The sequence below is a fragment of the Heterodontus francisci genome, chromosome 28 (assembly GCF_036365525.1).
Source record: "Heterodontus francisci isolate sHetFra1 chromosome 28, sHetFra1.hap1, whole genome shotgun sequence".
Classification (NCBI taxonomy): Eukaryota; Metazoa; Chordata; class Chondrichthyes; order Heterodontiformes; family Heterodontidae; genus Heterodontus; species Heterodontus francisci.
In genome coordinates, this window is record NC_090398.1 from 29,152,684 (window position 1) to 29,296,862 (window position 144,179).

The following is a 144,179-nucleotide window of genomic DNA, read 5'->3' on the forward strand; positions in this document are numbered from 1 at the left end:
ATTTGTAAGAGTTCAATTTGGTCAGTGCATGACGTAAGGTTTGCATTCTTCCTTACCGGTTTGCAAGAAATAGTTAACTCACTCACTCAGCAGCTTGAGGATAACCAAATCGATGGATGATAAATGAAATTCATTTTGATCCGAACTGGGTTAAATGCAAACCAAGTCAGACATCAAACATCCTTATACCTACACTGGGATGTAAACACCACGCCTCCCACATCCCACCCCAAGCAATTGTTTAGTCAGGAGATAAAGGAGGGAATGAAAGATTTGTCCGATTTCACAGCCTTTATCTTTCAGGACAACAAAAACACCTTTCTTGCAACAGAATCTCCATGTTTTAGGAGAATACTTGGATTTACTGCACAGGAAATTCCGTGTGCCTGATACTATGTTTGGGTTCTATGCAACAACAAAAACTAATGTTTCTGCTTGTACTTCAATAAAGTGCAAATATCTGGGTTGACAGGTTGTGATTTGTTAAAGTAGGAACAGGTGCTGCAAACTATCTCACTAACAACTGTCAAGGTAAATGTGCAACTTTCTACAACAATGTTAAATACCGGCTTTTCCTTGTTAAATAGCATCAGAATATGGGAAAGTCTGTTCCTGCCATGGCTGAAGGTTCAAGCAGAGGGCAAGATTCAAAGTGAACAGGACAGAGGATGAGTAGAAAGAGGGACTTAGTGACCGCCTATAGGGGTATTGCAGTCACAGGTGGAGGGAGTCCTTGAGTACTGGAACTGTCTGATAGATACCTGGCATTTGGGACTGAAAGGTGGATAGAGATGGATCTTCCTGAGCGACAGCGTAGCACCATGGGTCAGGGGACCATTTCGAGTGGCGTGGGGTGAGAAGCGAAGCAAAAGGGACACAAGAATAGCAGAGCAACAGAGCTGGTAAATTCTCTCGAGGGTGGGGGGGGGGGGGGGGATAGAGAAACAGATTTGCAGACAGCAGCAGGACCTGAATGGAAAACGGTCTCACTGGTGCCAGAGGAAAGAATATCCTGGAACGGGTGGCATCATCTGTTTGATCAAAATGAGAGCAGACACTAGTCAGGGTCAGAACCAATAATACAGATAGAAATACATTTATAAGGGGAATATTAGGGCCTGAGCTGTAAACTAAAACAAGACATCATGGTGGTGATTTCGAGATTGTTTCCCACTGCGCTGTCTATGGTTGGAAATATAAGGCAGGTGTGGTAGCAGTGCTGCTGCAGGAGGAAAGGCACCTTGTTTAGGCACGAAAGTGAGTTGAGGGGGAAGGGAAGGGAAGGGATGGCTGCGATCTGAACTGATCACCAAAAATGGATTTACAGGAAAAGTACATGAAGCCATTGAAGGACCATCAGCCTTTATGACTGGATGGGTGAGTGGGAATATCCGGATCCGAGACTAGAGAGCGGAATTAATAGTATTGTTGGAACAGAAACATAAAAAAATATAAAATGGTGAAAATGTATTAGCAGGAGAAAGGAATGTGGCTTTGAAATTGTGAGAGGGAAATGCTGGGTACTTTTAAAATTATAAAGTCAAAATGACTGAAAATTGGAGTGATTGTTGAATGTTTTGTCTGTGAATGTCCAAATCATTCAAACATATTTGGAAAGCCAGAAGTATGAGAGATGTTATCTACTATCTATTCGATAGAGCCTGGGTTTTTCCAGGATTCAGAGAGAAATGTTTCTGTTTTCCAGCACATTTTGAGGGGATAGAAAAAAAATGTGGCCCTTCCAGAACTTTCCATTGCTCCTTCTTTGGCCTCTACAGCATCTCCCACTTCTTCCAGCCGCTATTGGCAGCTATTCCTTCAGTGTTTTGGGCCTAAACCTCGCTGCCTCTTTCTCATACTTTAAGACGCTCCTTAAAGCATATCTCATTGACCAATCTGTTGGTCATCTGTCCTCATATCCCCATAAGTGGAATGAAGGCAGTTTCCTCTGAACAATGTTTTCAAGAAGTTCTGCACCCAACTCTCAACATCAAGATTGGCTGGATGGAAGCTCTCAATTTCTTCAAAGAGGCTCACTTTCTCCGGATCAAACCGCTCTCCCTGAAAATTGTGGTGAATTCAGGAGAAATCTCCCAGCTAATCCCATATCTCCATCAGTCTGAGAGATCAACCTCTACACTGAATATCACTTTGATGTCACTATCAGCAAAAGAAAAGTCGTTGTTATCTCAAATATTTTGTCTGAAAAATCTGGTCACAGCTGATTCAGTCGGAACTTTCAAAAGGGAACAGGATATATACTTCTAGCGGAAAACATTGCAGCAATGTCGGGGAAGAGCAGGAGAGTGGGACTCATTGGCAGTGAGTCAAAACCTCCTTAAAAAGTGTTCAAAGCCACAGGTTGCCAGAAAGGGAGTCAACGTTTTAAGAAGTATATAACAACAAATTAACTTATAGAAATAAGACCTCCATGAATCTGTAGCCCAGTCTGCGGTGCACAAAGGAGAGAAATAGAGAAAACAAATTGTGTGCAAGTTACATGACCTGATGCCATGCACGGACCACAAAGTTTGCTCTACATCACAGATCATTCTTTGAAAGAGTCAGCACAGACAGTGATGGGTGGAATGCTGTTCTGATTGATTCTCTGGCCCCTATTTTGCAGTCAGCAGTGAAGTGACTGTGCTTGCCACTGACCTCGACCAAAAATGTCAACTTCCCGAACTTTATGATCCAGGTGAAAATTGTAATGAGATTCCCAGATGATTTCCTCAGGATGTGGGTCCCACCAGATCTCTCCAGCATAGTTCAATGTAATTGTAAATGTTAGAGCACGTACAGGAGTGAAGAGGAGACAGGCTCACGGAATCAGCCAAAACTAACAGCAGCATAAGGCATGTCCCAAAAGTTACCTGGAGCTTACAGGAAGGTGAGTAGTGTTTACCTAACCTATTAAGTCCTTTTTCCCCTAAAACTGGTGAGTAAAACTTTTATAAACGTTGATTTTTTTAAATTTTCCAAAACATTTTAAAAACGTTTAAATAAATGGCAAAGTGTATTGGACTGTTTGTTAAAAAAAACATTGAGCTGACATAAATAACAGTTGTTCGAGGTGTGCGAAATAATTAACAGTCATTAAAAGACATGGACGGAAACAAGAAATAGAGGGAACCAGAAAAAGTAATATGTTGACTTGGAAGGAGGCGGCATGGAGAGTCGACGAATGGCAGAGGAGTTTGATTCATGAAACATGATCTATTAGAGCCGAGGAGCGCCAGGAGACAGAGAGCAGCAATGGCCGAGGAGTGGCGGAGCCAGGAAACATCGAGGGCTGGGGAGTAGCTGGAGCCAGCAAGCAGCGATACCCGAGGAGCAGTGGAAGCAAGGGTGCGGCGATGACAGAGGAGTGGAAAGGACTGGTGAGTGGCAGGAGCTGGGACAGGGCCCAGGACCCGAGTTGAATGTTGAGGCGGGCATTACTGGGAGGGTCCGATGTTAAGGCGGGGTTTCACTGAGTGAATTTGATGTTGAGGTGACTTTTTATTTCTCAGCGGGTTGAATGTTGAGGTGGGCAGTACTGGAGGTGTTAATGTTGAGGTACTCTCAAACCCAGACAAGAAGTTTTGAACAGCGAAAAATGGAATGTGAGGACACCCGACCAGAGTGGGAAAATAGACATCTGCATGAAAGAGTTGTTTAGACTCAACATCAATAATTTAGAAGAAGGGTCAGTGACCCGAACGTTAACTCTGCTTCTCTTTCCACAGATGCTGCCAGACCTGCTGAGTGGTTCCAGCATTTCTTGTTTTTATTTCAGATTTCCAGCATCCGCAGTATTTTGCTTTTCGATTTTCTGATGATCAGTGAAAGAAACAAGAACAACATCAAGAAAGCCTTCACTTGCCCAAGTACAGCCATTAATTCAGATCATTGCCTGCTTGTAATGACGATGAAGAGGGGCAGAAGCTGCAGTGAGACAAGGACACCAGGAGATGGAGATGGTGAGGGGGGCAGTAACTGCAGTGAGATGGGGACACCAGCAGATGGAGATGGTGAGAGGGGGCAGTAACCGCAGTGAGACAAGGACACCAGCAGATGGAGATGGTGAGAGGGGGCAGTAACTGCAGTGAGACAAGGACACCAGCAGATGGAGATGATGAGAGGGGGCAGTAACTGCAGTGAGAGAGGGACACCAGCAGATGGAGATGGTGAGGGGGGCAGTAACTGCAGTGAGACAAGGACACCAACAGATGGAGATGGTGAGAGGGGGCAGTAACTGCAGTGAGATGGGGACACCAGCAGATGGAGATGGTGAGAGGGGGCAGTAACTGCAGTGAGATGGGGACACCAGCAGATGGAGATGGTGAGAGGGGCCAGTAACTGCAGTGAGAGAAGGACACCGGGAGATGGAGATGGTGAGAGGGGGCAGTAACTGCAGTGAGACAAGGACACCAGCAGATGGAAATGGTGAGAGGGGGCAGTAACTGCAGTGAGACAAGGACACCAGGAGATGGAGATGGTGAGAGGGGGCAGTAACTGCTGTGAGAGAGGGACACCAGCAGATGGAGATGGTGAGAGGGGGCAGTAACTGCAGTGAGACAAGGACACCGGGAGATGGAGATGGTGAGAGGGGGCAGTAACTGTAGTGAGACAGGGACACCGGGAGATGGAGATGGTGAGAGGGGGCAGTAACTGCAGTGAGACAGGGGCACCAGCAGATGGAGATGGTGAGAGGGGGCTGTAACTGCAGTGAGACAGGGACACCAGCAGATGGAGCTGGTGAGAGGGGGCAGTAACTGCAGTGAGACAAGGACACCGGGAGATGGAGATGGTGAGAGGGGGCAGTAACTGCAGTGAGATGGGGACACCAGCAGATGGAGATGGTGAGAGGGGTCAGTAACTGCAGTGAGACGGGGACACCAGCAGATGGAGATGGTGAGAGGGGGCAGTAACTGCAGTGAGATGGGGACACCAGCAGATGGAGATGGTGAGAGGGGGCAGTAACTGCAGTGAGATGGGGACACCATTCCCACTGAGCAAGAGAGAGAGAGAAACCCACACCGAGACACATATATTCACATTGACCAACTTAGACAGGTAAACACAAACACTTCCCTCTGTGTAAATAATGTTTTTACAAACATCAAAATCTCTCTTTTTATCCTTTCATATTTCACTCTTGGGGTTTAAATTTATTGTCAATCTGATTTCACAGGGACCAGAAGTTTTGCTTTCCTTTTCCTGGGGTTAGGGGGTTATGGGTCAATGCCAGTGTCTATGCAGTCTGTGACCCCTGACCCAGTGTTGTGACCCCGAGGGGGAACAAGGAGGGGGTTAGTCCCAACCTCTTAAAGGGACCCCGCACCGCCAGAACTGCTCCTCAGATTTAAACCTTCGAGTGAGTCAGGAGGAGTTTGAACAAGGATGGGAACAAAGTGACATTGAATCTTCAAATATTTATTTATTCAGTGATGTTAATAAACAGCAAATTATTTGTCAAGCCCAAATTCACACAAGTAAAATTGTGAATTCGGATTAATAATTTTAAAGGAGAAACTATTGTTAGTTAATTCCATTTAATTTGCTAAAAATTATCATCATGACCTTGTTTAGTGCAGTATTTGATATTAATAAAGCCCTTAGGAAGAGAGGAGGAGGCCTTTCGGCCCCTCGAGCCCGTCCTATCTCTTTGAGATATTTTATTCCTCACCCTCTCCCTTACTGTGTGTGTCTCTCTCTGTCCCTCAGCCAGTCTCTCTCTCTCGTCCTTACCTGTCTCTCTCCCTCCCTCACCCTGTCTCTGTCTATCTCTCTCTCACCCCGTCTCTCTCTCTATCACCCCATCTCTGTATCTTTCTTTCTCTCTCTCTCCCAAACCCATCTCTCTCTCTGTCTCTCCCTCACCCCATCTCTCTCTCTCTCTCTTACCCCATCTCATTCTCTCTCTCTCTCAGAACAGGACCATCGAATCATAGAGTACTATAACACATTAGGAGGTGATAGGATCAGTAATCTTAAAGGAGAAACTATTGTCAATTAATTCCATTTTATTTATTCAAAATTATCATCACGACCTTGTAATATTAGTAAAGCCCTTAGGAAGATAGGAGGAGGCCGTTCGGCCCCTCAAACTTGTTCCATCCCTTTGGGATATTATATTCTTCACCCTCTCCTTCACCCGGTCTCTCTCTCTGTCCCTCAGCCAGTCTCTCTCTCTCTCTCCCCCCCCACCCCCCCCACCCCGCCTTCAGTCCGTCTCTCTCTCTCTCTCTCCGCCAGTCTCTCTCTCCCCGTTTCTCTCTCCCTCCCTCCCACTCTCTCACTTGCCCTCCCTCTCCCCCTCCCACTCGCTCTCTTTTTCTCCCCCTCCCGCCCCCTCTCTATCTCTCTCGCTCTCTCTCTGTCCCTCTTTCTCTCTCTCTCTGTCTTTATTTCAGTTCTTTCAGATATATGGATAGATTGGAGAGCTTGGGTTGTTCTTCATCGGTCCTTCCTATCCACTCTCTCTAGGCTCTTCACAATTTTATACACCTCCATTAAATCTCCCCTCAGCCTCCTCTGTTCCAAAAAAAATAACTCCAGCCTGTCCAATCTTTCCTCATAGCTAAAATTCTTCATTCCTGACAACATCCTCTATAAATCTCCTCTGTATCCTCTCTCCTACAATCACATCCTTCCTGTAATGTGCTGACCAGAACTGTATGCAGTACTCTAGCTGTGGTCTAACTAGTGTTTTATGCAGTTCCAGCATAACCTCCCTGCTCTTATATTCTATACATCGGCCAATAAAGGAAAATACAATCGAAAATCCTGTGAGTAAAACAATCCCCATTTGTTAAAAAAAAACTGCTAACAATTGTCACAGTGCAACACAAGTGTGATTTATTAAACTTTAACACAACAGAGTTTGTTACTCAGTCGTGTAAAGTGCATTGCACTGTTACTGACCTTTACTCCAGTCCCTCAATCCCACTTCATCTCTGCGAGATTGTTATAAGATTCACCCCATCCTTTCAAACATAAATATTACCCACATCAAACCAGAGCAATTAGAAATTGTATACAGCGGCTGATAGCTAGTAACAAGACTGAAGACATTCTCACGACCAGAAATGATTCCATTTCCAACCGAGACAAATATATATCTTTATTTATATTAATATCCATCCGTCCATCTGAATGGAGTCAAATGGAGGTCAGGCCTCTCCCATAACAACATTGTTTAACCATTTCACTTTTTATGACAGACTGAAAGCTTTCACCGATCTGGTCTCTATTTTACTCCAATTCTCTGTCTGATATTAATGAGTTGTTTATTTCTGTAGGATCTGCGATGACCTCTCCCATGACAGAGAATCCTGTGACAAGAACATCAGGTGAAACCTTTCTCTCCTGAAATCCCTGTTTCCTGTTTGTTTCTTGCTGTCTTGTTGCCAATTCCGTCTGGAGGGAGCTGAGTGAAAAGGCTGAGGGGATTTACGGGGAAGGAGGATTTTTTAAATCTCAAACTGTACCAGAGTGAAACTCTCTTCCACAAACAGCAATTGATGCTGAGCCACTTGTTAATGTTTAAATCTGAGTTTGATAGATTATTGTTAACCAAAAGTATTAAGTGATAAGGGGCCAAGACTGGTATATGGTCTTAGATCACAGATCAGCCATGAGCTCGTTTAATGACAGAACAGGGTTGAAGGGCTAAATGGCCTCCTTCTCTTCCTATATTCGATGACAAAATTACTGCTATCACTCTCTGTGTCTCACTCACCCTCTCGGTCTGTGTTTTCTCTCTATCTGCCTGTCTGACTCTCTCTCCTCTCTCAGAACGTAAAGACCAGACATCAGTCAGACATTTTAGGTTTGTTCTGTGTTCTCTGTTCAAAGTCATGAGGGGTCCAGACAGGTTAAAAGGTTGGGACAGTTCTGGCAGTGCAGGGTCCCTTAATCTGAGGCAAAATTTTGTGGATGCTGGAAATCTGGAAACCATCTCTCTGTCTCTCTCCCTCCCTTTCGCTTTCTCTCTCTCTCCCTCCCTCTCTCTGTTTCTGTCACTCTCTCACTCCATGCCTCTGTCTGCCCTCTCTTACTCTCTCTGTCTCCCTTGCTCTCTCTGTCTCCCTTGCTCTGTCTCTGTCTCTCTCTCTGTCTCGCTCTCTTCTCCCTCTCTGCCTTTCTTTCACTCCCCTCCCTCTATTTCTCTCTCTCTCTCTCTCCCTACATGTCTCTCCCTCCCTCTCTTTCTTGCTCCCTCTCTCTGTATGTCTGTCTCTCTACCCCCCTCACTTCGTCTCCCATTCCATCCCTCTCTGTCTCTCTCTCTCTCCCTCCCTCCCACTCTATGTCTCTCTCTCACCCTCCCTCTCTCTGTCTCTCTATGCCTCCCTCTCTCTCTCTCCCTCCCTCACTCTCTACATCTCTCTTTTTCTCTTTCCCCCTTTGTCTCTCTCTGCCTCCCTCTCTGTCTCTCTATGCCTCCCTCTCTCTCTCTCCCTCCCTCACTCTCTACATCTCTCTTTTTCTCTTTCCCCCTTTGTCTCTCTCTGCCTCCCTCTTTGTCTCTCTATGTCTCCCTCACTTCGTCTCCCTCTCTCTGTCTCTCTGTTTATCTCTCCCTCCCTCTCTCTGTCTCGATGTCTCCTCTTTGTCTCTCCCTCCATCCCTCCCTCTTTCTCTCTCCCTCCCTCTCTGTCTCTCTCTCCTTCTCACTCTGTCTCCTTGTCTCCATCTCTCTCTCTCTCTTTCCCTCCATCTCTCTGTTTCTGTCACTCTCTCACTCCATGCCTGCCTGTCTCCCTGCTCTGTCTCTCTCTCTCCCTGTTCCGTCTCTCTCTCCCTCTCTTTTCCCTCTCGCTCGCCCTCTATCTCACTCTCCCTCTCTCTGTTTCTGTCACTCTCTCACTCCATGCCTGTCTGTCCCTCTTGCTCTGTCTCTCTCTCCCTCTCTTCCTCTCTCGCATCCTCTTTCTGTCTCTCTCTCTCTCTCCCTCTCCCTCTGTCTATCTCGCTCTCCCTCTCTCTGTTTCTGTCACTCTATCACTCCATGCTTCTGTCTCGCTCCCTCTCTACCTCTCTCTGTCTCCCTTGCTGTGTCTCTCTCTCACTCTGTCTCACTCTCTTTGATGTCTCACCTCTCTATCCCACCCTCTCTCTGTCTCTCTATGCCTCCCTCTCTATCTCTCCCTCCCTCACTCTCTCTAGCTCTCCCTCCCTCGCTCTCTCTAGCTCTCCCTCCCTTGCTCTCTCTTTCTCTCCCTCCCTCTCTCTGTATCTCTATACCTCCTTCTCTCTATCTCTCCTTCCCTCGCACTCTCTCTTTCTTTCCCTCCCTCTCTCTGTCTCTCTCCCACCCTCTCTGTCAATCTATGCCTCCCTCTCTCTATCTCTCCCACGACTTGCTCTTTCTCTCTTCTCTCCCTCCCTCTCTCTGTCTCTCTCCCAACCTCTCTCTCACTCTCTCTGCCTCCCTCTCTGTTTCTCTCCCTCCCTCTCTCTGTCTCTTTGTCTCTCCCCCACCCTCTCTCTGTCTCTCTCTATGCCTCCCTCACTTCTGTATCTAACATTGACCAAGAGACAGAACACAGAGAGTAGTGGTGAACGGTTGTTTCAGACTGGAGGGAGGTATAGAGTGATGTCCCCCAGAGGTTTGTATGGAACCACTGCTCTTGCTGATGTATATTAATGACCTGACTTGGGTTCACAGGGCAGAACATCAAAGGAGTGTGAGCTGTGAGGAGGATGCAGAGAAACTCCAGTGTGATTTGGACAGGTTGAGTGAGTGGGCAAATACATGGCAGATGTGGATAAATGTGAGGTTATCCACTTTGGTGGCAAAAAACAGAAAGGCAGATTATTATCTGAACAGCGATAAATTGGGAAAGGGGGAGGTGCAGCGAGACCTGGGCGTCCTTGTGCACCATCGCTGAAAGTAAGCATGCAGGTGCAGCAGGCAGTTAAGAAGGCAAATGGTATGTTGGCCTTCATAGTGAGAGGATTCGAGTACAGGAGCGAGGATGTCTTGCTGCAATTATACAAGGCCTTGGTGAGACCACATCTGGAGGATTGTGTGCAGTTTTGGTCTCCTTATCTGAGGAAGGATGTTCTTGCTCTGGAGGGAGTGTAAAGAAGGTTTACTGGACTGATTCCTGGGACTAACGGATGAAGAGAGATTGGGTTGATTAGGCTTGTATTCGTTAAAGTTTAGAAGAATGAGAGGGGATCTCATAGAAACCTGCAAAATTCTAACAGGACTGGACAGATTAGATACAGGAAGGATGTTCCCGATGTGGGGGGAGTCCATGACAAGGGGTCACAGTCTAAGGATAAGGTGTAAGCCATTTAGGATTGAGATGCAGAGAGATTGCTTCACCCAGAGAGTGGTGAACCTGTAGAATTCTCTACCACAGAAAGCAGTTGAGGCCAAATCATTAAATATATTCAAGAAAGCGTTAGATATAGATCTCAGGGCTAATGAGATCAAGGGATACGGGGAGAAAGTGGGAAGAGGTTACTGAGTTTGGATGATAAGCCATGATGATATTGAATGGCGGAGCAGGCTCGAAGGGCCGAATGGCCTACTCCTGCTCCTATTTTTCTCTGTTTCGATAACACAAAACTTTGGAAATGTAGTAAAGAGAGAAGAGAATAGTAGCAGACTTCAGGAAGCTATTGGCAGTCTGGTGAATTGGACAGACACATGGCTGGTTAACTTCAATGCTGAGAAATGTGAAGTGATGGATTTTAGAAGGAAGACTGTGGGACAGGCAATATAAACTAAATGGTACAATGTTAAAATGGGTACAGGAACAGAGAGACTTGACGTTCTACCCACAGTACGTTACACATACTGGAGCAGGCAGTCTCTCTGTCTCTCTCTGTCTTTCCATTTCGCTCACTCTCTTTCTCTTTCAATACCTATCCTGACTTTTCTCTGAATACTTCTTGGTTGAGTAGGCTCCTGAAATATTTCAGTCTCAATGTTTAAAATACAGCTGACGTTTCTTTCTTTCAATTCAGACATTCCTGCATTGTGGAACTGTCAGTTATCTGTGCAGAGACAGGATATCAGGGTGTTTGAATGAAGTTGAGGATTTTGTTTGATTGAATATGCTGTGAATTCGATTGTGGATTGCGTCCCTTGCAGATACACACAACTGAAGGTCTTTACAGTAGATGTCCTGAGAGATTGAAGTGGTTCACAATGTCTGACTAACATTAGACACATGAAAGAAAAAGATTGGGGGCAATATACGATAGCGACGTTTAAGAGGCATCTTGACAAACACATGAATAGGATAGGAATAGAGGGATATGGTCCCCGGAAGTGCAGAAGGTTTTAGTTTAGGCAGGCATCAAGATCAGCGCAGGCTTGGAGGGCCGAATGGCCTGTTCCTGTGCTGTACTGTTCTTTGTTCTAATATGCAAAAGCTGAGACAGTCAGTCAATAGTCGGAAGGTGAATGTCTTTTGTGAACTTGAATTTCTCTGAAAATAAAGAATAAATCTGGAATAATAAATCCTCCAAGATGAAATGATTCACTCTCACTGCTCTGACACTGATTTACCTTCAAGTAGGTTTTTCCCAGTCCACTTTTTCTAACTCGCCTTCCAGCGGCCCAGCTTCATTCCCGAAAACTAAGTGTAGAACTGACCCATCTCTTGTTGGCCTTGCTCCGTACTGGCCTAAAATAGTTTCCCTGAATGCATTTGAAGAATTCTGCATCCTCACTACCTTTTACACTAGCCTCAGTTATCAATGCACTAGTTAGGACTGCACTAGACCCCATCTTACACATGGCCTTGTCTCTGTTATAAAAATTGGGTTAAAATGTGAGAGGTGTATGTGGCCCCGCCCTCCATTTTACACATCTGGTGAGAACACCCTCCATTTTATACACAAGATCATAAGAAATAGGAGTAGGAGGCCATTCAGCCCCTCGGGCCTGCTCTGCCATTCAATAAGATCACGACTGATCTGGTCGAGGTCTTAACTTCACTTTCCTGCCTGCCCCCCATAACCTTTGACTCCCTTGTTGCTCATAAATCTGTCTAACTGAGCCTTGAATATATTCAATGACACAACCTCCACTGCTCTCTGGGGAAGAGAATTCCAGAGTCTAACCAACCGCTGAGAGAGAAAAATTCCTCCTCATCTTTGTCATAAATGGGAGACTCTTTATTTTTAAACTGTGCCCCTTAGTTCCAGACTCCCCCACAAGTGGAACACCCACCCAGCATCCGCCCTGTAAAGTCCCCTCAGAATCTTGTTTGTTACAATAAGATCACCTCTCATTCTTGTAAGCTCCAATGTGTGCAGGCCCAACCTGGTCAACCATTCCTCATAGGACAACCCCTTCATCCCAGGAATGAGCCCAGTGAACCTTCTCTGAACTGATTCCAATGCATCCAGGCCTGACCATTTATTCACTTTCAAAACTGCCAAACACCTTAATATTTCCCTCTCACTCTGTTTATCCCATCCAATATTTCACACCCTCCTCTTTAACTACAATGTCTGCATCGTTCCCCCTCTTTTATGAAGACAGACACAAGTATTCATTAAGAACCATGCCCACATCATCCACCTCCACAGGTAGGAAGAAGGAGGAGAGGCAATCTAAACTAAAGGATACAGTTATAAAGGGGCTAACGTTATATGCCTCTTCCTTTGCTCTGATATAATCCTTGATTTATATCATTATCAACGGTTGGAACAATTTACTGAGGCTCTGTCAAGGTCCACTCACATTCTTTATCTGTGTCTCTGTCTCAGAGAGATGGTGAAAAAACTATTGATGTGTTTCGTTCAGTTAAGTTTGATGTCAATGTTTCCCCAGGATGTTGATGCTGGTGGATTCAGCGATGGGATAATGCTTTGAATGCCATGGGGAGGTGGTTGGATTCTCTCGTATTGCAGATGGTCATTGCCTGGCACTTGGGTGACGGGAATGTTAATTGCCACTGGTCGGCCCAAGCCTGAATGTTGTCCGAGCCTTGGTGCATGTGGCTCTGGATTGCTTCATTATCTGAGGCAAATACTGTGGATGCTGGAAATCTGGAAACCATTGAGCTGAATCACTAACACTGTTTCTCTCTCCACAGATGCTACTTGCCCTGCTCAGTATATCCAGCATTTCCTGCTGGGATCTCAGCTGAAGATGGTTGGGCTGAGGACATGACCCTGAGGAACTCCTGCAGTGATGTCCTGGGACTGAGATGATTGACCTCCAACAACCACAACCATCTTCCTTTGTGCTCGGTATGATTCCAACCAGCACAGCGTTTTCCCCGATTCCCGCTGACTTCAATTTTACTCAGGCTCCTCGATGCCACACTCAGTCAAACGCTGCCTTGATGTCAAGGTCAGTCTTTCTTCCCAGTATCAGGCAGGTGTGAATCATTCCCTTTGACCCGTTGTGTACTGAACATGCTCTGCTTCCTCACAGCCTGATACAGGACTGTATATGGCCGATTAATGTAGCCCATCAAACACTCCATTGAATGCTGGAACAGGGTTGTGGGGTTAAATTGCATCCTCCTCTTCCAATATCCGATGTTAAATATCTTTCTTTCACTCTCAGTCACCCTGTCAGTCTATGTCTCTCTGTTTCTCACTTTCTGTCTCTCACTGTGTCTGTTTCTGACAGTGTAGAGTGAGATTCTTTCTGTATCCACCCCATGATCTTCCTGCCCTAGGAATGTTGGATGGGACAGTGTAGAGGGAGCATTACTCTGTATCTAATCCATGCTGTATCTGTCTGGGGAATGTTGATGGGAGAGTAGAAACAGAGAGGTCTGGGACCAGGGTCCTCATGGGGAGGACTTAACGGTGCCTCATAATAGACCAGTTAGCAATATTAGTGCTCCATGGATGAAAGGGGCAGTGGCTGAGTGGATACGACATTGGCTGAGAGAGTGGACAATGGTTGTTTCAGACTGAAGGGAGGTATACAGTGGAGGTTTATATTAGGACCACTGCTCTTTTTGATATATACTAATGACTTGGACTTGGGTTTACAGGGCATAACTTCAATGTTTGCCAATGTTTGTGTCATCTGCAATGTAATAAACAGGGAAGGGAGTAGTAGCAGACTTCAGGAGGATAGAGGCAGTCTGGTGAAATGGAACACACAAGAACAAATGAATTCGGAGCAGGATTAGGCCATTCGGCCCCTCGAGCCTGCTCTGCCATTCAATGGCTGATCTGATTGTGACCTCAACTCCACTTTCCTGTCTGACCTCCATAACCCTTGACTCCCTAATTGATCAAAAATCTATCTAACTCAGCCTTGAATATATTCAATGATCCAGCCTCCACTGCTCTCTGGGGAAGAGAATTCCACAGACTAACCACCCTCTGAGAGAAAAACATTTCTCCCGATCTCAGTTTTAAATGGGACGTCCCTAATTTTTAAACTGTGTCCCCTCGTTATAGTCTCCCCAACAAGTGGAAACATTCTCTCAGAATCCTCCCTGTCCAGTTCCCTCAGGACTGTTTCAATAAGATCACCTCTCATTCGTCAAATCTCCAGTGGGTATAGGCCCAACCTGTTCAACCTTTCCTCGTAAGATAACCCCTTCATCCAGGAATCAGCCTAGTGAACCTTCTCTGAACTACTTCTGATGCAATTATATAATTTCTAAGGAGACCAAAACTGTCCACAGTACTCCAGATGTGCTCTAACTTATGCTCTGTACAGCTGTAGCAACCCTTCCCTACTTTTATATTCTATTCACCTTGCAATAAACAACAACATTCCATTTGCCTTCCTAATCACTCGCTGTACCTGCATAGTAACATTTTGTGATTCATGTACCAGGACACCCAGATCCCTCTGTACTGTACAGTTCTGCAGTCTCTCTCCATTTAAATAATATACTGCTTTTTATTCTTCCTGCTAAAGTGGACAAGCTCACATTTTCCCACATTATACTCCATCTTTTTTGCTCACTTAACCTATCGAAATCTCTTTGTAGACTCTTTATGTCCTCTTGACAGCTTACTATCCAACCTATCATTGGACAGACACATAGCAGGTTAACTTCAATGCTGAGAAATGTGAAATGATGCATTTTGGAAGGAAGGCTGAGTGATATAAACTAAATGGTACAATGTTAGAATTGGTGCCAGAACAGAGAGAACAGGGATTTCATCTATGTTACCTTTTCTACCAAAAAGCTCAATTTGGGGCTTGGAATCTATGAGTTGTAACTAGCTCCTCATCCTGAAATGTGTCGGGAAATGTGTCAAAAGCTGTTTCCATTCAGAAATTCCTGCATTGTAGAAATGTGAGATATCTTCACAGAGACAGGAATTAGGGGTGTTTGAATGGACTTGCAGGTTTTGGTTGATGAGATAAGGTGAGAATTTGATTTGTATCCCTTGCAAATACACAGAATTGAAGGTATTTACAATTCACCACATGAAGGGAACAATATACAAAACCTGAGACAGTCAGGCAATAGCAGTAGGAAAGTGAATCTCTTTTTAATGGTTTTAATTTGAAGGCCTGAGCTGATGATTGAAAAAAGCAGGAGTTCAAATCCCACACTAACTGCTGGGAACTTGAATTCTGATTTTTTCTTTGAAAAAACATAAATCTGGAATTAAAAACCTCGAGGATGGAATGATTCCCTCCTGTCTGCTGGTACAAAGACTGTGTGTGTCTCAGTTTTACTGTATTTATTAATGATTGAAGATGATGGGGTAGAATGCCACATTCCCAGGTTTGCCATTGACACAGAAATAGGCAGCATTGTTAGCAGTGTAGCTAGAAGCATAAATTTACTAAGAGATATTAATGTCTCACGTGAATGAGCAAAACTGTGGTGGATGGATTTCAATGTCAGCAAAAAAGAACAGAACAGAAACTTTATAGATATGAAAAACTAGAAACACTGGAGGTGCAAAGAGACTTTGGGGAGGGGGGGGGGGGTGGGTGGTGGTTCCATGTCCATTTGAGTGCAGTGTAGATTTACCAGAATGATAACTGGACTCCAAGAGTTAATTACGAGGTGATATTACACAAGTTAGGGATGTATTCCCTCGAATTTAGGTGGGTCAGGGCTGATTTGATCAATGTTGTTGAGGTATTAAAGGGAATTGATGGGATAGCTTGGGTAAAACTATTTCGGTAGGTTGGGGAGTCTGGGACAAGTGAGCATAGTCTAAAAATGAGAGGCAGACATTTCAGGAGTGAAGTTAGGTAACACTTCTCCACACAAAAGGTGGTATTCGTTTGGAAATGTCTTCTGCAAATACTCATTGATGCAAAATCAATTGTTTATTTTTAAATCAAAGATTGACTTTATTGAATTCCTTCTGGAAATTTAAAAATACTTCTGTCGCTCTTTGTCCCTCAGTCACTCTGTCTGTGTGTGTGTGTTTCTGTCTGTGTGTGTGTGTTTCTGTGTCTGTGTCTGTGTGTGTGTCTCCAACAGTTGCTCTCTGCTCTCTCAGAACCTCAGTAAAACTATACATATATCTGTTTACCATTTTAAGTCATAGATTGTGCATAGATCTTTGAATGTGGCAGGGCATATTGAGAGAGTGGTTAGTAAAGTATGTGGGATCTTGGGATACAAAAGCAGGGAAGTTTTGGTGAAACTTTATAAAGCTCTGGCGAGGCCCCAACTGGAGAAAACTGTGTCCAGTTCTGGTCACCACACTTCAGGAAGGATGTGAGGGTCCTTGAGAGGGTGCAGAGGAGATTTACCAGACTGGTTCCAGGGATGGAGAATTTAGTTACAAGGTTAAGGTGGAAAAGCTGGGTTAATTTTCTTTAGAACAAAGGAGATTGAGGGGAGATTTAATAGATGTGTCTCAGATTATAACAGGCTTCGATAAGTTAAACAAGGAAAAGCTGTTCCCATTAACAAATGTTACAAGGACTTGGGGACACAGATTGAAAGTTTTGTGCAAAAGATGCCGGGGGGAATATGAGGAAACACTTTTTTACACAGTGGGTGGTAATGACCTGGAACTCACTGCCCACAAGGGTGGTGGAAGTGGAGACGATCAATGACTTCAAGAGGAAGTTGGATAGTCACCTGAGAGAAATAGACTTGCAGGGCTACGGGGATCAAGCCAGGGAGTGGGACTGACAGCATAGCTCTGTGGAGAGCTGGCATGGACTTGATGGGCGGAATATCCGCCTTCTGTGCCGTAAATGAGTCTGTGACTGTCTGACTCTGTGGTAATGAACGGAGTGGACGGAGAACCAAAGTCTGATATTTTAAGCAGTGACTTACGGACACAAGGTGTATTCTGCTAGACTAACCTTTTTACATGCGTGAAATTCAGCGGTTCACTCAATATCATATTTTAGTTGAATTATTTGAAGTAACACAAAACCCTGAAATGTAAATACTGAACTCAGTAAGTGGAAGGTGCGGTGCCCAAGAGATCAGAAAGATTACTCACCCCTTTGCTGAATATTTTCAGAGTAATTTGAATAAAGCAGCCAGTTTAACAAGTAATAAAAGCAGAAAATACAGGTAACATTCCCCGGTTTAGGTAATATCTGGGATTTCACACTTTGCCTTAGTTTGTCTAGTAAACCGTTTTCAGGGCTGACTAATGGACTCAGTACGAATAGACCAGCTTTAACAATAATAAGAGGCCAATCAACCTGCCGTCTCTTAATTCAATTTACTCACATTTGTTTCCTAACCCTTTCTGCCTTTTTACTCACACATATTCTCCCTCTAGCTAATAGTGAACAAATCTGTCTGGAATCAACAATTCTAAAAGGCCCGAAACCTTCCGTTGTATAAATCCTCCTGGGGCATAAATGAACAGTATATTAATCTCATCTCTGTGATGATAACAACTCAAACATGACCACTAGGAGGTCATTCAATCCCTCTGTGTCTTGAACCCGTTGACCGGCCTTTTCACATTGTCTAACTCATCAGTCAGGTCCATCAATATGTTTTCACTTTTCAAATACACCCTCAGCATCCACAGTCGTTTCGGTGAGGATCCAGATTTCCACTTTTCTTATTGGGGGAAGTGCTTCCTGACATCACCCTGATCAGCCTAGATCTGATTGTAACTTTATAACCCTGGTCAATAGTAAACTTCAACAGAGATGCAGTAGAGTGTGAAAACAGGTGACCTGCTGTGTGAGAAGTAAAAGATAAACACCTTAGCAGAATCTCAGAGGCTCAGATATAGGTAGTGCCGAGGCAAATTAGCTGGATGTTAAGGCCACATCATTTCGACTTGCTTTTACCAGGTGTTCCCATTCGAGCTGATAGGAGTCCGAGTGTGGGAAGTCAGAGATTTTGAGATTCTGACCTGGTTTGGGTGGACAGATCGTTTCCTAATTGGACAATTCAAACAATAGTGAGGTCACGATTGAATGAACTCAGTCTCCAGAGGCTTTTCTATGACCAGAAAATATAAGAAGGGATTCCATGGTCAAAACTCTCAAACTGTTCTCAAATTTGAAGTTGTTAAGAAGTCCTGAGATGTACTTGTTAAGATAATACATCATTTAATTCAACATCACACAATAACAATTCTCATCAGTACTGTTACATCATCCAGGAGGCAGTGATACAGAGGTGAAGTTTAATAAAACATTTCCAAGTGGAAGTCATTATACAAATCCAGGTGAGTACAGGTAACAAGTCCGTTCATCGACCCCTCAGTTTCCTCAGGATGTTTCACAGGGTCATTGCACCTTTTCACAATCTCATGGTTTGCAGTCTCAGGTGATTCCGTTTGAAAATTCAGTCCACAGTAAGTACACAATGTTTAATTTCCATGGTAACACCAGTACCTGCTCCCATGCTGGTGCCAGAAACACGTTAAGTTCAGGATCCTTAAACACTACAAATGCTCACGATCACCCAGACAGAACAGTGGGATTCCTGACTGACACTTTCCCCATTTCTCCTCTCGCAGTGCTGACCCATCCTGGGTGCACCAGTTTCAGGAACCTCCCCAATAGGATACTCTCTCTGGGTGACCCCAGACACTGGGTATTGGTATCTATTGGACGGTGGGATCTATCCAAGCTGAACAGAGCCTGTCTCCATCCTGAACACACACAGGTTCACTTCCCAGCAGGGTCAGGGATATTGAGTGTAATTACCAGTGTTCCACTGCAGCCCAGACTGAGCCCCACCCTGGACCCTTCCTGTCTGTACATTTCCCCAGTGCCCCATTGGGGAACATTCAGTCCCGGATATCCTACAGAAACAGCGCTGTGGGGCCGGGCGGCTGAGTCACGTGACCCTGTTGCTGGGCCTCTCAAGTCACAATGGGAGATGACACTCGCTCAGCTCGAACTAGAAACAGTGAAACAGCCAATAAGAATTAAACCTGGAGCGCGGCCAATTAAAGGGGAAGGACAGAAAATTGGCCAAAAATATTCATGTAGAGAGACCAGTGATATTTACAAATTGAAATGTTCACAGAAACACATCCAGGCCGGGTCTTGTACCCTGCAGCGACTTCAGCTGATTCTTTCCATTTGAACTGAACTGATTCCCCCCTAAACTGAAACAGATTAAAGATTAAACAGGAAATAAACAGATTGAACAATAGTGTAAATAACAGGGAGACTGGGATTAATATTTCAATAATAATTACAGAGATATTACTGATAAGAATGACTGAATCCCATTTATATTTTATTTATTACATTAAACATTAACACAAACACTCACCAGATCTTCTCCAGACTCCTGCAGTTCAGTATGAGGCGGTGGAAAGCAGGGACAGATTGGTCTGTGAAGGAGTTTGATCCCAGTTTCAGCTCCATCAGTGACTGGTTTGCACTGAGAGCAGAGGCAAGAGCCTCGGCACAAGAATCTGTGAGACCGACACCCCATAGACTGGGGATCAGAGAGAGAAATAACAGGAATGTGTAAATCTCCAGCGTTCATTAATAACACTATTACTTATATTAATAAATAATAATTAATAATAATATTCATTAGTAAAGATGTTGAAAGGTTTTTCACCATTTCCACAAAGTAGATGAGATTTGAACAAACTGAACAGGAAAGACTGGGAGAGGTCATCGCATCTCACTGGACAGCTACTGCCCGCCTCAAACTGGGCAGCCCCCGGTCACTAAGGTTCTGTCCCGCCACAGTCCACCTGCTTCAATGGGTGCTTGGAACTCAGGGTCATTGCCCGACAAGTGGAATGTAACACTGCACCAAGCATGACAAAAAAAGGAAAGAAGGTACCAGCCCGTCGTTTTGCAAACTGGAATGTCAGAACTATGTCTCCTGGCATGTCGGAAAACCTTACACAAACCAACGATTCTTGGAAGACTGCCATCATTGACAATGAGCTCAGTGGACTCAATGCCAGCACTTCATTGCAGCACTTCAGGAGACACGCCTGCCTGTGAGTGGATCTCTAAGAGAGCAAGACTACACCTTCTACTGGCAGGGTAGGGATCCTGAAGAACCAAGACAGCATGGAGTGTGCTTCGCCATCAGAAATCTTTTGCTCAGCATGATCGAGCCACCTTCAAATAGCTCGGAACGCATACTGTCCATTGGACTGCTCACCGCCTCTGGTCCAGTACACTTACTCAGCATCTAAGCTCTAACACTCTGCTCCCCACCTGAAGTTAAAGACCAGTTCTACGAGGAACTCCATAATATCATTAGTAGCATCCCCAATACTGAACATCTGTTCCTGCTGGGGGACTTTAACGCCAGGGTTGGGGCCGACCATGACTCATGGCCCTCCTGCCTCGGGCGCTATGGCATTGGAAGGATGAATGAGAATGGACAGAGACTGCTGGAGTTGTGTATCTATCATAACCTCTGCATCACAAACTCGTTCTTTCAGACTAAACCGGCATTTCTTTCAAGCCAGCAAGATCGATCTGGAACCTTTTCTGACACTTTTAGTAGAATGTGCATCAGCCAACAATGAACAATTATCTACATAACATTCAATGAGTATGTGATCTTCAGTAAACCCCTTGTATAGAATCTCACTTACAATATTTGACAAATAGAATCCCATATCCACTGTCTCCACAAGGGCCAGTGTGTCAATCAGCTGAAGTACTTTTAACAACCCTTTTTATTTTCTGAGCTTCCCAAGCTGAAGGACAGTATCTCCCATTTTCACCCATCAGTAATATTATGAAACCAGCTGCACTAGAATACCCATCAGGAAGATTAGCATGTAAACCATCGCTAAAAATGACCAGTTTCATGTTCTTTGGGTCACCTAGGGATGGGAACTTAAACACACATTTCTCCAGATTTCTCATCGGGACACAACCCATATACACATCTCCACTTCATTCTTCCACTGGTTATTTTTTATACTTATTTGTTTTGTGGGATGTGGGTGTCACTGGAAAGACCAGTATTTGTTGCCCATCCCTAATTGCCCTTGGGAAGGTGGTGGTGAGCTGCCTTCTTGAAGCTCTGCAGTCTATCTGGTGTAGGTATATCCACAATGCTGTTAGAGAGGGAATTCCAGGATGTTGATCTCGCAACAGTGAAGGAACGGTGATATATTCTCAAGTCAGGATGGTGTGTGGCCTGGAGGAAAACTTCCCACGCATCTGCTGCCTTTTCCTTCGAGGTGGAAGAGGTCGCGGGTTTGGAAGGTGCTGTTGAAGGAGGCATGGTGAGTTGCTGTAGTACATCTTGTATCTGGTACACTCTGCTGTCACTGTCTGTCCCTGGTGGAGGGAGTGAATGTTTAAGGTGGTGGATGGGGTGTCGATCAAATGGGCTGCATTTATCCTGGATGGTGTTGAACTTCCTGAGTGTTGTTGGAGCTGCCCTCATTCAGGCAAGTGGACAGTATTCTATCACACTCTTGATTTGTGCCTTGTAGATGGTAGACAGGTTTGGGGAGTCAGGGGGTTGACTACTCACTGTAGAATTTCCAGCCTCAGACCTGCTCTTGTAGACACAGTATTTATAATGCTGCTCCAGTTCAGTTTCTGGTCAATGGTAACACCCAGGATGTTGATAGTGGGGATCCAGTGATGTTAATGCCGTTGAATGTCAAGGGGAGATGGTTAGATTCTCTCTTGTTGAAGATGAGCATTGCCTGGCACTTGTTTGGCATGAATGTTACTTAGCACTTATCAGCCCAAGCCTGGATGTTGTCCAGGTCTGGCCTCATGGGGACATGGACTACTTCAGTATCTGAGCAGTTGAGAATGGTAGATGGAATATAATGTCGGGAAGTGTAAAGTTATTCACTTTGGTTGTAAAAATAGAAAAGCAGAGTGTTTTTTAAATGGTGTGAAACTTGTAAGTGTTGATGTTCGAAGGGAATATATTTATACTTTCACATTTCAACCTGTGTGTTAATAACCTTTGCATCTTTATGAAATGAGTCTTGTTTTATAATAAATTAATAATTTTGTTTATTATTAAAGAAACTTGGTTGGTAGATTTTTATTCAGAAACTGAAATAGATGAAGTATATAATTGTCTGTATCGGTAACTGGGTAAAACATTTAAATATATGTTGTGACCTGTGGAGAAGTGGAACTAGAGAAAGAGAGTGCACTCCTCCATCCTCGCTCATAACACCAACCAGTGGAGAGTTTTCCCCCTGATTCCCACTAACTTCAATTTGCCTCGGGCTCCTTGATGTCCCACTCGGTCAAATGCTGCCTCGATATCAAGAACAATCACTTTCACCTAACCTGGTCATATGGTTCAGATTCCGAGAACATCGGAGGGTAATCAAAGCCCAACAATTTACACTTGCTTTCGGCTATTTCTGATCATTGCTGCGAGGATTGTAGATTTTTGTCTGTTATTAGTGGCCAGCTTGCCAGTATGGGTCTGTGCACGGTTGTGTCAACGTCACCACGTAATGACATCAGACGTAATAATGTCCGAGTGTTGCTTCACCCCTCAGTGGCCGTGTTCACAATCTCTCTCCCTCCAACAGTACCCCGCTCCCTCCCGCCGTCACACCTCAGTCGCTGCTTCTCTTCCTCACTCTCTCCCACTGTTCTCTCCCGTGCCCGCCTGCTCTCCACTCCCGACTCTTCACTGCTCCATCCTGCCTCGCTGCTAAATCCCCACCCACACCCTCCAACTGCCCCGGCCACCTCTGCTGCTCCATCCCGCCACTCGCTTCCTGCCGTACTCACTTCTGTCACCCACACACGCAGCCCCAGGATCCCCGCTGCTTCTCTGGGTGGTGAGGTGGGGATCGAGCAGCGGGAGGGAACAGCGAGCAGACGGGTACGGGAGAGAATGGTGAAATGGAGTGGCAAGAAGTCGGGAGTGGCAGGAAGATGTGTGTGGGAGGGAGCGGGAAAGAGAAGCGGCAATCGCGGGAGGGAGTGGTGTATTTGACAGGGGGTGGAAGTGGTGATCACTGCTATTGAGGGGTGAAGCAGTTCGGGTTCGATTGTTTTTGTTTTGTGTTGAATTGAGCAGCCTGACATCATCAGACTACACCGAGCTGTACACATGTGCAAACAGGCTCCTACTCTCTGCACGTGTGTGGCATTCCGCATTGCCAGGACTGGTTGGCACGTGTGTGCTGCCATGGGTTTGGTTGCCTTTCTGTGATTATTTGAGCAGCGCCATATTTAGTCCTGGCAGCTACCCGAACACCGCAGACATCGACATTTCAGTGCAGCAGGCTGTATTTACACTTGTGCCAGTGCAGCGCCACCTAGTGGTTACATTGTCAGCAAACGCAGCCTTTTTTTCATAACCTTCGACCTTCACCTTGAGGCAACCATTCTGTGTTCCCATATTCTACTCTGGAAAGCCAGTTGGTGAAGAATATTACTGGAGTTAATCTTTATTCAGTCTTACATTAGTTTAGAGTTTAGCATTACAAACAGACACCTCCTCACTCAACCACACCACAGTATTGATAAGTGTCTCTTCATAGGAGCTCAAGTGAAACCCCAGTTACTGCCCACTATCTAAACAGAATTAATATGCAATTAGCACTTACCACAGATCCTGCATTTTACAGTCCGGGTTCCTCAGAGCCTCAGAAAGTTGTTTCACTCCTGAATCTCCCAGTTTATTATCACTCAGGTCCAGATCCGTCAGTGACCGGTTTGTACTGACAGCAGAGGCGAGAACTTCGATACAAGAAGCTGTGAGATTGTTATTTTCCAGCCTGGGATCAAAGATGGAGAAATAACAGGAATTAGAGTAAATCCCTAGTGTTTACTAATAACATTATTACTGATGCTGTTATTACTAGAGTAATATGCAGTGCTTAGTAATAACACTATTGCTGATACTAATAATAATGCACAATGTATATTAATAACACTATCACTGATATTAATAGTAACGTCGTGTCAGATACCCAATTATTATAAAGGGGGGAAGCAGGAAGAGAGCGAGGGGGGGAAGCGGGAAGAAAGCGGGGTGGGGGAAGCAGAAAGAGAGCGGGGGGGGGGAAGCGAGATGAGAGCGGGGAGGGGGAAGTGGAAAGAGAGCGAGGGGGAAGCGGGAAGAGAGCGAGGGGGAAGCGGGAAGAGAGAGAGGGGGAAGCGGGAAGAGAGAGAGGGGGAAGCGGGAAGAGAGAGAGGGGGAAGCGGGAAGAGAGAGAGGGGGAAGCGGGAAGAGAGCGAGGGGGAAAGCGGGAAGAGAGCGAGGGGGAAAGCGGGAAGAGAGCGAGGGGAGGAAGCGAGATGAGAGCGGGGAGGTAGCAAGATGAGAGCGAGGGGGGGGAAGCAAGATGAGAGCGAGGAGGGGGAAGTGGAAAGAGAGCGAGGGGGAAGCGGGAAGAGAGCGAGGGGGAAGCGGGAAGAGAGAGAGGGGGAAGCGGGAAGAGAGAGAGGGGGAAGCGGGAAGAGAGAGAGGGGGAAGCGGGAAGAGAGCGAGGGGAGGAAGCGGGGAGAGAGAGAGGGGGAAGCGGGAAGAGAGCGAGGGGGAAAGCGGGAAGAGAGCGAGGGGGAAAGCGGGAAGAGAGCGAGGGGAGGAAGCGAGATGAGAGCGGGGAGGTAGCAAGATGAGAGCGAGGGGGGGGAAGCAAGATGAGAGCGAGGAGGCGGAAGTGGTAAGAGAGCGAGGGGGAAGCGGGAAGAGAGAGAGGGGGAAGCGGGAAGAGAGAGAGGGGGAAGCGGGAAGAGAGCGAGGGGGGGAAGCGGGGAGAGAGCGAGGGGGGGAAGCGGGGAGAGAGCGAGGGGGGGAAGCGGGGAGAGAGCGAGGGGGGGAAGCGGGGAGAGAGCGAGGGGGGGAAGCGGGGAGAGAGCGAGGGGGGAAGCGGGGAGAGAGCGAGGGGGGAAGCGGGGAGAGAGCGAGGGGGGGAAGCGGGGAGAGAGCGAGGGGGGAAGCGGGGAGAGAGCGAGGGGGGGAAGCGGGGAGAGAGCGAGGGGGGAAGCGGGGAGAGAGCGAGGGGGGGAAGCGGGGAGAGAGCGAGGGGGGGAAGCGGGGAGAGAGCGAGGGGGGGAAGCGGGGAGAGAGCGAGGGGGGGAAGTGGGGAGAGAGCGAGGGGGGGAAGCGGGGAGAGAGCGAGGGGGGAAGCGGGGAGAGAGCGAGGGGGGGAAGCGGGGAGAGAGCGAGGGGGGGAAGCGGGGAGAGAGCGAGGGGGGAAGCGGGGAGAGAGCGAGGGGGGGAAGCGGGGAGAGAGCGAGGGGGGAAGCGGGGAGAGAGCGAGGGGGGAAGCGGGGAGAGAGCGAGGGGGGGAAGCGGGGAGAGAGCGAGGGGGGGAAGCGGGGAGAGAGCGAGGGGGGGAAGTGGGGAGAGAGCGAGGGGGGGAAGCGGGGAGAGAGCGAGGGGGGGAAGCGGGGAGAGAGCGAGGGGGGGAAGCGGGGAGAGAGCGAGGGGGGGAAGCGGGGAGAGAGCGAGGGGGGGAAGCGGGGAGAGAGCGAGGGGGGGAAGTGGGGAGAGAGCGAGGGGGGGAAGCGGGGAGAGAGCGAGGGGGTAAGCGGGGAGAGAGCGAGGGGGGGAAGCGGGGAGAGAGCGAGGGGGGGAAGCAGGGAGAGAGCGAGGGGGGGGAAGCAAGATGAGAGCGAGGAGGCGGAAGTGGTAAGAGAGCGAGGGGGAAGCGGGAAGAGAGAGAGGGGGGGAAGCGGGGAGAGAGCGAGGGGGGGAAGCGGGGAGAGAGCGAGGGGGGGAAGCGGGGAGAGAGCGAGGGGGGGAAGCGGGGAGAGAGCGAGGGGGGAAGCGGGAAGAGAGAGAGGGGGAAGCGGGAAGAGAGCGAGGGGGGGAAGCGGGGAGAGAGCGAGGGGGGGAAGCGGGGAGAGAGCGAGGGGGGGAAGCGGGGAGAGAGCGAGGGGGGGAAGCGGGGAGAGAGCGAGGGGGGGAAGCGGGGAGAGAGCGAGGGGGGAAGCGGGGAGAGAGCGAGGGGGGAAGCGGGGAGAGAGCGAGGGGGGAAGCGGGGAGAGAGCGAGGGGGGAAGCGGGGAGAGTGCGAGGGGGGGAAGCGGGGAGAGAGCGAGGGGGGAAGCGGGGAGAGAGCGAGGGGGGGAAGCGGGGAGAGAGCGAGGGGGGGAAGCGGGGAGAGAGCGAGGGGGGGAAGTGGGGAGAGAGCGAGGGGGGGAAGCGGGGAGAGAGCGAGGGGGGAAGCGGGGAGAGAGCGAGGGGGGGAAGCGGGGAGAGAGCGAGGGGGGGAAGCGGGGAGAGAGCGAGGGGGGAAGCGGGGAGAGAGCGAGGGGGGGAAGTGGGGAGAGAGCGAGGGGGGGAAGCGGGGAGAGAGCGAGGGGGGGAAGCGGGGAGAGAGCGAGGGGGGGGAAGCGGGGAGAGAGCGAGGGGGGGAAGTGGGGAGAGAGCGAGGGGGGGAAGCGGGGAGAGAGCGAGGGGGGGAAGTGGGGAGAGAGCGAGGGGGGGAAGCGGGGAGAGAGCGAGGGGGGGAAGCGGGGAGAGAGCGAGGGGGGGAAGCGGGGAGAGAGCGAGGGGGGGAAGCGGGGAGAGAGCGAGGGGGGGAAGCGGGGAGAGAGCGAGGGGGGGAAGCGGGGAGAGAGCGAGGGGGGGAAGCGGGGAGAGAGCGAGGGTGGGAAGCGAGGAGAGAGCGAGGGGGGGAAGCGAGGAGAGAGCGAGGGGGGAAGCGGGATTGAGTGAGGGGGTGAGCGAGGGGGGAAGCGAGGGGGGAAGCGGGGAGAGAGCGAGGGGGGAAGCGGGGAGAGAGCGAGGGGGGAAGCGGGGGGTGAGCGAGGGGGAAGCGGGGGGTGAGCGAGGGGGGAAGCGGGGGGTGAGCGAGGGGGGAAGCGGGGGGTGAGCGAGGGGGGAAGCGGGGGGTGAGCGAGGGGGGGAAGCGGAGGGTGAGCGAGGGGGGGAAGCGGGGGAGAGCGAGGGGGAAGCAGGGGAGAGCGAGGGGGGAAGCGGGGGAGAGCGAGGGGGGAAGCGGGGGAGAGCGAGGGGGGAAGCGGGGGAGAGCGAGGGGGGAAGCGGGGGAGAGCGAGGGGGGAAGCGGGGAGAGAGCGAGGGGGGAAGCGGGGAGAGAGTGAGGGGGGAAGCGGGAAGAGAGCGAGGGGGGGGATGCAGGGGGAGAGCGAGGGGGGAAGCGGGGAGAGAGCGAGGGGTAAGCGGGGGAGAACAAGGGGGGAAGCGGGGGGAGAGCAGCCTGAAGAACTTGGTGGCGGCGGGTATGAGTGTGCACTCCTCCTCCCCAGCCCCCGGCCACTGACTGCAAGCCACTCACTCCCTGCTTCCTGCCGCTCTCTCCCCCACCACTCACTCCCCACCCCCCCTCTTCGCTCCCCTCTTCGTTCTCCTTCCCCACTACCCCCCACTCCTCACCCACCATCCTCACTCTGGTCGCCCACTGCCCCACCCCTCCTTCTCCCCACTCCCCCCTCACATCCCCCCGCCACACACCACTGCCTGTCCAGCGATTGTGTGCTGCCATGGGTTTCGGTTGCCTTTCTGTGATTATTTGAACAGCGCCATCTTTAATCCTGGCAGTTACCCGAACACCGCAGACAGTGACGTTTCAGTGCAGCAGGCTGTGTTTACACATGTGCCAGGGCAGCGCCACCTAGTGGTTACATTGTCAGCAAACGCAGCCTTTTTTCATAACCTTTGACCTTCACTATGAGGCGACCATTCTCTGTTACCATATTCTACTCTGGAAATCCAGTTGGTGAAGAATATTACTGGAGCTAATCTTTACTCAGTCTTACATTAATTTAGAGTTTAGCATTACAAACATACATCTCCTCACTCAACCACACCACAGTATTGATAAATGCCTATTTATATGTGCTCAAGTGAAACCCCAGTTAATGCCCACTATCTGCACATAATTAATATACAATTAGCACTTACTGCAGTCTCTGTATTTTACAGTCCGGGTTCCTCAGAGCCTCAGACAGTAGTTTCACTCCTGAATCTCCCAGTTTATTATAACTCAGGTCCAGATCCGTCAGTGACCAGTTTGTACTGAGAGCGGAGGCGAGATCTTCGATACAAGAATCTGTGAGTTTGTTATTTTCTAGCCTGGGATCAAAGATGGAGAAATAACAGGAATTAGAGTAAATCCCCAGTATTTATTAATAACATTGTTACTGATGGTGTTATTACTAGAGTAATATGTCGTGCTTAGTAATAACACCATTGCTGATACTGATAATAATGCACAATGTTTATTAATAACACTATTACTGATATTAATAGTAACGTAGTGTCAGATACCCAGTTATTATGAAGGGGGGGAAGCGGAAAGAAAGCGGGGTGGGGGAAGTGGAAAGAGAGCGGGGTGGGGGGGGGAAGCGAGATGAGAGCGAGGGGCGTAGCAAGATGAGAGTGGGGGGGGAAGCAAGATGAGAGCGAGGAGGGGGAAGCGGAAAGAGAGCGAGGGGGAAGCGGAAAGAGAGCGAGGGGGAAGCGGGAAGAGAGCGAGGGGGAAGCGGGAAGGGAGCGAGGGGGAAGCGGGAAGAGAGCGAGGGGGAAGCGGGAAGAGAGCGAGGGGGAAGCGGGCAGAGAGCGAGGGGGGAAGCGGGCAGAGAGCGAGGGGGGAAGCGGGCAGAGAGCGAGGGGGGAAGCGGGCAGAGAGCAAGGGGGGAAGCGGGCAGAGAGCGAGGGGGGAAGCGGGCAGAGAGCGAGGGGGGAAGCGGGCAGAGAGCGAGGGGGAAGCGGGCAGAGAGCGAGGGGGAAAGCGGGCAGAGAGCGAGGGGGGAAGCGGGCAGAGAGCAGGGTGGGGGAAGCGAGGGGAGAGGTGGGGAGAGTGCAGGGTGGGAGAAGCGGGGAGAGAGCGAGGAGGGAAGCGGGGAGAGAGCAGGGTGGGGGAAGCGGGAGAGAGCGAGGGGGGAAGCAGGGAGAGAGCAGGGTGGGGGAAGCGGGAGAGAGCGAGGGGGGGGCAACAGGGAGAGAGCGAGGGGGAAGCGGGGAGCAAGCAAGGGGGGGGGAGGTGGGGAGAGGGCGGGGTGGGAGAAGCGGGAAGAGAGCGTGGGGGAAGCAGGAAGAGAGCGGGGGGAAGCAGGGAGAGAGCGGGGGGAAGCAGGGAGAGAGGGGGGGGAAGCAGGGAGAGAGCGGGGGGAAGCAGGGAGAGAGCGGGGGGAAGCAGGGAGAGAGCGGGGGGAAGCAGGGAGAGACCGAGGGCGGAAGCGGGGAGAGACCGAGGGCGGAAGTGGGGAGAGACCGAGGGCGGAAGTGGGGACAGACCGAGGGCGGAAGCTGGGGGAGAGTGAAGGGGGAAGCGAGGGGTGAGCGAGAGGGGGAAGCGGGGGGTGAGCGAGAGGGGGAAGCGGGGGGTGAGCGAGAGGGGGAAGCGGGGGGTGAGCGAGAGGGGGAAGCGGGGGGTGAGCGAGAGGGGGAAGCGGGGGGTGAGCGAGAGGGGGAAGCGGGGGGTGAGCGAGAGGGGGAAGCGGGGGGAGAGCGAGGGGGAGGCGGGGAGAGAGCGAGGGAAGCAGGGAATGGGGGGAAGCAGGGGGAGGGGCAAAGCTGGAAGAGCGCAGGGGAGAGGTGGGGAGAGAGCAGGGTGGGGGAAGCGGGAAGAGAGCGACAGGGGGAAGCGGGGAGAAAGTAAGGGGGGAGGCAGGGAAAGCAAGAGGGAGGCAGGGAGAGAGCAAGGGGGGATGCGGGGAGAGAGTAAGGGGGGATGTGGGGAGAGAGTAAGGGGGGGAAGCAGGGAGAGCGAGGGGGGGAGCAGGGAGAGAGCGGGGGGGGGAAGCGGGGAGAGACCGAGGTGGGGGAAGAGGGGAGAGAGCGAGGGGAGAGCGAGGGGGGGAAGCGGGGAGAGAGCGAGGGGGGGAAGCCGTTGAGAGAGCGAGGGGGGGGAAGCCGGTGAGAGAGCGAGGGGGGGGAAGCCGGTGAGAGAGCGAGGGGGGGGAAGCCGGTGAGAGAGCGAGGGGGGGGAAGCCGGTGAGAGAGCGAGGGGGGGGAAGCCGGTGAGAGAGCGAGGGGGGGGAAGCCGGTGAGAGAGCGAGGGGGGGGAAGCCGGTGAGAGAGCGAGGGGGGGGAAGCCGGTGAGAGAGCGAGGGGGGGGAAACCGGTGAGAGAGTGAGGGGGGGGGAAGCCGGTGAGAGAGCGAGGGGGGGGGAAGCCGGGGAGAGAGCGAGGGGGGGGAAGCCGGGGAGAGAGCGATGGGGGAAAGCCGGGGAGAGAGCGAGGGGGGGAAGCAGGGAGAGAGCAAGGGGGGGTAAGCGGGGAGAGGGCGAGGGGGGGATGCGGGGAGAGAGCGAGGGAGGGAAGCGGGGGGAAGCGAGGGGGGGAAGCGAGGAGAGAGCGAGGGGGGGAAGCGAGGGGAGAGCGAGGGGGGGAAGCGAGGGGAGAGCGAGGGGGGGAAGCGAGGGGAGAGTGAGGGGAGAGCGAGGGGGGGAAGCGGGGAGAGAGCGAGGGGGGGAAGCGGGGAGAGAGCGAGGGGGGGGAAGCCGTTGAGAGAGCGAGGGGGGGAAGCCGGTTAGAGAGCGAGGGGGGGGAAGCCGGTGAGAGAGCGAGGGGGGGGAAGCCGGTGAGAGAGCGAGGGGGGGAAGCCGGTGAGAGAGCGAGGGGGGGGAAGCCGGTGAGAGAGCGAGGGGGGGGAAGCCGGTGAGAGAGCGAGGGGGGGAAGCCGGTGAGAGAGCGAGGGGGGGGAAGCCGGTGAGAGAGCGAGGGGGGGGGAAGCCGGTGAGAGAGCGAGGGGGGGGGAAGCCGGTGAGAGAGCGAGGGGGGGGAAACCGGTGAGAGAGCGAGGGGGGGGGAAGCCGGTGAGAGAGCGAGGGGGGGGGGGAAGCCGGGGAGAGAGCGAGGGGGGGAAGCCGGGGAGAGAGCGAGGGGGGAAAGCCGGGGAGAGAGCGAGGGGGGGAAGCCGCGGGAGAGCGAGGGGGGGAAAGCGGGGGGAGAGCAGCCTGCAGAACATGGTGGCAGTGGATGCGAGTGTGCACTCCTCCTCCCCAGCCCCCGGCCACTGACTGCAGGCCACTCACTCCCTGCTTCCCCCCGCTCACTCCCCTGACCACTCGCTCCCCACTCCCCTCTTCGCTCTCCTCTCCCCACCCCTCTTCGTTCTCCTTCCCCACTCCCCCCCCGCTCCTCACCCACTATCCTCACTCTGGCCGCCCACTGCCTCACCCCTCCCTCTCCCCCCTCCCCCCTCGATTGTGTGCTGCCATGGGTTTGGTTGCCTTTCTGTGATTATTTGAACACTGCCATCTTTAGTCCTGGCAGCTGCCCGAACACCGCAGACAGTGACGTTTCAGTGCAGCAGGCTGCATTTACACTTGTGTCAGTGCAGCGCCACCTAGTGGTTACATTGTCAGCAAACGCAGCCTTTTTTTCATAACCTTCGACCTTCACCTTGAGGCGACCATTCTCTGTTGCCATATTCTACTCTGGAAATCCAGTTGGTGAAGAATATTACTGGAGCTAATCTTTACTCAGTCTTACATTAATTTAGAGTTTAGCATTACAAACATACACCGCCTCACTCAAACACACCACAATATCAATAAGTGTCTCTTTATATGTGCTCAAGTGAAACCCCAGTTAATGCCCACTATCTGCACATAATTAATATATAATTAGCACTTACTCCAGTTTCTGTATTTTACAGTCCGGGTTCCTCAAAGCCTCAGACAGTAGTTTCACTCCTGAATCTCCCAGTTGATTATAACTCAGGTCCAGATCCGTCAGTGATCGGTTTGTACTGAGAGTAGATGCGAGATCTTCGATACAAGAATCTGTGAGATTGTTTCCTACCAGCCTGGGATCAAAGATAGAGAAATAACAGGAATTAGAGTCAATCCCCAGCGTTTATTAATAACATTATTACTGATGGTGTTATTACTAGAGTAATATGCAGTGCTTAGTAATAACACCATTACTGATACTAATAATAATGCACAATGTATATTAATAGTAACGTGCAGTGTCAGATAGCCATTTATTATAAAGGTAGGAAGCGGGGAGAGAGGGGGGGAAGCGGGTAGACAGCAAGGGGGCAAGTGGGTGGAAAGCGAGGCGGGGGGGGAGTGGGTGGAGAGCGAGTGGGTGAAGCGGGAAGAGAGCGAGGGGGGGAAGCGGCGAGAGAGCGAGTGGGTGAAGCGGGAAGAGAGCGAGGGGGTGAAGCGGCAAGAGAGCGAGGGGGTGAAGCGGCAAGAGAGCGAGGGGGGAAAGCGGCAAGAGAGCGAGGGGGGAAGCGGCAAGAGAGCGAGGGGGGAAGCGGCAAGAGAGCGAGGGGGGGAGGCGGCAAGAGAGCGAGGGGGGGAAGCGGCAAGAGAGCGAGGGGGGGAAGCGGCAAGAGAGCGAGGGGGGGAAGCGGCAAGAGAGCGAGGGGGGGAAGCGGCAAGAGAGCGAGGGGGGGAAGCGGCAAGAGAGCGAGGGGGGGAAGCGGCAAGAGAGCGAGGGGGGGAAGCGGCAAGAGAGCGAGGGGGGGAAGCGGCAAGAGAGCGAGGGGGGGAAGCGGCAAGAGAGCGAGGGGGGGAAGCGGCAAGAGAGCGAGGGGGAAGCAGGGAGAGAGCGAGGGTGAAGCAGGGAGAGAGCGAGGGGGAAGCAGGGAGAGAGCGAGGGGGAAGCAGGGAGAGAGCGAGGGGGAAGCAGGGAGAGAGCGAGGGGGAAGCAGGGAGAGAGCGAGGGGGAAGCAGGGAGAGAGCGAGGGGGAAGCAGGGAGAGAGCGAGGGGGAAGCAGGGAGAGAGCGAGGGGGAAGCAGGGAGAGAGCGAGGGGGAAGCAGGGAGAGAGAGAGGGGGAAGCAGGGAGAGAGCGAGGGGGAAGCAGGGAGAGAGCGAGGGGGAAGCAGGGAGAGAGCGAGGGGGAAGCAGGGAGAGAGCGAGGGGGAAGCAGGGAGAGAGCAAGGGGGAAGCAGGGAGAGAGCGAGGGGGAAGCAGGGAGAGAGCGAGGGGGAAGCAGGGAGAGAGCGAGGGGGAAGCAGGGAGAGAGCGAGGGGGAAGCAGGGAGAGAGCGAGGGGGAAGCAGGGAGAGAGCGAGGGGGAAGCAGGGAGAGAGCGAGGGGGAAGCAGGGAGAGAGCGAGGGGGAAGCAGGGAGAGAGCGAGGGGGAAGCAGGAAGAGAGCGAGGGGGAAGCAGGGAGAGAGCGAGGGGGAAGCAGGGAGAAAGCGAGGGGGAAGCAGGGAGAGAGCGATGGGGAAGCAGGGAGAGAGCAAGGTGGAAGCGGGAAGAGAATAAGGGGGAGGCTGGGAGAGAGCAAGGGGGGATGCGGCGAGAGAGTAAGGGGGGAAGCAGGGAGAGCGAGGGGGGGGAAGTGCGGAGAAAGCGGGGGGTGAGCAAGGGGGGAAGTGGGGAGAGAGTGAGGGGGGAAGCAGGGAGAGCGAGAGGGCAAGCAGGGAGAGAGCGAGGGGGGAAGCGGGGAGAGAGCATTGGGGGGGCAATGGGGAGAGAGCATTGGGGGGGCAATTGGGAGAGCGTGGGGGGGGAAGCAGGGAGAGAGCGAGGGGGAAGCAGGGAGAGAGCGAGGGGGAAGCAGGGAGAGAGCGAGGGTGAAGCAGGGAGAGAGCAAGGTGGAAGCGGGAAGAGAATAAGGGGGAGGCGGGGAGAGAGCAAGGGGGGATGCGGCGAGAGAGTAAGGGGGGAAGCAGGGAGAGCGAGGGGGGGAAGCGGGGAGAAAGCGGGGGGTGAGCAAGGGGGGAAGTGGGGAGAGAGTGAGGGAGGAAGCAGGGACAGCGAGGGGGGGAGGCGGGGTTGAGCAAGGGGGGAAGTGGGGGGAGAGTGAGGGGGGAAGCGGGGGGTGAGCGAGAGGGGGAAGCGGGGGGTGAGCGAGAGGGGGAAGCGGAGGGGGAAGCGGGGAGAGAGCGAGGGGGGAAGCGGGGAGAGAGCGAGGGGGGAAGCGGCAAGAGAGCGAGGGGGGGAAGCGGCAAGAGAGCGAGGGGGGGAAGCGGCAAGAGAGCGAGGGGGGAAGCGGCAAGAGAGCGAGGGGGGGAAGCGGCAAGAGAGCGAGGGGGGAAGCGGAAAGAGAGCGGGGGGGGGAAGCGGCAAGAGAGCGAGGGGGGGAAGCGGCAAGAGAGCGAGGGGGGAAGCGGCAAGAGAGCGAGGGGGGGAAGCGGCAAGAGAGCGAGGGGGGGAAGCGGCAAGAGAGCGAGGGGGGGAAGCGGCAAGAGAGCGAGGGGGGGAAGCGGCAAGAGAGCGAGGGGGGGAAGCGGCAAGAGAGCGAGGGGGGGAAGCGGCAAGAGAGCGAGGGGGGGAAGCGGCAAGAGAGCGAGGGGGGGAAGCGGCAAGAGAGCGAGGGGGGGAAGCGGCAAGAGAGCGAGGGGGGGAAGCGGCAAGAGAGCGAGGGGGGGAAGCGGCAAGAGAGCGAGGGGGGGAAGCGGCAAGAGAGCGAGGGGGGAAGCGGCAAGAGAGCGAGGGGGGGAAGCGGCAAGAGAGCGAGGGGGGAAGCGGCAAGAGAGCGAGGGGGGAAGCGGCAAGAGAGCGAGGGGGGAAGCGGCAAGAGAGCGAGGGGGGAAGCGTCAAGAGAGCGAGGGGGGAAGCGGCAAGAGAGCGAGGGGGGGAAGCAGGAAGAGAGCGTGGGGGAAGCGCAAAGAGATGGAGGGGGGAAGCGGGGAGAGAGCGAGGGGGGGGAAGCGGGGAGAGAGCGAGGGGGGAAGCGGGGAGAGAGCGAGGGGGGGAAGCGGGAGAGAGAGCGATGGGAGAAGCGGGGGAGAGAGCGAGGGGGGAAGCGGGGAGAGAGCGAGGGGGGAAGCGGGGAGAGAGCGAGGGGGGAAGCGGGGAGAGAGCGAGGGGGGAAGCGGGGAGAGAGCGAGGGGGGAAGCGGGGAGAGAGCGAGGGGGGAAGCGGGGAGAGAGCGAGGGGGTAAGCGGGGAGAGAGCGAGGGGGTAAGCGGGAGAGAGAGCGATGGGAGAAGCGGGGAGAGAGGGGGGGAAGCGGGGAGAGAGCGAGGGGGAAGGCGGGAGAGAGCGATCTGAGAAGCGGGGGAGAGAGCGAGGGGGGAAGCGGGGAGAGAGCGAGGGGGGAAGCGGGGAGAGAGCGAGGGGGGAAGCGGGGAGAGAGCGAGGGGGGAAGCAGGGAGAGAGCGAGGGGGAAGCAGGGAGAGAGCGAGGGGGAAGCAGGGAGAGAGCGAGGGTGAAGCAGGGAGAGAGCAAGGTGGAAGCGGGAAGAGAATAAGGGGGAGGCGGGGAGAGAGCAAGGGGGGATGCGGCGAGAGAGTAAGGGGGGAAGCAGGGAGAGCGAGGGGGGGAAGCGGGGAGAAAGCGGGGGGTGAGCAAGGTGGGAATTTGGGAGAGAGTGAGGGAGGAAGCAGGGACAGCGAGGGGGGGAGGCGGGGTTGAGCAAGGGGGGAAGTGGGGGGAGAGTGAGGGGGGAAGCGGGGGGTGAGCGAGAGGGGGAAGCGGGGGGTGAGCGAGAGGGGGAAGCGGAGGGGGAAGCGGGGAGAGAGCGAGGGGGGAAGCGGGGAGAGAGCGAGGGGGGGAAGCGGCAAGAGAGCGAGGGGGGGAAGCGGCAAGAGAGCGAGGGGGGGAAGCGGCAAGAGAGCGAGGGGGGAAGCGGCAAGAGAGCGAGGGGGGGAAGCGGCAAGAGAGCGAGGGGGGAAGCGGCAAGAGAGCGAGGGGGGGAAGCGGCAAGAGAGCGAGGGGGGGAAGCGGCAAGAGAGCGAGGGGGGGAAGCGGCAAGAGAGCGAGGGGGGGAAGCGGCAAGAGAGCGGGGGGGGAAGCGGAAAGAGAGCGGGGGGGGAAGCGGCAAGAGAGCGAGGGGGGGAAGCGGCAAGAGAGCGAGGGGGGAAGCGGCAAGAGAGCGAGGGGGGGAAGCGGCAAGAGAGCGAGGGGGGAAGCGGCAAGAGAGCGAGGGGGGGAAGCGGCAAGAGAGCGAGGGGGGGAAGCGGCAAGAGAGCGAGGGGGGGAAGCGGCAAGAGAGCGAGGGGGGGAAGCGGCAAGAGAGCGAGGGGGGGAAGCGGCAAGAGAGCGAGGGGGGGAAGCGGCAAGAGAGCGAGGGGGGGAAGCGGCAAGAGAGCGAGGGGGGGAAGCGGCAAGAGAGCGAGGGGGGAAGCGGCAAGAGAGCGAGGGGGGGAAGCGGCAAGAGAGCGAGGGGGGGAAGCGGCAAGAGAGCGAGGGGGGAAGCGGCAAGAGAGCGAGGGGGGGAAGCGGCAAGAGAGCGAGGGGGGAAGCGGCAAGAGAGCGAGGGGGGGAAGCGGCAAGAGAGCGAGGGGGGAAGCGGCAAGAGAGCGAGGGGGGAAGCGGCAAGAGAGCGAGGGGGGAAGCGGCAAGAGAGCGAGGGGGGAAGCGTCAAGAGAGCGAGGGGGGAAGCGGCAAGAGAGCGAGGGGGGGAAGCAGGAAGAGAGCGTGGGGGAAGCGCAAAGAGATGGAGGGGGGGAAGCGGGGAGAGAGCGAGGGGGGGGAAGCGGGGAGAGAGCGAGGGGGGAAGCGGGGAGAGAGCGAGGGGGGGAAGCGGGAGAGAGAGCGATGGGAGAAGCGGGGGTGAGAGCGAGGGGGGAAGCGGGGAGAGAGCGAGGGGGGAAGCGGGGAGAGAGCGAGGGGGGAAGCGGGGAGAGAGCGAGGGGGGAAGCGGGGAGAGAGCGAGGGGGGAAGCGGGGAGAGAGCGAGGGGGGAAGTGGGGAGAGAGCGAGGGGGGAAGCGGGGAGAGAGCGAGGGGGGAAGCGGGGAGAGTGCGAGGGGGTAAGCGGGGAGAGAGCGAGGGGGTAAGCGGGAGAGAGAGCGATGGGAGAAGCGGGGAGAGAGGGGGGGAAGCGGGGAGAGAGCGAGGGGGAAGGCGGGAGAGAGCGATCGGAGAAGCGGGGGAGAGAGCGAGGGGGGAAGCGGGGAGAGAGCGAGGGGGGAAGCGGGGAGAGAGCGAGGGGGGAAGCGGGGAGAGAGCGAGGGGGAAGCGGGGAGAGAGCGAGGGGGGAAGCGGGGAGAGAGCGAGGGGGGAAGCGGGGAGAGAGCGAGGGGGGAAGCGGGGAGAGAGCGAGGGGGGAAGCGGGGAGAGAGCGAGGGGGGAAGCGGGGAGAGAGCGAGGGGGGAAGCGGGGAGAGAGCGAGGGGGGAAGCGGGGAGAGAGCGAGGGGGGAAGCGGGGAGAGAGCGAGGGGGGAAGCGGGGAGAGAGCGAGGGGGGAAGCGGGGAGAGAGCGAGGGGGAAGCGGGGAGAGAGCGAGGGGGAAGCGGGGAGAGAGCGAGGGGGGGGAGATGGGGAGAGAGCGGGGCGGGTGAAGTGGGAAGAGAGCACGTGGCAAGCGGGGAGAGAGCGAGTGGGAAGCGGGGAGAGAGCAAGGGAGAAGCGGGGAGAGAGCATTGGGGGGCAATGGGGAGAGAGCATTGGGGGGGGCAATGGGGAGAGAGCATTGGGGGGGCAATGGGGAGAGTGCATTGGGGGGTGCAATGGGGAGAGAGCATTGGGGGGGCAATGGGGAGAGAGCATTGGGGGGGGCAATGGGGAGAGAGCATTGGGGGGGCAATGGGGAGAGAGCATTGGGGGGGCAATGGGGAGAGAGCATTGGGGGGGGCAATGGGGAGAGAGCATTGGGGGGGGCAATGGGGAGAGAGCGAGGGTGGAAGCAGGGAGAGAGCGAGGGGGGAAGCAGGGAGAGAGCGAGGGGGGAAGCAGGGAGAGAGCATTGGGGGGGCAATGGGGAGAGAGCATTGGGGGGGGCAATGGGGAGAGAGCATGGGGGGGGCAATGGGGAGAGAGCATGGGGGGGCAATGGGGAGAGAGCATGGGGGGGCAATGGGGAGAGAGCATTGGGGGGGCAATGGGGAGAGAGCATTGGGGGGGGAAGCAGGGAGAGAGCATTGGGGGGGAAGCAGGGAGAGAGCGAGGGGGAAGCAGGGAGAGAGCGAGGGGGAAGCAGGGAGAGAGCGAGGGGGAAGCAGGGAGAGAGCGAGGGGGGAAGCAGGGAGAGAGCGAGGGGGGAAGCAGGGAGAGAGCGAGGGGGAAGCAGGGAGAGAGCGAGGGGGAAGCAGGGAGAGAGCGAGGGGGAAGCAGGGAGAGAGCGAGGTGGAAGCGGGAAGAGAATAAGGGGGAGGCGGGGAGAGAGCAAGGGGGGATGCGGGGAGAGAGCAAGGGGGGATGCGGCGAGAGAGTAAGGGGGGAAGCAGGGAGAGCGAGGGAGGGGAAGCGGGGAGAAAGCGGGGGGTGAGCAAGGGGGGAAGTGGGGAGAGAGTGTGGGGGGAAGCAGGGAGAGAGCGAGGGGGAAGCGGGGAGAGAGCATTGGGGGGGCAATGGGGAGAGAGCATTGGGGGGGCAATTGGGAGAGAGCATTGGGGGGGCAATGGGGAGAGCGTGGGGGGAAAGCAGGGAGAGAGCGAGGGGGAAGCAGGGAGAGAGTGAGGGGGAAGCAGGGAGAGAGCAAGGTTGAAGCGGGAAGAGAATAAGGGGGAGGCGGGGAGAGAGCAAGGGGGGATGCGGCGAGAGAGTAAGGGGGAAGCAGGGAGAGCGAGGGGGGGGAAGTGGGGAGAAAGCGGGGGTTGAGCAAGGGGGGAAGTGGGGAGAGAGTGAGGGAGGAAGCAGGGAGAGCGAGGGGGGGAAGCGGGGTTGAGCAAGGGGGGAAGTGGGGGGAGAGTGAGGGGGTAAGCGGGGGGTGAGCGAGAGGGGGAAGCGGGGGGGGAAGCGGGGAGAGAGCAAAGGGGGAAGTGCGCAGAGAGCGAGGGGGGGAAGCGGGGAGAGAGCAAGGGGGGGAAGCGGTGGGTGAGCAAGGGGGGAAGCGGGGGGGGAGAGCAGCCTGAAGAACTTGGTGGCGGTGGGTCCGAGTGTGCACTCCTCCTCCCCAGCCCCCGGCCACTGACTGCAGGCCACTCATTCCCTGCTTCCTCCCGCTCACTCCCCCCACCACTTGCTCCCCACCCCTCTTCGTTCTCCTTCCCCACTCCCCCCCGCTCCTCACCCACTATCCTCACTCTGGCCGCCCGCTGCCTCACCCCTCACATCTCCCGCCACCCACCCACCCCGCTCCATGTACAGCGATTGTGTGCTGCCATGTGTTTCAGTTGCTTTCTGTGATTATTTGAGCACCGCCATCTTTAGTCCTGGCAGCTACCCGAACACCGCAGACAGTGACGTTTTAGTGCAGCAGGCTGTATTTACACATGTGCCAGTGCAGCGCCACCTAGTGGTTACATTGTCAGCAAACGCAGCCTTTTTTTCATAACCTTCGACCTTCACCTTGAGGCGACCATTCTCTGTTACCATATTCTACTCTGGAAATCCAGTTGGTGAAGAATATTACTGGAGCTAATCTTTACTCAGTCTTACATTAATTTAGAGTTTAGCATTACAAACATACACCTCCTCACTCAATCACACCACAGTGTCAATAAGTGGCTCTTTATATGTGCTGAATTGAAACCCCAGTCAATGCCCACTATCTGCACACAATTAATATACAACTAACATACAATTCGCACTTACCACAATTTCTGTATTTTACAGTCCGGGTTCCTCAGAGCCTCAGACAGTAGTTTCACTCCTGAATCTCCCAGTTCATTATAATTCAGGTTCAGATCCGTCAGTGATCGGTTTGTACTGAGAGCAGATGCGAGATCATCGATACACGAAGTTGTGAGATTGTTTCCTACCAACCTGGGATCAAAGATAGAGAAATAACAGGAATTAGAGTAAATCCCCAGTGTTTATTAATAACATTATTACTGATCATGTTATTACTAGAGTAATATGCAGTGCTTAGTAATAACACCATTGCTGATACTAATAATAATGCACAGTGTTTATTAATAACACTATTACTGATATTAATAGCAACATAGTGTCAGATACCCAGTTATTATAAACACAATCTCACACAGTCTGGCACTTACCACAGTTCCTGTATTTTACAGTCTGGGTTCTTCAGAGCCTCAGACAGTAGTTTCACTCCTGAATCTCCCAGATTATTACCACTCAGGTCCAGATCCGTCATTGACCTGTTTGTACTGAGAGCGGAGGCGAGATCTTCGATACAAGAATCTGAGAGATTGTTTCCTCCCAGCCTGGAATCAAAGATGGAGAAATAACAGGAATTAGAGTAAATTCCCAGTGTTTATTAATAACACCATTACTGATATTAATAGTAACGTACAGTGTCAGACATCCAGTTATTATAAACACAATCTCACACAGTCTGGTACTCACCACAATTTCTGTATTTTACAGTCCGTGTTCCTCAGAGCTTCAGACCGTAGTTTCACTCCTGAATCTCCCAGATTATTATCACTCAGGTCCAGATCTGTCAGTGACCGGTTTGTACTGAGAGCGGAGGCAAGATCTTCGATACAAGAATCTGTGAGATTGTTTCCTCCCAGCCTGGAATCAAAGATGGAGAAATGACAGGAATTAGAGTAAATTCCCAGTGTTTATTAATAACACTATTACTGATATTAATAGTAATGTACAGTGTCAGATACCCAGTTATTATAAACACAATCTCACACAATCTGGTACTTACCCCAGGTCCTGTATTTTACAGTCTGGGTTCCTCAAAGCCTCAGACAATAGTTTCACTCCTGAATCTCCCAGATTATTGGAATCCAGTCTAAACACAAACAGACAGAGAGTGAGAAACAAACTGAATCAAACCTGGACCTGATACAATTCACTTTCTGTTGAATGTTACAGGAAACACTGAAAAAGACTTGAGGAAATTAACAACCAGATTTTCCCATCACTGACAATGAATCTCACACTTTAGAACTCCTCATATATTCAGGAGCTGTCAATAAACATCAAAGAGGGAAGTAACGGGACAGAAGGTAGGTGATTGGTTGGTGAGTATTACAGTGTGTTTTTGTCTCTCCAAGTGACAGCATTTGAATAAAGTATTGCTTGGGGTAATAAATCTATTACTTTATTAAATTAATTTGATAAATGAACTAATTAATACATTTATTATGAATTGTTTTAAAAGACCTAATTACATTTATTCAGGTTATCAATAAGGAAATTAATGATAAAAGACTGGAGATGACAGGGCAGGCTACGTGTCAGGACTGTAGGATGTGGGAGCTTGAGGATAGCGAGACTGTCCCACATTCCCACACCAGCAGGAAATGTCTCCGTCTTCAGTCATTCCAGCTCAGAGTCAATGGGCAGGAATGTGAGTTAGAGACATTCCCAAACATAAGGGAGGGGGAGGAATTTCTTCACAGTTTTATCCAGAACACAGTCACAGTTCAGAGAAAATCACAGGTTCAAGAAGAGGGTGTAACCATTAGGAAGCAGCGTGGTGAGGACTGAGGAGAGATTGAGAAGGAGGTTCCTCAAACACAGGTCCTGTCCAAAAGGTACAATGTACTTGTTACCTGTGAGGACAAGAAGAAAGACTGTGGGGAGGACAGTCACAATGTAGACCAAGGTACTGTGGCTCAGAAGACTGTCCAAGGGGGAAAGAGCAGAATAGAATGTGGTAGTGATAAGGGTTTCCATAATTAGAGGGATGGATAGTGTCCTCTGCAGACATGAATGAGAATCCTGTCGGGTGCGTTGTCTACAAGGTGCCAGGGTAAGGGATATCTTATGGTGGCAGGAGAGCAATTTGGAAGGGGAGGGAATAATCCAGTTGTCGTGGTCGATGTTGGAACAAACGACATATGTAGGAACCGGGAGGAGATCCTGCTGAGGGAATATCAGGTGTTCGGAGCTAAATTAAAAAGCAGGACCTCAAGGGCAATAATCACTGGATTATTTCCCAATCCACATGTGAATTGGCAAAGAAACAGTCAGATCAGGAGAATTCAAGTGTGGCTAAAGAGCTGGTGTGGGAAAGAGGGGTTCCTTTAAATGAAACATTGGCACCGGTACTGGCACAGGAAGGAGTTATACTGAGTTTACAGACTCCACCTGAACCGGGATGGGACCTGTGTCCGAGTGGAAAGGGCAAACAAGGAGATGGTAAAGGCTTTAAACTAATAAGACGGGGCAGGGTGGGGGTGAGGGGGTGTGGGGGAGATGGGGAGGGACGAACAGAAAATGAATTCAGCCTGAATAGAAACAATACAGGAAAGTGGAGCATTCTCATAGAGTCGTACAGCATAGAAACAGGCCCTTCGGCCCACTGTGTCCATGCCGAATCCCACCTGCCTGCATTAATTCCATATCCCTCTATGACTCTCTCATTCAAGTACCAGTCCAGATGCCTCTTAAATGTCGCTACTGTACCTGCCTCCACCACCTCCTCTGGCAGCTCATTCCAGATACCCACTATTCTTTGTGTGAAAAATTTACCCCTTTGATCCCCTTTAAAACTCCTCCCTCTCACCTTAAATCTATGGCCTCTAGTTTTAGTCACTCCTATCATGGGAAGTAGACTCTGGCTATCTACCCCTCTCATAATTTTATATACCTCCATCATGTCCCCTGTCAGCCTCCTTCGCTCCAGGGAAAACAGACCCAGCCTATCCAATCTCTCTTTATAACTCAGGCCCTCCAAACCAGGTAACATCCTTGTGAATCTTTTCTGCATCCTCTCTAGCTTAATCACATCTTTCCTGTAGTGCGGCAACCAGAACTGCACACAGTCCTCCAAGTGTGGCCGAACCAACGTTATGTACAACTGTAACATGACGTCCCAACTCTTGTAGTCAATGCCTCGGCAAGCATGCCATACGCCTTCTTCACCACCCTGTCTACCTGTGTTGCCACTTTCAGGGAACTATGTACTTGCACACCAAGGCCGCTCGACTCAACAACACTCCCCAGGGTCCTGCCATTCACTGTCTATGTCCTGCCCTGGTTTAAGTTCCCAAAATGCATCACCTCACACTTGTCTGCATTAAATTCCACTTGCCAATCCCTTGCCCACTTTCCCAGTTGATCTATATCCTTTTGTAACCTTAGACAACCTTCTTGACTGTCCACTCTCCCTCCAATTTTGGTGTCATCTGCAAACGTACTGACCATGCCCGACATTCACATCCAAGTCATTAATATATATGACAAACAACAGAGGGCCCAGCACCGATCTCTGCAGCACACCACTGGTTACCGGCCTCCAATCTGAAAAACAACCCTCCACCACCACCCTCTGCCTCCTATCACCAAGCCAAATTTTGTATTCCAATTGGTTAGCTCACCCTGGATCCCATGTGTTCAAACCTTCCGGACCAGCCTACCATGCGGGACCTAGTCAAAGGCCTTGCTAAAGTCCATGTAGACAACGTCCATCACCCTGCCCTCGTCAATCCTCTTGGTCAAATCCTCAAAAAACTCAATAAAATTCGTGAGACATGATTTCCCACGCACAAAGCCATGCTGACTATCCCTAATCAGACCATGCCTTTCCAGATGCATATAAATCCTGTCTCTCAGAATCCCTTCCAATAACTTTCCCACCACTGATGTAAGACTCATCGGCCTGTAGTTCCCTGGCTTATCCCTGCTGCCCTTCTTCAATAAAGGCACAACATTAGCTATCCTCCAGTCTTCCGGTACCTCACCCGTGACTAATGATGATACAAAAATATCTGCCAGGGCCCCATCAATCTCCTCCCTTGCTTCCCATAGCATCATAGGATACACCTGGTCAGGCCCTGGGGATTTATCCACCTTAATGCGCTTCAAAACCTCCAACACCTCCTCCTTTGTAATGTTGATATGCTCCAGGATATCGCTGTTCCCTCCCTTGAACTCACTAGCTTCCATGACCTTCTCCACGATAAATACAGATGAGAAGTATTCACTTTAAGACCTCACCCATTTCCCATGGCTCCACACATAGCTTGCCACACTGATCTTTAAAGGAACCTACTTTCTCCCTAGCTACCCTTTTACTCTTAATATACTTATAGAATCTTTTAACATTCTCCTTTTATCTTATCTGCCAGGGAAATCTCATGGCCCCTTTTCGCCCTCCTAATTTCCTTCTTAAGTGTACTCCTGCATCCCCTATACTCCTCGAGGGACTCGCTTTATCCCAGCTGCCTATACCTGATATTTGCCTCCTTCTGAGAGTTCCTGTCTGATGCCATCGAAATTAGCCTTCCCCCAATTTAGGACTTCAACCTGAGGACCAGTCCTATCCTTTTCCATAACTATCTTGAAGCTAATAGAGTTATGGTCACTGGTCCCAAAGTGCTCCCCCACTGACACATCAACCACCTGCCCAGCCTCATTTCCTAAGAGGAGGTCAAGTGTAGCCCCTTTTCTAGTCGAGCCATCCACACACTGCTTCAGAAAACTATCCTGGACACACTTAACAACTTCTTCCCCATCTGATCCCTTAGCACTAAGGCAGTCCCAGTCAATATTGGGGAAGTTAAAATCACCTACTATTACAACCCTATAATTCCGACACCTATCTGTGATTTCCCTATATATATGCTCCTCCAATTCCCTCTGACTATTGGGGGGCCTATAGTATAATCCCATCAAAGCGATAACCCCTTTCTTATTTTCTCAGTTCTACCCATATGGCCTCGCTGGACATTCCCCCCAGGACATCCTCTCTCAGTACTGCCGTGATATCCTCCCTAATCAATAGTGCAACTCCCCCTCCTCTCTTACCTTCACCTCTGTCACACGGGAAGCTTCGGTACCCCGGAACATTGAACTGCCAGTCCTGCCCATCCCTCAACCACGTTTCCGTAATAGCTATAATATCACAATCCCATGCACCGATCCATGCTCTGAGTTCATCTGCCTTCCCTGTAAGGCTTCTTGCATTAAAGTAAATGCAATTTAGCCTACCAGACTATCCACACTCCCTGTCCTGCCGACTGGACTTGCTTGCTTTAACCTCCACATTTGTCTCAACTATCTCATCAGAAAGGTCCCACCCCCCTGCCAGACTAGTTTAAACCCTCCCGAGTAGTACTAGCAAACCTCCTCGCAAGGATATTGGTCCCCTTCCAGTTTAGATGCAACCTGTCCCTCTTGTACAGGTCACCTCTGCACCAGAAGAGATCCCAATGATGCAAGTAGCTGAAGCCCTCCTGCCTACACCAGCTCTTCAGACACACATTCATTTACCTTATCCTCCTATTCCTACCCTCACGAGCACGTGGCACAGGGAGTAATCCTGAGATTACAACCCTAGAGGTCCTGCTTTTTAACCTTCTGCCTAACTCCCTATATTCACTTTGCAGGACCTCATCTCTCTTCCTGCCTATGTCGTTAGTACCAAAATGCACCATGAGCTCTGACTGCTCAACCTCCCCTTTCAGAATGTCCAGCAGCCGCTCTGAGACATCCTTGACCATAGCACCAGGGAGGCAACATACCATCCTGGAGTCTCATTTGTGGCCACAGAAACGCCTATCTGCACCCCTTACGATAGAATCCTCCTATCACTGTAGCTCTTCCACCCCTTTTTCCTCCCTTGCTGTGCAGCAGAGCCCTCCATGGTGCCACAGACCTGGCTGTTGCTGCTTTCCCCTGGGAGCTCATTCCCCCCAACAGTATCCAAAGCGGTATATCTGTTTGAGAGGGGGATGACCACAGGGGACTCCAGCATTACCTGCCTGTGCCTACTACTCCGTCTGGTGGTCACCCATCTCTTTTCTGCCTGTGCAGCCATTACCTGCGGTGTGACCACCTCACTAAACGTGCTATCCACGACGTCCTCAGCATCGCGGATGCTCCACAGTGAATCCACCCACAGCTCCAGCTCTGTAATGTAGGTAGCCAGTGGCTGCTGATGGATACACTTCCTGCACACATGGTCACCAGGGATACTGGAAGCATCCCTGATTTCTCACATAGTGCAGGAGGAGTATACCACAGGGCTGAGCTCTCCTGCCATGACTTACCTTTAAATTAATTTAGTTACTTCCTTTACAAAATACTAATTACACCAGGGGCCTTGTTCTACCCACTACGATATAAAGTCCTTAATAAGCTACACTGAATTGAAAAAAAACACTCTTTAGTAGCACTCATTGGAAAGAAAAAAGTGAGTACTTCGATAGAAAGGAGGTAAATAGAATTATGGAGTATGATTGTAAAAAGCTGGTAAAAAAAATGAAGTAAGAGGAACTGTTATTACAAATGAGTTAAAGTTTTCATACAGCAATACACACAGTGTCAGTAATAAAACAGGGGAACTGGAGGCAATACTACATTGTGAGGATCCATATTAGGGATTACTGAGACACAGCTATGGAAAAATCTGGACTGAGCATTAAACATTGCAGGATATAAACTACTTAGAAAAGATAGAGGGGAAATTGGGGAGGTGGAGTAGCTGTACTTAATACTGAAAACAATGGCAGTAGCAAAATGTGACATGGACATCAGCAAGAGAGAAATAGAATCCACATGGATAAAGATAAAAGATAATAAAGGATTAACCACATTAACAGGGATAGTCGACGGACCACATAATAGTGGAAGGAAGGTGAGGGAGAAGTATACAAAGAAATTAGGGAAATTAATAAAAAAACATGGAATAATCATGGGGGAATTTCAACTAACATGAGATTAATTGGCCAGAAGAGATATGTAAATGAAATAAGGGAATGGAGTTACTACAATATGTACAAGACTCCTTTCTAACCCACTATGTAAGAAGCTCAACAAGGGAGGATTCCCTACTGGATCGAGTAATGGGGAATGAGCCAGAGCAGATAAAAGAAGTAAAAGTAGGGGAACATCTAGACAATAGTGAACATTAATATTATATACTTTAAGACAATAATTGAGAAGGACGTAAGTATGACGAAGACCAGGGAATAGATTGGAGAAAAGTGGATTTTGAGGGTCTGAGAATAGAGCTGAGGGAAATAAAACTGACAACAAAATTAGATTAGAGATACAGCACTGAAACAGGCCCTTCGGCCCACCGAGTCTGTGCTGAACATCAACCACCCATTTATACTAATCCCATATTCCTACCAAACATCCCCACCTGTCCCTAAATTTCCCTACCACCTACCTATACTAGTGACAATTTATAATGGCCAATTTACCTATCAACCTGCAAGTCTTTTGGCTTGTGGGAGGAAACCGGAGCACCCGGAGAAAACCCACGCAGACACAGGGAGAACTTGCAAACTCCACACAGGCAGTACCCGGAATTGAACCCGGGTCCCTGGAGCTGTGAGGCTGCGGTGCTAACCACTGCGCCACTGTGCCGCCCTATTGTCAAACAGTGATGTAGAACAGCAATGGGAAACATTTAAAACCATGTTCGACATAGTCCAGGAAAAATATATTCTGTGTAAAAGACAAGAACAAGTGAAACACTAATGAGTTACCATGGATGAACAAAGATATCAGATAAAGAAAAATGAGGTCTTGGAAAAAGACAGACATTAAGTACATGAGCAGCAGGGGAGAGCATGACAAAGAGATTAGACATTTTAAAAAAATGACAAAAAGGAACAATTAAGTTATCAAGGAACAAATAGTAAAATATTTTATAGGCACATAAATAAAAAAAGGAAAATCATGATGGAAAAGGGTCAATTATTGATGGTCAGGATTATATCACAACAGGCAATGATAGAGAAATGACAGAAATATTAAATAATGACCTTGCTTCAATATTTACCAGGAAAACAGGATAGGTGGACAGATTAGAAATCAGATAACAGCATTGAAAATAAAAAGGTGAAGTTTTAAATAAACTAATCAAACTCAGAGGATAAAAACCCCTGGTCCAAATGGATTACATCCACACATTTTAAAAAAATCTAGGGAAGAGATAGCAGAGACATTACTACACATTTTTAATCATTCTTTAGAGAAAGGTGTAGTGTCAGAAGACTGGCCGATAGCTAACATTATACCGATATTTAAGAAAGGAGATAGAACATGTACAGGGAACTATAGACCAGTTGGCTTAACATCAGTGATAGGAAAAATAATGGAATCTCTACTAAAGGTGGGAATAGAGAACATCTAGAAACCAAAGATATAATAATGAATAGTCAGCATGAATTTAAAGAGAAAGTCTTGCTTAACCAACCTTGTTGAATTTTTTGAAGAGGTGACAGAGAAAGTAGACAATGCTAATGCAGTAGATACAATTTATCCAGATTTTCAAAGAGTCTTCGATAAGGTATCACAGAACAGACTAATGAATAAGGTCAGAGATTGCAGGATAAGGGAACAAGCAGAATGGACAGCCAGCTGGCTTCAAAACAGAAAGCAGAGAATAGGGATAAAGAGTAGTTACTCAGAATGGCAGAAGGTGGAAAGTGATGTTCCACAAGGATCAGTGCTGGGATCACTGTTTTACAATTTATATTAATGATTTAGACTTTGGAATCAAAAACACAATTTCTAAATCTTCAGATGGCACCAAACTTGGGGTTGGGGGGATAGTTAATCTGAGGAGGATAGCAACAAATTACATGAAGATATTCACAAACTTGCAGAATAGACATGTAATTGACAAATTAATATCAACATTGATAAATGTGAGGTATTACATTTTGGAAAGAAAAGTAAAGAGGTTACATATTACTTACAAAATAAGAATCTAAATAGGGCAGAGGAGGTAAGTGATCTGGGAGAACAAATACACAAATCACTAAAAGTAATTACACAGGTTAACAGTAAACCAAGCACTAAGGTTTATTCCTAGGGGGTAGAATTGAAAAGTATCGAAGTTATGCTAAACTTGTGTCAAACCCTGGTTGGACCACACCTGGAATACTGCAGACAATTCTGTTCATCATATTATAAAAAAGATATGGAGGCACTGGAGAGTGTGAAAAATATTCACAAGGATGATACCAGAAATGCAGGGAATACCGATCAGGAGGGAATGAACAGACTGGTCTCTTTTCTCTAAAAAAAAAAGGAGCAGGCTGAGGGGTGACCTAATAGAGGTGTTTAAAAGTATGAAAGGTTTCAATAGAGGAGACACAGAGAATGTTTCCACTTGTGCGGAAAAGCAAAACTAGAGGCCATCAATGTAAGATAGTCACCCACAAATCAAACAGTGAATTCATATTGGTCAGTCCTAGATGATGTGTTACCTCCCTGGTACTGGGGTAAAGGACATCACGGAGAATGGGCTAAGTACATTCCAACAAGCTGGAAAGGTCGGGGAAACAAAGCCAGGGCTCCTTGGATAATGAGGGAGATAGAGAATATGACAAAATAAAAAAACAGTGTATGGAGCATGTCAGGTGAATTATTCAAGCACGAACCACGCCAAGCACAATGGGCTGGATTTTACCGAGCCCCTGGTTTCAGGCTCCGTGGTGGGGGAGGTGGAAGATGCTTCTGGCAGAGGTTCACCATGGAGCCCGATTCCGGGAGGGCCCGGCCTGATCCTCCTGGTGGTGACAAGGCTCTGTGACGGCACCCCTGTCGCTGGGCAACGGGACCTGCATTGAAATATTTTAATGAATAGATTGAAATAAACTTACCTCGAATCTTCCGGGCCCACCACGATCTCCAGTGCAGCAGCCGGCACTCCCACACCTTCACTTCCCCATCTGGGAAAAGCAGGCAGGACACTGGTGTGGGGTGGGGGGGCGGGGGGAAATTAAGATATTTAGTGTGGGGGGGGGAGCAGTGATGGGGGGACGGGGTCAAATAATCATCATCAGTATATGGGATTGTGGGAAGGGATGAACTTTAAACTTTGTACAGTCTCGGGGAACAAAGGTCACGTTTCAAAGTTAAGTATTTTGTGGGGGGGGGGGAAAGGGAAAATAGTTAATGTAATTCTTATTGGGGGTGGGAAAGGGGCATTACAATTTTGTTAGGTAAATTTTGGGGGCAGCACTGGTTGCCCTTGAAAGATGGGACCAGCTCCTGCACACAGGCATCTGAAACCATTGCCGGTGTCAGACAGCCCACCCCCTCCACGTTGGGGGGTGCTGTGCTGGCTTTAAATGAGCTGCCGTGTGGGAGATTGCTGTGGCTCTGATGTGTGTGATCATCTGAGAATGGAATGGCAGTTAACGTAAAAGGGAACCCAAAAATCCTCTAACAGCATGTAAATGGTAAGAAACATAGAAACACAGAAAAAGTACAGCATAGAATGAGGCCATTCAGCCCATCGTGTCCATGCTGGCTAAAGAAGCTATCCACCCAAACTAATACCACCTTCCAGCCCCTGGTCCACCGCCCTGCAGGTTACAGCACCCTCGGTACATGTCCAGGTACCATTTAAAAGAATTGAGAGTTTCTGCCTCCACCACCATTCCTGACAGTGAATTCCAGACACCCACCACCCTCTGGGTGAAAACGTTTCCTCTCATGTCCCCTCTAATCCTTCTACCAATCACCTTAAGGGTTTAAGGGGGTAGTAAGATGTGGGGTGAGGCCGATTAGGGTCAAAGAGGGTGATATATGCTTAGAGGTGCAGGGCAAGGCTAGAACATGAAATGAATATTTCGTATCGGTGTTTACTAAGGAAGTGGAATGTGACAAAATACCGGTTGAAGCGGAGATGGTAGGGGTAATGGATGGGGTGAAGATTGATCGGCAGGATGTACTGGAAAGGCCGGCTCTGTTTAGAGTGCATATGTCACCTGGTCTGGATGTCTTGCATCCAGGTTGTTTAAGGAAGTGAGGGTGGAGATATGGAAGGGCTTGTCATAAACTTCCAATCTTCCCCAGATACGGGGAAGGTGCTAGAGGATTGGACAGTGACAAATGTGACACCCTTGTTCAAGAAACTTTGTAAGAACATGCATCGTAACTACAGACCAGTCGGTTTAACTGTGTTGGGTAAGATTTTGGAACCAATGATCAGGGAAAAAATTAACAGGTGTTTGGAGAGGTTTGAGTTAATTAAGGAGAGTCAGTACGGATTTGTAAAAGGCAGATCATGCTTGACTAATCTAACTGAATGTTTTTAATGATGTAAGAGAGAAGGTCGATGAGGGGAATTCGGTGGACATTCTCTATATGGTTTTTAAAATACCTTTTGACAAAGTTCCACATAAAAGGCTGGTTAATAAAAAAACATCGAGGTGTCTGGAATAGAAAGGTCAGTGTCAGCTTAGACAAAAAAACTGGTTTAAGTATGGAAACCAGCGAGTGGTGGTAAATGATTGTTTATCAGACTACTGGATGGTGGACATTGACATTCCCCAAGGGTCAGTGCTGGTGCACTGATTTTATTTGTGACATATATAAATGACTTGGATGTTCAAATGGAGTAAAATTTCAAAATTTACTGATGATACCAAACTCGGAGATGTAGCAGACTGTGAGGATGTCACCAATCGACTGTAACAGGGCAGAGATAGACTACTAATATAGGCAGACAAGTGGCAGATGGAATTTAATACAGTGAAGTGTGAGGTGATGCATTTTGGCAGAATGGGGAGGGAGAGGCAATATAGACTTAATGCCATAGTTTTAAAGAGTGTGGAGAGACAGAGGGACAATGTCTTCCCTAATCAGTACTGTCACCACTCTTCCCTTTTATCCTTCCCTATCTTTACATCAGTTCTGATGAAAGGTCACAGACCTGAAACGTTAACTCTGCTTCTCTCTCCACAGATGCTGCCTGACCTGCTGAGTATTGACTGCACTTTCTGTTTTTATTTCATATTCCCACATGCTGTTTGTACTTGTAGCTCAACAAACTTATTCACCACACTTTGTGCTTATACACATATGTCTAAACATGTCTTTGTATTCCTTGTAATCCTTCTTAATCTCTCTATCTCTGTAATCTCCTCCAGCCCCACAACCCTCCGAGATATCTGTGCTCCTCTAATTCTGGCCTCTTGTACATCCCTGATTTTAATCGCTCCACCATTGGTGACCTTCAGTTTTCTAGGCCCCAAGCTCTGGAATACCCTCCCCAGAACACTTTCCTCCAATAAGACACTCCTTCAAACTGACTTTTCCAAGCTTTTGATCACCTGATCCAATATCTCCATGTAAAGAAAAATACTTGCATTTCTATATCGCTTTTCACAACCACCAAACATCTCAAAGCACTTTACAGCCAATGAAGTACATAAAGAGTCTACATAGAGATATAGATAGGTTAAGTGAGGAGGCAAAATTTTGGCAGATGGAGTATAATGTGGGAAAGTGAGTACTTGTTCACTTTGGCAGGAAGAATTGAAAAGCAGTATATTATTTAAATGGAGAGAGATTGCAGAACTCTGCAGTACAGAGGGATCTGGGTGTCCTGGTACATGATTCACAAAGTTAGTATGCAGGTACAGTGAGTGATTAGGAAGGAAATGGAACGTTGTTGTTTATTACAAGGGGAATAAAATATAAAAGTAGGGAAGCTTAGCTACAGTTGTACAGAGTGTTGGTGAGACCACATCTGAAGTACTGCATTCAGTTTTTGTCTCCTTACTTAAGAAAGGATAGAATTGCATTAGAAACAGTTCAGAGAAGATTCACTCGACTGTTTCCTGGGATGAAGGGGTGATCAGAAGAGGAAAGGTTGGACAGGTTGGGTCTGTTTTCACTGGAGTTTAGAAGAATGAGAGGTGATCTTATTTAAACATATAAGATCCTGAGGGGACTTGACAGGTGGATGCTGAAAAGATGTTTCTCCTTGTGGGAGAGACTAAAATTAAGGAACACAGTTTAAAAATAAAGGGTCTCCCATTTAAGACAGAGATGATGAGAAATGTTTTCTCTCATAGGGTTGTTAGTCTGCGGAATTCTCTTCTCCAGAGAGCAGTGGAGGCAGGGTCATTGAATATTTTTAAGGCGGAGTTCAACAGATTATTGATTGACAGGAGTGTCAAAGGTTATAGCAGCTAGACAGGAAAGTAGAGTTGGGGCCGCAATCAGATCAGTCATGATCTGCTCAAATGTTGGAACAGGTTCGATGGGCCGAATAGCCGACTCCACCTACTAAGGTGTATGCTTGTATCTAATATGGTCCTCCCTCCTTCTCTAGTACTATCCAATATACTCACTCCTTTATGTACCTTATTCCTCTATTGTACTTCTATATGCTGGTGATCATCCTCCTGCCACTTTAATTTAAACCCTCCGCAACCGCGCTAGTGAACATCCCCACGCGGCCATTGGTCCCAGTCCTGTTGGGGTGGAACATTTCCCTTTTGAATAGGTGCCTTCAGCCCCAGAACTGGCCCCAATGTCCCAAGAATCTGAAGCCCTCCCTCCTGCACCATGCTTCAAGCCACATATTGATGCTCCCTGTCTTCCAATTTATACTCTCACTGGTGTGTGACACTGGGACTAATCCAGAGATTATTATCTTTGAGGTCCGACTTTTTAATTTTCTCCTGAGCTCCTGAAAATCAGACTATAGGACCTCAATACCTGCCCTCTCTATGTCGTTGGTACTGATGTGTACCACAACTTCTAGCTCGCTTCCTTCCCCCTGCAAACTATTCTACACTCTCTCCTTTACCCCGGCATTAGGGAGACAACACACCATGTGGGACTCACAATGAGAGTTACAGAAATACCTGACGATGGAATCTCCGATAACCACTGCATTCCTACACTTTGCTGTTCCCCCTGTGCAGTCTCTTGCTCATTGGTGCCATGGTCTGGACTGCTCTCCAATGTGTTGTCATTCTCAGCAGTCTCCAATGGGAGGAGATGTTTCAGGTACAGGTTCATTACATTCCAACAAGGGTAAAAGTTAGTGGAACCAAAGCCAGGACTCCTGGGATGATGAACGAGATAGAGAATATACTGAAACAAGAAAAGGGTGTCTGATGCATGTCAGCTGGATTCTTCATGACAGAACCAGAACAAATACAATAAGTTGAAAGGGGAAGTGAAGAGCAAAATAAGACTGGCAAAGAGAGAATATAAGAATAGAATGGCAGTTAATATAAAAGGGAATCCAAAAATCTTCTGCAGGCATGTAAATGGTAAGTGAATAGTCAGAGGCAGGGTGGGTTCCATCAGTAACTTAGTGATATATGTTTTGAGACACAGGGCATGGTTAAAATACCTAATGAGTACTTTGTATTGGTGTCTGCTAAGGAAGATGATACTGACAAAATAGCAGAAGTGGAGATGCTGGAAGTAATGGACGGGTGAAAATTGCTCGGCCGGATGGACTGGAAAGGCTGGCTTTGCTTGGAGTGGATGGGTCGTCTGGTCCGGATGGCTTGCATCCCAGGTTGCTCAGGGAGGTGGGGTGGAGAGAGCAGAAGGGCTTGTCATAATCTTCCAATCTTCCCGAGATACAGGGGAGGTGCCAGAGGATTGGAAAGTGGTAAATATGACACACCGACTCAAGATAGGGTGTAAGGACATTCGTAGTAACTACAGGACGGGCAGTTTAACATCAGTGGTGGGAAAGGTTTTAGAAACAATAATCAGGGAAAAAACATTGATCAGCACTTAGAGAGGTTTTAACAGCAAATAGTATTTGACGAAAGTAACTGATTTTTTTTTTAATGAAGTAACAGGGAAGGTTGATAAAGGGAATTCGGTGGATGTTATCTATATATAAGAAAACATTTGACAAAGTACCACATAAAAATAAAAGGCCGGAATTGGAGGGTCAGTGTCAGTCTGGATAAAGCATTGGCTTAAGGACAGAAAACAGTGAGCCTTGTTGTTTTTCAGAGTGGAGGATGGTAGACAGGTGTTAGTACTGGGATCACTGCTTTTTTGATATATACAAATGACTTAGATATTGGAATACAGAGTCGAATTTCAAAATTTGCCAATGATACCAAACTTGGAGATGTCAAAAACAGTGAAAATCAGGAGGCAAAAGAGAGGGAGGAATTTAAAACAATCACTCTGTGGTTAGCACCGCAGTCTCACAGCTCCAGCAACCCGGGTTCAATTCTGGGTACTGCCTGTGTGGAGTTTGCAAGTTCTCCCTGTGTCTGCATGGGTTTTCTCCGGGTGCTCCGGTTTCCTCCCACAAGCCAAAAGACTTGCAGGTTGGTAGGTAAATTGGCCATTATAAATTGCCCCTAGTATAGGTAGGTGGTAGGGAAATATAGAGACAGGTGAGGATGTGGTAGGAATATGGGATTTGTGTAGGATTAGTATATATGGGTGGTCGATGGTCGGCACAGACTCGGTGGGCCGAAGGGCCTGTTTCAGTGCTGTATCTCTAAACTAAACTAAAACTAAGTCCCCTGGTCCTGATGGCCTGTGCCCGAGCGTCTTTAAGGAAGTGGCTGCAGAGATAGTGGATGCATTGGTTTTAATCTTCCAAAATTCCCGAGATTCTGGAAAGGTCCCAGTGGATTGGAAAAAACACGAGTATAACACCTCTGTTCAAGAAAGGACAGAAAGCAGGAAACTACAGGCCAGTTAGCCTAACATTTATCGTTGGGAAAATGCTAGAATCCATTATTTAAAGAGGTAGTAGCAGGACATCTGGAAAAATCACAACACAGTCAGGCAGAGTCAACATGGTTTTGTGAAAGGGAAATCGTGTTTGACAAATTTATGAGAGTTCTTTGAGGATGTAACAAGCAGGGTGGATAAAGGGGAACCAGTAGATGTAGTGTATGTGGATTTCCAAAAGGTATTCGATAAGGTGACTCATAAAAGGTTACTGCACAAGATAAGAGCTCCTGGTGTTGAGATGATATATTAACATGGATTGAGGACTGGCTAACTGACAGGAAACAGAGAGTCGGGATAAATGGGTCATTTTCAGGACGGCAAACTGTAACTACTTACAATCGATATGAATGATTTTGATGAAGAGACCAAATGCATTGTAGCCAAATTTGCAAACACTATAAGTTTATTCCTGCTAAAGTGGACAACCTCACATTTTTCACATTATACTCCATCTGCCAGCAGGAATACAATTATTTACATGGAGAGAGACTGCAGAATGCTGTGGTCCAGAGGGACCTGGGTGACCTTGTACATGACTCACAAACAGTCAGCATGCAGGTACACCAAGTAATTAGGAAGGCAAATGAATGTTGGCCTTCATTGCAAAGGGGATGGCATATAAAAATAGGCAAGTCTTGCTACAACAGTACAGATCATTGTTGTATCCGCATCTGCAGTACTGTGTACAGTTTTGGTCACCTTATTTAAGGGGGGACACACTTGCATTGAAAGTAGTTCAGAGGCCACTAGGCTGATTCCTGAATGAGGGTGTAGGCCTGAAATGTTGGTCAAGTAACACTTTGTACCCAGCATGCTCTAAGGCAGCTAAACATAAGCACAGAACTTAAGAGTCATAGAGAGATACAGCACTGAAACAGGCCCTTCGGCCCACCGAGTCTGTGCCGACCAGCAACCACCTATTTATACTAATCCTACATTAATCCCATATTCCCTACCACATCCCCACCATTCTCCTACCACCAACCTACAATAGGGGCAATTTACAATGGCCAAATTACCTATCAACCTGCAAGTCTTTGGCTGGTAAGCTAACAGACATGTCAAAGCTTATGGTTAGGGATATGTGACCATGAGACCAAAGTGTTGAACAAGAATAGATAAAAGAGGAACAGATATAGGTGGCTATTGGAAACAAGTCTGGACTTCTGTTCAGATGGCTAAATGGCTAATGTTGTCCAAAGATGAGATAATGCTTGAAGATTTGTGCAAAACAAGATCATGTGAGCCATGGGTTGAGCAAGGAGCCTTCAAAGAATATATAAGGGTTAACACTGGAGGGTATTCTCAGCGAGAACCCGGGAACAACTCTCGAAGACAGGACCCTGAGTCTGGAGGCTCAGTGATCAACCGTGACAAGAGACTGATCACCTCTGTGTTGACGGGTAGTATCTTGTACAAGAAGTGAGACTTGTACTTATTTGGTGTCTAAATAAAACTGTTGTAAGCTTTTGTATGCTTTAAGTGATTCCAGTAGTAATAAAGTGAAGTGATGCGATACTTAGGTTTTAGTGTATCTTTGTCTGTCACATCAGTTGATACCCTACAGAGAAAAAGGGTCAACAAGGGGTTTGTCTGATGAGGAAAGGTTGAGCAAGTTGGACGTATACTCATTGGAGTTTAGAAGATTGAGATGTGATCGAATTGAAAAATATAAGATTCTGAGGGGACTTGACAGAGTAGATGCTGAGGGGATGTTTACCCTAGTGGGGAATGTAGAACGGGGTGGGGGGGTCGGGGAGGGGGTGGGGCACAGTTTCAAACTAAGGGGCCTCCCATTTAAGACGGAGATGAGGAGGAACAACTTCTCTGAGGGTTGTTAGTGTTTGGAACACTCTTCCCCAGAGAGCAGTGGAGGCTGGATCATTGAATATATTCAAGGCTGAGTTAGACAGGTTTTTGATTGACAAGGGAGTCAAGGTTTATTGGGGGCAGGCAGGAAAGCAGAGTTAAAACCACAATTAGATCAGTCATGATCTTATTGAATGACGGAACAGATTCAAGGGGCTGAATGGCCTACTCCTGCTACTATTTCTAATGTTCTTATGAGGATGATACCAATCGCCTGCATCAGGACATAGATAGGCTATCAGAATGGGCAAACAAATAGCAGATGGAATGTCATACAGAGAAGTGTAAGGTGATGCATTTGGCAGAAGAGATAGGGAGAGGCAACATAGACTTAATGGCACAGTTCTAGAATTTGCAGGAACAGAGGGATCTGGGGGTTCATGTGCCTGTATCTTTGAACGTGACAGGACATATTGGGAGAGTAGTTAACAAAGTTTATGAGATCTTGGGCTTCATAAATAGAAGTATTGAGTACAAAAGCAGGGAAGTTATGTAGCATCTTTATAAAGCTCTGGTTAGGCCACAATTGGAGTATTACGTCCAGATTTGGTCACCACACATTCGGAAGGATGTGAGGGTCCCCGAGAGGGTGCAGTAGAGATTTAACAGAACAATTCCAGGGATGGGGGATTTTAGCGACAAGGTTAGATTGGAAAATCTGGGGTTGTTCTCTTTACATCTGAATTAGGAGCAGGAGAAGGCCACTCAGCCCCTTGAGTCTGCTCCACCATTCAACATGATCAAGGCTGATCTCCTGCCTACCCTCAATAACCTTTCACCCCCTTGCGTATGAAGAGTCTATCTACCTCTTACTTAAAAGCATTCAAAGACTCTGCTTCCACCACCTTTTGAGAAAGGAAGATCCAAAGACTCTCAAACCTGAGAGAAAAAAAATTCTCATCTCTGTCTTAAATGGGTGACCCCTTATTTTTAAACAGTGACCCCTGATTCTAGATTCTCCCTCAAAAGGAAACGTCCTTTCCACATCCACCTTGTCAAGACCCATCAGATTCTTATATGTTTCAATCAAGTCGCCTCTTACTCTTCTGAACTTCCAGCAGTTACAAGTCTAGCCTGTCCAGCCTTTCCTCATAGGACAAGCCACCCATTCCAGGTATTACTCTAGTAAACCTTCTTTGAACTGCATCCAATACATTTCCATCCTTCCTTAAATAAGGAGACCAATACAGTACACATTACTCCAGATGTGGTCTCAACAATACCCTGTATAACTGAAGCATAACCTCCCTACTTTTGTATTCAATTCCCCTCACAATAAAGGATAACATTCTATTAGCTTTCCTAATTACTTGCTGTACCTGGATACTAACTTTTTGTGATTCATGCACTTGGACACCCAGATCCCTCTGCATCTCCGAGCTCTGCAATCTCTCACCATTTGGATAACATGTTTCTTTTATTCTTCCTGCCAAAATGGACAATTTCAGAATCACAGAATTGTTACAGTGCAGAAGGAGGCCATTCAGCCCATCGTGTGTGCATAAGCCCTCTGAATGAGCAATTCACCGAATGCCAGCCTCCTGCAAATCTTTCCTTTCAAGTATTCCCTTTTGAAAGTTATGATTAAATCTGCTTCACTGTCATTTCAGGCAGTGCAATCCAGATCACAGCAAATGACTGTGTAAGACACTACTTCAGCCTCAGCTGGAGTATTGCGTCCAATTCTAGGCACCACACTTGAGGGAAGACGTGAGGGCTTTGGAGAAAGTACAGAAAAGATTAAAAAGAATGGTTCCAGGGATGAGGAACTTCAGTTATGAAGATAGACTGGGGAAGTTAGGACTGTTTTCCTCAGAGAAGGCAGAGAGGTGATTTGATAGAGGTGTACAAAATCATGAGGGATCTGGACAGAGTCGACAGAGAAAAACTGTTCCCAATTGTGAAAGGATCTCGAATGAGAGGGCACAGATTTAAAGTGTTTGGTAAGAGAAGCAAAAATGACATGAGGAAAAACTTTTTCACACAGCGAGTGGTTAAGGTCTGGAATGCGCTGCCTGGGAATGTGGTTGCAGCAGGTTCAATTGAAGCATTCAAAAAGAAAATTAGAGAGTTATATGAAAAGGAAGAATGGGCTGTGTTATGGGGAGAAGGCAGGGGAATGGGACTGAGGGAGTTTCTCTTTCAGAGAGCCAGTGAGGACATGATGGGCCGCATGGCCTCAGTCTGCACTGTAACAATTCAGTGACTCGGTAAAAAGATTTGCCTCACCTTCTCCCTGATTCTGTTGCTAATTATCTTAAACCTGTGTTTTCTGGTTATGGCCCCTCCCACCAGTGGAAACAGTTTCTCCCGATCTGCTCGATCAAAGCCCTTCATGTTTGTAAGACTAAAAAAATGGAACATTTTATCAAGAGAACTTGCCCTGTAGCTCACTGGACTAGTGCTTGTAAAATCCAGTCCTACAGCAGTTCTTAAAGGGCTGTAGATTTTTACAAAAGGAGAAGTTTTCATTGTACATAATGACACAGTGGAGACATGTGGGCAACACTATGTCCTTTGATGTTAAAGAGTTGGAGTTCGTGCAGGAAGTGCACTAAAGGAGGATGGTTCTACTTGAGATTGAGTGTCACCCTTCAGTAAAAGCACAGTCGGCAGCTGCATGAAGGGAGGTTGTCAATTGAGCCAAAGTAGTTCCCCAGGTGTCTGGAACATGGCTGTAAATGAGGACGAGGTGTGTTGGTGTCAAGAGAAGGTGAAAGTAAATATCCTTCACCAGGGCCGGATGGATTGTATCCCGGGTTGTTAAAGGAAGCCAGGTAGGAAATAGCTGATGCACTGAGGATCATCTTCAAATCCTCACTGGATACGGGCGAGGTGCCAGACGACTGGAGGTCTGCGAACGTTACACCATTGTTTAAAAAGGGTGCGAGGGGTCGGCCTGATAATTATAGACCACTCAGTCTGACCTCGGTGGTGGGTAGATTATTAGAATCAATTCTGAAGGACAGGATAAACTGCCACTTAGATCAGGGATAGTCAGCATGGATTTGTTAAGGGAAGGTCATGTCTTACCAACTTAATTGAATTCTTTGAGGAAGTAACAAGGAGGTTTATATGGATTTTAGTAAAACATTTGATAAGGTCCTACATGGCAGACTGATCAGTAAAATGAAAGCCCATGGGATACAGGGGAATGTGGCAGGTTGGATCCAAAATTGGCTCGGTGACAGGAAGCAAAGTGTGGTAGTGGACGGATGCTTTTGTGAATGGTAATCTGTTTCCAATGGCGTTCCACAGGGCTCAGTGTTGGTCGCTTGCTGTTTGTGGTATATATTCATAATTTGGACTTAAATGTGGGAGGCATGATGGGGAAATTTGCCAATGACACAAAAATTGGTCGTGTAGTTGATAGTGAAGAGGATAGCTGTAGACTCCAGAATGAAGTAAATGGTTTGGTTCAGTGGGTGGGAAAGTGACAAATGGAATGCAATCCGGAGAAGTATGAGGTAATGCACTTGGGGAGGGCAAATAAAGCGAGGGAACACACAATAAACGGGAGGATATTGAGAGGGATAGAAGAAGTGAGACACCTTGGAGTGCATGTCCACAGGTCCCCAAAGGTGGCAGGACAGGTAGATCGAATGGTGAAGAAGGCATATAGAATGCTTTCCTTTATTGGGCAAGGTATACAATTCAAAAGCAGGAAAGTAATGCTGGAACTGCACAAAACGCTGTTTCAGCCACAGTTGGAGTATTGTATACAGTTCTGGTCATTACATTACAGGAAGGGCATAATTGCTCGGAGAGAGAACAGATGAGATTTGCTAGAATGTTGCCAGGGCTTGAAAGTTACAGGTATGAGGAAAGATTGGATAGGCTAGGGTTGTTTTCCTTAGAACAGAGAAGGCAGAGAGGTGATTTAATTGAGGTGTACAAAATCATGAGGGTCCTCGATAGAGTAGACAGGAAGGACCTGTTTCCACTAGCGCAGAGGTCAATTACCAGGGAGCACAGATTTAAGTGATTGGTAGAAGGATTAGAGGGACATGAGGAAAACTGTTTTCACCCAGAGGGTGGTGGGTGTCTGGAATTCACTGCCAGGAATCGTGGTGGAGGCAGAAACTCTCAATTCTTTTAAAACGTACCTGGACATGTACCTGAAGTGCTGTAACCTGCGGGACTATGGACCAGTCACTGAAAGGTGAAATTAAATTGGGAGGATAGTTTTCAGCCGGCAGGGACATGACGGGTTTAATGGCCTCCTTCTGTGCTGTAATTTTTCTGTGGTTCTTTGATCACATACATTCCTGGTCTGGTCCACCAATCACTGCACAAACCTCAGCTGGGAACCAAACACCTGAAGGATTTTGGATTTTTCGATGCCAGTTTTAAGGATTAATTACCTGCTAAAGGATCTGAGTTTGTTTCAGGATATTAATTTAACAAAGGAACTGTTAAATAGACTGATCAACAGCATGATGGTAAGGGTGACTGCATTCGAAATGTCTTATTCAGCAGACTGTGGGACCCGACTCCGCGCTGGTGGGTGAGGCGACCCGACTCCGCGCCGGTGGGTGAGGCGACCCGACTCCGCGCCGGTGGGTGAGGCGACCCGACTCCGCGCCGGTGGGTGAGGCGACCCGACTCCGCGCCGGTGGGTGAGGCGACCCGACCCCGTGCCAGTGGGCGGCTGGACCCTGAGAAAGCATTTTAACAGCAGCAGCCAATTCAGACTCTGCCCGAGCCAGGCAGGCAGACCTCAGCGATCGGGAGGAGAGAAAAATTCATCTTCCATCATTGGTGCTGTCGCCACGAGGGTGACCATTGTGAGCAGGAGACCTCTTCATGGACCATGGAGCAGCCATAAAGGAGGATTTACCTGGCACTCTCCCAATATCAGCGAGGGTGGGAGTTGCCTCTTCACTGGGCACTTAATTGCCTCAATTGGCTGCCCGGTAGGTGGCAGTGCCACTGAGGTTCCCGCTGCTGGTAAAATGCCCTGGAGAAAAGAAGGTTGAGAGGAGATCTGATAGAGATGTACAAGATTATGACAGGTTTAGATAACGGAGACTAAGAATATTTGTTCCCATTAGCTGATGGTACAAGGACTGGACAAAGTTTAAGTTTTTTAGCAAAACATACAGGGGGTACATGAGGAGTAACTTTTTTTTTTACAGTGAGAAACATAGAAACATAGAAAATAGGAGGAGTAGGCCATTCAGCCATTTAGCCCTGCTCTGCCACTCAAAAAAGATCATGGCTGATGGTCTAATTCAGTACTCTGTTCCCGCTTTCTCTCCATATTCCTTGATCCTGTTGGAATTAAGAAATACATCTATCTCTTTCTTGAATATATTTAATGATTTGGCCTCCACTGCCTTCTGGGGTAAAGAATTCCACAGGTTCACCACCCTCTGAGTGCAGAAATATCTCCTCATCTCAGTTCTAAATGTCATACCCCGTATCCTGAGACTGTGACCCCTGGTTCTGGACTCCCCAGCCATCGGGAACATCCTCCCAGCATCTAGCCTGTCTAGTCCTGTTAGAATTTTATCGGTTTCTATGAGATCCCCTCTCATTCTTCGAAACTCTCGTGAATATAGGCCCAGTCAACCCAATCTCTCCTCACACGTCAATCCTACCATCCCAGGAATCAGCCTAGCAAATCTTCATTGCACTCCCTCCATGGCAAGAACATCCTTCCTCAGATAAGGAGGTCAAAATTGCACACAATACTCCAGATGTGTTCTGGATAACTGCAGTAAGACATCCTTGCTCCTGTACTCAAATCCTCTTGCAATGAAAGCCAACATACCATTCACCTTCCCAACTGCTTGCTTTCAGCAACTGGTGTCCAAGGACACCCAGTTCTCATTGCACCTTCCCCTTCCCCAATCTATCATAATTCAAACAATCTGCCTTTTTGTTTTTACAACCAAAGTGGATAACCTCATATTTATCCACGTTATACTGCATCTGCCATGCATTTGTCCACTCACCCAACTTGTCCAAATCACATTGGAGCCTCTTTGGATCGTCCTAAGAGCTCACATTTCCCCCCAACATTGCGTCGTCTGCAAACTTGGAAATGTTACATTTAGTTCCCTCAAAAAAGTCATTAATATAAATTGTGAATAGCTGGGGCCCAAGCATTGATCCCTGCGGTACCCCACTAGTCAGTGCCTGCAACCCGGAATAAGACCCGTTTAATCCTACTCTCCGTTTCCTGTCTGTCAACCAATTCTCAATCCATGCCAGTATATTACCCCCTATCCCATGTGCTATAATTTTGAACACTAACCTCTTATGTGGGACCTTATCAAAAGCCTTCTGGAAATCCAAATACACCACATCCACTGGTTCTCCCTTATCTATTCTACTAGTTACATCCTCAAAAAACTCCAGTAAATTTGTTAAGCATGATTTCCCTTTTGTAAACCAATGCTGACTTTGTCCAACCCCGTTTATGCTTTCCAGATGTTCTGCTATCACATCCTTTATAATAGACTCCAGCATTTTCCCCACTACTGATGAAAGGCTAACTGGTCTGTAATTCCCTGTTTTTTATCTCTCTCCTTTTTTAAACAGTAGGGTTACATCTGTAGGAACTGCTCCAGGGTCTACAGAATTTTGGAAAATGACCACCAATACATCCACTATTTCCAGGGCCATTAATAAGTAGTAATGACTTGGAACTCACTGCCTATGAGGGTGTTGGAAGTGGAGATGATCAATGATTTCAAAAGAGAATTGGATCGGCACTTCATGGAAATAAACTTGCAGGACAATGGGGATAGAGCAGGGGACTGAGTGAACTACAATACAGAGAGCTGGCATGGACTCAATGGGTCAAATGGCCTCCTTCTGTGACATAAAGACTCTCGAATGAGAATGTGGAACCTGCTACCACAGTAGGTATTTGTGGTGAATAGTTTATATACATTGAAGGAGAGTCTGGATAATCAGATGAGTGAGAAGACAATAGAGAGTTATGTTGATAGAATTAGATGAGGAAAGACGGGAGGAGGCTCGAGTGCAGCATAAATGCCTGCATGGACTGGTTGGGCCGAATGGCCTGTTTCTGTGCTGTATATCCTATGTAATACAGTACTGTCTGTGTGAAGTCTTTAACTGTCCCTCAGTCTGGTCTCATTACCTGATGATCGGAATTACCCTCCTGGAGATTAGTGACCAGCCTCGTCATGTTTGGGGAAAATGGTCTCATTTCTGTCACTTCTTAAATCCTGGATTTTATGGGAATGGGGTGATTTCCCCTGAATTAAATGATAAAACGGTGATTTCCTGTACTTTTTACTCTGTACAGTAGATCAATCTGTATAATACCTGGGGTGAGTTATATTGTGAAATGGTGCTAACTGCTGCTGTAAAATCCATTCTCCCAGGAGTTTATATAACAAGGAGAATTGATTCTGTCCCATTGTAAGTTTTAAATGTGCCTGTGCTCCTATTTTACAGGGGAGGGGAGTCTCTCACTTTATTCCCCATTAAACTGGCACTGCATTTATTTCAAGTGTAACTGGTCTGACAGTTTTTGGGGAATCTTTGGGAGTTCCCTTCCTGATTGGGGCCTCACGCACAGGGGACAGATTATGGGAAATCCCTGGGTTCAGGCCCCAGGTTTTTCCCAGGAGCTGCTGCTGTGAGGCCCCACCACTGACCGGTGTGTGTCTGTACTCTGGGGTTAATACCCCACAACACGTTAGATTGGAGTCTTTTTATCAGCAAGTTTAACCTCCCAAATGTCACTCTTTAATGTTCAGGACTGTGAATAATTCTAAACATTTACAGCTAAAATAATTCCTGCTTCCCCAATACTCCCAATCCAGGAAACGTCTCCCTCGACATACACATCCTGCATGGGATTGGATTAAATATCTAATGTTAATTATTTAAACTCAGGTTTCTGTCCTGTTTCTAGTTAAAATGCTGGATGTGGAAAATATTTGACATTAATTTTCTGTTCTGCTGGTTTATATTTTATATTTACATTTTGCTGTCCAGACTTATTAATGATGATTTATTGTAATTGAATCAGACTCTTTCAGTGACCTGTATTTACTGATTCCATACAGATTGTAAAATCCCTGATGGTTCACAAGGATCCATTTTAGATTTTCCAGCCCTGATGGTAAAACTAAACAATCCTCTTATTATTTGTCATCGTTGTGTTGAATCTGTTTCTCTCTGGTTTAACTGAACTGCAGCCGAAGGTTAACAGCTAAAGCTGTGCAAGGTATGATGGGAAAAGTTGCCAGCTTTACACAAGGAGAAGGAGCTGTGAAGCAGCTGAAGTCATTATTTTCCAGCCTGCTAGGCAGTGGGTGATAAAACATTCGATGAGACTGTGGGATGCCGTGGTAACAAGGTTACAGATAAGAAGGAAGGCCAGCAGATGTATTTTGATTTTAAAACTAAGCAGACAGACGACTCCAGGCCCTGAGTGTACGTGACAAAGAACATTCGCAATGCTGGGAGAAACTGGATAAGAAGGGGAGGCGAGGAGCCCCGAAAGGAGAAGACCTGCAGGACCATCATGGAAAGGGAACCCTGAGTCCACTTCAGTGAAGAGAACCCATCAGAGGGATACTGATCACCTCACCTCACAACGGGTCGTATTGAAGTCCAAGCCGTGAGACTTGTGATTTATTGTAACAAGTAGTTTAACAAGTGAAATAACAAGTAGCTAAGTGATTTAAGTAACAATAAAAGTGTTTATACGAAGTATCTCGTGCAGGTGTCTTTTGTCCGCCACGACAGTTGACACCCGAGTTTGAGGGTCAACAGAACGGTTTCTTTCCCTTCATTACAGAGCAACAAGACAATCTGTGACTGTTCAACAGTTAGAGACAAATAAACAGTTACCTCAACTCCTGGAATTTGTGCAGTACGGGACTCAGCCGCTGGAGTCCTTCACACTGAATGTTGCAGCCATACAGATCAATGTTTTTTATGGTATCACAGAGACCAATAACGTGAGACAGGACGGCACAGTCAATTGGGGTCAGTTGCAATCCACTAAATGTAAGTATTTCAACAGATCCCACTGTGTCCTGAACCAGTGCTTTATTCTGAGACTCAAATAGGTAGTGCAATGTGTTCAGGAGCTTCCATTTACCAGTTACATTCATGTTTTTTCCAATCTGTCCTTTAACCTTCTCCTTCACCCAGTCAATCACTCGACAGGTTGTTTGATGAGGAAATTGACCCAGAAACTCCTCCAGGGGTCGAGCTGCCTGTGGGGAGGAGAGACCAGCAACAAAACGCAGAAATATCTCAAATCTCCCATCTTCCTCACTGTGAGTTTCACTGAGGAGATTCCAGATGTCCCCGGGATTTGGAGTCAGGAATTGTGCAAGTGCGGCTACAAACTCTTGGATGGTGAGGTGCGGGAATGTGTAAACCACACTCTGGACAGAATCATCTCTCTCCAAAAGTTCCATCAGGAATCCAGACAGGAACTGGGAAGGTTGCAGATTGTACTTGATCAAATCTCCATTTCTAAACACAATCTTCTTCCTGGAGACTCCTGTGAAGGCCATCTCACCGATCTTCAGTAACACATCACGGGGGTTTTCAATCTCTCGGCTATGGTTTTTCAGAATGTTGTAAATATAGTAGGAATATAGCTGGGTGATGGTCTTTGGAACTTGCTGCTGTTTCCTGGCTCTTTGTGTAAAGAAGGGACCCAGTGACAGACAGAGGATCGAGCAGTAGGAAGGGTTGTAGCACATGGTGTACAGGATCTCGTTCTCCTCCACGTGTTTGAAAACAGCTGCTGCCACCGTCTGATCTTCAAAAAACTTGTTGAAATATTCCTTCCGTTCATCACCAACAAATCCCAGGATTTCAGCCCAGACACTGATCTCAGCCTTTTCCAATAAATGTAATGCAGTGGGACGACTGGTCACTAACACAGAACATCCTGGGAGCAGCTTGTGTTGTATTAAACTGTACACAATGTCAGACACTTCACAGCAGCATTCGGGATCTGTGCACATGTACTGAGGTTCTGTATTTCTCCGATTGTCAGTAAAATCGATCGTGTCCTTGAATTCATCCAAACCATCAAATATAAACAGCAATCCCTCTGGATTCTTCCAGAGCTCTCCCAAAATATTCCCAAAGAAAGGATACAGATCCAGTATCAGATTCCTCAGATTTATTCTGTAGTTAATAGTATTCAAATCCTGGAATTTAAAACTGAAAACAAATTGAAAGTTTGGGTATATTTTCCCAGTGGCCCAGTCATAAACAATCTTTTGTACCATTGTTGTTTTTCCAATCCCCGGGACTCCACTCACTGCTGCTGAACTCCCAGATTTGGATTTTCTCTGGGAAAAACTGCTCTGGAACAATTGATCAGTTCGGATTTTTTCCAGTTCTTTCTGGAGATGTTTCTCTCTCCACTCTTCATGGTCTCGGCCTCTTGCCAGAAGCTCATGTTCGACAAGTGTCCGATCTCGAACAGTAGAAATGACCGTTAGCTCAGCGTATCGATCAACCAGCTGGAAAATCTTAACCTTCTCCTTTATTAGGATAGTGTTCACTCTCAGTGTTTCAGTTTGTACCCGGAGTGTTTCCTTGTGTTTCTGATGAACATCTTTAATTAGAACAGACAGGAAGTGGTTTTCAATGTTAGCTGTATTGATATAAAAACAACTTCTGAAAACATTTTATTATTCAATAAATGTTGCAAGATTTAATTCACAGCTTCAATAGAGGTGTGTGTATAAATTAAAACTCAGTTAATGAAAACCTCACTTGAAAGTGAACAATGGTGAAAAGAAGTTTTAAATCCTGATTTGATTCTAACATTTACTGAACATGGAGATGCCTACACAGGTGATATTTTCCCTCTGATGGTTAACATGATCTGTCCTGCCCTGTACAATTAGAAATCTCATTACAAATCCACACGTGATCCTGGTTATTAGACAGTAGAGATTCCATTGGATTCATTTTTAAAACCATCAGCAGTGTTTACCTTCTGTAAAAATGGAAAATTTGACATCGGACACAAGTGGGTTATACTGTGAATTGTCAGTAATCCCACTGTTATTGTATCAGACAATGAGCAGTTTATCTGGCTGGACATTGGCTCTCAGTTCAGCAACATATTAATTTAAAAATTCTCATTATTTTCAAATCCCTCCATGGCCTGGACCCTCACTATCTCTGTAACCACCTCCAGCCTGACAAAACTCTGAGGCTCCTGTGTTCCACCAAGGGTAGAGTAACACAGTTATGGCACTGGACGAGTGATCCGGAGATATGAGTTTATATACAACCATGGGAGCTGGGGAATGTAAATTCTGTTCAGTAAATAAATCTGGAATAAAGCTAGTATCAAGAATGTTGTTCATGAAAACTACCAGATTGTCATGAAAACCCACCTGGTTCACTAATGTCGTTTAGGGAAAGAAATCTGCCGTCCATCCAGTCTGGTTCCAGGTGACTACAGACACACAACAATGTGGCTGACTGCTGGCTGAAATGGCCTGGCAAGTTACTCAGTTCTATCAATTTGGTAAAAAAAAGTGTAAGCAGTATAAAACCAGACAAACCACCTGGTGCTGACGGAGGCTCCTGACACCACATGCATAACCAGCCCAGTTAACCCTGTAAACTCCTCTTCACCAACATCTTGTGCCAAAATTCAGAGAGCTGTCTCACAGACTAGTCAGGCAACAGCCTAAGATATTCATAATCACAGAATCGTTTGTCGCTTCACCAGGTTGACACCTCATTTTGAGGTATGCCTGGTGCTGCTCCTGGCATGCTCTCCTGCACTCTGCATTGAACCAGGTTTTGTCTCCTGGCTTGATGGTAATGGTAGAGTGGGGGATATGCCGGGCCTTGAGGTTACAGATTGAGGTTGAGTACAATTCTGCTGCTGCTGATGGCCCACAGCACCTCATGGATGCCCAGTGTTGCATTACTAGATCTGTTCGAAAACTATCCCATTGAGCACAGTGGTAGTGCCACACAACACGATGGAGGGTATCCTCAATGTGAAGGCGGAACTTTATCTCTCCAAGGACTGTGCGGAGGTCACTCCTACCAACACTGTCATGGACAGGTGCATCTGTGGCAGGCAGATTGGTGAGGACGAGGTCAAGAATGTTTTTCCCTCTTGTTGGTTCCCCCACCACCTGCCGCAGACCCAGTCTAGCAGCTATGTCCTTTAGGACTCGGCCAGTTCGGTCAGTAGTGGTGTAACCGAGCCACTCTTGGTGATGGACATTGAAGTCCCCCACCCGGAGTACATTCTGTGCCCTTGCCACCCTCAGTGTTTCCTCCAAGTGGTGTTCAACATGGAGGAGTACTGATTCACAGTTGAGGGAGGGCGGTAGGTGGTAATCAGCAGGAGGTTTCCCTACCCAAGTTTGACCTGATACCATGAAACTTCATCAGGTCCGCAGTCGATCTTGAGGACTCCCAGGGAAACTCCCTTCCGACTGTATTCTACTGTGCCAACACCTCTGCTGGATCTGTCCTGCCAGTAGGACAGGACATACCCAGGGACGGTGATGGCAGTATCTGGCAGGTATGATTCCGTGAGTATGACTATGGTATGTTGTTGCTTGACTCGTCTGTGAGACAGCTCTCCCGACTTTGGCACAAGCCCCCAGATGTTATTAAGGAGGGCTTTGCAGGGTCGACAGGGCTGGGTTTGCTGTCGTAATTTCCGATGCCTCGGTCAATGCCAGGTGGTCTGTCCGGTTTCATTCTGTTTTATTGACTTCGTACAATAGGTACAACTGAGTGGCTTGCTAGGCCATTTCAGAGGGCATGTAAGAATTAACCACATTGCTGTGGGTCTGGAGTCACATGTAGACCAGACCAGGTAAGGACAGCAGATTTCCTTCCCTAAAGGACATTAGTGAACCAGATGGGTTTTTACAACGATCGACATTTGTTTCATGGCCATCATTAGACTAGCTTTTAATTCCAGATTTATTAATTGAATTCCCATTTCACCTTCTGCTCTGATGGGATTTGAACCCATGTCCCCAGAAAAATACCGAGTCTCTGGGTTACTAGTCCAGTGACAATACCACTACACCACTGCCTCCCCGCAGACAAGAAATAAGACTCATCGAAGACAGATTCTTAGAACAAAGGAATGAACCTTCGATACGCGACGATGTATCTGTGTTCCAGGAAAGGCTCACGAAGGCTTGTAACGTCGCTCAGGAACATCTTAAATCATCCCAAGCCAATATGAAAAAAATGGGCAGACAAGAATGCAAAGACCCAAAATTTTCAACTAGGGGATGAAATATTAGTATTATTACCTTTACAGGGTGAACTATTAAAAGCAGGTTCAGTATGAAGTGGTGAAAAGAGTGGGTATGGTAAATTACTTGATTGAAACCCGTGATCACTGGGAAAAGAATTGGCTGTTTGATATCAATATGTTGATGCAATATTACCACAGGGAGGAGGATAAACCAGTGCAGGTATGCTAGGTAATGGGGACTATTGAGAAGGAAAAGGATAGTGAGGATGAGGTAGAAGCAGGCCTAGACAATTTTCAGATTGAACCTCCTACTGTCCAGTTAGCTAATACAGAATGGCAAGGAAAATTGGACAACATGCTTTTGTACTTACAGACAGAACAACGTGAAGACCTAACAAGACTTTTCACAGCGTTTAAGAGTCCGTCGGGATAAGCCAGGATGTACAACCTTAGCCACACATGATGTGGATATAGTGGAATCCATTCCGATAAAACTTGTTATCTCTTGCCCCACCCCTGCTTTATTTGCTCAAAACCTATTCCATTTCTTACCTTTGCTAGTTCTGAGGAAAGGTCACTGACCTGAAACATTAACTCTGCTTCTTTCTCCACAGATGCTGCCAGACCTGCTGAGTATTTCCAGCATTTCTTGTTTTTATTTCAGATTTCCAGCATCTGCAGTATTTTGCTTTTATTTTAGCCTATAAAACACCATCCTTACCGCTTAAGTCCAGACAAACAGGCTCAAGTAAAAGCAGAAATCCATGCTGGAAAACAACGTAACTGAATGGAGTCAAAGCAGCTGGAGTTCACCAATAGTTATTAGTGTTTAAATCTGACAGGTCAACCCAACTTTGCATAGGCTGCAGAAAAGTCAATGCAGTAATGAAGGCAGACTCTTGCTCAATTTCTCGCTTGGAAGAATATTTACAGAGTGGGCAGTGCCATTTGTATTAGAGGTAAATTTGGTTCGAGAGATACTGGCAAATTCCTTTGACACCCCAAGCTCAGAAAGAAGCTGTTTTTGTTACAATGGACGGGATTTTCCAGTGTCAAGTGATACCACACAGATTACCGACTCAAAATAAAAATTCAGAGACTAGTGAACCCAGTAGTGGCCAGTGTACCTAACGATGCAGGTCATCTTGCTGAGGTGCTGGTCTTTAGGAATACTTGGAAACAACACATGGAAAAACCAGGAGACTATGTTTGAAGGTTGCAATTGGCTGATGGAAACAACCTTTGTAAAAAAAAAATGTTTAAACCAAAATGCTAGACTATAAAGATAAAGTTTATTGTTACAGCCTTATCATTTGAAGATTGGACACATTTTGGGGGGAAAAAACGACGTTATCGCCGATGCTTTGTCACAAATTTAACCTTATTTCAGTTCCAGGAGCAACAATGCTACAAAGAAAAATTGTGTTAACGACCAGTAGAATGAATGATGGGTATGAATGCGAAAATGTGTTTATACTGTTGGCGTTTCATTTCACCAAGGGCGGAGGTGTTACAAGTGTTTTATTTTTCAAAAGAAAACTTCGAGTTTTGTGTTTTGAAAGACTAGGAGAAAAAGGGATTTCTCTCTGAGAACACTGAATGCTGAACTGGGTGGGTATAGATTGCAAGGCAACCTGTTTCCAAACAACAGCAAGGGAACTGACAGGTCACCTGACTTACTGTTAAGAGTTCAGTTTCACTTTTGCTTTGTGAAAGACCAGTGCTGGACAGGCAGGAGGCAGAACAAACTGGCAGGCAGTTGTTTTTTTTTGTTCGTTTTTCTTTTTGCAAACCAGAGAAAGACCTCTCCCTGAACAGAAGACTTGTCTCTCTTAAGAAAGGGAATCCTACATCTGAAATAAAAGCAAAATACTGCGGATGCTGGAAATCTGAAATAAAAACAAGAAATGCTGGAACCACTCCGCAGGTCTGGCAGCATCTGTGGAAAGAGAAGCAGAGTTAACGTTTCGGGTCAGTGACCCTTCATCGGATGAAGTTGTGGCTGTGTTCTACCTGGAGAGAGAAAAACAGCCCTGGAGAGGAAAAGACCCAGAGAAAGAGGAGTTGCTGCTCTCTATGGAGAAAGGCTCCTTTGCTAAGAGGAAGCCCTGCATTGTTAAAGGTAGCAAATTGCTATTGCCTCCACGTTCTGGAAAATCTCTGCCTCAAGAGTGATTCCTGTTCTTTGTGTTTTGGGAGATCTTGAAATTTCAAGAAAGCTTCTATTGCTAGACTGTTACTTTAAAATTTAGGTAGAGCTGTTGCTGTATCCTTTGCTGAAAGACCCGTTTGACACCTTGCACGCCTACCCATCACAGACTGTTCATCAAACCCGCCTGGAGAGACTTCGAGTAGCATCTGACTATTCGATTCTGGGATCCCTCTCCGATCTAGAAATATCCTACCAGCCCATGACCACCAACTATCTCATTATTGCTAAGAAATAGTTGAACACCAAAAAGCTTTTTCCCCCAGTTAACTGATTTTTGAATGCATGTGTGTGTGCATGAGGGCTAGGAAGAATAAGAAGTTATAAAATCTTTTTATATACAAAGTGATTGATGACAACGCTACGTCATCAGAATGCGCCGCGGTGCGCACATGCGCACACGGTCTCAGGCCCTCTGCGCATGCGCTGCGGTCCGGATTGCCAGGACCAGTTTGTGCAGGCGCAGATGACGTCATCACGAACGTCATCTTCCTCGGGGAACACGCCAGGTTGGCCTTTGCGCATGCGCCAACTGGTCCTGGCAATCCGGACCGCAGCGCATGCGCAGATGACCGGAGCCCGTGTGCGCATGTGCGTCAATCTTCCAAAAGCTTCAGCGCGAGTTTTTGAAAATGGAAGGAGGAGAGGTTTCGTCGGGCATTTTAGCTCAATTATTTAGTCATTTTGGACATTTGCTTCATTTTTATTAGACAGAGGAGATTGTTCCAAGGTAAGTTGCTCTGAAAATACATTTCAAGGGAGGGCAGGGAGGGAAGGGAAGGGAGGGAAGGAAGGGAGGGAGGGAGGGAAGGAAGGAGGGAAGGGAGGAGGGAAGGGAGGAGGGAAGGGAGGGAAGGGAGGGGGGAAGGGAGGTCGGGGGGGAGCAGCGGAGCGGCAGGGGAGTGCCTTTTTCTGTGCATGCGCCATAAACACAAGGACTGGCTGATGAGATGGAGCCAATTAATTTGCCCAACAATTGCCCGGAAGCACCTTCGGATGGAGGTGGCCACGCGCTGAACATCAGTCATGTGCCACAGTCCATGGATCCTGAGCGTTTCACCCCCTGGCCTAATGATCTGATGGACCATACATACGCCTGCCTGTTCAAAGCTCCACTACCCGCACCTGCGGTACCCTCTCCTTGCTGTTCAGTTACACAGTCACCTGTTCCTACACCCATCCAAGCAGTGCACATGGACACACAGTCACCTGTTCCTGCACCCATCCAAGCAGTGCACGTGGACACACAGCCACGTTTCCCCATCCGCCCTTGAAACAACCATGCAGAGCCTTGTGAGACTCCGCAATTGCCAGCTGCTGCCTGTCAAGCAGAGAAGGCATCCAAAGGGGTCAAGCACTTGGGGAACATTCAGCAAGAAGAGACTGAGCACTAAAAGAAACAAGCATGCCGTGTCCAGTGGTAGCACAAATGTGAATGCTCTTGCTGCGTACACAACTGGTGAGGTGGGAGTGCAGCCACACCATTCTCCATCCTCAGTGTTGCTTTAAGGCAAAGGTAGATAAGAGTGAAAGAAATGGAAGATGATGCTGATAGTAGTAGGCAGGATTAAATGAGAATGGATGGGAAGGCGCACGAGTAGCATAACCACTAGCAGGGATCAGCTGGGCTAAATGGCCAGCTTTATGTTCATAGTCCAAAAGAAATGTGCTTCTTTTTCCAGCGCCCTCACATCATTCATGTTTTCCCTGAGAGCAGCATTGAACCATCACGAGATAGGGGCAGTTACATCATCCTGACTCCTACAGCTGAGATGGGTACTAAGTGATTCATTGGCCTATACTGCAGAGCATAAAGCATGCGCAACAGTAATTTCATTGGAGGGAGGGAAGCTCTGACACTGATGTTCTTTCGTTATTTCCTTTCATGTAAAATGTGCCCTTGAGAAAACAATCCTTGACACTTAAGGACGGCATTCCAGCAAAGGAGGCAGTGCAGGAGAGGACGCAAGGATGTGCTGATTCCTGCATCTGAGGTGGGTAATAAGTGCTTCATTGGCGACGTTATCAATTGGTGCCTTCACTGCAGAACTTAAAAAGGTGTGCACAACAGTAATTTCAGTGGATGGAGGGAGGCAAGCTCTGACTCTGATTTGCTTTATTTCTTTTCATGTAAAACATGCCGTCGAGAAAACAATCCTCGAGACTTACGGTCAGCATTCAAGCAACGAAGGCAACTGGATCATGCTGCGGAGCTCATCACGATGTGGAAAGGAACGTTGCATTTATGGATGAATTGGGAATGCACATTGGGATGCGCTTGGGGAACATTCACCAAGAATAGACTGAGCTCAGACTCTTGTGACTTTGCCTTCTTCACATGGACAATACAGTAGTGGAATAGAGAGCCAAGCGTTTATTCACCACAAGGCTCTCCAGGAAGAATCTCTTTAGCTGTGCATGGCAGAGACTCGGCCTGTCTGTCTAACGGGAATGCTGGACACATCCATGCACAGCAGTTCCTCGGATACTTAATGAACTTAATAAAACTTTTCAATAAATAAACCCAGAATTGTTGAGGTTTTATTTTGCATGCTATTTCCCCGACTTTGCAACTGCACTTCAGATATTCAACTATGGTGGAGGGGTGGAGGTAAGGGGGTAGAGGGAGGGGTGGGTGAAGAGGGGGAGGGGTGGGGAGAGGGAGAGGGAGCATGCAAAATGCAGGGACCAGACAGTTGCAATGCCTGAAGTACTGTGGAGAAGGGGAGAAAGCAACTGGATTGGGCATCCGCAGCTGGAGGGAACGGCTGAATGGAGAGGGCCGGAAGCGAGCGTGCGAAGACCTTGGTGTCACCGGGTCCAGGGACTGGCCAGTAAGTCTTTTGCTGTTGTGTTTATGGCGCATGCACAGAAAAAGGCACTCCTCTTCCGTTCCGCTGCTCCCCCCCACTCTCTCCCCTTCCTCCCCCTCCCCCCCACTTCCCCCTCCCTCTCCCCCTCCCTCTCCCCCTCCCCCCCACTTCCCCCAACTCTCCCCCGCCCCCCTTCTTTACCCCTCCCTCCTTCCCCCTCCCTCTTTCTCCCCCCTCCCTCTCCCTCTTTCTCCCCCCCACCCCCCGGCACCGATACCGCTGCTCCCCCCGCGCTGCTCTCCCCGCTCCCTGCGCTGCTCTCCCCGGCCCGCTCCACTCTCTCACTCCGGCCATTGTATTCTGCCACGTGTTTGTTAGGTTTTATCACTGTGATTCTTTGAGCAGCGCCATCTTTAGTCCTGGCAGCTGCTACAGTCGCAAGCTGTGACGTTTTCGTGGCACATGCTGTATTTGCGCATGTGCCAAAACAGCGCCACCTACCGATCGCGTTGTCAACAATTGCGGTCTTTTATGTATACAGATTTAACCCATTACTGTTTAAGATTTAGTTTAATAGTAAATAGTTAATTTTGTTGTTGTTTAAAGAAACCTGGTTTGGTGTACTTTATTCTGGGGGATAAATAAAGTGTTTAATTTGGCTAATTTTCAGTAGGAAGGAAACTTTACTAGTATGTTGTGACCCGTGAAGTAGTGGGACTGAATTAGCAGTGCATTACTCCCACCTTGGTGACTACAATGTGAATAGGTATGAAGTTATCCACTTTCGTAGAAAAAACAGTACAACAGAGTAATTCTTAAATGGTGAGAGGTTGGGAAATGTTCATGTCGAAAAGGACCTGGTGTCCTTGTTCATGAGTCATTAAAAGCGAGCGTGCAGGTGCAGCAAGCAATTAGGAAGATAAAAGGTATGTTGGCCTTCATTGTAAGAGGATGAGAATACAAGAGTAAAAATGTCTTGCTGCAGTTGTATAGAGCCTTGGTGAGACCAACCCTGGAATATTGTGCACAGTTTTTGTATCCTCATTTAAGGAAGGATATACTTGCCATAGAGGGAGTACAATGCTGATTCACCAGACTTGTCCCAGGGACACTGTCTTATGAGAAGAGATTGAGGAAACTGGGTTTGTATTCTCTAGATTTTCAAAAAAATGAGAGGTGATCTCATTGAAACATACAAAATTCTTACAGGGTGTGACAGGGTGGATGTAGCTAGGATGTGTCTCCTGGCTTGTGAGTCTAGAACCGGGGGACCTAGTCTCAGAATAAGGGATAGGCCATTTAAGACTGAGATGAGGAGGAATTTCTTCACGCAGAGGGTAGGAAATCTTTGGAATTCTCTACTCCAGAGGGCTGTGAAAGTTCAATCATTGAGCATGTTCAAGACAGAAATTGATAGCTATCTGGATGCTAATAACATCAAGAGATATGGAGATAACGTAGGGTAGTGGCATTGAGGTAAATGATCAGCCATGATCTAACTGAATAGTGGAGCAGGCTCAATGGGCAGAATGACCTACTCCTGCTCCTTTGTTCCTATGCTGCTAATTAAAATTACAGGCGACTGGAAGCTAACAATTATTCAACAGTTTTACACATACATTCATTGATTGTGGTTTGATAACAGTCCGGTCATGTTACTGATTAGAATTAGAAATTGAACTACTGCCCACTTCACTCAGTGTAATGTTAGAGCAGAAAACATTCGCAGTTCATCTGAACTGTTCTACCAATAATTATACTGCATTGTTTTGTTTTGGTCTTGATTTCCTACAATGCAGGTTTAGGAAATTAAAAATATGTTTCTGTTAGTCATTACATTGGGTTCAAAAACAACTCCAGAGTTAAAGGATTATTCTTTGAGTAGAATGAGATTCTCTCTTTCACTGTCATTAGGAAGTTGGCCAATAACTAACTTTCCAGTCACTCTGAACATTGTCTTTTCCTCACATTTCTCCACAGATTAATGTTCTATTGTGTGAACATTAACATATATTCTCAGATTGGATCAAACACATTCTGATGTCTCATTCTTTGCTGTGAAATGATAACGTTTTAATATTTCACATTTCTCCACCTCTTTCCCTACAGTTTAAAAGGAGACAAATCAGAGCCAGGGAACTACAGGCCTATCATGCTGACATCCCTTATTGGGAAGATGCTAATGGGATCAGAAAAGATGTCCTTTATGTTTACAGGGAAATGAAGGGACCAATAGAAATTTATAACTGAGCTTCTGAGAAAATAGCTTCTGCCCAACAAATTTTGCAGAGTATTATTTTGAGGAAGTCATTGGGATGGTGGATGAGGGAAATCCTGTGCACATTGTCTACTTGGACTTTCAGAAAGTCTTGGATAAGGTTCCTCACACTAGGTTACTTCAGAAGATGGAATCTTGATGTATCAGTAGAAATTTGAAATGCTGGATTAGGAATTGTCTTCAATCCTGCAGCCAAAATGTTATAATTAACAGATGTGATTCAGCTTGAAGACATGTTACAAGTGACTGGTCCTAGACCTGCTACTTTTCACAGTCTGTATTAATGACCTGGACAGTGGCGTTGGGAGGATGGGAAGTAGGTTTGCAGATGGCACTAACATATGTGCAACGGTTAAAACGGTTGAGGAGGGCAATCAAATCCAAAAACATTGTAGATGTGCCAGGAGAGTGAAGCAAACATGGGAAATGGCATTTAATTTAGTTAAATGTAGTGCCACACATATTGATCGGGCAATCAGAGAACACAGGAATCATTCGGAGGCATCAATAGTGAGAGAGTGTGAGAGGGAAAAAAGATCTTGGTGTTATTGTACACAGATCACTGAAGGTTAATGACCAATGTAAAGACATCATTGCTAAAGTTACCAAAGTACTGGGTTATATTAATCGAACCACTCAGTATAAAAGACAAGGCACCACTTTGACACTGGACAGGTCACTGGTCAGACCACATCTGGATACTGTGCCCAGTCTTGGTTCCCCCACATGGTGGATGATATAGTGCCATTGGAAAAGGTACAGAGGAAATCTTCAGGAATGATTCCGATCTTAGGGAACCTGAGCTACTGAGACAATGTCAAGGACCTTGGTCTATTTATTTTAGAGCAGCACAGACTTACAGGCAACCTGATAGAGGTATGTTAAATAACTGAATGGCTGGATAGAGTATATTATAGATAGATTATTCTAGTTTATCAGATTGGGAGGATCAGCAAACACACATTTAAACTATGTAAATGTAGGAATAAACTGGATGTTCGATGGTTCTTCTTTCCCAGAGAATTGTGAGCCTCTGGAATGTGCTGCTGGCTGCTGACTCTCTGTATACCTTCAAGAGGGAGCTGGACCGGTTCCTGACTGGGACAGAGATCTCATCATGTAGAAGGTAAGTGTCTTTCCAGGTAAAATGTGGCCCATGTAATCTCCTGGATTGCACGGGGATTGGGGGGGTGGGGGGAGCAGTCAGAGAGGAATATCACAGAGCACATTTTCCCATATTGACTCTGGGTATTGCCCAGGTATGTCCTGTACACAAAAAGCAGGACAAATCCAACCCAGCCAACGACCGCCCCATTAGCCTACTCTCAATCATCAGTAAAGTGATGGAAGGTGTCATCAACAGCCATCAAGCGACACTTGCTTCGCAACAACCTGCTCAGTGATGCTCAGTTTGGGTTCCGCCAGGGCCACTCAGCTCCTGACCTCATTACAGCCTTGGTTCAAACATGGACAAAAGAGCTGAACTCAAGAGGTGAGGTGAGAGTGACTGCCCTTGACATCAAGGCAGCATTTGACCGAGTATGGCATCAAGGAGCCCTAGCAAAACTGAGGTCAATGGGAATCAGGGGGAAAACCCTCCGCTGGCTGGAGTCATACCTAGCACAAAGGAAGATGGTTGTGGTTGTTGGAGGTCAATCATCTGAGCTCCAGGACATCACTGCAGGAGTACCTCAGGGTAGTGTCCTAGGCCCAACCATCTTCAGCAGCTTCATCAATGACCTTCCTTCAATCATAAGGTCAGAAGTGAGGATGTTCGCTGATGATTGCACAATGTTCAGCACCATTCGCAACTCCTCAGATACTGAAGCAGTCTGTGCAGAAATGCAGCAAGACTTGGACAATATCCAGGCTTGGGCTGATAAGTGGCAAGTAACCTTCGCGCCACACAAGTGCCAGGCAATGACCATCTCCAACAAAAGAGAATCTAACCATCTCCCTTTGACATTCAACGGCATTACCATCGCTGAATCCCCCACTATCAACATCCTAGGGGCTACCATTGACCGAAAACTGAACTGGAGTAGCCATATAAATACCGTGGCTACAAGAGCAGGTCAGAGGCTTGGAATCCTGAGGCGAGTAACTCACCTCCTGACTCCCCAAAGCCTGTCCACAATCTACAAGGCACAAGTCAGGAGTGTGATGGAATACTCTCCACTTGCCTGGATGGGTGCAGCTCCAACAACACTCAAGAAGCTTGACACCATCCAGGACAAAGCGGCCCGCTTGATTGGCACCCCATCTACAAACATTCACTCCCTCCACCACCGACGCACAGTGGCAGCAGTGTGTACCAGCTACAAGATGCACTACAGCAATGCACCAAGGCTCCTTTGACAGCACCTTCCAAACCCGCGACCTCTACCAACTAGAAGGACAAGGGCAGCAAAAACGTGGGAACACCACCACCTGCAAATTCCCCTCCAAGTCACACACTACCCTGACTTGGAACTATATCGCCGTTCCTTCACTGTCGCTGGGTCAAAATCCTGGAACTCCCTTCCTAACAGCACTGTGGGTGTACCTACCCCACATGGACCGCAGCGGTTCAAGAAGGCAGCTCACTACCACCTTCTCAAGGGCAATTAGGGATGGGCAATAAATGCTGGCCTGGCCAGTGACGCCCACATCCTGTGAATGAATTAAAAAAAAATGTTTCCATGTTTTGCTTGACTGTGGGAGTGGTGTCTTGTGGGGGTAAGGGGCGAGGGAGGGATGAAGTTTTTAGCTATAATGCTCGAGCCTTCGTGGAATGGGGTGGGTTTGATGGAGCATCTGGTCTCTTCCTGCTCATCATTTTGGTGGGACATATTGCTCGGGATGCAGGAACCCTTAACATCTGGGTCAAGGCACTGCTCTTTACTGTGAGCCCAGAGCATCCGTGCAGCACACAGGAGGTTTGTATTAAGATTCACAGCTTATCAGGATCCTGCCAGATGTGTCTAAGATTTCAGAAATAATAATGATCAGCAGCTGGATTAAGTGAAATAATACAATGTTCACATATTTACAGGATATGACAGAAATCATATGAATTGTAACTTGAATCTATGCAGAATATTTGAGAATTGACAACAAATCCAAACAATTTTCAATCTTGTTTCTCCAGCCTTTGATTATCTGATTCCCAGATTCTGTCAATCTCTTAAACAAACGGCTACAGTCAATCATTCTGATTCTCGGAAGTGAAATAAACAGTTTGAAATCTCCATGTCATCACTTACCTTTCAGGTCACTGGGTATTTCAGATAAACCTCGTGCGATGTCCATATAATCAAATGAATCACAACCTGTTAAAATCAATCAATTTTCATGAAATCAGATTTGTGTAATATTACAGTAAATTCTGCCGTGTTTGAATCTGAAGTTGAATTCAGTGTGTGATTTTACCGTACCACATTCCAGTATTTCTTTCAGTATTTTGTACAACTTTGGTAACCTGTGGCACATTTTCACAAAGGATTCCCACATCAGCCTTCGGACCCGAGAGTCTTTCTCCATCACCAGATTTAGGAGAAGTTTGGAACTGTCCGCCCGGTTTCCCTTCTCCACGAGCTCAGTGACTTTCTGTAAAGAATAGTAATGAATATCTAAATTCTCAGTTTTGAGCACAGAAAGCAGTCACTGGGCCGGGTACTGATCCATTCTGAACATGGGCTGAATATTCTGTAAACATCTTGATTCAGACATTAATGGCAAATAAATGTGATAAAACTAAATCCAAAATCAGATGTATTGTTCTAGGAGAGTGAGGAATCACTAAGAATCTGCAGTATTTTAATGGGATTAGTTTTCTCTGTCCTTCAGTGTCCAACATGACATCAGATACTGATTGACAATATGATCCACTTGTTTCTCACACTTATTTCCTGCTGTCACACTTTGTGATTTACTCAGAAATAAAACAGCAGCGAATCAGAACTCAAGTGACAGGGAAGGACGATTCTGAACTGAGGGAAACAGCGAGAAAACCGTCTGAGAAATTATCACCAACCAATCGAAACAACCCCTGTTGATTTATCAGTCAGGAGAATTGACCAATAATTATAATACTGAAAATCCAATCACTCCATATATATTCCCCTCAGTAATTGAAATGTCAGATACGCAATGTTTTGTACACCCACTGCCAGTATGAAACCTCAGTAACTGGGAGAACATATCCAGCAATGGATAGTCAGGACTTCCATCGCCAACTTACATTTAATATTGGAATTTTAATGTCGATAAACAACCCAAGATGTTTCACAGAGGCTGAATCAGACAGCGGGCCCGAGACAGAGCAGGATAAATTGGCACAGGTGACCAAAACCTAAAGAAAAGGTAAGTTTTAAGAAGGAATGGGATGGGGATCGGTTTCAGTAGTGAATTTCAGAGTGTGAGGCCCAAGATAACTGAAAGTTTGACCACCAGTGGTGGTGTGAAGGAAGGGCTGTACAAAAGGACAGTGTCAGAGCAATGGAAAATTCCAGTGGTATGAGAACTGAAGAAGGGAACTGCGAAAGGAAGCAATGGGGTCATCAAACTATTTAAATAGAAGGACAGGAATTTTAAATTGAAGGCCTGAGGGTTGGAAACCATTTTAGGTATGTGAACACACATGTGATATCAGAAATGGGACCTGGAGGGGACAGGGTACAGGCAGCAGACTCTGAGTAGCTGAAGATTACAGAGTGTATAAGGTGGGAGGTTGGGCAGGAGAACATTGGAATAGTCGTGTCTGGAAGCATGGACGAGGGCTCAGCAGGAGATGGGCTGAAGTAGGGGTAGAGACTGGCAATGTTACATAGATGGAGAGAATGTCGGATATGGAGTTCAGATTGAGGGTGGATGCTGAAATCACAGACAGTCTGTCTTAGCCTCAGGCAGTGGCCAGCAGGAGTTGACAATGTGTCTGCACACCGACACCAGTGTGGTTAAAAATGTTGAAGTCCGTGGTAATTGTAAATGTCTTGCTCCAAGCCTTTAAACTTGTGTTTTAAAATAACCTTAGCCGCTCGGTTATTTTAAAACACAAGTTTAAAGGCTTGGAGCAAGATATTTAAAAATATCAGGAGCGAAGGTAATTAAAAAGCATCAGGGCCTCTCCGGGTGGGGCAGATCACTGACTGTGATGGGAACAGGCATGGTGCTGGTGTATGACTGGAGCAGGTGCTGGAGATGGAGAGAGGGGGTCGGCAGAATGCAGGAAAGTACTGGAGCTGGCGGGTGGAGGAATGGAGGGATGGAGCCAGCGGGTGGGGGTCTGGGGGGGACGGAGCCGGCGGGTGGAGGAATGGAGGGACGGAGCCGGCGGGTGGGGGTCTGGGGGGACGGAGCCAGCGGGTGGGTGGGCGGTAATGCTTCACAAACACCCCCAATAAGCAGCTCCCGGTCCCACGGGACGGCAAGTGCGGAGCTTCTCCTGGTGACAGGTCCGGGTTAACGGCCATCAGCGTTCCAGCTCTTTTGGAGGAAATAAAGATGAATAAACTGTAACATCAAACCCCAAAACTTGAAAGAAACTTATTTCAGTTATAAAGGGGCCTGGGGGAGGGGGAGGGGTGGGAAGAACGATTTGAGACACAGCACAGGTGGGGGGTGTGTGTTAGAGAAAACCTGCTGGAAAGAGGGAGAACAAGTGATGCAGAATGACAACAATTCCTTTCATTAAAAAAAACACCTCTGACCGAAACAAACTAGAAACTCCCCCAAAAATACTAGTTTAGCATTAGAGAAAGGAGAAGAATGGGAAGTTGAGTAAATGAACCGTTTCACAAAGACCACAGCAATATTGCGCAGGTTCTGATGTTAACTTTGCGAAGGACATCAAACTCCACAGTCACATCTCATTCAAGTTTTGGACTGGAACATATTTTATAAAGTCTAACATGTATTAAGTGTCCTCAATGACCAAGGAGGGACTTGGGAAGTAGCTGTGAATTCTAATTGGATGTTAATGTTTTTTCCCGCTTTTGTTCTTACCCATTAAAAAAACGTGGCGTTAACTTCGAAAAGAAAGATTATTCAACCCAGCTTGGGAAAGAGACTGTTACTTCTCGCAGTCTGGTTTTTGTCACATAATAGTTTAGCTCTCTGCCTATATGCAAATACAATGTTAGCACATGGTGTAGCGAGCTCTATTCTGTCAACAAAAGTAATTCACACTGGCATCACATACTGTTTTACTTGCTTGTTAGCAAATACAGTTGTACTGCTTTCCAGTGATGTTTAGCTACTTTATTTATAGGGAGAAATGTGTTTTAAATTTACTCTGTTTTGATGACATTAGGTTGGCTATAGACTTTATATGCAGATTAACTGTCCCCATGTCCATGGTTGAGTCAATAATTTTGTCAAATGTCTGTGCTGCAACATGTTGGTGAATATCACTGGTTGTCTGGCAGGGGGAAAAATCAAGAGGTGAAGAGATGGAGTTTGTGGTGTCAATCTTCCCAATATCTAATGGAGAACATGGAGAGCGACATTCCACACCGAGAGCACAAGGGCAGAAAATTACACACTGAATGAGTTCAATTTCCTGATATTCCACCTGGGAAGTGACGCTGCACACCAAGGGCACAGGGGAAAGTAACTGAGCAAGTTGTGGACAGTTTTGGAATGAAATAAAACAATCGAGACACTGTCCTGCAGATTCATCAGGATGTTACCAGAGACTAAGGAGTTAATGTGGGATTTGAGAATTTAGGAATCATTCCCGCAAGGTGAGAAAATTAAGGGATGAGTTGATGGAAGTCTTCAAGACTGTAAGTATGCGATGAATTAAATGCAGAGTATTAATGGGAAACCAGGTTATTCTGTCCCTTCAGTTATTTTTTGGGTTGTTTTCCCGTTTTGTATTTCTCACATTTTCATCATTTCAGCTCTTTGTGTTTAAATGGCTTTTGTTTAACCCACAGGCTATTTTTGTCATCTAAAGTTCCCCAATTTACTATTAAGCAGTTTCCTGGCTGGTTCATTGCCTTCCCGCCAATTCCTGCCTGTTGCCTCTCTTCTCTCTTTTTTCCAATCCGACTAAAACTCTTTCCCTTTGTTTTCAGTCCAGACTCCAGTTACACTCGAACCACTACCCTGTTCTTTGTACAGATACTGATGGATCCACTAATATTTTCACCTCTTCAGAACATTGTTTCAGATTCATGGTATTTGCCATTTTATCCTTTCTTTCCTATTTCCCAGTTTCTATCCTTTAACAATCTGCAATTTGAAGATCTAACATTTCAACAATTCTCAGTGGCAGCGTGGACGCAAATTATATGTTGGGGTGTATTAACAGTGCAAGATTGAGCTGAAAGAATGAGATAATCCTGTCACTTCCGAAAATCATTCATGTGACTGCACTTAGATGACTGTAGAATTCTGATTGACTCAGTACATAAACGTTAATGTTGCTACTGAAAAGAGGAAGTAGAATAACTGAGAGAAGGGAGTGGGTTGGAATTGAGGAACTATTGTGTAATCTGGGAATGTCCTCACTGGAAAAGAGAATGTTGAGAGGTGATATGATTGCTGTTTCACTTTGTCCAGTACAGTAGAAACAGAGGACACAGCCTGAGCTTCAAGGAGGGTAAATTCACAACTAATCTCTCATAACAATATTACAGTGAGTGAACAGTCAGTCTGTCGGACACACTCCCTAGGGAGGTTGGAGTTAGTATTGATTCATTCAACTGTGAATTAGACAGATATATTTCAGAAAATAACATTTTGAGATGCACTATTAGTGTAATTTAAGATATGACAGTTTTTATTTATTCATTCATGGGATGTGGATGCCTCTGGCATGGCCAGCATTTATTACCCATGAGAAGGTGGGGGGTGAGCTGCCTTCCTGAACCGCTGCAGTCCATGTGGTGATGGTACACCCACACTGCTGTTAGAGTTCCAGGATTCTGACCCAGTGACAATGAAGGAATGACAATATATTTCCAAGTCAGGATGGTGTGTGACTTGGAGGGGAATTTGGAGGTGGTGATGTTCCCGTGCACCTGCTTCCCTTGTACTTCTAGGTGGTAGAGGGCATGGGTTTGAAAGGTGCTGTCGAAGGAGCTTTGATGAGTTACTGCAGTGCATCTTGCAGATGGTGCATACTGCTGCCACTGTGCGTCGATGGTGGAGAGAGCGAATATTTAAGGTGGTGGATGGGGTGCCAATCAAGCAGGCTGTTTTGTTTTGGATGGTGCTGTGTTTCTTGAGTGTTGCTGGAGCCGCACTCATCCAGGCAAGTGGAGAATATTCCATCACACTCCTGATTTGTACCTTGGTACTTGTATGGCACGAATGTTATTTGCCATTTGTGAGCTCAAGCCTGAATGTTGTCCAGGTCTTTCTCTATGTGGTCACAGACTGCTTCATTATCTGAGGAGTTGCAAATGGAACTGAACACGGTGCAATCTTCATCCCCATTTCTGACCATATGATGGAGGGAAGGTCATCGCTGAAGCAGCTTAAGATCTTTGGGCCGAGGACACTGCCCTGAGGAATTCCTGTAGTGATGTCCTGGGGCTGAGATGATTGGCCTCCAACAACCACAACCATCTTCCTTTGTGCTAGACATGACTCCAGCCAGTGGAGAGTTTTCCTCGATTCCCATTGACTTCAATTGTACTAGGGCTTCTTGATGTCACATTCGGTCAAATGTTGTCTTGCTGTCAAGGGCCAACACTCTCTCCTTTCCTCTAGAATTTGGTTCTTTATCCAGAGTTGGACCAAGGCCAGAATGAGGTCTGGAGCTGGGTGTCTGTGGTGGAACCCAAACTGAGCATCGATGAGCAGATTATTGGTAAGTGCCTCTTGAGAGAACTGTTGAGAGCATTGTTGACGACACCTTCTATCACTTTGCTGATGATTGTGAGTAGCCTATGGGGCGGTAATTGATTGGGTGATGGATTTGTCCTGCGTTTTGTGGAGCAGGACATACATTGGCAATTCTTCCAATTTGTCAGGCAGCTGCCAGTGTTGGACCAGCTTCCTAGAGATGTGGTTACTTCATCACTACAGATGTGATATCGCCGGGGCCTATAGAAGTTGCTGTGTCCAGTGCACTCAGCCATTTCTTTTATCACGTAGGTAAATCAAACCGGCTGAAGACCGGCATCTGTGAAGGTGTGGACCTCAGGATGAGGCAGAGATGGATCATCTACTTGAAACTTCTGGCTGAAGATGGCTGCGAATGCTTCAGCTTTGTTTTCTGCACTCTGGGCTTCGCCATTATGGATGATGCAGATGTTTGTGGAACGTCCTCTTCAGTTAGTTGTTTAATTGTCCAGCACTATATGACTGGGTGTGACAGGGCTGTAAAGTTTTATGATTTGTTGGTTGTGGGATCGCTTGTCTGTTTACAGCATGCCACTTCTGCTGTTCAGCATGTAGTCCTGTGATGTAGCTTCACTATGTTGGCACCTCAATTTCAGTTTGCCTGGTGCTGCTCCTGACATGCTCTCCTACTCTCCTCATTGAACCAGAGTTAGTCCCCTGGCTTGATGATAATGGTAGAGTGAGGGATACGACAGGCCATGAGGTCACAGAATGTAGTGAAATATCATTCTGCTGCTGCTCGTGGCTCCCAGCACCTCATTGATGCTCAGTTTTGGATGATAGATCTATTCTGTATCATCACATTTAGAACGGTGGTAGTGCACACAACATGATGGAGGAGTCTTCAGTTCCCAAACGTGACTTAGTCTCCACAGGGACTGTGTGGTGATCACTCCTACCAATACGGTCATGGACAGATACATCTGCGACAGATAGATGGGTGAGGACAAGTAGATTTTTTCCCTTGTGTTGGTTCTCTCGCCATCCTCTGCATGCCCAGTCTGCCAGATATGTCCTTCAGGATTGGCCAGCTCGGTCAGGAGTGGTTCTACTGACCCACTCTTGATGGACATTACAGATTCTCCACCCTCACCTCCTCCAGAGTAAATTCTGGGCCCTTGCTTCTTCCACGTGACATGAAGGAATACAGATTCCTCAACTGAGGGAGGACAATAATCAGAAAGTGGTTTCCTCGTCCATGTCTGACCTCAGGTCATGAGATTTCACGGGATTCAGAGTCAATGTTGAGGTCTTTCGTGGCCCACCCTGTTTACTGTATATCACTGGGCCACCATCTCCCATCGTTCTGTCTGGTGGGAAAAGACATACCTAGGAATAGTGATGGAGGAGTCTGGGATATTGATTGATGGTTAGACTCGATCATACCTAGGTCAGGCTGTTGCTTAACCGAGCTGTGGGATAAGTTCTTTCAATTTTTTTTCCAAGTCTGCAGATGTTACTGAGGAATTTGGAGGGTCAGCGGGCTGTGTGACAGAATATGATTCTGGTCGGTCCACCTGGTTTTACTATTCTACTTTTTTGTAGCAGTTTGAGTGGCTTTCTAGGCCATTTCAAAGGGCAATTAAGAGTCAACCACGCCACTTTGTCTGGAGTCACAGGTAGGTCAAGCTGAATAAGGATGGCAGGTTTTCTTCCCTAAAGGATGTTACTGAACCAGCTGGGTTTTGACAAATATCCAATATTATTTAATGAATTCAAACTCACAAACTGCCACAGTGAGATTTGATCTCAGGTGTCTGGATTATTGATCCAGATCTCTGGTATAACAATCCAGTAACATGATCACTATGTCACTGGACCCAAACGTAGTGAGTGTAACATGCTTGGAAGGAACAGGTGACTTTAGACCTCTGGTTCCCAAAGCTCTCCACCTCTGGGCTTTTCCACATACCTGGGTCTGTTGTAGACTAGCTGATAGAGATCAGTTAACAATTAACAACTCCATTATCAGTGCAGTATGTGACTGCCCAAATGTTAGAAGGTGAGTCAGACCTTGGTCATTTTTTACCCAGCATTTCCTATGCTCCCATGTTACAATATTCTATCAGTTCTGTGACATTAGAACAAATTAACCTCATGCTGTATCCCTCCCACTTACTTGATGCTCTTGTCCAGTGAAATGGTCCTCCTCTTTTAATATGAGACTGAGTCCCTCCACTCCTTCTTCAATCGCCTGTTCTAGTCTGTCCCGGTAGAATTTCATCAACTTGAACAGCTGGTAATCGTCGCACTTTGTCAGGAAATCAGTGATTGTGGAGTTCGGATCTGTGAACACAAATGGAGAAAACTAAACACATTGTCGGTATTCTATCCAAACTGTTACATTTCCTCTGATATCAAACAGCTGAAACCTCCTGTGAGCATTACCAAACAAAGAAAGTGGGGGTGGGGCAAGAGATAACCAAAGAGAAAGTGTTGATAGGACAAGGTCACAGAGAATAACTGACCAGAAGATCATGGGACAAAGACAAATGGTACGTTAATGGTGTGGTAAAAGACAAAGAACAGAGGGTGTTAATTGACAGAACAATAGAACAGCCTGGCCCAAAGCACAAACATGAAAAAAGCAGTGGGTAGGCACATGGTTAAAAAAAATGAATGATGAAACAAAATAAAACAAGCAAATAAAAAGTAAAAAAGAAAAAATAACTAACCCTTCATGCTCTGAAATTATTAAATGCAATGTTCAATCCGGCAGGATGCAGCATGCCTAATCGGGGAATGAGATGCTGTTCCTCGAGCTTGTGTTGATGTTCACTGGAACACTGCAGCAATCCCAGGACAGAGATGTGGGCATGAGAGCAGGGGGGTGTGTTGAAATGGCAAGCAACCGGAAGCTTGGGGTCCTGCTTTCGAACTGAGCGGAGGTGTTCCGCAAAGCTGTCACCCAGTCTGCGTTTGGTCTCCCCAGTGTAGAGGAGACCACATTGTGAGCAGCGAATACAGTATACTACATTGAAAGAAGTACAAGTAAATCGCTGCTTCACCTGAAAGGTGTGTTTGGGGCCATGGATAGTGAGGAGAGAGGAGGTAAATGGGCAGGTAATACACCTCCTGTGATTTGCATGGGAAGGTGCCGTGGGAAGGGGATGAGGTGTCGGGAGTAATGGAAGAGTGGACCAGGGTGTCGCGGAGCTAACGATCCCTTCAGAATGCTGACAGGGGAAGGGAGGGGAAGATGCATTTGGTAGTGGCATCACGCTGGATGTGGTGGAAATGGCGGGGGATAATCCTTTGGATGTGGAGGCTGGTGGGTGGAAAGTGAGGACAGAGGGAACCCTGTCGCTGTTCTTCGGGGTGAGGGTAGAAGTGTGGAAAATGGGCTGGACACGGTTGAGGGCCCTGTCAACCACAGTGGGGCGGGGGGGGGAATCCTCGGTTGAGGAAAAAGGAAGATATATCAGACGCACTGTCGTGGAAGGTTGCATCAGCACAGCAGATGCATCGGAGACAGAGAAACTGGGAGAATAGAATGGAGTCCTTACAGGAGGCAGGGTGTGAAGAATTGTAGTCAAGGTAGTCGTGGGAGTCAGTGGGCTTATGAATATTAGTAGACAGCCTATCCCCAGAGATGGAGATAGAGAAGTTGAGGAAAGGAAGAAGTGACAGAGATGGACCATGTAAAGGTGAGAGAAGAGTGGAAATTAGAAGCAATGTTGAGAAAGATTTCCAGTTCAGGGCGGGAGCATGAAACGGCACCAACACAGTCATCAATTTACCAGAAAAAGAGTTGGGGGAGGGGGCCTGAGTGGGACTGGAACAAGGAATGTTCGACATATCCCACAAAAAGACAGGCATAACTAGGACCCGTGCGGGTACCGATAGCAACACCTTTTACTTGAAGGAAGTGAGTGGAGTTGAAGGAAAAGTTGTTCAATGTGAGAACAAGTTCAGCCAGGTGGAGGAGAGTGATGGTGGATGGTGACTGGTTGGGCCTCTGTTCAAGGAAGAAGCAGAGAGCCCTCAAACCGTCCTGGTGGAGAATTGAGGTGTAGAAAGATTAGATGTCCATACTGAAGAGGAGGCGGTTAGGGCCAGGAAACTGAAAATTGTCAAAATGACGTAGGGTGTCAGAAGAGTCACGCATGTTTTTTTATCTGTTTGTGGGATCTGGGTGTCGCTGGCGAGGCCAGCATTTGTTGTCCATCCCTAACTGCCCTTGGACTGAGCAGATTGCTTGGCCATTTCAGAAGGCATTTTTAAAAGTCAACCACATTGCTGTGGGTTTGGAGTCACATGTAGGCCAGACCAGGAAAAGATTTCTTACCCTAAAGGACATTAGTGACCCAGATGGATTTTTACAGCAGTCGACAGTGATTTCCTGGTCATCATTAGACCAGCTTTTAATTCCAGATTTATGAATTGAATTCAAAGTTCACCATCTGTGGTGGTGGGATCCAAACCCATGTCCCCAGAACTGGGTTCTGAATTACTAGTCTAGTGACATTATCACTGCACCACCACAGGTGGGAAGAGACTGGACCAGGGGTGAAAAGTTATTGTCAAGATAGGAAGAAATAAGTTCAGTGGGGCAGGAACAGGCTGAAACAATGAGTCTGCCGGGACAGTCCTGTTTGTGGATTTTGGGAAGGAGGTAGAAGCGGGCTGTCCAGGGTTGCAGGACTATGAGGTTGGAACCTGTAAAGGGAAGATCTGCAGAGGAGATGAGGTCAGTGACAGTCCTGTAGACAGTAGCTTGATGTTCAGTGGTGGGGTCATGGTCCAGGGGGAAGTAGGAAGAAGTGTCTGAGAGTTGGCGCTAAGCCTCTGCAAGGTAGAGGTTGGTACACCAGTCAATAACAGCACCACCCTTGTCTGCAGGTTTGATGGCACTGTCAGGGTTAGACCTGAGAGAACGGAGTGCAGAAAGTTCAGAGGGGGACTTCTCTTTGCTTATCTCTTGCCCAACCCCGCATTATTTGCTTAAAACCTATTACATTTCCAGCCTTTGCCATTTCTGATGGTCACTGACCTGAAACATTAACTCTGCTTCTCTCTCCACAGATGCTGCCAGACCTGCCGAGTATTTCAGGCCTTTATTGTTTTTATTCCATTCAACTCAGGAATGTTTCAGGATGGGTGTAGGATGGGAACAATTGACAGCTCTTAGCTTTGAAGATATTCTTTGTTCTAAACAGACAATGTGCCACTATCCGAATGCATGTGTGGCCATCATTTGCAGGATTATCCATTTTCTTGAAAGGCAAAGTCAATTTTTATAACTCTTCTGCTGCAGTCTGTAATTTTTCATTGTCACAATTCTCGAAAGCATGACACCTTACCCTTTCCAGATCTCTGAAGGCTCTATCTGATCAGCTGAAAATTTTCCAAGGTGTTCAGTCACTCTATCTTTATGACAGACTTTAGTAATTTCCTGATAACAGATGTTAGGCTAACTGGTCTCTAATTCCCTGGTTTCACTCTCTCACCTTTCTTAAATAGCAGCACAATATTCAAATCTAATAGAATGGTTCCTGACTCGAGAGAACTTTGGAAGATTATAGTTAGGATATCTGCAATTAGAGTCAGTCCAAGTGACAGCAAGAAACGTCCAAAGGCACTGGATACAGCAAAGGCTATGGGCCCTGACAATATGCTGACAGTAGTACTGAAGACCTGTCCTCCAGGACTAACTTAGACAAACTGTTCCAGTACAGCTACAACACTGGCACCTACCCGACAAAGTGGAAAATTGCCCAAGTATGTCCTGTGACAAAAGCAGGACAAATATAATCCAGTCAATTATTGCCCCATCAGTCTGCTCCCAATCATCAGCAAAGTTATTGAAGGTATCATTGACAGTTCTGATGTTCAGTTTGGGTTCCACCAGAGCCGCTCGGCTCCTGACCTCATCACAGCCGTGATCCAAACATGGACAGATGAGCTGAACTCCAGAGGTGAGATGAGAGTGTGACTGGCCTTGACATCAAGGCAGCATTTGATCGATTGCAGTCTTAGGGATATAAACTGGTTCTGCATCACAAATTCTTCTTTTAACACCTCCCACTGATTCGCTATCATTTTACCCATTAACAGCTTTGCCTAGTTTACTGTTGACAGTCTTTGTCTCATCATATTGAAGTCAGCCTTACCTAAATGTGGAATCTTAGCAGCTGCTTCGCGTTTCTCCCTTTCAAAACACAAATTAAACTCAATCATATTATCACTATTACATAAATGTTCACGCACTGTTAGGTTGCACCATAGGCTGCAGGACTTCCTCAGGGAAGTGTCCCAGGCCCAACCATCTTCAACTCCTCATCAATGACCCTTCCTCCATTATAAGGTCAGGAGTGGGGATGTTCGCTGATGATTGCACTGTTTTCAGTACCATTCACAAATCCTCAGATATTGAAGCAGTCCGTGCCTGCAGGCGAGACCTGGACAACATTCAGGCTTAGGCTGTAAATGGCAAGTAACATTCACACCAGGCAAGCACCAGGCAATGGCCATCTCCAACAAGAGAGAATCTAACCACCATCCATTGATGTTCAACGGTATTACCATCACTGAGCACCTCATCCCCACACCCACCCCACCACCATCAACATCCTGAGAGTTACCACTGACCAGAAACTGAACAGGAGCAGCTCTATAAATACTGTAGCTACAAGAGCAGGTCGGAGGCTGGGAATTCTGCAGTGAGTAACCCACCTCCTGACACCCCAAAGCCTGTTCACTGTCTACAGTCAGGAATCTGATGGAATACTCTCCACTTGCCAGGATGAGTGCAGCTCTAACAACACTCAAGAAGCTCGATACCATCTAAGACAAAGCAGTCAGCTAGATCAACACCCCATCCACCAGTTTAAACATTCACTCCCTCCACCACTGTGCAGTGGCAGCAGTGTGGACCATCTAAAAGATGCACTACAGTAACTTACAAAGCCACCTTCAACAGCACCTTCGAAAACCACAACCTCCACCACCAAGATGAACAGGGACATGGGACACATGGGAATACCACCACCGACAAGTTCCCCTCCAAGCCACACGCCATCCTGACTGAGAACTATATCGCCGTTCCTTCACTGTCGCTGTGTCAAAATCCTGGAACTCGGATCGGGGTGCGAGCGCGGGAGGATCGGGGTGCGAGCGGGGGCGGATCGGGGGGCGAGCGGGGGCGGATCGGGGGGCGAGCGGGGGCGGATCGGGGGGCGAGCGGGGGCGGATCGGGGTGCGAGCGCGGGCGGATCGGGGTGCGAGCGCGGGAGGATCGGGGTGCGAGCGGGGGCGGATCGGGGTGCGACCGGGGGCGGATCGGGGTGCGAGCGGGGGCGGATCGGGGTGCGAGCGGGGGCGGATCGGGGTGCAAGCGGGGGCGGATCGGGGTGCAAGCGCGGGAGGATCGGGGTGCAAGCGCGGGAGGATCGGGGTGCAAGCGGGGGCGGATCGGGGTGCGAGCGCGGGCGGATCGGGGCAGTGCCTATTTAGCACGTTAAAAGCAATTACTACCTCATTAGCACTTCTTCCTTAACAAAATGAAATAATAAAAGACAGGTGCAGCAAAGAGAATCCAGAATATGCACCAATTACAGCTGTGAACTACTGTTCCATGTCTATTACATATTTTTTGTTGGTCAGTAAAGGAATGGAGAGTTTTGCTGTAGTAATTGAGGTATCAGATATTCTTGGAACAACTGTAATGAGTTTAATTCTACTAACCTGTATTTCGTTCAATACTTGTATTATTCTCAAGTATTACATCTCTGGGAGAATGAGTCGCTTCCCTGGTACTGGTTCCTGTGTCCTGATCACCTTCCCTTGTAGCAGGGTGTTGAATCTGACTTTGTTCACTGGTACTGGTTCCTGTGTCCTGATCACCTTCCCTTGCAGCAGGGTGTTGAATCTGACGTTGATTACTTGATGAATTCTCCATTTCAGTTGATATGTTATCTGCAAAACATTGTATTCCAGGTTACAGCAGAGTATGAAGTCCCTCATCCTTTCTCCTATTCTAGTAAGTCTCTTCCACATCCTCTGCAAGGCCTTGATATCCTTCTTATATTGTGGTGCCAGAATTGAACACAATATTCCAGCTGAGTACTAACCAGTGTTTTGTAAAGGTTTAGCATAAACTCCTTGTTTTATTTTAATCTAATCCTCTATGAAGAAAGCCAAGGATCACAAATATGTTTTTTAAACATCCTTCTCAACGTGATCTGCCTCCAGCCCTTCAGGTACACCAACATGTCTCTGTTGCTGCACTTGTTTAAAATTGTACCCCATTACATACATATTGCCTCTCCTTATTCTTCCTGCCAAAATTTACCATGCACACTTCTCTGCTAAATTTCATCTGCCATGTGTTTGCCCAATTTACCTGTCTGTCAATGTCCTCCAGAAGCATGTCATTATTCCCCGAACTGTTTACTGGGTTTTGTGCCCTGTATACCCAAGTTCAGGTCATTAATATACACACAATAGTGCAGTGGTCCTGATACCAACCCCTGGGAGCACCATTATATTTTTTTCTCCAGTCTGAAAAACATCATCACACCACCGTTCCCCGCTTTCCGTCCCTTAGACAATTTTGTATCCACCAGTCCCTTTAACCCTATGGCCTTTCATTTTGCTAACAAGTCTATTATATGGTACTTTGTCAGGCAGCATTTGAAAGTCCATGTGTACAAAATCAACACACTACCCTCATTAACCCACTCCATGACTTCATTGAAGAAGTTGATGACTTTAGGCAAACTTAATTTGCCTTTAACAGATCCGGACTGACTTTCATTTATTGGCCCATAAGTTTACAAGCGCCAATTAATTTTTATTCGGATTATTGTTTCCAAAAGATTCCCCATCATTGACATTCGGCTGGTTGGCCTGTTGTTGGCAGGTGTATCCCTCTTCCCTTTTTTGAACAGGGATGTAACATTTGCAATCCTCCAGTCCGCTGGCACCACCCATCATCCGAGGAGGATTAGAAGATTGTGGTCACAGTCTCCTCAATTTCCACCCTTCCTTCCCTCAGTAATTCAGGATACATCCCAATCAGACCTGATGACTTTTCTACTTGAAAGGACTGCCAACCTTTTAAGGACATTCTCTTTGTCTATTTTTATTCTACTCAATATCACTCCTGCCTCCTCCTTTCATGCTGCATTGACAGCCTCCTCTTCCCTAGTGAAAGCACATGTAAATTACTCATTTAATACCTTATCCATGCCCTCTGCCTCCACAAATTCTCATTTTTTGGTCCCTAATCAGGTCCACTATTCCTCGGACTACCCTTTCATTATTATGTATTTATAAAACAATTCTGGATTCCCTTTTATGTTTGCCACTAATCTATTCTCATATGCTCTCTTGGCCCTTCATATTCCCTTTAAGATCTCCTCTGCATTTGTTATATTCAGTTTTGTTCTCTACTGTCGTCCGAACTTTACAATTCCCATGTACTGTATTTTTCCATCTCATTTTGACCTGTATATCGTTTATCACCCAGGGTGCTCCAGGTGTGAATGCCGTTCCTTCCTTCTTCCCGTGCTCCAATAGGAATGTGTCTACTCTGGATGAAGCATCTCCTATTTGACGTCCTCCCATTTTTCATTATTGTTTTGCTGGACAATTTTTGATTCCAATCCATCTGAGCCAGATCCCTTTTCAACTCAGTAAAGTGAGTCCTCCTGTACTGAAGTATGTTTGATTGTACCTTGTCCTTTTCCGTTACTGTTATTATTCGAAGCTGGATGAGATTATGATCACAGTTCCACAAATGCTCTCCCACTAAAACATGCTACATTTCTCCACTTTATTCCCCAGAGGGAATCTTGAGAATTCTCTACCCCAGAGAGTTGTGGATGTTCCCTCATTAAGAATATTTAAATCCGAGATAGATAGATTTTTGATCTCTCAGGGAATCGAGAGATATGGGGAGTGGGCGGGAAAGTGGAGTTGAGGCAGAAGATCAGCCATGATCGTACTGAATGCTGGAACAGACTCAAGGGGCCTCCTGTTCCTATTTCTTATGTTCTTATCTTCATAGAACTAGATTCAGCAAAACTTCCTTCCTTGTTAGGCTGGAAACACTGATAAAGGAAGTTTTCTTGTATACATTTTAGGAATTGCTCCCACTCTTTGCATGTTACACTGTTATTATCCCAGTCTATATTAGGATGATTGAAATTTCCCTTCATCACTACACTGCAGTTCTTACATCTTCCTATAAATTGCCTGCAATTTGCTCCTCAATCACTTTTCCATTATTTGGTGGTCTATATTACTCAGTAATGCAATAGCTCCTCTATTGTTGGTTAATTGTAATCAAATACATTCTTGTCCTTCTCCACTCAACAACATCAACCCTCTCCAGAGCTACAATAGTTTTTTGATCTATACAGCAAACATATCCCTTCTTAACGTTCCCTAATACCTTGTAATCAGGAATATTAAGTTCCCAATTTGCTCCTTCTTGGAGTATCTCTGCTACTGCCATTGTATCATTCTTCTATGTGGCGACTTGCGCCTGTATCTCACCGACCTTATTTACCATGCCACATGTATTCAGGTATCTGCACTCCAAACACATCTTAGACTGCTTCACATTTGGCTGCTTTCCATTCCCTTGTATTATTGCACTATTATTTACACTAGTTCCATTTGCTTCTCCCAGTCCTCTGTGCATCTAGTTTCCCCGCACGACATTTTATTCTGGTGCTCACCCCACTGCCCAATTAACTTAAACCATCTCCCAAAGTACCAGTGAACTATACAGTGAGGACACTGATCCCAGCTGTGTTCAGGTGTAACCTCTCCATCTTCTCCAGGTCTATCCTGCCCCAGACCTTATCCCATTGCCCCAGAATCTGAAACTCTCTCCTGCACCATTTCTCCAGACACACATTAACCTGGAGTACTGTGGTTAGTTCTGGGCATCTTAGGAAGGATATATTGGCCTTGGAGAGAGTGCAGCACAGATTTGCAACAGTGATACTGGAACTTCAAGGGTTACATTTCAAAAGAGAGATTCCAGAGGTTTGGGTTGCATCCCCTGGAATTAAGAAGGTGATTTGAGTGAAATTTTCAACATATTATGGGAATGGTTATGGTAAATAGAAAGAAGCCATTTCTGTTGGTTGGGGAATTTAGGATGAGGGGAAAGAGTCTACAAATTAGAGAATGAGGTGTGTGGTAACACTTCGACATGTGAAGGGTGGCAGAAATTTGGAACACTCTGCTGCAAACAGCAATTGATGCTGGGCCAAATGATAGACCTACACCTCAAATTAATGCATATTTGTTCCCTAATCTCATTTAAAGGGATATCGGGCAAAGGCAGCTCTATGGAGTTAGGTGAAAGATTTTTTTTTTTTTAAATCACTGGGTCCATCCTCCCCAGGATACGCACTGCCTGATCACACTGGGTCCATCCTCCCCAGGTTACACACTGTCTGATCATACTGGGTCCATCCTCCCCAGGTTACACACTGTCTGATCATACTGGGTCCATCCTCCCCAGGTTACACACTGTCTGATCATACTGGGTCCATCCTCCCCGGGTTACACACTGTCTGATCATACTGGGTCCATCCTCCCCGGGTTACACACTGTCTGATCACACTGGGTCCATCCTCCCCGGGTTACACACTGTCTGATCACACTGGGTCCATCCTCCCCAGGTTACACACTGTCTGATCACACTGGGTCCATCCTCCCCAGGTTACACACTGTCTGATCATACTGGGTCCATCCTCCCCGGGTTACACACTGTCTGATCACACTGGGTCCATCCTCCCCAGGTAACACACTGTCTGATCACACTGGGTCCATCCTCCCCAGGTTACACACTGTCTGATCACACTGGGTCCATCCTCCCCGGGTTACACACTGTCTGATCACACTGGGTCCATCCTCCCCAGGTTACACACTGTCTGATCACACTGGGTCCATCCTCCCCAGGTTACACACTGTCTGATCATACTGGGTCCATCCTCCCCGGGTTACGCACTGCCTGATCACACTGGGTCCATCCTCCCCAGGTTACACACTGTCTGATCATACTGGGTCCATCCTCCCCAGGTTACACACTGTCTGATCATACTGGGTCCATCCTCCCCAGGTTACACACTGTCTGATCATACTGGGTCCATCCTCCCCGGGTTACACACTGTCTGATCATACTGGGTCCATCCTCCCCGGGTTACACACTGTCTGATCACACTGGGTCCATCCTCCCCGGGTTACACACTGTCTGATCACACTGGGTCCATCCTCCCCAGGTTACACACTGTCTGATCACACTGGGTCCATCCTCCCCAGGTTACACACTGTCTGATCATACTGGGTCCATCCTCCCCGGGTTACACACTGTCTGATCACACTGGGTCCATCCTCCCCAGGTAACACACTGTCTGATCACACTGGGTCCATCCTCCCCAGGTTACACACTGTCTGATCACACTGGGTCCATCCTCCCCGGGTTACACACTGTCTGATCACACTGGGTCCATCCTCCCCAGGTTACACACTGTCTGATCACACTGGGTCCATCCTCCCCAGGTTACACACTGTCTGATCATACTGGGTCCATCCTCCCCGGGTTACACACTGTCTGATCACACTGGGTCCATCCTCCCCTGGTTACACACTGTCTGATCATACTGGGTCCATCCTCCCCAGGTTACACACTGTCTGATCATACTGGGTCCATCCTCCCCGGGTTACACACTGTCTGATCACACTGGGTCCATCCTCCCCAGGTTACACACTCTCTGATCATACTGGGTCCATCCTCCCCAGGTTACACACTGTCTGATCACACTGGGTCCATCCTCCCCGGGTTACGCACTGTCTGATCATACTGGGTCCATCCTCCCCGGGTTACACACTGTCTGATCACACTGGGTCCATCCTCCCCGGGTTACGCACTGTCTGATCACAGTGGGTCCATCCTCCCCGGGTTACGCACTGTCTGATCATACTGGGTCCATCCTCCCCAGGTTACACGCTGTCTGATCACACTGGGTCCATCCTCCCCAGGTTACACACTGTCTGATCACACTGGGTCCATCCTCCCCAGGTTACACACTGTCTGATCATACTGGGTCCATCCTCCCCAGGTTACACACTGTCTGATCACACTGGGTCCATCCTCCCCGGGTTACGCACTGTCTGATCATACTGGGTCCATCCTCCCCAGGTTACACACTGTCTGATCACACTGGGTCCATCCTCCCCGGGTTACACACTGTCTGATCACACTGGGTCCATCCTCCCCGGGTTACGCACTGTCTGATCATACTGGGTCCATCCTCCCCAGGTTACACACTGTCTGATCGCACTGGGTCATCTTCCTCGGGTTACACACTGTCTGATCACACTGGGTTCATCCTCCCCGGGTTACGCACTGTCTGATCACACTGGGTCCATCCTCCCCGGGTTACGCACTGTCTGATCTCACTGGGTCCATCCTCCCCGGGTTACACACTGTCTGATCACACTGGGTCCATCCTCCCCGGGTTACGCACTGTCTGATCATACTGGGTCCATCCTCCCCAGGTTACACACTGTCTGATCACACTGGGTCCATCCTCCCCGGGTTACACACTGTCTGATCACACTGGGTTCATCCTCCCCGGGTTACGCACTGTGATCACACTGGGTCCATCCTCCCCGGGTTACGCACTGTCTGATCATACTGGGTCCGTCCTCCCCAGGTTACACACTGTCTGATCACACTGGGTCCATCCTCCCCAGGTTACACACTGTCTGATCACACTGGGTCCATCCTCCCCAGGTTACACACTGTCTGATCACACTGGGTTCATCCTCCCCGGGTTACGCACTGTCTGATCACACTGGGTCCATCCTCCCCGGGTTACGCACTGTCTGATCATACTGGGTCCATCCTCCCCGGGTTACGCACTGTCTGATCATACTGGGTCCATCCTCCCCAGGTTACACACTGTCTGATCACACTGGGTCCATCCTCCCTGGGTTACGCACTGTCTGATCACACTGGGTCCAGCCTCCCTGGGTTACGCACTGCTTGATCACACTGGGACCATCCTCCCCTGTCACATCGTTATCTCTGCTGAAAATCATACTTCTGTAATATCTTTATTTCAAAAGGAGAATTTACTGTTGATGTGAGGTTCCCATTAAATTTTACTGATTTTGTGATGGATCACCAGGAATCATCTTATTCACAGGTGCCCAGCTCGGAGAAGTACTCGAAGAGGAGACTGATATTGAAGAGGTCTGGGAGATACAACCCTTTGCAGGTGGGAGGAGTTTGAGACTTTTAATAACAAATATTTCACCATCAAAGAGGAATGTGTAATGCCTAAGTGTGTTGTGAGGTTTTCAAGTATTTTAATAAGTAATGAAAATATCATGATTTGTAATCTGGGGTATCAGCTACTTAGTAAATGGGGATTTCTTTTAGTTTAGTTGTATACAAAAAGTCTTAGAATGTGAAATTTTGTCTTGTAATTCTTGAAATTGGTTTGGGCGCTTATATCTCTTATTTTTAACATTAACAGTCTCGCTAAGTTTGTAATTGTCCCTTTTTAAACAGTGAGATAGTGAGACCATTGATATGTGGAATATCTTAACGGGTTTTCCAATCTCAGAAAACACCAATAATGTGTAATTACACATTGACAATTATATGCAATCATAATTCTCCAACTATATCTGTGTCTCACTGTTTGTCTGCCCTCACCCGTGTGTTCAATTAAAACTATCAGCGTACTTTTCTTTACCCACTGTGGAAAGCTAAAAGTGACTCGGTCACATCAGTAATTTCTCCAAACTATAGCTGAAGTTATCTTCCGGCAATAATTTATAACCAAATTTGAGACCTTGTAAAATTCAGTTACCTACTGTTTCATTCACCGACACTGGGATAATAAACACTTAACAACAAATTATATTTTCACAGCACTTTAAACATCGGAAACCATCCCAAAGCGCTTCACAGAAGCCAAATCAGACAAAAGATGGGCGCTGAATAAAGGATGTAGAACGAGGGGTGGCCAAAAGATTGATCAAGTTAGTCATTTTTAAGCAGTGTCCAAATTGAGGAGAGGGAGGTGGAGAGGTTTAGGTGGGAATTGCAGAGCAGAGATCAGGACCAGCAGAAAGTGTGACCACCATAGTTGGAGTGAAGAGAGGGTGAAATATACAAGAGACCAGAATTTGAGAAATGGAGTGTTCTCAGAGGGCGTCTTGCTGAGCTGGAAGAGGAAGGAGACCATGAATGGAGTTAAACAGAACGATTAGTACAAAAGCAAAATAGTGCAGATGCTGGAAATCTGAAATAAATCAGAAAATGCTGGAAATGCTCAGCAGGTCAGGCAGCATTTCTGAAGAGAAAATCAGAGTTAACGTTTCAGCTCTGTGACCCCTTGTTTTTTTTTAGAGATACAGCACTGAAACAGGCCCTTCGGCCCACCGAGTCTGTACTGACCAACAACCACCCATTTATACTAATCCTACATTAATCCCATATTCCCTACCACATCCCCACCATTCTCCTACCACCTACCTATACTAGGGGCAATTTTATAATGGCCAATTAACCTATCAACCTGCAAGTCTTTGGCATGTGGGAGGAAACCAGAGCACCCGGAGGAAACCCACGCAGACACAGGGAGAACTTGCAAACTCCACACAGGCAGTACCCAGAATTGAACCCGGGTCGCTGGAGCTGTGAGGCTGCGCTGCTAACCACTGCGCCGCCCCAAAATAAGTTTAGAAATAAGAGCTCACCCATTTAAGACAGAGATGAGGAGAGGGTCGTGAATCTTTGGAACTCTCTTCCTCAAAAGGCAGTGGAAGCAGCGTCTCCAAATATTTTTAAGACAGAGGTACATAGATTCTTGATAAACAAGGGAGTGAAAGGTTATTGGTGGTAGATGGGAATGTGGAGTTGAGGTTACAGTCCCATCAGCCGTGATCTTGTTGAATGACAGAGCGGGTTTGAGGGGCCGAGTGGCCTACTCCTGCTCTAATTTTGTATGTTTATCTCGGTGGGGGATGCAGCAATGATAATGCCATTAAATGTCAAGGGGAGCTGGTTAGTTTCTCTCTTCCTGGAGATGTTCTTTGCCTTGCACTTGTGTGGCACGAATGTTATTTGCCCGGACAGCATGACTACACGACCCAACCCGACGGAACTCAACAACATTTCAACACTCCCCACTGCTCTCATGCTCAGATTTCTGTTCTGGGATTACTGCAGTGTTCCAGTGAACATCAACGCATGCTTGAGGAACAGCATCTCATTTACTGATTAGGGCACACTACAGCCTGCACACTGAGATCAATAATTTCAGAGCATAACAGGTCCCCCATTTTACTTTTATTTTTCGTTATTTTTTTCTTTTTTCGTGTGTTTATTTTATTTCATCTTAATTTGTTCAGTTTGCTTACCCACTGGGTTTTTTCATGTTTATTCTTGCGGCTGTTCAGTTTTCAGTCCATTAACACCCTATCTGTACTTATGCTTTGTCTTTCAACACACCAGTAACATATTGTTTGCCTTTGCTCCATGACCTCCTGGTCAGCTATTCTGTGACCTTGTCCGATCAACATCTCCTTTGTTATCTCTTGCCCCACCCCCGCTTTACTTGTTTAAAACCTTTCACATTTCTAATATTTGCCAGTTCTGAAGAAGCGTCACTGCCCTGAAACGTTAACTCTGCTTCTCTCTCCACAGATGCTGCCAGACCTGCTGAGAATTTCCAGCATTTCTTGTTTTGATCCATCGTCCCTACATTCCCCGCCCTGTACAACACTGTCCTAATAATGTTAAATAGCACTGAAATTACTGATCTTTTAACCGTGGTAACAGTGACTGCATTTCTCCCAGTTCTTTCTGTTTGTTGTTCAGAAGGGAAATCCGGTTCCCTCGCCTGAATAATTTCTGTGTCATCAATTCAATTTAAACGCTCGCCATGAAACCTGCTGTTTATAATCTTTCCCACATAATCTGTCGTCTTACTGCCCAGTTCTTCAATTCCTGCAAGCCAAGGAACTAACCCTGATTCTGTGGATCCATGAACATGCTTATCCTGAAATAAAGGGGCAACAACACGCGAGTTTAAAAGAGAATTGTAAGAGATTGCTACACTTACTGACTCACTGTCCCTCCAATTCAGTTCACTGTACTTGATATCAAGATGATGCTGAAATGGTGGAACACAGTGAATACTCTGGGTTGTGACTACATTCCACCAGTAGCAGCTGAAGAGCTGAGCACCATCACAAGCTGTCTGAGCCAAGCAATTCCAAAGCATCTGACACTGACATATTGGACAATATAAAACATTGACCAGCTGCATCTTATCCACAAAGTCTAAACTTATCACCTATCAGCCACCTCACAATGATCAGCAAAGTGATAGATGGACTCATCAATAGTGCCATCAAATGTCAGCAATGACCCAACAATAACCTGTTTATGGGTGTTCAGTTCATATTGTACCTGAAATCTTCAGACTTATTCACAAATACAAGAGTTAAATTCTGGAGAAGTGCTGATCGCGACTCCCCTTTAACAAGGCAGCATTTCACTCACTTTGGGACCGAAGAATCCTGAACTCAATACGGATAAAAGAATACCCCCAACCACAACCCCATAACCATCAACCTCTCCACTCCCACCACCCCATACCCCCTCCCCCAAACTCAGGGTTGGAAACTTTAAATTTCAGTGATAGTTAGGGATTATGTTGAAGAGTCCCGGACTCTAGCTTTGCGGTCATTACCGTTTACGAACGTGTATTAGGAGCAGGAGTAGGCCACTCGACCCCTCGAGCCTGCTCCGCCATCCAATATGTTCATGGCTAAACTGCAACTCCACATTTCCACCTACCCCCGATAATCTTCCACCCCTTTGCTTTTCAAGAATCTAACTACCTCTGCCTTAAAAATATTCAAAGACTCTGCTTCCACCGCCTTTTGAGGAAGAGAGTTCCAAAGATTCACGACCCTCAGAGAAAAAAATTCTCATCTCTGTCTTAAATGGGCAACCCCTTATTTTTAAACAGTGACCCACTAGTTCTAGATTCTCCCACAAGAGGAAACATCCTAAACATCCTTTCCACATCCACCCTGTCAAGACCCCTCAGGATCTTATATGATTCAATCAAGTCGACTCTTCCTCTTCTAATTTCCAGCAGATCCAAGCATAGGCTGTCCAATCTTTCCTCATAAGACAGTCCGCCCATTCCAGGTATTAGTCTAGTAAACCTTCTCTGTACTGCCTCCAACGCATTTACATCCTTCCTTAAATAAGGAGACCAGTACTGTACACGGTATTCCAGATGTGGTCTCACCAATGCCCTGTATAACTGACGCACAACCTCCCTACTTTTGTATTCAATTCCCCTCATTATAAACAATAACATTCTATTAGCTTTCCTAATTTCCTGCTGTACTTGCATACTAACCTTTAGTGATTCATGCACGAGGACACCCAGATCCCTCTGCATCCTCTCACCATTTAGATAATATGCTTGTTTTTTTAATTCTTCCTGCCAAAATGGACAATTTCACATTTTTCCACATTGTACTCCATTTGCCAGGTCTTTGCCCACTCATTTAAACTATCTATATCCGTCTGTCGCCTCCTTATGACCTCGTCACAACTTACTTTCCTACCTATCTTTGTTTCATCAGCAAATTTAGCAACAATATCTTTGGTCCCTTCATCTAAGTAATTTATATAAATTGTAAAAAGTTGAGGCCCCAGCACTGATTCCTGTGGCACACTACCCGTTACTTCTTACCGACCAGAAAATTACCCATTTATGCCTACTCTCTGTTTCCTGTCAGCTAACCAATCTTCTATCCATGCCAATTTGTTGGCCCCTAACACCATGAGTTTTTATTTTCTGCAATGACCTGTGAAGTGGCACCTTATCAAATGTCTTCTGGAAATCGAAGTACAGTACATCCACCGGTTCCCCTTCATCCACAGCACACATTACTCCCTCAAAGAACTCCAATAAATTAGTTAAACATGATTTCCCTCTCACAAAACCATGTTGACTCTGCCTGATTACCTTGAATTTTTCTAAGTGCCCTGCTATAACATCTTTGATAATAGCTTCTAACATTTTCTCGAAGACAGATGTTATGCTAACTGGCCTGTAGTTTCCTGCTTTCTGTCTCCCTCCCTTTTTGAATAAAGGAGTTACATTCACTATTTTCCAATCTAACAGAACCTTCCCCGAACCTAAGGAATTTGGGAAAATTAAAACTAACACATCAACTATCTCACTAGCCACTTCTTTTATCACCCAAGGATGAAGTCCATCAGGACCCAGGAACTTGTCAGCCTGCAGCTCCAACAATTTGTTCAGTATCACTTCCCTGGTGATTGTAATTTTCTTAAGTTCCTCCCTCCCTTCCATTTCCTAACTTATAACTAATTCTGGAATGTTGCTTGTATCATCAATAGTGAAGACCAATGCAAAATACCTGTTCAGTTCATCTGCCATTTCCTTACTATCCATTATTAGTTCCCCAGACTCACTTTCGATAGGACCAACACTCACTTTGTTAAATCTTTAATATCTACAGAAGCTCTTACAATTTGTCTTTATATTTCCAGCTAGTTTTCTCTCGTATGTTAATTTTACCTTCCTTATCAATCTTTTAGTCATTCTTTGCTTTTTTTTAATATTCTGTCCAATCTTCTGACCTGCCTCCCATCTTTGCACAATTATAGACTTACACTGTTCATACACTAGAAATATATTTAAACATTATTTACAACAGTAGAATTTTAGCGAGCGAGACTATATTTGGCAGTTTTATTTTGTTAAATGGTGCTGTTTCCAGTAAGTTAATTTCCGAATAAAACAATTCTTTGTAACTCGATCCATTATGGATATTACAACTTATCAATAACATTGAACAACTACGCAGAGAAAAGGCGAGGAGTCCATTCGGGTACATAAAAAGTCTATGATTGTGTTCAGTAAATTCAGGGTCCTTACCTTGTGCTGTGTCTCTGGATTCTGGTTGCAGAATGCCTGGTGGGTTAGAGTTGTGTGTTCTGCACACACCCTAGTTAAAGATTAATCCCACATTCCAGTCAGAAAGATGACCTTCAGACTTTTCATTACAACACAACACGCCCTGTTGTTTGGAGCAAGGAGAATCTGAATCCCACACGGTCACAGTCAAATTCAAACTGAATTACTGAGCTTTTATCCAATGTCATGGATTCTATGTATGGTAACAATGACTAAATTCTCCCTCAACTCTTCTATCTGAGAGTGTGGTGGAAGATGATTCAATCAAGGCATTCAAACCAGAACGAGACTGTTATTTGAATAGGAAGAATGTGCAGGGTTACAGGTAGAAGGCATGGGGACGGTATTAGGTGAATTGTTCATTGAGAGAGCTGCTGCAGGCACGATGGGCCGAATGGCCTCGTTCGGCACTGTAACGATTCTGTGACCTGTGGTTCAGAAAACGCCACAGAAAAAGGATGTTTCCAATTTCATTGTTCAGCACAAAGCCTGATTATTATTGGACTATAAAAGGGCACAGATCGCAAGGGACAAAGATTGCAATTCTTGGAATCAAACACCAGAATAAAATGCACAGTCAACCAATCATTGTAATTTATTAGCAATAGAGCAATGATTATAAAATTCATCAGACCGTCTTCAGTTTATTGATCAGCCTTGATCAGGATGTTCACCCCCATGAATATTATACTCCAAGTCTCACTTACTGCAACTGAATCAGCAAATGTGTGTCATAAATAAGTGAAACAACTGTAACATTGAATAATTCCTTAACATTTGTGTGACTGTAAATTTATAATTTAATTTCATTTTTAAAAATCTGACGGATGATTCAATTTAGAATCTCAAGGAATTTGAAAATTAATTTCTTACTTAAAATTATATTTCTCCTGACTCCCCCATGTCTAATTCCCTTTCCTCTGTCTCCGTGTTACTCCTTCCAGGTTTGTCTACCTATTATGGTCCTAACTTACGAAGTTTTCATTCCTCCCTCACCTCCTACAATCCTAATTCCCCCATAAAACCACAGAACCAGAGAAAGGGTAAGGCACAGAAAGAAGCTATTCAGCCCATCATGACTGCACTGGCTGAAAAAAAACTAGCCTCCAATCTAATCCCACCTTCCAGCACCTGCTCCACAGCCTTGTGGGTTACAGCAGCACTTCATGTGCAGGTCCAGGTACCTTTTAAATGAGTTGAGGGTTTCTGCCTCCACCACTGATCCGGGCAGTGAATTCCAGATACCCACCACCCTCTGGGTGAAAAAGTTTTTCCTCATGTCCCCTCTAATCCTTCTACCAATCACCTTAAATCTGCGCCCCCTGGTAATTGACCTCTCCACCAGAGGAAACAGGTACTTCCTGTCTACTCTATCTAGGCCCCTCATAATTTTGTACAGCACAATTAAGTCACTATGTTCTCAGGAAAACGACCCTACCCTATCCGATCTTTCCTCATAGCTGCAACTTACAAGCCCTGGCAACATTCTTGTAAATCTCCTCTGTACTCTCTTCAGAGCAATTATGTCCTTCCTGTAATGTGACCAGAACTGTACGCAATATTCCAGCTGTGGCCTAACCAGCGTTTTATACAGTTCCAGCATTACATCCCTGCGTTTGTATTCTATACCTCAGCCAATATAGGAAATCATTCCATGTGCCCTCTTCACCAGTCTACCTGTCCTGCCACCTTCAGGGACCTGTGGACATGCACTCCAAGGTCTCTCACTTCTTCTACCCCTTTCAATATCCTTCCTTGCTTTATGTGTCCTCCCCAAATGCATTACCTCACACTTCTCCGGATTGAATTCCATTTGCCACTTTTCTGCCCACTCAACCAAACCATTGATATCATTCTGGAGTCTACAGCTATCCTCTTCACTATCAACTACATGGCCAATTTTTCTGTCACCTGCAATTTTCCCAATCATGCCTCCCACATTAAAGTGCAAATCACTAATATATACCACAAACAGCAAGTGACCAACACTGAGCCCTGCGGAATGCTACTGGAAACTGCTTCGCACTCACAAAAACATCCGTCGACCATTACCCTTTGTTTCCTGTCACTAAGCCAATTTTGGAAATGATTCTCAGTGTCACATTGCAATGACTGGCCTGGATAAAGTCCCTCATACCTGTTCATTGCCTTTGTGCCAAGACCCGCTGGCTCCCAATCTGCCAGTAAATTGGTTTGAAGATTTTTCCCTGCCGATTACAAATCCTTCTTGCCTGATATCCTCCCGATCTCTTTAATCTCTTCCAGCCATATGTCACTGTATATACTGTCCGCTCCTCGGAACGTTCCTGTGGAATAAAATTGTTCCTCATTCACTACAATCTCTGCTCCAAACTCAGCAAATATTAGTCAAGAAACTATACCCAGGGTATCTGGAGCTCATAGGAACAGCATTAGGGTCATAGACAGAAACAGGCCCTTCGGCCCACTGTGTCCATGCCAGCCATCAAGCCTACCTATTCTAATCCCATTTTCCAGCACTTGGCCCGTAGCCTTGTATGCTATGGCGTTTCAAGTGCTCATCTGAATACTTCTTCAATGTTGAGAGGGTTCCTGCCTCTACCCACCCTTCAGGCAGTGTGTTTCAGATTCCAACCACCCTCTGGGTGGAAACATTTTTCCTCAAATCCCCTCTAAACCTCCTGCCCCCCTGGTTATTGATCCCTCGGTCAAGGGAGAAAGTTTCTTCCTATCTACCCCATCAATGCTCCTCATAATTTTGTATACCTTAATCATGTCTCCCCTCAGCCTTCTCTGCTCTAAGGAAAACAACCCTAGCTTTTTCAGTCTCCCTTCATAGATGAAATGCTCCAGCCAAGGCAACATCCTGGTGAATCTCCTCTTTACCATCTCCAGTGCAATCACATCCTTCCTATTGTGTGGTGCCCAGAACTGTACACAGTACTCCAGCTATGGCCTAACTAGCGTTTTATACAGCTCCATCATAACCTCCCTGCTCTTATGTTCCATGCCTCCGCTAATAAAGGCAAGTATCCCATATGCCTTCCTAACTACCTTATCTACCTGTGCTGCTGCCTTCAGTGATCTATGGACAAGTACACCAAGGTCCCTCTGACCCTCTATACCTCCTAGAGTCCTACCATTCATTGTATGTTACCTTGACTTGTTATTCCTCCCAAAATGCATGACCTCACACTTCTCAGGATTAAATTCCATTTGCCACTGCTCCGCCCATCTTACCAACCCATCTATCGCGTCCTGTAATCTAATGCTTTCCTCCTCACTATTTACGACACCGCCAATTTTCATGTAATCTGCAAACTTACTGATCACACCTCCTATATTCATGTCTAAATCATTAACGTACACTACAAACAGCAAGGGTCCCAGCACCGATCCCTGTGGTACACCACTGGTCACAGGCCTCCATTCGCAAAAACAACCCTCAACCACAACCCTCTGCCTCCTGCCACTAAGCCAATTTTGGATCCAATTTGCCAACTTGCCCTGGATCCCATGGGCTCTTACCTTCTTGACCAATCTCCCATGTGGGACTTTATCAAAAGCCTTACTGAAGTCCATGTAGACTACATCAACTGCTTTACCCTCATTGACACATCTAGTTACCTCCTCGAAAAATTCAATCAAATTTGTTAGACATGATCTTCCCCTGACAAAGCCATGCTGACTATCCTTGATTAATCCCTGCCTCTTCAAGTGGAGATTAATCCTGTCCCTCAGAATTTTTTCCAATAGTGTCCCGACCACTGATGTTAGACTCACTGACCTGTAACTACCTGGCTTATCCCTACTACCCTTCTTGAATAATGGTACCACATTCACTGTCCTCCAGTCCTCTGGCACTTCTCCTGTGGCCAGACTGGATTTTAAAATTTGTGTCAGAGCCTCTGCTATCTCCTCCCTTGCCTCACATAATAGCCTGGGATACATCTCATCTGGGCCTGGCGATTTATCCACTTTTAAGCCCGTTAAAACCTCCTCCCTTTCAACGCTAATTTGTTCAAGTATATCACAATCCCCCTCCCTGATCTCACCTACAGTCGGCCATTCCAGCTCGAGAGCCCTTTCTGCCATGCAATATGATCATGGCTGATCTGTGACCTCACTCGATACAAACTGCCTTTGCCCAATAACCACAGAATTAGTCCAGCACTGAAGGATTCAGCCCATCACATTTGCACTGGCTATCCGAGTAAACAATTCATTTTGTGTCATTCCCCTGCCTTCTCGCCATAACCCTGCACATTCTTCCTTTTCAGATAACTATATAATTCCTTTTTGAATATCTCAATTGAACCTGCCTCCATCGCACTCTCTGGCAGTGCACTCCAGATCATAACCACTTGCTGCATGAAAAAGTTTTCCCTCGTGTCACCATTGTTTATTTTTGCCAATTACCTTAGGTCTGTGCCCTCTCATTCTTGATTCTTTCAGGATTGGGAACAGTTTCTCCCCATCGACTCTGCCCAGACCTCTCACGATTTGGAATACCTCTATCAAATCTCCTTTCAGCCTTCTGTTCTCCAAAGAAAACAGTCCCAACTTCTCCAATCCCTCTTCGTAGGAAGGAAGTAAAGCTGGTAACAGGAGGTAGAAAAATAGCAAGTGACATCAGAAGGCAGGCAAAAGAAAGGCAAGCGTCAACTTTGCTTAGAATGCAGAATAATGTCAAGAAGACAAGCTTAAGGGCACTCTACCTGAATGCATGCAGCATTCACAACAAGATAGATGATTTAAAGGCCCAAATAGAGGCAATAATCACCATAACAGAAATGTGATTACAGGGTGACCAAGATTGGAACTGAATATTCAAAGATATTCAACTTTTAGGAAGAACAGGCAAAAAGGAAAAGGAGGTGGTTTTGCGCTGATAATAAGGGATGGGATTAGTACATTAGTAAGTGAGGATCTCAGATCGGAAGAACAAATGTGGAATCTGTTTGGGTGGAGCTAAGAAACAGCAAAGTACAGCAAATATTGGTAGGAGTTGTTGATAGGCCAAACAGTAGCGGTAGTGTGGGGTAAGGTATTAATCAGGAGATTAGAGAAGCATATGGTATGGGTAATACAGTAATCATGGGTGACTTCAATCTGCACATAGACTGGGTAAACCTAATGAGCACTAATGCTGTGGAGGACGAGTTCCTGGAGCACGTTTGGGATGGTTTTCTAGAGCGGTATGTTGAGGAACTGATGAGAGAACAGGCTATTTTAGATCTAATATTATGTAATGAGAAAGGGCTAATTAATAATCTTGTCGTAAAAGAACTTTTAGGGATGAGTGACCATAATATGCTAGAATTTTACATTATGTTTGAAAGTGAGGTATTTGAATCTGAAGCCAGGGTTTAAATTGGAAATGGAAATCAAGAAGGCATGAGGGACAAATTGGATAAGGTGGATTGGGAAAATTCATTAAAAGGTATGACAGTACATAGGCAATGATCTGATTGGGCATCGTCAATATGGATTTATGAAAGGGAAACCATGTTTGACGGATCTGCTGAAGTTTTATGAGGCTGTTACTAACAGAATTGATAAAGGGGAGTCGGTGGATGTAATTTTAGTTTTAGTTTTAGAGATACAGCACTGAAACAGGCCCTTCGGTCCACCGAGTCTGTGCCGACCATCAACCACCCATTTATACTAATCCTCCACTAATCCCATATTCCTACCACATCCCCACCTGTCCCTATATATTTCCCTACCACCTACCTATACTAGGGGCAATTTGTAACGGCCAATTAACCTATCAACCTGCAAGCCTTTGGCGTGTGGGAGGAAACCGGAGCACCCGGAGGAAACCCACGCAGACACAGGGAGAACTTGCAAACTCCGCACAGGCAGTACCCAGAATCGAACCCGGGTCCCTGGAGCTGTGAGGCTGCGGTGCTAACCACTGCGCCACTGTGCCGCCCCAAATATTTGCAGAATTTTCAGAAGGCTTTTGATGAATTCCCCGTCAGGAGGTTGGTTAGCAAAATTGAAGCACATGGGATAGGAGGTAATATACTGGCATAGATTAAGGATTGGTTAACAGGCAGAAAATAGAGAGTGGGAATAAACGCGCCATTCTCGCGTTGGCGGGCTGTGACTAGTGGGGCAGCACAAGGATCAGTACTTGGGCCCCAGTTGTTCACAAAATATATCAGAGATTTGGATGTCGGGATCAAATGTAATATTTTCAAGTTTGTGGATGACACAAAACTAGGTGGGAATGTGTGTTATGATAAAAATGCAAAGCAGCTTCAAGGGAATGTGGACAGACTTAGTGAATGGGCAAGAACGTGGCAGATGGAATATAATGTGGAAAAATGTGAGGTTATCCACTTTGGTAGGAGGAAAAGATGTACAGAGTATTTCTTAAATAGTATGAGATTAGAAAATGTAGATGTACAAAGGGACCTGGGTGCCCTGGTCAATCAGTCACTGAAAGCTAACATGCAGGTGCAGCAAGCAAGTAAGAAGGCTAATGGTATATTAGTCTTTATCGCAAGAGGATTTGAGTACAGGAGTAGTGCAATCTTGCTTCAATTGTATAGAACCTTGGTTAGACCACACCTGGAATACTGTGTGCAGTTTTGGTCTCCTTACCTTAGGAAGGATATTTTTGCCATACAGGGAATGCAATGAAGGTTCACCAGACTCGTCCCTGGAATGGCGGAACAGTCCTATGAAGAGAAAGTGGGGAAACTGGGCCTGTATTCTCTCGAGTGTTGAAGAATGAGAGGTGATCTCATTGAAACCTACAAAATACTTAAAGGGATAGACATGGTAGATGTAGCTAAGATGTTTCCCCTGGTTGGGGAGTCTAGAACCTGGGGACACAATTTTAAAATAAGGGGGAAGCCACTTAGGACAGAGATGAGGAGAAATTTCTTTACTCAGAGAGTTGTGAATCTTTGGAATTCTCTAACCCAGAGGGATGTAGATGCTCGTTCATTGAGTATGCTTAAAGCTGAGATTGACAGATTTCTAAATACCAATGACAGAAAGGAATATGAGGATAGTGTGGGAAAAAGGCATTAAAGTGGGTGATCAGCCATGATCGTATTGAATGGCGGGGCAGGCTCGTTGGGCTGAATGGCCTACTCCTGCTCCCATGTAAATGAAGTTCCTCATCCCGGAACCATTCTCATGAATCTTTTCTGCACTCTCTCCAACGTATTCACATCTTTCCTGTAATGCAGCGCCCAGAACCTGATGCAATAAACCAGTTGAGGCCAAACTAGTATATTATACAAGTTCAACATAACCTCCTTGCTCTTGTACTCTATGCCCCTATTCATAAAGCCAAGCATTCTGTATGCTGTATTACTCATTCTCAACCTGTCCTGCCACCTTCAATAACATAAGCACATCGACACCTGGGTACCTCTGTTCCTGCACCGCCTTTAGAGTTGTACTTTTTATTTTATATTCTCTCGCCATTTTCTTCCGACTAAAACGAATCACTTCACTTTTCTCCACATTGAACTTCATCTGTTACTTGTGCCCCATTCCACCATCTTGAAGCTCTACACTACCCTCCTCACAGTTCACAATGCTTCCAAGTTTTCTGTCATTCGCAAATTTTGAAATTGTGTCCTGTCCACCAAGGTGTAAATCATTAATATACATCAGGAAGATCAAGGGTCCCGACACTGACTCCTGTGGAACTCCACTACAAAAACATCCATTAAACACTAAAATAAAAGCAAAATACTGCAGATGCTGGAATTCTGAAATAAAATCAGAAAGTTCTGGAAATACGCTGCAGGTCTGGCAGCATCTGCGGAGAGAGAAGCAGAGCTAACGTTTCAGGTCAGTAACCTGTCTTCAGAATGTTAACTGAAACGTTAACTCTGCTTCTCTCTCCACAGATGCTGCCAGACCTGTGGCGTATTTCCAGCATTTCTTGTTTTTATATCCATTAACTACAACTGTCACTCAGCCAATTCTGTATCGATTTATTCCACGAGATATAACTTTGCTCACAAGTCTGTTGTGTGGCACTGTATCAATGGCCTTTTGGAAGTCTATGTAGACTACATCAACAGAATTACCCTCTATATAATCTACATAAATGATTTGGATATGGGGATTAATTGCAGAGCATTTCTTAAATGGAGAGAGGTTGGGAAATGTTGATGTCCAAAGAGACCTGGGTGTCCTTGTTCACAAGTCACTAAAAGCTAGTATGCAGGTGCTGCAAGCGACTGAGACAAATGGTACATTGGCCTTCATTGCAAGTGGATTTGAGTACAGGAGTAAAGATGTATTGATTCACTTGTATAAACCCTTGGTGAGAATGCACCTGGAGTATTGTGTACAATTTTGGTCTCCTTATGTAAGGATATACTTGCCATAGAGGGAGTGCAATGGGGGTTCACCAGACTAATCTCTGGGACGGTGGGATTGTCTTACGAGGAAAGATTGCAGAAACTGGGCCTGTATTCTCTCGAGCTTCGAAGAATGAGAGGTGATCGCATTGAAAATGACAAAATTCTTACGGGACGTGGCAGGGTAGATGTGGATAAGATGTTTCCCCTGGCTGGTGAGTCTAGAACTAGGGGACACAGTTTCAGAATAAGGGGCTGGCTATTTAAGACTGAGATGAGGAGGAATTTCTTTACTCAGAGAGTGGTGAATCTATGGACTTCTCTACCCCAGCAGGCTGTGGAAGCTCAGTCATTGAACATGTTCAATACACAAATCGATAGATTTCTGAATACTAACAGCAAGGTAAATGGGGATAGTGGGGAAAATGGCAGAGAGGTAGATGATCAGCCATGATCCGTTTCAATGGCAGAATAGGCTCGACGGGCCGAATGGCCTACTCCTGCTCCTATTTTCTATGATCCCTCATGAACCATCTCAGTTTCCACTTCAACAACTCCAGCAAGTCAGTTAAACATGATTTTATCTGAACGAATTCAGCCTGTTTTTTTCCTGTAATTAACCCAAATTTGTCCATCGATTAACTTTGTCCCGAATTACTGTTTCTAGAAGTTTCCCCAAAGTTAAAACACTGTCTGATCACACTGGGTCCATCCTCCCCGGGTTACACACTGTCTGATCACACTGGGTCCATCCTCCCCAGGTTACACACTGTCTGATCTCACTGGGTCCATCCTCCCCAGGTTACACACTGTCTGATCTCACTGGGTCCATCCTCCCCGGGTTACACACTGTCTGATCACACTGGGTCCATCCTCCCCGGGTTACACACTGCCTGATCTCACTGGGTCCATCATCCCCGGGTTACACACTGTCTGATCTCACTGGGTCCATCTAACCCTCGAATTGTTAGCAGTAACTGTTTAACTTGCTGCGAACAAACTGAATTCAATGCCAAAACATTTGATATTTCAGAAGTGCAAGTATTGTGAGTATTACAACATACATTTCAGGAGTAGGAACATCTGGATTCCTGGAATAAAACTCCAGTGAGTGTTTAAAGGGCTGAAACATGGTCGTTTCATTTCCTGTTGAAAGCAGGTCCCAACAATAACCAGGTGATTTGTGTTGAACGAGTACAGCAATGAATCAACAATGTAGCAGAACAAACACTGTTCTCAGTTTAATAAAAACCCTCGGTCGAGGCTGGGAGCTGGATCAGGTGACCATTGAGAACTCTTTATTCTGACAGAACACAAAGTAATTCAATTTAATCAAGTTTAAAAATATATCCTGTAAAAATAACATGATTATAATTTTATCACCAGTTAATGATCAATCATTACATCCAATATTGTGTTAAATTGAGAAACAGATGTAACAATGGGAAATAAGTGTGATTAATAAAACCCAGATTTTGGTTAAAACCTGTCAGTTTATTAATTTTGTCAGTTTATTAATTTTGTCAGTTTATTAATTTTGTTATTTGTCCTTTTCATTATTTTATTTTCATCGGTGAAGCAGATTAACCCAACCAGACCAAACCCTCTATTAACACTGTATTAATACTATATCACTATATTAATACTATATCACTGTATTATTACTATATTAATACTCTATCTCTCTATATTGATGCTATTTTACTCGATATTAATACTAAACAATGTTCTAACTCTTCCTCACCGTCACTCACAGACCAGCCGCGGAGAAAACCCGGAAGAAAGGCGTTACTGTGCGCCTGCGTAGTGGTAAGGCTAAACTTGCGCTTGCGCAGTTGTAGGACTCTGACTGCGCCTGCGCGGCAGAGGAGGTTGAGAAAGAATCTGGAATTCCAAAAGAAAGTTAAAAACAAAGTTGGATGTTGTGGAGGAAATGTCAATGGGAACATGGAGAGTCAACACCAACAGCTGCTGGACTAAAACAAACAAAATAAAATACAGGGTCACTGACCTGAAACATTAACTCTGCTTCTCTCTCCACAGATGCTGCCAGACCTGCTGAAGATTTCCAGCATTTCTTGTTTTTATTTCAGATTTCCAGCATCTGCAGTATTTTGCTTTTATTTTAGTGTTTAATTCACTGCCACTTCTCCAGGAATGCCCACCTTGAAGAAGTTCTGCTCTTCTCTCTAACGGGATTTTCGTTTGTCTCTTTTACCTTGTTCACCTTCATTGCTTTCTATTTCCCTCCTGGTATTTGATAAAGTATCGACCAAAACTCATTTTCACAGCCACATCTCCTTCCTCAGTGACTGTCTCCGGCTCCGACTTATTCCATGTGGATTCCAACTGAAGTTTCATCCTTCATGTTTTGAATCCACCCAGGATTCCAGGCATCTCCGAGAAATACAACGTTCCTCGGACTGCTGTTCTCGCCACATCCTAAGATCCACATTCAGTGCTATGCACCACCACATGCACACACTGAACCTCTCTCTCCAGAAGCACCACCTCACCTTATCTCAAAGCTGTTCTACTCCGCAGATTCATTTCATCCTTCGTCTTATCTGATGCATTAACAAAAAACTTTTTTCTTCCTTTCAGATGTTAAGGAACGCAAACTCCAGCGGTCAAATGGGGACTAATGCCCCTCCAGATCCTTCTTCCCCTTCACTTCCCTCTGACCCCACCCTTCCTGATCTGACCCTTTGCCATGTATTCACTATACCCTCTGACCTTACCCTCTCTGACGCTGAACGTTCTGTACTCAGCAAAGGACTGGGTTTTATCCCCTTACGTCCCCACCTCAATGAATTTCGCCCTCGGCATGACTTTGAGCTCTTCTTCCGTCGCCTTTGCCTCTGGGCTCACTTTGACCAGGAGTTCTCCCACCAACCAGCAGACCCATTCACCCACCCCCAGCATTCTCCCTCCACCTGGACCCTTCCCTCTGGCTTCTTACCCACTCTTGATCTTTTCATTGAAAACTGTCAGTGAGACATCAGCCATCTCAATTTCTCTGCCCCCTCACTCACTCACTCGAACCTGTCCCCCTTTGAACTTGTTGCACTGTGTTCTCTCAGGTCTTACCCTGACATTGTCATAAAACCTGCAGATAAGGGTGGTGCTGTTGTTGTCTGGCGTACCGATCTCTACCTTGCAGAGGCTCAGCGCCTACTCTCAGACACTTCTTCCTACTTCCCCCAGACCATGACCCCACCATCGAACATCAAGCTACTGTCCACAGGACTGTCACTGACCTCATCACCTCCCGAGACATTAACACAAGTCTCATTAATGGTTTAATATTGTAGAAACAGTTAAACTCAGGTCAGTTTTACAGAATATTCCTTGTGCCAGAATCTGGCAGGGAGACTAGAATCTTGTTCCAATGCAAACTACAGAATTAGAGCAAAGTTTCCAATAATCTCTGTACAAAACTGCTGCAGAAAATCTGTCATTGTCACTTCCCTTTTCACACAGAACGAACAACACAGAAACAGATCATTAGACACAACTGCTCCTTGTTTATGCTGCACACGATCTTCCTCCCACCTCTTTTCATCAAACCCGATAAGCATAACCTTCTAATTCCTTCCCCTCGTGTGTTCATCTAACTTCCTGAAGTTAATCTTTTCTTTGCAGTGAGGATCTGCAATATAGGCCTTGACTTCACATCGACCCTGTCCAGTTCACGTGTTGTTGTTGCCCCGTCCCACTGACCCACACCCACTGACCCAGCCCCGCACCCACACCCACTGGCCCGGCCCCGCACCCACACCCACTGGCCCAGCCCCGCACCCACACCCACTGGCCCGGCCTGGTTATGCCTGTTTTCTGTGGGATATGTCGAACATTTCTTGTTCCAGTCCTACTCAGGCCCCTCCCGTGACTCTTTTTCCGGTACATTGATGACTGTATCGGTGCCGTTTCCTGCTCCTGCCCCAAAATGGAAAACTTTATCTCAACTTTGCTTCCAATTTCCACTTAACTCTCACCTTTACATGCTCCATCTCCGACACTTCCCTTCCCTTCCTCGCCTTCTCTGTTTCCATCTCTGGGGATAGACCATCTACTAATATTTATTATACGCCCAGTGACTCCTACACCTACCTCGACTACAATTCTTCACACCCTGCCTCCTGTAAGGACTCCATTCCATTCGCCCAGTTTCTCCAGCTCCGACGCATCTGCTCTGATGATGCTACCTTCCTCGACAGCGTTTCTGATATGTCTTCCTTTTTGCTCAACCGAGGACTACCCCCCACTGTGGTTGACAGGGCCCTCAACCGTGTCCGGTCCATTTCCTGCACCTCTATCCTCACCCCTTCCCCTCCATCCCAGAACCGTGACAGGGTTCCCCTTGTCCTCACTTTCCACTCCACCAGCCTCCATATCCAAAGGATTATCCTCCACCATTTCCATCATGTCCAGCGTGATGCCACTACCAAACGCATCTTCCCTTCCCTGACAGCATTCCGAAGGGATCGTTCCCTCCATGACACCCTGGTCCGCTCCTCCATTACCCCCAACACCTCGTTCCCTTCCCACGGCACCTGCCCCTGAAATCGCAGGAGGTGTGACACCTCCCCTTTTACCTCCTCTCTCCTCACTATCCAAGGCCCCAAACACTCCTTTCAGGTGAAGCAGTGATTTACTTGTACTTCTTTCAATTTAGTATGCTATATTCACTGCTCACAATTTGGTCTCCTCTACTTTGGAGAGACCAAACTCAGACTGGGTGCCCGCTTTACGGAACACCTCCACTCAGTCCGAAAGCATGTCTCCGAGCTTCTGCTTGCTGGCCATTTCAGCACACCCCACTGCTCTCATGCCCACATCTCTGTCCTGGGATTGCTGCAGTGTTCCAGTGAACATCAACCCAAGCTCGAGGAACAGCATCTCATTTACCGATTAGGCAAGCTACAGCCTGCCGGACTGAACATTGCGTTCAATTATTTCAGAGCATGGAGGGCCCACCTTTTTATTTTTAGTTATTTTTTCTTTGTTTAGTTTGTTTACTTTCTGTTTCTACTGTGCCAACCCACTGTTTTTTTCATGTTTGTGCTTTGGGCCAAGGTGTTCATTTTTCTGTCAATGAACACCCTCTCTGTACTAACTCTTTGTCTTTCAGCTCACCATTAACATACCGTTTGCCTTTGCTCCATGACCTTCTGGTCAGTTATTCTCTGTGACCTTGTTCTATCAACACTTTCTTTTTAGTTATCTCTTCTCCCACCCCCGCTTTACTTGCTTAAAACCTATTACATTTCTAATATTTGCCAGTTCTGATGAAGGATCACTGACCTGATACGCTACCTCTGCTTCGCTCTCCACATATGCTCCAAACCTGCTGAGTATTTCCAGCATTTCTTGTTTTTATTTTAACTCTCCAATCTTATTCATCTTACGTGGCTCGATTAATAATCTAGAAATTATTACCTTTGAGGTTCTGCTTTTTAAGTTAGTGCCTAGCTCCTCATACTCTCGATGGAGAAGCTCTTTCCTAGTCCTATGTCATTGATAACTACATGGACATACAAATTACTCGAGGGCCCTCGAGCCTGCTCCACCATTCAACAAGATCAAGGGGCTGCTCTGATTCTAACCCCACATTCCACCTACCCCCGATAACTTTTCACCCCCTTGCTTATCACGAATATCTACCTCTGCCTTAAAGATATTCAAAGTCTTGCTTCCACTGCCTTTTGAGGAAGAGAGTTCCAAAAACTCATGACCCTCAGAGAAATAATTCTCCTCATCTCTGTCTTAAATGGGCGACCCCTTATTTTTAAACAGTGAATCCGAGTCCTAGATTCTCCCACAAGAGGAAACATCCTTTCCACATCCACCCTGTCAAGATCCCTCAGGATCTTACATGTTTCAATCAAGTTGCCTCTTACTCTTATAAACTTCAGCAAATACAAGCCTACCCCGTCCAACCTCTCTTCAACAGACAACTCACCCATTCCAGGTATTAATCTAGTAAACCTTTTCTGAACTGCTTCCAATGCATTTACATTCTTCCTTAAATAAGGAGACCAATACTGTACATAATACTCTAGATGTGGTCTCACCAATATCCTGTATAACTGTAGCAAAACCTCCCTAATTTCATATACAATTCCCCTCACAATAAACAATAGCATTCTATTAGATTTCCTAATTACTTGCTGAACCTGCATTCTAACATTTTGCGATTCATGCACTAGGACACCCAGATCCCTCTGCATCTCAGAGCTGCACAATCTCTCACCATTTTGATAAAATGCTTTGTTTTTATTCTTCCTGCCAAAATGGACAATTTCACATTTTCCACATTATACTCCATTTGCCAGATCTTTGCCCACTCACTTAACCTATCCATAGCCCTTTGTAGTCTCCTTATGACCTCTTCACAACTTACTTTTGATACCTATCTTTGTGTCATCAGCAAATTTAGCAACCATATCTATAGTTGTTCATCCAATCCAAGTCATTGATATAATTTGTAAGAAGTTGAGGCCCAGCACTGATTCCTGTGGCGCATTTATGTCTGGTCCCTGTTTCCTCTTAGCTAGCTGATCTTCTATCCATGCCAATATGTTACCCCCAACACCATGAGCTTTCATTTTCCGCAAAAACCTTTGATGTGGCACCTTGTCAAATGCCTTCTGGAAATGTAAGTACAGTACATCAACCAGTTTCCCTTTATCCACAGCACATGTTACTTCTTCAAAGTACTCTAATAAATTGGTTAAACATGATTTCCCTTTCACAAAACTATATTGACTCTGCCTGATTACTTTGAATTTTTGTCAGTGCCCTGCTATAACATCTTCAGTTATAGATTCGAACATTTTCCCAAGGACAGATGTTAAGCCAGCTGGCTTGTTGTTTTCGTCTTTCCGTCTCCCTCTTTTTAAAATAAAAGGAGTTACATTCACTATTTTCCAATCTAATAGAACCTTCCCCAAATCTAGGAAATTTTGTAAAATTAAAATCAATGCATCAACTATCTCACCAGCCACTAGTTAAGACCCTAGGATGAAGTCCATCAGGACCCTGGGACTTGTCAGTCCACAGTTCCAACAGTTTGCTCGGGACCACTTCCCTAGTGATTGTAATTTTCTTGAATTCCTCTATCCCTTCCATTTCCCGATTTACAACTATTTCTGAGATGTGACTTGTATCCTCTACAGTGAAGACCAGTGAAAAGTACCTCCTCAATTCATCTGTCATTTCATTTTCATTCCTTAATGCCCCAGACTCGCTTTTATAGGACCAATGCTCACTTTGTTAACTCTTTTTTTAATGATCTGTAGAAACTCTTACTATCTGTTTTATATTTCTAGCTAGTTTTCTCTTGCACTCTAATTTTTCCCCTCCTTATTAAGCTTTGAGTCATTCTTTGCTTATTTTATATTTTGTCCAATCTTCTGACCTACCACTTATCTTTGTGCAATTATATGCTTTTTCATTAAGATTGAGACTATCTTTAATTTTTTTGTTAACCACAGATGATGGGTCATCCCCCTTGAAATTTTTCTTTCTCGTTGGAATGTATCTATTCTATGTATTCTGAAATATCTTCTTAAATGTCTGTCACTGCATCCCTATTGATCTATCCCTTAACATAATTTGCCAGTTCTCTTCAGCTTTCTCCGCTTTCATGCCCTCACATTGCCCTTATTTATGTTTAAAATACTAGTCTTAGGCCCGCTTTTTCCCTCAAACTGAATGTAAAATTCAATATTATGATTGCTGCTGCCTCGGAGTGTCCTTCACTCTGAGGACATTAATTAATTCTATCTCATTGCCCAATATCAGGTCCAGTAGAGCCTGCTCTCTGGTTGGCTTCAGAACTATCCCAAAAACATTCTAAGAAATATCAGTCCAGGCTACCTTTGCCCATCTGATTTTTCCAGTCCATATGTAGATTAAAATCCCCTATGATTATTGCTCTACCTTTCTGAATAGCTCCCATTACTTCTTTCCTTGTACCCCGTCCTACCATGTGGTTAATGTTAGAGGTCCTGTTCACCACTCCCACAAGTGACGTCTTGGCTTTATCATTTCTCATCTCTACCCAAGCAGCTTCTCCATCCTGGTTTCCTGAACTTAGGTCATTCCTCTCTATTGTGCTAATATCATCATTAGTTAACAGAGCCACCCATCCACCTTTTCTCAGCTTCTGGTTCTTTCCAAGTGTCAAGTGCCCTTCAATATTCACTTCCCAATCTAAGTCATCCTGCAGCCATGTCTCTGTAATGGCTATCAGATCATACTTATTTTTTTCTATTTGTGGTATCAGTTCATCTGTTTTGTTTCGAATGCTACATGCATTCAGATACAAAGTCTTTTGTTTTGTCCTTTTATTATTTTTGTAACCTCTAGGCTGATATTCTGATTTAGTCTCATATTTGTACTCTCTGTCCCTTCCTGTTATGGTCTGTTTATCATTTGCCACCTTCATATATTTCTCTCTTGCCTTGTCTCTACTCTTTGATTTACCACATTTTCCCAAATTTGATCCCTTGCCCCCACTATTTAGTTTAAACCCTCTCTACTTCTAGTTGTGTGGCTCGCTAGAACAGTGGTCCCAGCACGGTTCAGGTGCAGACCATACCAACGGTACAGCCCCCCACCTTCCCCAGTACTGGTGCCAGTGCCTCACAAACCAGAATCCACGTCTACCACACCAGTCTTTCAGCCATGCATTCATTTCTCTAATCTTATTTGCCCTATGCCAAATTGCACGTGGCTCAGGTAATAATCCAGACTAGCTAAAGTAAACGTTGGTCCCTTAGAGGATAACACTAGGGAATTAATAATGGGAAACAAGAAAGTGGCAGAGACTTTGAACAAGTATTTTGTAGCTGTCTTCAGGGTAGATGACACAAAAAGCATCCCAAGAGTAGCAGAAAATTAAGAGGAGCTTAAAACAATCCACATCACTAGAGAAAAAGTACCAGGAAAACGAATGGGACTAAAGGTAACAAGTCCTCTGGACCTGATGGCCTGCATCCTAGGGTCTTAAAAGAGATGGCTGCAGAGATGGTGGATACGTTGGTTGTATTCTTCCAAAATTCCCTAGATTCTGGAAAGGTCCTACTGGAATGCCACAGGGATCAGTGCTGGGGCCTCACCTATTTGCGATCTATATTAAGGGAAATGGCGTAGTGGTAATGAGACTTGGTATGACCGAAGTGGGAGCAATGCACTGTCAATTCAGTCCCATTACTCCACAGGTCACAGCACATTATTAAGTTTTCCCCCGACCAGAAATTAGCCAAATTAAACACTTTATTAACCCCAGAATAAAATACATCAAATCAGATATCTTTAAACAACAACAAACTAACTATTTATTAATAAACTAAATATAAACAATACTGAGATAAATCGATGCTTCTTATTCCTCCTAACCCTCATGCACACACACATATATTCACAAACCAACGGTTAACCGGTTCTAAAATGATGTTTTAAATTTGAGCAGTTTCTTAGGAATAATAAAACAACTGGGTTTTTAGTCCTCGTTGGTTGCTTTCCCAGATCAGTGAAGTGTCGCAGAGTCGAATATTCAGATGCCACTCGAGCTCTCCAGGTGAGTTGATGAACAGTCTGGAATGGATAGGTTTTCAAGGCACTTTGGCTGCAGTAGGCATCACACAGATCTTTCACCAAGGAGTATAACAAAAGGTCTATTTAGATTTTGAATTAGCAGTCTATCAGTAGAAACTTAACTGAGTTTCTAGACTCCCAGAAACACAAAAGACAACAGAAAGTCATTCCTGAGGCAGAGACTTCTTGGAGATGAGTGCACAAAGGAATTTGCTACTTCCAATAATGCAAAGATTCCTTTCCAAGCGTTGTTTCCTCTTTAGGCAAAACACAGCCTGTCGGCAATGTAGATTTTCTGCTGAAGGGGGAGACAAATCCTTCCTTCAGGGAGAGCACGCTTTGCTGGTCTGCCAGATCAAACCAGTTCGTAGCTAGTTCTCACACACAGTCAAACTGATACAATATGACATGTGACTGCATCTCCCTTGCTGTTGCTTAGGAACAGGCTTGCACCTCGCACACACCCTTCCCAGAGATTAAAACTTCTTTCAGTCTTAAAGGCACACAGAGTCCCCTTAATTTTTTTTTTAAACTGCTCTGACACACTGGACTAATAATACAGAGGTCCAGGCTAATGCCCTGGAGACATGGGTTCAAATCCCACCATGGCAGCTGGTGGAATTTAAAATTAATAAATTAATAAAAAATCTTGAACTGAAAGCTAGTCTCAGTAATGTGCCATGAAACTATCATCAATTGTTGTAAAACACCATCTGGTTCACTCATGCCCTTTAAGGAAGTAAATCTGCCATCCTTACCAGATTTGGCCTACATGTGACTCCAGACCACAGCAATGTGGTTGACTCTTAACTGCCCTATGAAATAGCTTCGCAAGTCATTCAGTTGTCAAGGGCAATGAGGGATGGGCAACAAATGCTGGCCTTCCCAGTGACACCCACATCCCATGAAATAAAAAAAATGACTTAGATGAAGGGACCAAGTGTATTTTAGCCAAATTTGCTGAAGATATAAAGAGAGGGCAGAAAGCAAGTTGTGAGAGGACACAGTCTTCAAAGGGATATAGATAGGTTGAGTGAGTGGGCAAACATTTGTCAGATTGAGTATAATGTGGGAAAATGTGAGATTGTCCATTTTAATGTGAAGAATAGAAAAGTAGAATATTATATAAATGGAGAAAGACTGCAAAGTACTGCAGTACAGATGGATCTGGGCGATCTTGATGTGAACCACAATAAGTGAACTTGTAGGTACAGCAAGTAATTAGGAAGGCCAACAGAATGTTGGCAATTATTGCAAGGGGGATGGAGTATAAAAGTGTGAAAGTCTTGCTACAACTGTACAGGGTACTGGTGAGATCACACCTAGAGTTTTGGTACAGTTTCGGCTTCCGTATTTAAGGAGAAATATACTTGCATTGGAAGCAGTTCAGAGAAGGTTCATTAGGTTGATTCCTGGGATGAAGGTGTTGTCTTATTGAAAAGGTTGAGCCTATACTCATTGGAGTTTAGAGGAATTAAATGTGATCTTATCGAAACATATACGATTCTGAGAGGGCTTGACAGGGTAGATGCTGAGATAATGTTTTCCCCTCCTGAGGTAATCTAGAACTAGAGGACACAGTTTAAAATGAAGGGGTCTACCATTTAAGACAGAGATGAGGAGGAATTTCTTCTCTGAGGGTTGTTAATCTTTGGAAAGCACTTCCCCAGAGTGCAGTGGAGGCCCGGTCATTGAATATATTGTCATTGTCCTGAAGTATTTTTTCCAGAAATATGCGGTTTGCCTTTAAGGCTTGCAAAGAATTACTATTGCTTTAAGATGCAGCAAGCCTCGGGAGTTATAGGAAGGTGCATTTTCGTTGCCTTAGAAACAGCCATTTGGAGACTGCGATTCAAAGGGTGCATTCTTGTTACCATAGATACAGCCACTGGGAGTGCGTGTTAAGCGATACATGTGTTAGCATTCAATTTTGAACTGGCTTTTTAGTTGAAGACAGTTTGTTCTAACAGAACACAGACACAGACACAGACAGCTGGTGTTAGCACCTGGAAAAAGAGCTCTCTACCATTTAAACTGAAGGAAGTGGATTTTTGTCCGTTTAATTACCTCAAAATTCTAAAAAAAAAAAGCCAAGCCAGAACAGCGATCTCTGGTAATTTAAACTGGAGGAAGCAAAGTTAGACTGTGACAATCTATTATCCGTCAAAAACTCTAAAGTTAGATTGATTCTACTGAAAGTGTTTGCAAGTCGTTAACTGTTGAAATTCGCTGGAGAAGGAAGCAACATTCGGTGAGGACTTCAAGCAACATTCGGTGAGGACTTCAAGCAACAATGGACTGTTAATTTGCAAGGATTCTAATTTTTTTCTATTTTAAATGTCGTTTATATCCTCATAGTGTTTAAGAATTTTTTTTAATTAAACAGTTAATTTGTTGATTTAAAAGCACCTGGTTTGGTTAGCCTCATTTGGGGGTTAATAGATGGCACAATTTGGCTGGGTCTTTCTTTCATTTGGAAAGTTTATAAATGATATGTTAGGCAATCTGTGAATTATCAGTGCGTGTCTCCCACCACAATCAGAATAATATATTTTGATTGGGGATTTTGACAGGAGCGGTCAGTCGTAACATATTTATTGGGTTTCTCGTCTGGGATTTGAATTATATTAATTGGGGGCCTCGCTCAAGATTTGAATCACAAATTAATTGGGTTTCTGGATTTGAATCATATCATCAAGGCTGAGTTGGATTGATTTTTGATCTTCAGGGGATTTAAGGGTTACGGGGTGGGGTGGAAGGGGTCAGGCAGGAAAGTGAAGTTACAGCCACAATCAGATCAGCCATGATCTTATTGAATGGTGGAGCGGGCTCGAGGGGCTGATTGGCCTGCTCCTATTTCTTATGAATGAAGGTTCACGAGATTGCCTCCTGAGATGGGCACAGTCTATAAGGAGAGATTGACTAGAATGAAGCCTATATTCTTTGGAGTTTAGAAGAGGTGATCTCATTGAAACATATAAAATTCTTAGAAGGCTTGTTGGGGTAGATGCTGAGAGGCTGCTTGCCGCAGCTGAAGAGTCTCGAACTAGAGATCATAGTAGCAAGATAAGGGGTGGTCCATTGAGAACTGAAATGAGCAGAAATTTCTTCAGTCTGAGGGTTGTGAATCTATGGAATTTTCTACCCCAGGTGGCTGTGGATAATCAGTCAATGAGTATATTCAAGACTGAGATTGTTACACACAATATACATCAACAAATCTGAAGCCCATGGAATAAAAGGGACATTGACAGCACGAATATGAATTTCCTGAGCGACAGGAGATAGAGAGTAATGGTGAACATTTGTTTATCGGGCTGGATCAAGGTATAAATGGTGTTCCCCAGGGGTCAGTATTAGCAGAGGGACCTGGGGTATATGTGAACAAATTGTTGAAAGTGGTGGGGCAGGTTGAGAAGATAGTTGTAAAGGCACATGGGAATCTGGGCTTTATAATAAGAGGTATAGAGTACAAAGCAAGGAAATTATAATCAACCTTCATACATCACTGGTATAGCCTCAACTGGAGTATTGTGCCCAATTGTGGGCACCACACTTCAGGAAGAATCTGATGGCTTTCGAGAGGATGCAGCAAAAGCTTTACGGTTCTGGGGATCAAGGACTTCAGCTACATGGGCGGCACAGTGGCGCAGTGGTTAGCACCGCAGCCTCACAGCTCCAGGGACCCGGGTTCGATTCCAGGTACTGCCTGTGTGGAGTTTGCAAGTTCTCCCTGTGTCTGCGTGGGTTTTCTCCGGGTGCTCCGGTTTCCTCCCACAAGCCAAAAGACTTGCAGGTTGATAGGTAAATTGGCCATTATAAATTGTCACTAGTGTAGGTAGGTGGTAGGGAAATATTGGGACAGGTGGGGATGTTTGGTAGGAATATGGGATTAGCGCAGGGTTAGTATAAATGGGTGGTTGATGTTCGGCACAGACTCGGTGGGCCGAAGGGCCTGTTTCAGTGCTGTATCTCTAATCTAATCTAATCTAATTGAAGAAGCTGGGTTTCTTGCCCTTAGAGGAGGTTGAGAGGAGATTTGATCACGGTGTTAAAAATCATGAAGGGTCTAAACAATGTAGATAGAGAGAAACTTTACATTGGCAAAGGGTTGCGAAATAGAGGACACAACTTTACGGTAAATGGCAAAAGGACCAAAGGCGGCATGAGAAAAAACATTTTTACACAGCAGGTGGTTATGATCTGGAACACACGGTCTGAAACATGTGGTGGAGATAGATTCAATCATGACTTTCAAAAGGGAATTAGATAAGCATCTGAAGGGGAACAAAATTGCAGGGCTACGTGGAAAGGCAAGGAAGTAGGAGTAGCTAAATTGCTCTCAGAGAAGTGACACTGAATTAACTGGCTGAATGGCCTCCTTCTGTGCAGTAACCATTCTTTGATACGATACAGCAATAGATTTCCTGCTGTCAACTGCAGAGAGCCACAGCGTGCCATAAGCTGCAGTGTGCAATAGGAAAGAGATGGAACAGTGTTTATAATAAAGAATTATATCACTGGGAGCGGCTGGGTGGTGTCCCTGTGAGTTCAGTCCCATCGAATAAACAGCTGTCAGTTACTGTATTGAACTTTGAGGTAAAATAACTGGAAATTTAGAGAATGGAATGGGGTTTGTTGGGATCTGAGAGGTGCTGCTGTGGGGAGGGAATGGCCACAGGACAGGCTTTATCCTCAGGTAGAAAGGAGGAAACATCAATGAACAAACGAACAACAGGAATGTGGTGACCTGGGACTCAAATTCATGATATTTGTCTATATTTGTCTCATTTTCTGTTCTGTCATAGTTAGATCTCCTGGTGAATGACGGAGTGATGAGAAACGTCCACAGCTGGAAGTAAACTAGGATTGTACACTGAGGAACAACAGCAGGTGAACCAGCACAGGATTATGAGAGCACCAACCAGAGCGGACCCTTTTAACGAAGCTTTTTGAACATTTAGTTGAATTAGTTGAGCCTCCCTCAAATGGCTGGGAATGCATACTGTCCATCCGACTGCTCACCACCTCTGGTCCAGTACACCTACTCAGCATCTATGCTCCAACACTCTGCTCCCCACCTGAAGCCAAAGACCAGTTCTACGAGGAACTCCATATCATTAGCAGCATCCCCAACACCGAACACCTATTCCTGCTGGGGGACTTTAATGCCAGGGTTGGGGCCGACCATGACTCATGGCCCTCCTGCCTTGGGCGCTATGACGTTCCAAGGATGAATGAGAATGGGCAGAGACTGCTTGAGTTGTGTACCTATCATAACCTCTGCATTACCAACTCGTTCTTTCACACTAAACCCTGTCACCAGGTTTCATGGAGGCACCCAAGATCAGGTCATTGGCACCAGCTGGACCTCATGGTCACAAGGTGAGCCTCTTTAAACAGTGTTCAAATCACACGCAGCTTCCACTGTGCGGACTGCGACACTGACCACTCCCTGGTGTGCAGCAAGGTTAGACTCAGACCAAAGTAGTTGCATCATTCCAAGCAGAAGGGCCACCCGCGCATCAACACGAGCAGAATTTCTCATCCACAGCTGTTACAAAAATTTCTAAATTCACTTGTAACAGCCCTTCAAAACACTCCCACAGGGGATGCTGAGACCAAGTGAGCCCACATCAGAGACGCCATCTATGAGTCAGCTTTGACCACCAATGGCAAACGTGCGAAGAGAAATGCAGACTGGTTTCAATCTCATAATGAAGAGCTGGAACCTGTCATAGCCGCTAAGCGCATTGCACTGTTGAACTACAAGAAAGCCCCCAGCGAGTTAACATCCATGGCACCTAAAGCAGCCAGAAGCACTGCACAAACAACAGCCAGGCACTGCGCAAACGACGACTGGCAACACCTATGCAGTCATATTCAGCTGGCCTCAGACACCGGAAACATCAGAGGAATGTATGATGGCATTAAGAGAGCTTTTGGGCCAACCATCAAGAAGATCGCCCCCCTCAAATCTAAATCAGGGGATATAATCACTGACCAACGCAAACAAATGGACCACTGGGTTGAGCACTACCTAGAACTGTACTCCAGGGAGAATGTTGTCACTGAGACCGCCCTCAATGCAGCCCAGCCTCTACCAGTCATGGATGAGCTGGACATACAGCCAACAAAATCGGAACTCAGTGATGCCATTGATTCTCTAGCCAGCGGAAACGCCTCTGGGAACGATAGCATTATCCCTGAAATAATCAAGAGTGCCAAGCCTGCTGCACTCTCAGCACTACATGAACTGCTATGCCTGTGCTGGGACGAGGGAGCAGTACCCCAGGACATGCGCGATGCCAACATCATCACCCTCTATAAAAACAAAGGTGACCGCGGTGACTGCAACAACTACCGTGGAATCTCCCTGCTCAGCATAGTGGGGAAAGTCTTTGCTCGAGTCACTTTAAACAGGCTCCAGAAGCTGGCAGAACGCATCCACCCTGAGGCACAGTGTGGCTTTCGTGCAGAGAGATCGACCGTTGACATGCTGCTCTCCCTTCGTCAGATACAGGAGAAATGCCGCGAACAATAGATGCCCCTCTACGTTGCTTTCATTGATCTCACCAAAGCCTTTGACCTCGTCAGCAGACGTGGTCTCTTCAGATTACTGGAAAAGATTGGATGCCCACGAAAGCTACTAAGTATCATCATCTCATTCCATGACAATATGAAAGGCACAATTCAACATGGCGGCACCTCATCAGACCCCTTTCCTATCCTGAGTGGCATGAAACAGGGCTGTGTTCTCGCACCCACACTCTTTGGGATTTTCTTCTCCCTGCTGCTCTTTCACATGCGTTCAAGTCTTCTGATGAAGGAATTTTCCTCCACACAAGATCAGGGGGCAGGTTGTTCAACCTTGCCCCTCTCAGAGCGAAGTCCAAAGGACAGAAAGTCCTCATCAGGGAACTCATCTTTGCTGACGATGCTGCTTTAACATCTCACACTGAAGAGTGCCTGCAGAGTCTCATCGACAGGTTTGCGGCTGCCTGCAATGAATTTGGCCTAACCATCAGCCTCAAGAAAACGAACATCATGGGGCAGGACGTCAGAAATGCTCCATCCATCAATATTGGCGACCACGCTCTGGAAGTGGTTCAAGAGTTCACCTACCTAGGCTCAAGTATCACCAGTAACCTGTCTCTAGATGCAGAAAATCAACAAGCGCATGGGAAAGGCTTCCACCGCTATGTTCAGACTGGCCAAGAGAGTGTGGGAAAATGGCATACTGACACGGAACACAAAAGTCCGAGTGTATCAAGCCTGTGTCCTCAGTACCTTGCTCTATGGCAGCGAGGCCTGGACAACGTATGTCAGCCAAGAGCGGCGTCTCAATTCATTCCATCTTCGCTGCCTCCGGCGAATACTTGGCATCAGGTGGCAGGACCGTATCTCCAACACAGAAGTCCTCGAGGCGACCAACATCCCCAGCTTATACACACTACTGAGTCAGCGGTGCTTGAGATGGCTTGGCCATGTGAGCCACATGGAAGATGGCAGGATCCCCAAAGACACATTGTACAGCAAGCTCGCCACAGGTATCAGACCCACCGGCCGTCCATGTCTCCGCTTCAAAGACGTCTGCAAACGCGACATGAAGTCCTGTGACATTGATCACAAGTCGTGGGAGTCAGTTGCCAGCGTTCGCCAGAGCTGGCGGGCAGTCATAAAGGCGGGGCTAAAGTATGGCGAGTCGAAGAGACTTCGCAGTTGGCAGGAAAAAAGGCAAAAGCGCAAGGGGAGAGCCAACTGTGTAACAGCCCCGACAAACCAATTTTGCTGCAGCAACTGTGGAAGAGCCTGTCACTCTGGAATTAGCCTTTATAGGCACTCCAGGCACTGTTCCACACACCACTGACCACCTCCAGGCACTTACCCATTGTCTCTCGAGATAAGGAGGCCAAAGAAGACAGCGAGCTCGAAGCACAGTAACAAAAACCCTCTTTAGAGATTGCCTCAAACCTCTCCATTTTATTTTTCTGCTGCTCTTTTCTGTCACTATTTGCATGTGTGTATCACATGTACATGCTAGTATGGGTGCGTGGTATATCCGTCGGCATTAACTGTATTAGAGTCTAAGTTTAAGGTTTAATACATTTCACTTTTCTTCTTTAAACGCAAGAAAACCTGGTGTGGTAACTTCTTTGCCTTATAATTGGAAAGTTGTGAACAAGGATTCACCAAAGGGGGAGCGTAAAACAAAGTGTGTTTAAAATTAATCCCTGTTACAATAAGACCAGGTGAAGATAGTAAAAGACCCCTAGACACCTTTCTCACCTGGTCCTAACATCAGTGACCATTTAAATTACTGCTAAAATACTAATTTGATTGCAAAATATAATCAGGTTCGCCAAACATCCAAAATACCAAATTTGGATAAACATTTTGTGAAACTCCAGGACGTGTTTAAAGCGCCGAAACATGATGCATTTTTAAGTTCTGCTAAAAGCAGGTTTTTTTTTAACTCATTCATGGGATGTGGGCGTCACTGGCCAGGCCAGCATTTATTGCCCATCCCTAATTGCCCTTGAGAAGGTGATGGTGAGCTGCCTTCTTGAACCGCCGTAGTCCATGTGGGTTAGGTACACCCACAGTGCTGTTAGGAAGGAAGTTCCAGGATTTTGACCCAGCGACAGTGAAGGAATGGCGATATAGTTCCAAATCAGGATGGTGTGTGACTTGGAGGGGAACTTGCAGGTGGTGGTGTTCCCATGCATTTGCTGCCCTTGTCCTTCTGGTTGGTAGAGGTCATGGGTTTGGAAGGTGCTGTCTAAGGAGCCTTGGTGCATTGCTGCAGTGCATCTTGTAGATGGTATACACTGCTGCCACTGTGCGTCGGTGGTGGAGGGAGTGAATGTTTGTAGATGGGGTGCCAATCAAGCGGGCTGCTTTGTCCTGGATGGTGTTGAGCTTCTTGAGTGTTGCTGGAGCTGCACCCATCCAGGCAAGTGGAGAGTAGTCCATCACACTCCTGACTTGTGCCTTGTAGATGGTGGACAGGCTTTGGGGAGTCAGGAGGTGAGTTACTCGCCTCAGGATTCCTAGCCTCTGACCTGCTGTTGTAGCCACGGTATTTATATGGCTACTCCAGTTCAGTTTCTGGTCAATGGTAGCCCCTAGGATGTTGATAGTGGGGGATTTAGCGATGGTAATGCCATTGAATGTCAAGGGGAGATGGTTAGATTCTCTCTTGTTAGAGATGGTCATTGCCTGGCACTTGTGTGGCACGAATGTTACTTGCTACTAATCAGCCCAAGCCTGGATGTTGTCCAGGTATTGCTGCATTTCTACACAGACTGCTTCAGTACCTGAGGAGTCACGACTGGTGCTGTACATTGTGCAAACATCAGCGAACATCTCCACTTCTGACCTTATGATTGATGGAAGGTCATTGATGAAGCAGGTGAAGATGGTTGGGCCAAGGACGCTACCCTGAGGAACTCCTGCATTGATGTCCTGGAGCTCAGATGATTGACCTCCAACAACCACAACCATCTTCCTTTGCGCTAGGTGTGACTCCAGCCAGCAGAGGGTTTACCCCCGATTCCCATTGACCTCAGTTTTGCTAGGGCTCCTTGAGGCCATACTCGGTCAAATGCTGCCTTGATGTCAAGGGCAGTCACTCTCACCTCACCTCTTGAGTTCAGCTCTTTTGTCCATGTTTGAACCAAGACTGTCATGAGGTCAGGAGCTGAGTGGCCCTGGCAGAACCCAAACTGAGCGTCACTAAGCAGGTTATTGATAAGCAAGTGTCGCTTGATGGCACTGTAGATGACACCTTCCATCACTTTATTGATGATCGAGAGTTGGCTGATGGGGCGGTAATTGGCCAGGTTGGACTTGTCCTGCTTTTTGCGAACAGGACATACTTGAGCAATTTTCCACATTGCAGGGTCGATGCTAGTGTTGTAGCTGTACTGGAACAGCTTGGCTCGGGGCGCGGCATGTTCTGGAGCACAGGTCTTCAGTACTATTGCCAGAATATTGTCAGGGCCCATAGCCTTTGCAGTATACAGTGCCTTCAGTCATTTCCTGATATCACGCGGAGTGAATCGAATTGGCTGAAGTCTGGCACCTGTGATGCTGGGAACTTCAGGAGGAGGCCGAGATAGATCATCAACTCGGCACTTCTGGCTGAAGTTTGTTGCAAATGCTTCAGCCTTATCTTTTGCACAAATGTGTTGGGCTCCCCCATCATTGAGGATGGGGATATTTGTGGAGCCACCTCCTCCAGTTAGTTGTTTAATTGTCCACCACCATTCACAGCTGGATGTGGCAGGACTGCAGAGCTTAGATCTGATCTGTTGGTTATGCGATCGCTTAGCTCTGTCTATCGCATGCTGCTTATGCAGTTTGGCACGCAGATAGTCCTGGGTTGTAGCTTCACCAGGTTGACACCTCATTTTGAGGTATGCCTGGTGCTGCTCCTGGCATGCCCTCCTGCACTCTTCATTGAACCAGGGTTGGTCTCCTGGCTTGATGGTAATGATAGGGTAGGGGATATGCTGGGCCATGAGGTTACAGATCGTGGTTGAATACAGTTCTGCTGCTGCTAATGGCCCACAGCGCCTCATGGATGCCCAGTTTTGCATTGCTAGATCTGTTCGAAATCTATCCCATTTAGCACGGTGGTAGTGCCAGACAATACGAAGCAGGGTATCCTCAATGTGAAGGCGGGACTTCGTCTCCACAAGGACTGTGCGGTGGTCACTCCTCCCAATACTGTCATGGACAGATGCATCTGCGGCAGGCAGATTGGTGAGACCGAAGTCAAGTATGTTTTCCCCTCTTGTTGGTTCCCTCACCACCTGCTGCATACCCAGTCCAGCAGCTATGTCCTTTAGGACTCGGCCAGCTCGGTCAATAGTGGCGCTACTGAGCCACTCTTGGTAATGGACATTGAAGTCCCCCACCCAGAGTATCTTCTGTGCCCTTGCCACCCTTAGTGCTTCCTCCAAGTGCTGTTCAACATGGAGGAGTACTGAGTCATCAGCTGAGGGAGGGTGGTCGGTGGTAATCAGTAAGACGTTACCTTGCCCATATTTGACCTGATGCCATGAGACTTCATGGGGTCCAGAGTCGATGTTCAGGACTCCCAGGGCAACTCCCTCCCTACTGTATACTACTGTGCTGCCTCCTCTGATGGATCTGTCCTGCCAGTGGGACAGGACATACCCGAGGAAGGTGATGGCAGTCTCTGGGACATTGTCTGTCAGGTATGAATCCGTGAGTATGACTATGTCAGGCTGTTGATTGACTCGTCTGCGGGACAGCTCTCCCAACTTTGGCACAAGCCCCCAGATGTTCGGAAGGAGGACTTTGCAGGGTTGACAGGGCTGGGTTTGCCGTTGTCGTTTCCAGTGCCTGGATCGATGCCAGGCGGTCTGTCCGGTTTCATTCCTTTTTATTGACTTCGTAGCGGTTAGGTACAACTGAGTGGCTTGCTCGGCCATTTCAGAGGGCATTTAAGAGTTAACCGCATTGCTGTGGGTCTGGAGTCACAAAGGCCAGACCAGGTAAGGAGAGCAAATTTCCTTCCCTGAAGGGCATTCGTGAACCAGATGGGTTTTTACAACAATCGACAATGGTTTCATGGCCATCATTTGACTGGCTTTTTTTAAAATTCCAGATTTATTAATTGAATTCAAATTCCACCTTCTGCTGTGGTGGGATTCGAACCCATGTCCCCAGAGCAATACCCTGGGTCTCTGGGTTACTCGTCCACTACGCCACCGCCTCCCCGAAATAAAAGATCCCCAGAATAATCAGGTGATTGTGTTGAACGAGCACAGAAATGAATAGAGAATGTATCCGGACAAACACTGTTCTCAGTTTAATTTTTTTTTAAAACTCTCAGCCAAGCTGAACTGGGTGATCGAGAATCTTTGTTCTGAAAATAATTCCAAGGGATTATTGTTAATTTTAACACATTTTTATTAAAATAAGCTTTCCATATCTTCATGTTTATATTTGAATGACAGTGATTTAACGACAATTTTGAAATCCAGAAATAGATTTGCTGAGGGGAAATAACTGAAATACAACACAGCATCCAGTTCAGCATTATAAAATCATTTATTTTGATAGTTGGATATGAAATATATCTGAATTCAGTAACACTGTCTCGGACTACATTAACACACAGTATAACATTATGGGGACCACAAAGGTCAGTTCTTTCCCCATTGGTATTGGGGGCTGGGAGTTAGTGTACACCTGCCGGGCAGACTAACTCAGAGATCAAATCCCTTTAATCTAAAATACACAGAAGATTCACTTGTGACTGTTTATTTTCACAGAATCACAATCACAGAATTGTTACAGGGCAGAAGGAGGCCATTCGGCCCGTCCTGTCTGTACCAGCTCTCCGAATGAGCAATTCACCTGGTGTCAATCTCCCGCCCGCAAATCCTGCACATACTTCCTTTTCAGATCAGAGTCCAATTCCCTTTTGAATGTCTCCATTGAACCTGCCTCCACCAAACTCTCAGACATTACATTCCAGACCTGAACCACTCGCTCTCTGAAGATGCTTTTCCTCAAACTCGCTTCTGCTTCTTTGGTCAATTATTTTAAATCTGCGCCCTCTTGTTCCCCATCCTGTCATGAGAGAGAAATTGCTGCCACTTGCCCTTCCATTGCAGGTCTTCATGCTGGATAATTGTACTGGGTGATCAGACTCTCCCAGTCTCATTCTCACTATTTACTCTCTTACCTTGTTATCTCAGGCCGGTGACCGTTCCTGTTAAACTCGCTCTTCAACTGAGTCTCAGCAGCAAATCCCGCCGACCATTGGAGAGTCCGGCGCAGGCGCACTAAACAGCCCCGCCCCCTCCGATTGTTCCGCCTCGCGAGCATCAATCAAAAAACGGATATGCGCAGTGGGGAGAGGAGGCTGACCATCGCTGCATGACTTGCGCAGAGTCAGTTTAACGGCCGAGCCACGTGAGCGTGAGCGACCACGCTGCCGGGATGGGGCGGAGCTCGGTTTGTCCCCGGCCTGTCCTATTGGTGGAGGAGGTTGTCAATCTGCACACCCGTGACCAGCAGGCGGAGCGGATAGGTGGAGCTGCGTTTCAGGTGATTAGTCTGCACTTAGTCTGCAGGAGGGAATCCCCTCGGTAATGTGCAGCATTGTTAATAATAATACCGCCTTTTTATTCCAGGTTTATTAATTATTTAATTTAAATTCCACCGGCTTCCATGGCAATGTTTGAACTGATGTTTTCGGAGTATTAGACAGATTCTCCCAGTCTCATTCTCACCATTTCCTGTCTCACCCGATGTAACCTTTGTGTACTGTCCACAGGACCAGTGTTTCTCACAGTAAATGGGACTTTCTCTTACCTTTATCCCCAGTTGATCTATGACAGCTCTTTGAATGGGAAGGGTTCTCTCTGGTTGGTGCTCTCACAATCCTGTGCTGGTTCACCTGCTGTTGTTCCTCAGTCTACAATCCCTGTTTACTGTCAGCTGCAGAACTTGTTCATCACTCCATCATTCACCAGGAGATCGAATTATAACAAACCAGAATGAGATCAATGTTGAGGGTCTGAAGGAGAAAGTCAATTTGTTCAATTCCAATCACTGTCTCGTGGACTTTCAGCAAGTCGTCAGAGTTTGGGGGCAGAAATGTGCTGTATCACTCTGCATTTGAAACAACCCTCGTTGGCTTACACACAGTCTGATCACACTGGGGCCATCCTCCCTAGGTTACACACTGTCTGATCTCACTGGGTCCATCCTCCCTGGGTTACACACTGTCTGATCTCACTGGGTCCATCCTCCCTGGGTTACACACTGTCCGATCTCACTGGGTCCATCCTCCCCAGGTTACACACTGTCTGATCTCACTGGGTCCATCCTCCCCGGGTTACACACTGTCTGATCACACTGGGTCCATCCTCCCCGGGTTATTCACTGTCTGATCACACTGGGTCCATCTTCCCCGGGTTACGCAATGTCTGATCTCACTGGGTCCACCCTTCCCGGGTTACACCATGTCCGATCTCACTCGGTCCATCCTCCCCGGGTTACACACTGTCTGATCCCACTGCGTTCATCCTCCCCGGGTTACTCACTGTCTGATCTCACTGGGTCCATCCTCCCCGGGTTACACACTGTCCGATCTCACTGGGTCCATCCTCCCCGGATTACACACGATCTGATCTCACTGGGTCCACCCTCACCGGGTTACACATTGTCCGATCTCACTGGGTCCATCCTCCACGGGTTACACACTATCCGATCTCACTGGGTCCATCCTCCCCGGGTTACACACTGTCTGATCACACTGGGTCCATCCTCCCCGGGTTACACACTGTCCGATCTCACTGGGTCCATCCTCCCCGGGTTACACACTGTCCGATCTCACTGGGTCCATCCTCCCCGGGTTACACACTGTCTGATCTCACTGGGTCCATCCTCCCCGGGTTACACACAGTCTGATCACACTGGGTCCATCCTGCCCGGGTTACACACTGTCTGAACTCACTGGTTCCATCCTCCCCGGGTTACACACTGTCCGATCTCACTGGGTCCATTCTCCTCGGGTTACACACTGTCCGATCTCACTGGGTCCATCCTCCCCGGGTTACACACTGTCTGATCTCACTGGGTCCATTCTCCTCGGGTTACACACTGTCCGATCTCACTGGGTCCATCCTCCCTGGATTACACACTGTCTGATCTCGCTGGTTCCATCCTCCCCAGGTTACACACTGTCTGATCACACTGGGTCCATCCTCCCCGGGTTACACACTGTCTGATCCCATCAGTGGAGCCGGAAATTCTCCATCTACTCTACGAACTGTGGATTAATCAAACCAGACCAAACCCTGTGTTAACACTCTATATTAATACTATATCACTCTATGTTGATGCTATTTTACACGATATTAATACTGTACACAGTTGGAGCTGCAACTGTCCCTCACCGTCACTCAGAGACCAGTGAGCGCCGCCGATCACTGAGAATAAAACCAAAAAGTGCAGGAAATACTCAGCAGGTCTGGCAGCATCTATGGAGAGAAAAGCCAAGTTAAATTTTCAGGTCTGTGACGTTTCATCAGAACAGGCAAAGGTTAGAAATGTAATAGCTTTTAAGAAAATAAAGCGGGGGTGGGGCAAGAGATAGCAAAAGGGATGGTGTTGATCGGACAAGGTCACAGAGAATAATTGACAAGAAGTTGGGGGGGTGGGGCGTGGGGGGATAGACTTAATGGGAAAAGGGATGATGGAGCTGGGGGAGAACCAATAGGAAAAGGGATAATGGAGCCGCAGGAGAGTCAATGGGAAAAGGGATGATGGAGGTTGACCTGTTTATCATTTTTTTCCTAAAATATACTTTATTCATAAAAATTTTATAAAATCCATTAAAATAAAGTTCAAATTTCACATTTCAGGTAAGTACAATAGAGATCAGATTTCTTCGATATTGAAAAACATGAAATGCCTCACAATCCTTGCCACTCCATTTTAAATGCAATGTATTACATAGTAAAAAACATTTTGGTGTATACAGCCCGAGGGGTTTTCCATGGTTCCAACCCCTCAGTTCACTATGGCGGGAGGATCTTACTCAGTGGTCTTTCCCCATTGAACCTTTGTGGCGGCTGCCCCAAGCTTTACTGCATCCCTCAGCATCTAGACCTGGACCTTGGTCTGCAACACTTGATCGTGGACAACTCTTTGCATTGGAAGACCAGCAGGTTTCAGGCAGACCAAAGAGTGTCTTTCACTGAATTGATGGTCCTCCAGCAGCAGTTGATGTTTATCTCAGTGTGCGTCCCCGGGAACAGCCCGTAGAGCACAGACTCCTGTGTTACAGAGCTGATCGGGATGAACCTCGACAAAAACCACTGCATCTCTTTCCACACCTGGTTTGCAAAGTCACATTCCAAAAGGAGGTGGGCAACAGACTCTTTCCCACCACAGGCTATGTCTTGGTGCTTGTTTGAAAGTTCTGGTGATGAGGCAGTCTGCCAAATGACTTTGGCAGTCTGCTCGAGGAACCATCCGACAGGATCCACCATCTCCTTTTCCCACAGGACCTTGAGGACATTCCATGCAGACCACTGCCTGATGAATTGGTGGTCAAAGGTGCTTTTCTGCACAAACTTTCCCACGAAGTATAGGTGGAACGGCATGGTCCAACTGGATGGAACGTTCCGCGGCAATGTGGCCAGACCCATCCTTCACAACACCGGGGACCGATAGAAACTTAGCACGTAGTGACACTTGGTGTTTGCGTACTGGGGCTCCACAGACAGCTTGATGCAACCGCACACAAAGGTGGCCATCAGGATGAGGGCTACATTGGGTAGATTTTTTCCCCTTTATTCAGACGTTTGAATATCGTGTCCCTCCAGACATGGTCCAGTTTGGATTGCCAGATAAAGTGGCAGATGGCTCAGGTGACCGCCACGACGCAGGAGTTGGGTATGAGCCAGACCTGGGCCACATACAGCAACAACATGAGCACCTCGCACCTGATGACAAGGTTCTTACCCACAATGCTGAGAGAACGCTGCTCCCACATGCTCAGTTTATGGTATACCCTGGCTACTCGCTCCTCCCAGGTTTTGGCGCATGCCCCAGCCCCACCGAACCACATCCCCAGCATCTTCAGGTAGTCTGACCTGATGGTGAAGGAGACAAAGGATCGGTCAGCCCAGTTCCCAAAGAACACGGCCTCGCTCTTACCGTGATTTACTTTGTCTCCCGAGGCCAGTTCAAACTGGTCGCAGATCATCCTTCCTAATGGACTCAGCAAAGGGTTCGATACAGCAAACAAACAAGACAGGGGAGAGAGGACAGCCCTGTCTGAATCCAGATTGGATCAGGAAACTTTCTGATTCCCACCCATTGATTGAGATTGCGCTACTGATATTTGTGTGGAGCAGTTTGATCCAATTGTGGATTCCCTCCCCAAACCCCATTTTGGAGAGCACGTGCATCATGTATGTGTGCGATATCTTGTCAAAAGCCTTCTCCTGGTCTAAGCTGATGAGGCAGGTGTCCACCCCACTGTCCCGTACATAGGCGATCATATCCCTGAGGCTATCAGCAATCTTCCTGCCGGGTACAGTACAGGTCTGGTCAGGGTGAATCACCAACTCCTGACCCGACTGGTGATGACTTTGGACAGAATCTTGAGTCTACATTAAGCAGTGAGATGGGCTGCCAATTTCTGATTTCTGCCCTCTCCCCCTTCCGCTTGTAGATGAGGGTGATGATGCCTTTCCTCATGGATTCTGACATGCTGCTGGCCAGAAGCATACTCTTGTACACTTCCAGCAGGTCTGGGCCGATCCAGTCCCACAGGGCCGAATACAACTCAACCGGTAAGCCTTTGCTTTTGTAGTGTCCAGTTTGCTGTCGTCACTGCCGGATCGTCCAGCTGCATTAATGATGCAGTTGAAGTCACCACCTAGAATGACCGGCCTGGATGTCACAAGCAGCAGTGGGAGCTGCTGGAGAACGGTCAGCCACTCGCTGCATTGAACCGGGGTGTACACGTTAGTTAACCGGAGTGGAGCATTGTTGTATATTATGTCTGCTACGAGGAGGTGACCACCCACCACCTCCTTAACTTCGGAGATGGTGAAGTTGCCTCCCCGCAGCTGAATACCCAGGCCGTAGAAACGGTAATCATTTCCCTCTGATCAGATCGATGGCCCGTGGGATCACCATTGTGACCATTGCCTGTAGGTGCTGAGGTGTGGAATTCCACACACCTGCAGAAACAGCAGGTTGGCTTTGACCTTGGCAAGGTAACCCAAGGTCGGAACACATCACATAGTGGATTTAACACTGCACACATTAATGGAAACAATCTTTATACCCATTTAAAACTGGATGTTGTTTACCATACCAGGTATCCTTAGTAGTCCCAGTCCTTGGGTATGTTCCTGCATAGCCATAGTGTGCAGAAACTGTTGCAGATGCATTGGGCTCAGAAACCCTTCTGGTCACTCACGGGGGGTTTGTTCTGCTGGGGTGACATCGGGGGTGGGAGGGGAGGGGGGCTCTTGCAGGCAGCGAGGTTTGGACTGTCCTCTGCTGCTGGTGTCTTTCCCCTCTGTTCCTCCTTGAGAACATTACTGCTCCCGGCTTCCTGGAGCTGTAGTGCATGGGACGCTTCGCTGCTCTCGGTCTCCCGGAACTGAGGTGCGCTTGGCATCTCACTGGGTTCAGCGCTTTGAGGTTGGGGCACACTGGGCCCATTGCTGCTTCCAGTGCCACGGAGCTGGTGGGGCTTTCTCTTCCAGCTCCTTTGCGTTCTGCCACTTCTTTTGCATGTGCCGTCTTTCCGGCCCTTCCTCATCCGATGGGGAGCAGCTGCCGTAGTCCGTCTCAGACGGTAGCCTCCTCTTGCCACTGGTTTGGGTGGTGACCTGTTCCTTTTTTGGGGGCTTCTTTGTGGTTTTCTTTTTGACTACTTGCCACAAATCCGTTTCTCCCTCTGCTGCCTTTGCCTCCATGGATTCTGTCTGTTGAGGAGGAGTTTCCAGGCACAGGGTAGGTGCTGGGTCACTGGTTGCAGCTGCCTCCCAGAATCACAGAATCGTTACAGTGCAGAAGGAGACCATTCGGCCCATCATGTCTGCACCGGCCCTCTGAAAGAGCAACTCCCTCAGTTCCATCGCCCCGCCTTCTCCTCATAACCCTGCACATTCTTCCTTTTCATATCGGGAGGTGGTGGCATACTGGTATTGTCATTGGACTAGCAACCCAGAGCCCCAGGTATTGCTGGGTTCGAATCCCACCACAGCAGAAGGTGGAATTTGAATTCAATTAATAAAAAATCTAGAATTTAAAGCTCGTCTAATGATGGCTATGAAACCATTATCGATTGTTGTAAAAACCCATCTGGTTCACTAATGGCCTTTAGGGAAGGAAATCTGCTGTCCTCACCTGGTCTGGCCTACAATGCGAGAAGTACAACAGGTAAGGCAGATGAACTTAGAGCTTGGATTAGTACTTGGAACTATGACGTTGCTATTACAGAGACTTGGTTGAGGGAAGGACAAGAGTGGCAGCTAAATGTTCCAGGATTTAGTAGCTTCAGGCGGGATAGAGGGGGATGTAAAAGGGGTAGGGGAGTTGCATTACTTGTTAAGGAGAATATCACAGCTGTAATGCCGGCGGACACCTCGGAGGGGTCGTGCAGCGAGGCAATATGGGTGGAGCTCAGGAATAGGAAGGGTGCAGTCACGATGTTGGGGGTTTTCTGCAGGCTTCTCAACAGCCAGCCGGAGATAGAGGAGCAGATATGCAGACAGATTTTGGAAAGATGTAAAGGTAACAGGGTTGTAGTGGTGGGTGATTTTAACTTCCCCTATATTGACTGGGACTCACTTAGTGATAAGGGCTTAGATGGGGCAGAATTTGTAAGGACCATCCAGGAGGGCTTCTTGAAACAATATGTAGATAGTCCAACTGGCGATGGGGCCGTACTGGACCTGGTATTGGGGAATGAGCCTGGCCAGGTGTTCGACGTTTCAGTGGGGGGGCATTTCGGGAACAGTGACCATAATTCCATAAGTTTTAAGGAACTTGTGGATAAGGATAAGAGTAGTCCTCGGGTGAAGGTGCTAAATTGGGGGAAGGCTAATTATA

The 144,179-nt window shown here is 47.0% G+C and overlaps 1 protein-coding gene across 1 annotated transcript; it reads right to left on the minus strand.

Annotated features, from left to right (window-relative positions):
- Positions 1-19,286: 19,286 nt before the first annotated feature.
- On the minus strand, positions 19,287-116,141 carry LOC137385166 (NACHT, LRR and PYD domains-containing protein 3-like). The gene is made up of 15 exons (XM_068060132.1): positions 116,003-116,141; positions 94,286-94,516; positions 88,719-88,885; positions 81,178-81,349; positions 81,007-81,072; positions 66,081-67,818; positions 40,630-40,716; positions 40,317-40,487; positions 40,004-40,174; positions 39,597-39,767; positions 31,848-32,018; positions 28,166-28,336; positions 23,896-24,066; positions 19,635-19,802; positions 19,287-19,464 (listed from the first exon to the last, which is right to left on the minus strand). The coding sequence occupies exons 1-15, from the start codon at positions 116,079-116,081 to the stop codon at positions 19,377-19,379; spliced, it is 3,822 nt and encodes a 1,273-aa protein (XP_067916233.1). The 5' UTR covers positions 116,082-116,141; the 3' UTR covers positions 19,287-19,376.
- Between the last annotated feature and the right edge of the window lie 28,038 nt (positions 116,142-144,179).

Coding starts and splice junctions, on each gene's coding strand:
- LOC137385166 (XM_068060132.1), bottom strand. CDS start 116,081: ATGAAACGACCATGTTTCAGCCCTTTAAACACTCACTGGAGTTTTATT. Junction 40,175..40,316: donor TGTAAAATACAGAAATTGTG/GTGAGTACCAGA, acceptor CTTTGATTCCAG/GCTGGGAGGAAACAATCTCT. Junction 32,019..39,596: donor TGTAAAATACAGAAATTGTG/GTAAGTGCGAAT, acceptor CTTTGATCCCAG/GCTGGTAGGAAACAATCTCA.